The sequence below is a fragment of the Acipenser ruthenus genome, chromosome 29, assembly GCF_902713425.1.
Source record: "Acipenser ruthenus chromosome 29, fAciRut3.2 maternal haplotype, whole genome shotgun sequence".
In the NCBI taxonomy this organism is placed as follows: Eukaryota; Metazoa; Chordata; class Actinopteri; order Acipenseriformes; family Acipenseridae; genus Acipenser; species Acipenser ruthenus.
Window position 1 is genome coordinate 16,470,320 of NC_081217.1, and position 114,818 is coordinate 16,585,137.

At 44.1% G+C, this 114,818-nt stretch overlaps 3 protein-coding genes across 7 annotated transcripts; 1 reads left to right on the plus strand and 2 right to left on the minus strand.

The window, feature by feature from the left end:
* Positions 1 to 17,559: 17,559 nt before the first annotated feature.
* On the minus strand, positions 17,560 to 20,046 carry LOC117429547 (peptidyl-prolyl cis-trans isomerase-like 1). Its single transcript, XM_034049171.3, has 4 exons — positions 19,826 to 20,046; positions 19,121 to 19,275; positions 18,123 to 18,191; positions 17,560 to 17,906 (listed from the first exon to the last, which is right to left on the minus strand). Exons 1-4 carry the CDS (start codon positions 19,879 to 19,881, stop codon positions 17,686 to 17,688), a joined length of 501 nt encoding a protein of 166 aa, XP_033905062.1. The 5' UTR covers positions 19,882 to 20,046; the 3' UTR covers positions 17,560 to 17,685.
* Positions 20,047 to 20,200: 154 nt separating this feature from the next.
* LOC117433967 (proline/serine-rich coiled-coil protein 1-like) lies at positions 20,201 to 25,975 on the plus strand. Of its 4 annotated transcripts, XM_059004295.1 has the most exons (9): positions 20,201 to 20,506; positions 20,683 to 20,778; positions 20,893 to 20,950; positions 21,063 to 22,086; positions 23,293 to 23,425; positions 23,532 to 23,714; positions 24,369 to 24,456; positions 24,639 to 24,796; positions 25,149 to 25,975. In XM_059004295.1, exons 3-8 carry the CDS (start codon positions 20,895 to 20,897, stop codon positions 24,778 to 24,780), a joined length of 1,626 nt encoding a protein of 541 aa, XP_058860278.1. In that variant the 5' UTR covers positions 20,201 to 20,506; positions 20,683 to 20,778; positions 20,893 to 20,894; the 3' UTR covers positions 24,781 to 24,796; positions 25,149 to 25,975. The 4 variants fall into 4 exon arrangements, with proteins under 4 accessions (XP_058860278.1, XP_058860280.1, XP_033912342.3 ...); XM_059004297.1 differs by lacking the exon at positions 24,639 to 24,796; XM_034056451.3 differs by lacking the exon at positions 20,683 to 20,778.
* Positions 25,976 to 26,417: 442 nt separating this feature from the next.
* LOC117434150 (cadherin EGF LAG seven-pass G-type receptor 2-like) lies at positions 26,418 to 111,292 on the minus strand. 2 transcript variants are annotated; one of them, XM_059004293.1, is made up of 35 exons: positions 107,409 to 111,292; positions 73,628 to 74,263; positions 64,353 to 64,575; positions 58,548 to 58,663; positions 58,004 to 58,092; positions 49,999 to 50,156; positions 49,029 to 49,192; positions 48,702 to 48,827; positions 44,043 to 44,209; positions 43,560 to 43,745; positions 42,983 to 43,096; positions 42,683 to 42,857; positions 41,740 to 41,881; positions 41,494 to 41,614; positions 40,289 to 40,472; positions 39,906 to 40,007; positions 39,221 to 39,315; positions 38,686 to 38,895; positions 37,764 to 37,947; positions 37,467 to 37,610; positions 36,964 to 37,129; positions 36,514 to 36,681; positions 36,128 to 36,254; positions 35,310 to 35,510; positions 34,708 to 34,882; positions 34,165 to 34,277; positions 33,807 to 33,889; positions 33,464 to 33,590; positions 31,782 to 31,898; positions 31,409 to 31,539; positions 31,216 to 31,307; positions 30,911 to 31,081; positions 30,466 to 30,711; positions 29,799 to 30,033; positions 26,418 to 29,063 (listed from the first exon to the last, which is right to left on the minus strand). In XM_059004293.1, exons 1-35 carry the CDS (start codon positions 111,028 to 111,030, stop codon positions 29,039 to 29,041), a joined length of 9,135 nt encoding a protein of 3,044 aa, XP_058860276.1. In that variant the 5' UTR covers positions 111,031 to 111,292; the 3' UTR covers positions 26,418 to 29,038. The 2 variants fall into 2 exon arrangements, with proteins under 2 accessions (XP_058860276.1, XP_034763817.2); XM_034907926.2 differs by having other exon boundaries at positions 26,418 to 29,280.
* Between the last annotated feature and the right edge of the window lie 3,526 nt (positions 111,293 to 114,818).

Genomic DNA, 114,818 nt, shown 5'->3' on the forward strand with positions numbered 1-114,818 from the left:
TCTATTTCAGTATGTATGTAAATTAGTTTGGCTCATTAGACAGATATCTGTTTACGAAGCAAATAAAGCCCAGTTGGATTAGAAAAGGGCTTTGTTAGAGTCAGGATCGATCAGACATTTGCTTCAAGATTTCCTTTCCTGTCACTTAGTAGTTATCACACAGAATACCTCACTTTGCTAGGTTATGCATTTTTGTAACTATTAATTGGCTCCAGACTGGCCTTATGGCTTTGTAACAATGTATATTATTTATATACATGACTTGTTATTCTTTTATTTCTGAGACAACCAGCACAATTCATTAAAAGATCCACTTTATTTAAAAAATAACTGATATTCAGTTCAAGAAAACGCATTTGACAAGATAATTGCCTTTATTTCAACATAATTTCAATATAATTATTTCTTAAAGATCACAATGATGATTGCTTTTCTTTTTGTTACTAAATGTTTGATAATTGCTATGCTTCTGTCCTGTACATGTTACCCTCATTACAAAAACAACAAGCTGTTTCTTATGCGTGAAAGCGCTGCTCATTACGTTATCGACCCCCAGCTCTGCTTCAAAGAGGAAACAACATTACATACTTTAAAACTTTAAAGACTGCGGGGCTCCAATCTGCACTACAGTAACAAACAGAGTTACTGCATTGGTAGTACATGTATCATATTTAGTGTACCGCTGTACAGTCATTGTGGGACGGATGTATTTGAAGCTGGGATCATGTTCTGTTCAGGGATACGTTTATTTTGGTACATTACATACTTCAGACACAGGCGGTGTGGTGTGTCAGCATTCAGGATGAAGGATTTCGCTTTTGCTCAGAGGCAGCTCCCTGGAATCGTCTGACTCATCATTCACACTGAGGATCACCAGCCTGGGACTGGGACTGCTTGAAAAGGGGTTTGTGACTTTTCAAGCTGTAGTAGCTGCAGCACAATGCAACTACAGCACAGGCGAGGGAGAAGTCTCAGGACCGTCTCTATTGATGAAACATTAAAATCTATTTTTAATCCTGAAACTGCAGCCACTTAGATGATTCAATATTTATAAGCCATGCAGTACATTAGAGGGGATGCATTCCTCCAAATATCACTGCTGTTGTCCTGCTGAACTGAAGCATTCTTGGTTTGAATTCTGGGCCAGCAAATCAGTGCCCCATCTCTTACGCTTAACTGCCATTTCAGAGTTCTGGTATTAAAACTGCACCTGTAATCTAGTATAAGACCCTCTTAGATTCAAATCCTATCTCATTTCCCTCCATTGAACCAATATTGAAACCACACAGTTCAAAATACAATGCAATATAAAGGGGCTGGGCTTCAACTTCATGCTTCCTATGATAGTGTCAGCTATCAACTGATATAAAAAAAACTTTTCAAAAAATGTTATTTAACAAGCCAACCAAGGGCTGTCATTTTTTGTTGTTTTTTTTTTGCCCTAATTACAACAGAAGAAATAGCTTTGAGAATCTGTTGGCTTCATTTCTACTGAGCAATCTGAACAAGGATTTTTTATCAGAGGAAACGACCAGAAAGTAACAAGCATTCCTCTAGTGGACCCGTCGGACAGCCCGACACATGGCTCTGAGCTGCAGATATCACCGGGATGTCAGTCATGCAGGAGGCACATCCTTCCAGATTATTTCTTATTAGCAGTGGAGTTGTGGATTTAAACCCTGTGGACCGCAGAGTAAACTATACTTCTGAGTTCAGATTGAATCAGATTTGCTCTCTGATTCATATCTGCGTTTTGAAAATGACCGGGAGGGAAGCAGTCTGTGATGTGACGGCCCTGGCATGTACAGGCTGGCACATCAGTCGGAGAAGCATCCTTTCATACACACGGCTGCATTGCTTCTGGTTTGATGCTGTTTTGTTGTTGTTGTCAGCACAGCCAGAAGAAGAGAGCAGAAGGGAATCTATAAAGTGATTTTCTCTACAGCAAAGATTCCTGATTATCGTTTAATGTTGTTGTTGTTTTAGCTTTGTTGTATTTAAAATAGTTATGTATCAGGTTTACAATACATTTCAAATATATCACAGAAAACAACATTTCAGAGATTGTATACAATCAATATACAATTGATACATCTTTCTCAGAGGTGGAAATAAGACTCCCATTGCATAGCAGGTCCTGGTTAGCAAGACACACCCAGCTTGTTATCTATACAGTGTGGCTAATCAAGCTTGTAGTAAAACCTGGATTGAGTGAACCTGCTATGCAACAGGAGTCTTATTTCCATCCCTGCTTCTTTTTCACATGGGGTATTGGTGTCATTTTCTATCATATTTGACTTTGACTTTGATTTGAGAATCAAGCCCAGAGTGCTCTGTAAGTTATCCTCCACCAGTCACTAACTTGTCTGTTCAGCCAGCTCAGTGGAACCTGCATCCCGACTGTGGAATCAAAGGGTTACCCTCCACCAGTCACTAACCTGTCTGTTCAGCCAGCACAGTGGAACCTGCATCCCGACTGTGGAATCAAAGGGTTACCCTCCACCAGTCACTAACCTGTCTGTTCAGCCAGCACAGTGGAACCTGCATCCCGACTGTGGAATCAAAGGTCTCCTGCTGCAAATGAAAGCAAGGCTGTACACGACTTTAAAAGCCATGACCTCAATAGGAAGGTTCCAGAAAATGGATTCTTTAATCAGTTCTATTGACCAAACAGCAGCAAGTCCAGGATCCGATGGGAATCTGAAAGCCGTCGTGGGAAATCAGGGAGCAGTCACCCCTTCCAGGAGGATGAGCAGATAAAGAAGTGCTTGTCTCGGGCTCGTCTCACAGCTGCTGATATTCTTTAAGGTTCAGCTGAAAGAGCTTCTCCAAGACCTCCTGATCTCTGATATACTGCCTTAAGCTGCCTTGGCTGCGTGATTAAGCAACAACCCTGAACAATGCTGTATTTGCTGTTCTGTATTACTAGTATATATTGCAGTATATCACACTGCGCGCTAACAAGCTCACAACTCTAAAAGGACCATGTCATGATATTACATAAGAACATAAGAACATAAGAAAGTTTACAAACGAGCACTGTCTATTCATAGCACTGTCATGTTTGTTAAGCAAATTTTATTTTATCTTCATAAAGAGTCGTCCCATCCCCCCCCCCCCCCCCACACGGCCCCGCCCGTTCACAAGAGGCTATCCATTTTATATGTAGCATATATTTTATAGTATGTGAAGCTGAATATAAATCATAGAGATAGCTACTTTAATAATGCAATAACAAGATGGCATTTTATTGAAAACACAACCCATTCCTATACAGGAGGGATTCAGCTTATTTTGTGTTACAGTAGATAACAACCCAACCCCCTCAGTACATGTATTTATAGAAACCCACAGCATGACCTGTTCCTAAAATACAGGAGGGACCAATGAGATCTCACCTCCCATTGCTAAGCAACCATGGAGGCATGCGGGCTGAGGTGCTAAGAAGCAGCATTATATATACTGTATATTTCACAAGGGTCTCCCAAGAGGATGCATGTGGTCTCGTGTTTGGAACTTAGGAGATAGAAGAGACTGGGTGGAAAGGGATAACCAAGTCTGGTCCTACTTTAAAAAAAACAGCAGGACCACATTGGACACACCAGCAAGGCTATCCTGCCAAAACCATATCTGGAAAACTACTTCTATTGACAGGTGTTTTTATTACATGCATTTTTTTTTTTTTTTTTTTTGAGTCAATCAAACGTTGGAATCGCACTTACTAAGAATGGGAGTTAGTTTTTTTTTTATATAGCAAATAGTGTTGATGCACAAAAATACTGTAAAAGTGTCCCTATTTGGATCTTCTGTATACACACACACACGCAACTAAATTATAAGAGGAATTAGGGAAAACTCCCAAATCCCCAAGTCTAATTTTTTAGTTTTCATAAAAGGGACCATTTACTGTGGAAATGAGCCACACGATATAAACAGGATCCAGAGAGTGTTTAATTGCAGTAGCACGTCCTACCCTAATCATTGCTTCAGGCTGTAGGGAAGGGGTATGCATTATTGAATGCGTTAAAAGTTTTATGTTGCCAAAGTTTTTGTGGTGTCAGCCACTGTTAGTAGCGTCTCTCTGATATGCTAATGTGTTTAAACTCCTTCTCCACACTGCGCTGTGACCTTACCCCACTCACAAGGGATTAGCCAACACAAAGGGCCAGAGTTCACTGAGAATTAACATAAAACTGCAACACCGGGGAAATTTAAACACACATTGCAAATCGGGATGTTTGAGACTGTTTAATTAAGCTGAGCAAAACTATTAATTTCCGCTTCCCTTCTGGGTTTTTTTTAAAGTCAGTGATTCATTATCTTTTTTTTTCTTCTTCTTTTCTGGGAGACAGATGCCGTTTGAATCCAAAGATGGTCATACTGTATGGAGGTTATATTAATGACTGTGCTTTGTGATCACATAGCGCTTGGTGAAAGGAATCGTTTTTCTGGTACTGAGCGGACACAATTGGAATCTCAATTGCAGTGGGGAGCCAATCTCACTTGAAACGGCTTATCACATCTTCTCCACCCATCTGTAAAACACGAACAGGACCCAATTTGAATCTATTTTTTGTTTCCTACCCAGTACATTAGCTGCAGACAGGACCACTTAAATTTTCTGTGTCTCCTAATCCTGTGCAATGTTATAGTGTACTGCAGTAGGATTCAATGGTGGGGTTATGGCTGTGCGGGTTCTACTACATTGACAACTTGTTTTCCCCTTTAGTCTTTTTTCTTCTTATGTTGTGGGTATCTTGTAACTTTACTGTAGGCAACCAACATGCTGCAGATGACTATATCTGCAAGTGTGTAAGGGGTCTAATGTAACAAGCCAAGAGTGTGATCAAGCACAACTGTATGGCAAATCAGACTGCACGCTTGCATGTGAATTGTGTTACACTAATGAGATGCATGGATATGGCAGCATGTAGTGAATTCCTCCCACGTGCTCTGTTACAAGCCTGGCTCGTTGATGGGAAACACGGTCATAATTAAAAGAAACAGGCAAACAAGGAGTATCGGGCAATGTCTTTTCTGTTACAACATTCACACCGACAAAGATTTCTCACCTGAACTGCTGGCTGGTCATGCCACTGGGTTTGAAGGGACATCTTTTGTGGTTTATTAACTGGTAACAACTAGCTTCCTAACATGTAGAGTGGAAATGTATTGGTACTCATACAAAAGAAAATGTTTTGGTACAGTAATGTTAAGCCAGTTTAATGGAGGTGACTTTGGCATATGTTGAGTTGTTAAAGCAACATAGGCTTAGAATGATTGAAGTGATGAAGCATGTGCTAGAAAGTATGAGAAGGAGAAATATGGTGATCCACAGAGGACAGAGTGAGAATGGTCCCCAAACACGCATTGCTGAGTCTGTGTGTCCCAGATAAAGACTGGGATGTGAAAGCATGCTGCTATCATCTACACTGCCAGCTGTTAGTGTGAGAGTGTGTGTGAGTGTGTTTAGTGTCTGAGTGTGTGTTTGGTGTGTGTGAGTGTGTTTAGTGTCTGAGTGTGTGTTTGGTGTGTGTGAGTGTGTTTGGTGTGTGAGTTATACAGGAGGATATACAGGAGGATTAGAAACGCACCATTTCATTGATGTGGTAACTTTACTTTCTAATCACCCTGGACTTTACAGGGTATCGTGGTGATTGAAGTTCTGTGCTGGTGACCTCATAATCAAAAGGAATGGAAAAAAAACATCCACGATAAAAATAATCAAACCACCAAAGACAGTATTTACCCACTGGATGCTTCTTAACAAGCAAAATTTGGCTGGAAAACCACCAATCTGGCAGCACTGATCAAGGGGGAGTAGCCTATAAAAGTCGAATGCGAGACACATGCATTACCTATTAAATGTTACCTCAAGGTCAATGAACAAATAAAACGGGAATTTGTATCATTTTTGTTTCAGAAAATCTATATTTCAATCGGCATGCCGGTACTTTCTGGTTTAGGACTACACCACTGACCTGGAGGAGCACAGCATTTTACAGTACTGAGAAAACCCAGAGGGTTGTGCAAACTGCTTATTGTCACTGTAGGTGTGACCCTAAGATAACCACAGAGAGGTGGTGGATGCAATCTGGGGGGAGTCTAGAGTTCAGACTGCCATTTCACATGTGAGTTTACTAACTCATAGCACAGCAAGAGTCTGTACTTATGCACCATTTGTTTCTTACAGATTCAAACTTGAGTAATAGGGGAACAACAGCATGTGATAAGAATGATCTGATCTTGTCCTCCAGTCACACACCGTGTAAATATTAATCAGGTGTTTGATTGGGAGCCAGTTTTCATTTTTCTTAGTGGCTTTTAATGCCCCTGTAATAAGCAGATTTTCTCAGAAACCTTTCATCATTCACCTCCCGGTGATCAGTGCCATTAAGACATCTGCTTCTCCACAGAAGCCCACATCACAACGGTGTGGGTTCAATATGACATGCCAAAGAGGATCAGCAGTTGTATTCAGCCACAGATATATCATTAATTAGAAAGCTCAGTCTTTTCTTGCAAATCGAGACAATTTGTAGGTATTTGTTTTGGAGTGATGGCTGACACTTTTTTTTTTTGCCCTACGTATTGAATAATTAATTTAAACCACCCCCCTAGCTGCACCACTGGAACAGGGTCAATTGAAATGACAGAGGTGGAATACATTGTAATTCATTCTGTCTGGATACTGCAGCCCTGGTTTTAAAGGCTTCTAAATTACAAGGTTGCATGGGTAATGAACTCTATAATATCCTGTAATTAGAAGATCAAATGGAAATGTGCAGCTTAATTCAAGGACCCGCATTGTATCACCTCTTTCCAGAGGAAACTGAAGAAAACTTTCTCTACAAAGGAGGTGTGTGCACGCACACACACACACACACACACACACACACACACACACACACACACACACACACACACACACACACACACACACACACACAAAACCTTCCTCCACAAAAACACTGATGCATCTCTTGTCTTGCAACAGTTAATATTTTTACAGGTACTTTTGGGGCATTGAATCATTCATTTAACCTGCTAGAACAGAGAGCACATTCTCCTGTACAGTGGTGTGAATGCATAGTTAACCTGCTAGGACAGAGAACACATTCTCCTGTACAGTGGTGTGAATGCATAGTTACTACAGGGTTGGCAGAAAGTCACTTGGTTGGGGTCTGGATGGGGTCTAAGAAACTCAGTGAGCTGTTAGTCAGTTCAAGTGTCTAGGTTACAATCAAAGCATTTCTACTTGTGATGCTGCATGAATGGACCCACGCTCTACAGTATGTCTATTGCACAGTTCTGAGCATCAGTATTCTAAGTATGCTCAGTAAGCAATGTGCTGTCTTTACAGGAGGTGCTGCTGCTGAATAGTAATACTGCATTCCCTCCTGGACAGGGCTCCTCCATTAATAGTGATTAACTGTGTATAACGATGAAGACCTGGTCATGAAATCCATCTGAATAAAACATTACCTGTACGTCCTCTAACACCGGCAGATCACCAATGGGGCCGATTCTCCTGGCCTGTGCTAATCTCCCGTGGAGCTCCCTGTATCTCTTTGTCGATTAGTGCTGTCCTTGACTCCTTTTACAGGTTAGGAAATCCTAATATATATATATATATATCATCTTCCACGGCCATCACACACTCTACGGATCTCATTCTTATTGAGCATGTTTGGGCAACTTGAACGATGCATTTGTCATCACAATCCTCTGCCTACCTGTGTGCACAATTGTGTGAATTATTAATTAGACACCTTCCAGCACCTTGTAGTGTCACGGTTGTAATCAGGGCAAATGGTGGCCTCACCCAATAAGAATCTGAACTACGAGGAATGCAACTGGCTCATTAAACACTGAGTGACCCAGAAAGCAGGACGCACAGAAAATGAATGCAGACCATATGCTTTTATCTTGCTTGCTACCTTACTCATTAATCAGATTGATGTTGTTGTCTTCCCCTCACCCCTGACTCTCAGTAGGATATGAATCTAGTACATACAGAACCCTTTCCCTGTCTCTCCATTCTGTATTATGTGCCTACAGGATAATACTGCATTAGCACCTGCCTTACAGGAAGCACTCCTGCACACACTGTACTTTACAAAGGATCCCAGGCTACATTGCTTTTGCTATTTTTATTTGTATTGATATTCCATTTGGGAGAATACCGTGATAATTATTCCAATGCAGCAGAACCAGACAGGAAGTTTCTGAAATTAGACTGTAGCATCTTCTACGAATAAAGCCAATATTCTCTTTGTTTAAAAGAGAGTTTAAACACAATGAAAATGTAACATTGTTTTAAAAGAGAGCTCAAACACAATGCAAATGTAACATTGTTTTAAAAGAGAACAATGCAAATGTAACATTGTTTTAAAAGAGCGCTCAAACACAATGCAAATGTAACATTGTTTTAAAAGAGAACAATGCAAATGTAACATTGTTTTAAAAGAGCACTCAAACACAATGCAAATGTAACATTGTTTTAAAAGAGCGCTCAAACACAATGCAAATGTAACATTGTTTTAAAAGAGAACAATGCAAATGTAACATTGTTTTAAAAGAGAACAATGCAAATGTAACATTGTTTTAAAAGAGCGCTCAAACACAATGCAAATGTAACATTGTTTTAAAAGAGCGCTCAAACACAATGCAAATGTAACATTGTTTTAAAAGAGCGCTCAAACACAATGCAAATGTAACATTGTTTTAAAAGAGCGCTCAAACACAATGCAAATGTAACATTGTTTTAAACGAGAGCTCAAACACAATGCAAATGTAACATTGTTTTGAGCAGTTCACACTTCTCTCCGCTTTGGGAGATCCCAGCACAGTGCATGTATGTGGCGCACGCTTACCCAGAGGGAACGGGACCCGATTTGTTTGAGAGATCCCTGAAGAGAGCACGTCCTTGTTGTGCCTCTGATAGGACGGGTTGGGCAATAGAGAGGAGTGAAGCAAGGGGCTCCCTGCTATTTTAGACCAGTACGAAGAGGTTTACATTGGGGTTAGTTCTGATTAAAGGAAGGGTCACACGTCATTTTCAGGCCTGTAGGTCTCCTATCTGGATCTGTCCAGCTGTATCTCTCTCTGCTCATTATTTAAAGATCCAAACCCCGGTGTGACTTTGATAAGGACAGGCTGAAGCATACAACAGTGGCAGAAATGAATCTACAGAACAGTCTGCACTCCATCCATTCTACAATACTATTCATTACAAAAAACTCAGGCATCAATGATATTTTAATTTTCAGAAATATTATTTCTTTTTATGCATCAGTGTATGACAGCACATGTGCAAGTCTGAATCACACTATGAAGCTATTGTATATTCATAACTATAATAGTTTGAAGGTGCAGAATGCGATTGATATAGATCAAGCTAGCTTCTAGGTTTGATAATTAAACTGGATGCAGCACAAACGTTATTTTACATTTTCCCTCATCATTTCCCATATGGGGTGCTTTGATCAAGCATGTTCAAAGCACTTTCAGTTATTACCATTGTTTCAAACAGCCACAAAAAGGTAAGCTTTGAAAAAGGCAATAAAAAACTGACTATAAATCTAGCCGTGCAGATTCAGCACTTTTTATGAATCCAGACTCTCATATACAATAGAAATATTCCCTTTTTATAACCTGTATTTACTTCATACAGCGGGCAGGTCATCAAAAGGACTGGACATCTGTAGCTGCTTGTACTAGGTTCCACTTTCATGTACTTGTATTGAAGAAAAGCCATGCACACCTGACATGCTGTGTGATGCACTGCTGTTATGGATTATGGCTGCTATCGGAGAGATGAGGTAAAAATCTCAATAACCAGGCATGCAGGAGCCTGGCACTTTTGCATAGAGGTTAAGGTACTTGCTTGCGGTGTGAGTGACCTCTGGTTCTCGTCCAGCCTGTGCCCGGTTACACGTACAACTGAAGACAAAAGTTTTGCATCACCTAGAAGTGTAGGATTGAGACAATTTTATATATATATATATATATATATATATATATATATATATATATATATATATATATATATATATATATATAAATAAATAAATAAATAAATATTTCATATAAATAAATAAATATTTTATATATATATATATTAGCTCAAAGAGCCAGCTGCCCAACGTTTCGATATGTTGTACATGTCTTTCTCAAGGGAGCCTGTGTCTGAATCAAAACATTGGAGGTATTTATAGGTTTTTGACGGCATGACAACTATTTGTTATTGTTTACATTCAAACCCATGATTTATTCTTACATGATGTAATGGTGTTCTATATATTGTGACATCATTTTTACTTATATCTTTGAATCTGTATTAATTCTAATTAACATTACTTTATCATGCAATGCTGGCTCTGAGGATCAGTCTAGATTTGGCCTCTCCAGCACATCAGCATGCACAACTTTTGAATGATTTTTTATTTATTTATTTAAACGTTATATATTTATTGAAGTTAATTAGTTCATTCTTTTCTGTTGAGTCCCACTGGCATAATCGTATTCAGTCTATTTATCCATGTACTTTCTTTTATTCTTCTATATGTCACATTGTCTAATTTGAGCTGTTCTAATACTACAAACTTTACATCATTTATGTCATGTCTCTGACTGGTGAAGTGCTGTACTATTGGTTCATTCATTTTTTTATTTCTAATTAATGAAAGGTGGTTCTGAATTCTTTTATATAAAGTAGTTCCTCTCTCCAACATATTTGATTTCATCACATTTTTCACAGGCTATTCCATAAACGACATTGCTATTTTTACAGTAGGTATTAGTTTTTAGTGGATATGTGGTGTTCTTATGTTGAATTATATTTTTACTTTTGTCCATGTATTTACACACTTTACATTTACTGGTGCACATGTTCGTAGAACCTATTTTGTCAATTATTCTTTTATGTTTACTGTGAACTAAAATATCACCTAAATTAGCTTCTCTTTTGAATGCTACAACTGGGGCCTTAAGAAATACTTTTTTAAATTTTTCTGAATTATGTAGAATCCGCAAGTGTTTCCAAACTATTTTAGAAATATTGGGCAAAAGTTTAGAGTAAGTCATTACTAATGGGACTCTTTTGACCTTTTTATCTCTATTTTTATAATCTAGTATATATATATATATATATATATATATTAGCTCAAAGAGCCAGCTGCCACATATATATATATATATATATATATATATATATATACACATATATATACATATATATATATACACACACACACACACAGTATATGAACATCATTTAGATCTTAATCGAAAAAACTACGGTATCGCAAAAGTCTACCGGAAGCCATAATAGTTGTACAGTATTTCATGTTAGATTTCAAAATGTCACATTTTTAATTTGTCAGTTCTTTGTTAAGTATTTGGACAACTACAACAGGGTATGCAATTCAGTATGTTAATGTAACATTATTCAGCAGATTTCAAGCACATTGAAGCACATGTACATTTTATAGGGCGATGCAAAACTTTTGGCTGTACATACAGTACAATCCTACATACATGCACACGTCGAGTATACAGGAAAAATGATATTCTGTTTCCAAGGAAGAGAAATTAACTGACATTTACACAACGCCATTCAGATCAAGCAATGTCTAAAAGCACTTTCCAACCTCTAAGCAATCACTCAGACGCATCGGTAGAATTGTACACCCCAGTGAGAAGACAGGGGCTCTGTGAGAACGGGTCTTTATCACTCAAACCCTGTCGTTCACAGATAAATAAAATGCATACCAGAGGAGGTTCTGAAACTCAACTCATGTTCATATAAAAAGACTACATATTATCTTGCAAACTAACATTATATTTAACATATGATTTCTCTCATATGTACAAGTCTATGCTTTCAATCAATGCATACATACATACACATTTTAACATCAGTTATTTGGGATTCCTTGTCGCATGATTTCAATAAACTTTTATTTATTAAACTCTGTGTTTTACAAACCAATCGATGTGTTTTATTTCCCCAGTATGGTGCAATGCCATTTCAAACCTAACTACAAGTAAAGGTCTTAAATCTGTGGATGCAAGTGTAACATGTAGGTATTCAAATCAGTCAGATTCTTATTTAAATTCCCTGAAGGTGCCTTTGTTCATCATAAACACATTATTCACTGAAGCAGAATAATCTAATTAAATTCCTGAAATAAACAAGCTTTGCAGCACAGCACTGAAATTACCCATTACCTGATACTGTTGCATCTTCAAAATGACACACTACCTAGATTGAGAGCAGCCAGCTCCTGGAAAGACAGACTGAGTTTAATTTACTGCCTTACAATTGTGGCACAGATTTACGCTGCCCCCTACTGGAGTTTGTGCATCACAGATTCATTTAAAAAATAACTAGCAGTATATAAATCAGGGGTGCATCACTCCAGAGTCCTCTGGGTTTTATGGTATCATTAAATAATTAACTGATGAAGACCTGGCAGGATGAACTGGTTCAATGGAGTAATTTAGGGTAGGGAGGAACAAAGACAAGGAGATCTCCCATCGTGAGGACCGCAATACCGTATTGTTGTGGAGGGACTAATAGAAAATCCAATTTCCTTTCCAAGGCTGTGCAGACTGAAGGCCAGTATTGCTGCAATAGATCAAATCAGTCTTCTCTTATAAAACAGCAGCTGACTGAGAGGCAGTTTGGTAAAGGAGTGATTCGAAAGCAAAGCACTACAGGATTAGCCTTTTCAATCCTGGACCTTGCTCAGAATCACTTGAGCTAATAACAAACAAACACTGCTTTCCTGAAAGACTCGCCTTTATTTCACCACTGCATTTTGCCTGTACTTTATTTTTAATTAGTTTTATTTCTTTACCAGTGGTTAACATAGTGCTGTCCGAGGACCACATGATGCCTTTGGGGGCCCAAGGTGCAGCCCTTCCTACTATCTCCATGTAATGTTGCTGTTCTGTCTAGTTTGTAAATCCCCTCAGTTTGCCAGAGCAGCAACAGAAGTCACTTTAATCTGCACACAAACCTGAAGCATAGCTGAGCTACCACTAGCCATGTTTAAACACTTGACCATATTGGGAATGCTTAGTAACCACTCATAACTCAAGACAAGCACTCCAATAGAGCCTACAATAAGTGGGTACTAAAAGTGTATAAACACCATGGCCAGCATTTGTATTTCACAGGCATAGACACAAGTCTAAACATGTAACATTTAAACTGCCATCACCCCTGAACATATGCATCTTTCCAACTCAAAAAACATATTAAAAAAAAAACCTCCTTGCTGAAATGGTTTCTACACGCTGTGAAAGGATCACCCTCACTCAGGTTCGTTGCCCCTTTAAGAACTTGACCCAGCAGACAGAAATGGAGTTTTCAGCGCTGACGCGCTATTTTTTTAATAACACAAAATAAAACAAAACACAAAACAAACACCTAGCTCTTTACGAGCACTAACTACCACAGGACGGCTAAGCCGTTTCCCTGCCCCAAAACTTAACCACACAGGTTTGCACTATACCTTGGACTCCTGGGCTCCAGGTCAAGTGAAGGGAGGTCCAGGCTAACCGACAGGGTGTCCAGGAGCAAGGGGCGAGGGACTGGACGCAGCAACGCCGGACTGGACCGTAGGGGTGGTGGTCGGGGCTGTGGTGGAGGTACGCTTGTCACCTCCTCCCTAGGCTCCGGAAGCGGCAGCTCCTCCCCTCTGGGCTCTGGCAGCGGCAGCTCCTCCCCTCTGGGCTCTGGCAGCAGCAGCTCCTCCCCTCTGGGCTCTGGCAGCGGCAGCTCCTCCCCTCTGGGCTCCGGAAGCGACGGCTTCTCTCCTCTGGGCTCTGGAAGTGGCGATAGCAGCTCCTCCCTTTCTGGCTCGGGAGACTGTGGAGCTGCGCTAGCCTGCTCCCATTTCTGGAGCAACCGCTCCAATTCGGTTGGCTCCCGCTCCTGTCTCTTCTGCGGTGCCAACCCCATCTCTCTCTCCCATCTCCTAAGTTGCTCTCCCTGAGCAACGGCCTTCTTCGTAATCTGCAGTAAATCCATTTCTCTGGGTCTTAGGGGCGCCCACACTCTCTGACACCAAATGTAAACGATTAACCCTCGCTCGGGTTCGTTGCCCCTTTAAGAACTTGACCCAGCAAACAGAAATGGAGTTTTCAGCGCTGACGCGCTATTTTTTTAATAACACAAAATAAAACAAAACACAAAACAAACACCTAGCTCTTTACGAGCACTAACTACCACAGGACGGCTAAGCCGTTTCCCTGCCCCAAAACTTAACCACACAGGTTTGCACTATACCTTTTTACCTCAGGACTGCCAGGACGCAGAGCACTCCTTTCTGTCTCCTTCTCCTTAGCAGCCCCGAGCAGACTGCTTGCTCTCCTTTTAAACTCCCGCACCTGGATCTAATTTTTAATAACGCCCAGGTGCGGATAATAATAATAAAACAATTAAACTAAATAATAAGCAAATTAAGAAATCAATTAGAAAATCAAATGAAACAATAAAGCAATCAATCAAACAAAAAGGTGCATTTTCACAAGTTTTTTCTCTTTTTCTTTGCAGGGAGGTTTTAACCCCCTCCCTGCCGTCTCTCACAACCCGCTATATTACATTTCCCCCCCCTTGTCTTTCCAAGATACAGGCCACGAGACGGCCACCTCCTCCCCTAAAACACAACCACCCACCCTCGAGTCCATAAATGTCAATTTTCGCCCTCTTCCACGGGCGAACTCGAGGGTGGATCGGTCCACGTCCTGGGTCAGCCAGGTAAGGACCGCGCACCGGCGACGAGGGACCCCACCGGTTTGTCAGGGGCGACCGGAACGACAACCGGGGCACTGGAGGCTGCAGTAGCGGGCAGAGGTCTGCAGCTGGGACCCAGTGCAGCGACGTCCGGTCAGCAAGGGGGAGCGAAGTAGTGACCAGGGGGAGCGTACGCGACGTCTGGGAGCAGCACAGCGACGTCTTAATGTCCGGGAGGAGTGGAGCAGGGGACCAGGTGGAGAACTGTGCCCGATCCTGCCGACTCCTGGACTCCAGGTCAAGTGAAGGGAGGTCCAGGCTAACCGACAGGGTGTCCAGGAGCAAGGGGCGAGGGACTGGACGCAGCAACGCCGGACTGGACCGTAGGGGTGGTGGTCGGGGCTGTGGTGGAGGTACGCTTGTCACCTCCTCCCTAGGCTCCGGAAGCGGCAGCTCCTCCCCTCTGGGCTCTGGCAGCGGCAGCTCCTCCCCTCTGGGCTCTGGCAGCGGCAGCTCCTCCCCTCTGGGCTCTGGCAGCGGCAGCTCCTCCCCTCTGGGCTCTGGCAGCAGCAGCTCCTCCCCTCTGGGCTCTGGCAGCTGCAGCTCCTCCCCTCTGGGCTCTGGCAGCGGCAGCTCCTCCCCACTGGGCTCTGGCAGCGGCAGCTCCTCCCCTCTGGGCTCCGGAAGCAGCGGCTTCTCTCCTCTGGGCTCTGGAAGTGGCGATAGCAGCTCCTCCCTTTCTGGCTCGGGAGACTGTGGAGCTGCGCTAGCCTGCTCCCATTTCTGGAGCAACCGCTCCAATTCGGTTGGCTCCCGCTCCTGTCTCTTCTGCGGTGCCAACCCCATCTCTCTCTCCCATCTCCTAAGTTGCTCTCCCTGAGCAACGGCCTTCTTCGTAATCTGCAGTAAATCCATTTCTCTGGGTCTTAGGGGCGCCCACACTCTCTGACACCAAATGTAAACGATTAACCCTCGCTCGGGTTCGTTGCCCCTTTAAGAACTTGACCCAGCAAACAGAAATTGAGTTTTCAGCGCTGACGCGCTATTTTTTTAATAACACAAAATAAAACAAAACACAAAACAAACACCTAGCTCTTTACGAGCACTAACTACCACAGGACGGCTAAGCCGTTTCCCTGCCCCAAAACTTAACCACACAGGTTTGCACTATACCTTTTTACCTCAGGACTGCCAGGAAGCAGAGCACTCCTTTCTGCCTCCTTCTCCTTAGCAGCCCTGAGCAGACTGCTTGCTCTCCTTTTAAACTCCCGCACCTGGATCTAATTTTTAATAACGCCCAGGTGCGGATAATAATTAATAATAAAACAATTAAACTAAACAATAAGCAAATTAAGAAATCAATTAGAAAATCAAATGAAACAATAAAGCAATCAATCAAACAAAAAGGTGCATTTTCACAAGTTTTTTCTCTTTTTTTCTTTGCAGGGAGGTTTTAACCCCCTCCCTGCCATCTCTCACAACCCGCTATATTACAACGCGTATTAACAGCAATAATAAAAGGTACGAAACAGACTGAAAATAATAATAATAATAATAATAATAATAATAATAATAATAATAATAATAATAATAATCATCTGGTAGTCTGCAAAGGTCATTTTTCTTATAAAATAAAGATAGGGCCTGTGTTTCCTACCGAGTCACATGCAAAAGTGAAATTGGCCGATAAAGGGCATTGCTATTAAAAGCCTTTACAGCTGGAACATGGCATGTGGATAAATCAATAGGCTGGCACACTGGAATCTACTTTCTATTACTTTCTCTTACAGAATGGGGGGGGGGGGGTCTCAGTACAGAAGCAGACTGACAGGCGTGCAAATTGCTATAATCATCTGTAAAAACCCTTAATAACTTCAGGGACTAGCTCAATGGAAGGTTACTATTTTAAACTCATTTACATGGCAGCACTAGGCTGTTTAATCTAAATTCTTTATTAAAGCATAATATTTTCCAAATTAACCTTTTCTCCATGGCTTACTTGCCTGGATTTCCAAATGCAATGCAGGGTTATCGGATCTGTTAAGCTTGAACATCGGCACTTGTAACATTTACACCATTTACCAATATGCAGTACAGCACGTACTGGCAATCAGAATTGTGGTGGTTTTAAGGGGTAGAACACTGTACCTGGCAGGAATTCAGCTTTCAGATAAAACTGGTGGATTGATGGGGGGGGGGGGGGGGGGGGGCGTGATTTCAGCAGAGGTGTCTTCAAGGAAGGAGCCCTGTATTTTTAAATAATGCATGTTTTGATACATTACAAAGAAAATGCCCTAGAAACCACTTGTTCATATAAAATAAATACAAACACTTTCCCATTCTTTTTTATTCTAGTATGCAGAAGTGTTTGCAGAGCTTCATCTCATGTTTTAAACACTGTTAATACGACAGATAAAGTACACCCCAGCACCAGGCACTTCACTCTTACCTACAAAGTGCAAGCAAGATCTGACAATGCCCTGTATAAAATTAATGAAGCACTTGCGTTGAAACAAACACACTATACTCAGAGCAATTAGAACGGGTGCCATGGGAGACCTTGCATGCTGTGTAATCAGATGACCCCCTACAGCAGGGGTCTCCAACCCTGGTCCTGGACAGCCCCCTATCCTATAGGTTTTAAGGTGTCTACATCATCTGTGGCTAAGGATCTGGAACACCTGTTAATCTTGACTAATTAAGCCCATAATTGGTGTAATTAAGTAACTGAGAACAGGTTTGAAAGGAAAACCAGCAGACCCAGTAGTTCTCCAGGACAAGGGTCCTACAGTATAATCAGAATACACAAATTACAAAAAAAAGACGACATTTATTCTCTTAAAAATCTATTCAACAGAATTCAGGCACAAATAACTTTGTGTACAAAAAACTAAACCCACTCTGCTGGCGTAGGCGTTCTCGTGCTCTGCTGGTCGTCAGTTTGGTACATATGCCTTTAGTATTTTAACATCGTCCACTGGCCGATCTTGGGCGTTTGTCTCTACCATTCCAACACGGTTCACCACATGGATCCCCTGGCACACCCTCCCAAAGATAGTGTGCTTGCCATCCAGCCACTGGGTAGGGCCCAGAGTGATGAAGAACTGACTGCCGTTTGTGTCCGGTCCTGCATTTGCCATTGCCAAGATCCCTGCTCCTAAATGAACGAAAAAACAAATCATCTTCTTAACACATTAAAAGAAATGACGATCAAACCAATATTATTTTAGCAGAAGTACCTATTCTGTTTTAATTCCGAATTTAAAAAGCAATCAAAATAGTGTTCTTTAACTGCAATATAAAGCTATCCTGAATAATAATAATAATAATAATAATAATAATAATAATAATAATAATAATAATAATAATATACCTGTACATTTCAATTCTGGGTGTAACTCGTCTTCAAACTGCTTCCCATATATAGATGCGCCACCTCGTCCTGCAAGCATAGGAAGAACCCATGAGTGTTTCACTTATAACGCTACACAGAGGAAAGCAAAGCTAGAGCCCCCCACTGACCTCAGCTGAACTGAAACGCATCCGGCTGCTGCCTGCAATCCCATCCACTACTGGCACATTGTATTAAGCTATGTTGTATATTAAAACTTGTACTAATTCTTCATGATATTTGACTCAGAGTAAGCAGGGGTCTAATGGAGCCATTCCCTGTAGTAGCAAGCCTGATTTGGTAGTTAGAAGCAGCAGTGTGGAGTAGTGGTCAGGGCTCTGGACTCTTTACCGGAGGGTCATGGGTTCAATCCCAGGTGGGGGACACTGCTGCTGTACCCTTGAGCAAGGTACTTTACCTAGACTGCTCCAGTAAAAACCCAACTGTACAAATGGGTAATTGTATGTAATATGTATATATAAATAAATAAATAAATGAATGTAATTGTATGTAAAAAATAATGTGATATCTTGTTACAATTGTAAGTTGCCCTGGATAAGGGAGTCTGCTAAGAAACTAATAATAATAGACGACTCCAAGTGGTGTACTCTGCTTACCTGACAAGCCTGGGGTGGGCTACAAATCTCAATCCAGCTACAACCACAAGGGTCCACAAAAGCGCTGGGCAGCATTGATCAGGGTAATGGATAGGCAGTGGCAGGTTTATGCTTTTGCAACCAAACAAGTTTCAGGTTTGTGTTTATCTAAACAAAAGTATAAACTTAAACGTAAACCATTACAAAGAGGAGGAGATGATGTTTCTCAAGCTGCTAACAGTAGTTTAACATCATGCCTTCGGGTTAGATAAATGGACACGGGGTAGTTGTGTAAAGAATGCGCTGTGCACCAGCGAAAAGTTTTAGTGCCAGTAAAAATCCTATAAGAAATGGGCTCTGCACAGGAACACACTTTAGCGTTACCTGTCCCGCTTGGATCGCCGCCTTGGACCATGAAATCCTTGATTATCCTGTGGAACTTGGTCCCGTTGTAATAGCCTCTCCTCGCTAACTCGGCAAAATTCTTGCATGTTTTAGGGGCGTGCTTCCAGTACAACTCCACGGCAATGGTGCCCATGCTGTGGAACGCAACACGTCTCTTTGTTAGTTTTCTCAGTTCCCTACACCAGCCTAAACTAGACTGGTTAAAGTTCGTTTTTAATGCAGAAGAAATAGCCAGGATTGTATAATGCTGCATCTTTATCAAAATCAACTATCATGTTTACACGCATTACTTGCCGCCACACATAAAAGCACTAGTATTGACTTGCCAGTTTCCTTGCAGAAACTTGTATTTTGTTACATAATACATGTAAATGTTACAAACTCGAAATACTCCAAATAATAATAAAAAAAAAACATTATAGTAAGTTACACTGTGGCTGGTATATTACCTATCTGTGGGTATTTTGAATGACGTACACACACCATTAGCACGGTATCTGTTTGGGACTGCGGTTATATGCAGATTGTACCGTTTCAAAACATCAAAATCGTGTTTACAAATAAATCAGTGACACGCAAAATTGCTTTCTTTATTTATTAATTCATTTGTGCATTGCCACACGCCGAGCGTGTCTGTTTTGTTGTGTTAAACTATGGAGGTATTAATTGCTGATGTTTACTCACGTTGTCTCTAGGATGATAATAGGCGGTTGCCACGAATCCGGAGGAATACCCGACATATTTGATGTGTAACAATTTAAAAAGTTAATAAAAAATCTAGCGCGCAGTCCAAGTTCAAATGGGGAGATATTCAAATGTAACCCTCTACTTCGTGTGCGGTACTAGCTGAATTCAGTTCCGACTGATTCTACCGTGCTCCCACGCGCAGAAGAAAGGTTCCCGACAGACAAAGATATAAACAGTAATACAGCTGTGATAAAATACCTGCTAAAGCGTGTGTTGTGTTAAAATGCACGTGTTGCTTATAAAGACATACAGTATATACATATTGTATTGTATACATTGTCTGACTTTCGAAACTTTATTCTGCCTTGTGTGGGCGGAGCTCTCATCAGCTCATCGAATCAGGAATCGAGTTAGTTAAATTTAAAACTGTACCGCCCCGCCGTAGTGTTTAGTTATTGGGCGAAAATGATTTGTGTAGTTTGTAAATAAACGTTTCAATTACAATAAGACACCATCGATAAACAGGATCAGTTTTATTTTTACAACAAGCACGCAATCCGTCTCTTCGTGATATATTAGTACGACTAGATACGTTACGGTAGATCTTTGAAAGTGGGTTTAAACTTTAATATTTTCGGAAGACGAAACTGGTGTTGTCTATATCTATTCACTTGCACGGTACGTTGGTCTTCATGTTGTTAGTACTAGAGTGATTCTTTTTGTAATGAATGTTGTATAAATTAGTAGTTAACTACACTGTTAATTTAAATACTGTGTTGATTAACATTGCTGATGGTTGTTTTTTGTTTAGGCAGGAAAAATAAATCCATATGGTCTTTGTTTATGTTGTGTAGGCACCTCCTCACTTCATATTTTACGGCACTGAATTTATGATGATCAGCAGATACATACTGTATATATCCAACGCAGGCACGGACAGAATAACTCAAGTATGTTCACAGCAGAAATTACAGGGAAACCATTTGTCGCGTGTTTCCTTTATATTATATAAGCTTAATGGAATGTTCAAAATGATTGTAAAATATTTGTGTATTTATTTTCAGATATGTCACTAATAACAGAAGAAACCTTTGATTTTGGAGTGGATTCACCTTCAGACAGGTATGTCTTTAATCAGACGTTTATTATTTTTAAACACTGACCCAATGTCTGACATTTTTCAATAGCAATAAGACCCAAAGTGCCTGTCTCTTTAAAGTGTTTTTTCTTCCAGCCTGGAGGTCAGTTTGGAAGAGGAGGATGAGGTCTTCATTGGGCCTGTGAAACACATTGAGAGGTGTGTGGCCAAGAGCATTGACCTGAACGTTCAGAAGAGCGGGGAGAGCCAGAGGAGGAGGAGAAGCAAACGGGGCCTGTGGAGCTGGAGCCCCCTGAACGCAGATAAACTGGAGGAGATCTCCAGGGAGGCCAACCGACTGGCCATGCAGCTGGAGAAGAGCAGCCTGAAAGAGAACACAGGGCTTGGGGGCAGGAACACACCGTCAGGGGAGGCCAGAGCCAAACTCAGGGTGCTGAAGGACGAACAGGAGCACAGGAAACCCCCCCGGAGCCCAAGACGGGAGACATACCTGGTGAAAAACAGCCCTGTGAAGTCGCTGCTTCCCTGTGTGGACACAGAGAGTGTGTGTGTCTCCCCGCTGGCATGGGCATACTGCGAGGATGTCCACATGGCTGGCAGCACTGCCCTCGTCCAGCCCAGGCCGTGCAGTAGAGGTGAATCGCTGGAAAAGCTCAGTAAGAGAACGGCCACTCCCAGCTCCCCGGCATCTAACAGACTGGCACAGGATTCCAAGACAGCCGCTGGTAAGACTGCTTGTTCATCAGCTACTAGCAAACTGTCAAAGTGCGAGAAAATCACACCAAGCAAGTGCCCATGCTCACCCACACCTGGCAAACTGCAGAGAGACCATTCTTTGACACCAAGCAAAAGTGCCTCCTCTCCAGCATCTAGAAAACTGGCAAGTATCGACACACCAACACTGAGCAAAAGTGCCTCCTCCCCAGCATCTAGAAAACTGCCACTAAGCAGGAATGTGCGCTCACCCACATCTCAAAAACTGCCAAGGGAGGACAAACCCGTGCCACGCAAGATGCCATCCTCCCAGCCGTCTCGCCAATTGCCAAAAGAGGAGAAAATGACACGAAGCAAATCTGTTTGCTCACCAGTATCCAGCAGATCACAGAGTGGTAAAAAGACAACCCCAGGGAAGGCATCCTGCTCACTGACTCAGAGAAAGGTATTTCAGATGCAAAGCAAACGTTAACCAGGGCCTATATTTATCATGTGATTTATCAGCACAGAAGTTTGTGTGAGAATGTTCATAGACTCGCACACAGTCTGGACCACGCGCTCCATCATTTCGCTGTGTCAGAATGATGGTGTACTGCAAGATAAGACCAAACTCCCACTAAATCAGCTAAAGATCCACAGTCAGTGCAATATGTCAGATAATAACGTTCTCATTAGGTTTATGTTATTGATGCAAGTATTGCTGAAATTGCAATGTTTGTCACATCATTTTTTCATAAATTACTGCCGATATTCAGGTTCTGTTTATTATTGGCCACTGGTAGCTTTCAAAGGCACATCAGACATACAGTAACTGGCATTTCATGAGCCTCTTTTAGAGCATTGATGCCTGGGATTTTAGACTTGATCTTTTCACTCTGTCCTCGGTACATTCAATTTCCCTACAGTGAAGAACAGCAGATTGGAGTAAAAAGGGATTTCCATTCATTTGCTGGGTTCTCCAATACTATCGGTGCTATACTCATGTAGCACTTAAAGCACTAAGAGTGAATACATTTAATTTCATGAACAGAAAACAGGACCATTCAATTCATGTGCAGGTTATATCGGACGCCCATCTCCGTCTGCTAAATGTTGTAGCTGAATGGCCAGCTGGAAGCCACGATTCATTTATTCTTCGAAACAGCAGTGTGGGCACATTTACTATATATGGTTCTATCAGGGCGTTTTAACATGCGAACAACCTTAGTGACGTTGAGATTTTTTAACCTTAGGCAAGATTGATAAATCAGGATTTAATTATGCATGTGTCAGTTCTAAACTATGCGTACAAACAAATCAAGTCATGTATTCACACACAAATGCTGACTAGAGGCCTACGTTACTAATTTCTTTTTAATCAGTTACTACTCCAACTAACTGTTTAATGACGAGATGAATTCCTCGACCGTGTGCATTGACCAATCTTAATCTTTCCCATAGTTTTCTTCTCCTCCAATATGTTTCATAGCCTAACCTGCCTGGTCACCGAGACGTCTGTCTGTTCATCTACCAGGATTCTGGTGTACTTTCAGCTTAATGAGGAGGCTGTGGTGTTGGTGATACAATCCCCTATAATCATTTCATCACAGTTGCCTGGGAATATTTTCAATTATTAAATCATGCATTCAAATAAAACGTGTTATTCTTACAGGAAGAACTTCAGAGTGGCTCCATCGTTAAGCAAAAAGAAAACACTTCTGTAGCCTCTTCCATCTCCGCCCATCAGAATCTGAACTCATCGCTAACTGGAAAACCTGGGGCCGCCCGAATCACCTTAAACTCAGGTAGGGCCCCTGTGAAAGGGGCAAAGTGCGAGGTCTGCTTATTGAAATTATTTGAGTTCTTCTAATGGGACATCAGTGTTATAATTTATATATTATCATTTTATAGAGAAATCAAACACATTCAGAGAGAGAACAGGCATCCCTGCGCCGGTCAGCAGGCTGCCAACTCTGAAACCCTCAGCAAAGTCAGGGGGTACAAGCCAACTGCAGCCCTCCAGCGACGGAGCTCCTTCTGGGAACGGATTAGCAAGACCAGGGTCCTTGTCACAACCCAAGGGTGGGCTCAAAGGTAGGACACTAGTACCTTTAGAGCAGTGTTTTCAGCCTGTGGTACGCGTACCAGTACTGGCACGTGACAGGCTTGCACCTGGTACACACCGGCATGACAATATGATTCCTCAGCTACAATACTCCCTCAATCACACCATCATACTGAAAATAAACGATAACATGTAATGGTAAGAGCTGTCTGTGTTACATGCTGTCATATCAGGACTTCACTAACAGTGAGCACGGGCATGCTGTTTCCATATTACAACTGGACACAGTTAAAGATGCAGTCACCAATTCCATACACAATACTTGCAAAATATTTTAAATAGAAACATGCTGAGTTCATTACCGCCATCAGCTGCATAGATTAACCACTCAGGAGAATGAGCCAACAAACAAGTGAGTACAGACACAACAAACCTGCTTGTAATGGGGCAGGCCTCAGTTTTACAACAGCCGTTTAAGATTGCACAGTTACTGGTACACCTGGTGGTACTTGAGATGAAAAGGGTGAATACCACTGCTTCAGAATACCGATATCTCATCACCAACGTTTGGAATATTGCCCTGTAATAGTACTGTGAGGTTCATTTTGTGAAATCAACAGAGACATTCAGTAATCCTTGTCCTACACTGTCCAAGACTGTTGGTTTCCCTATTTCTCTTGCAGCTCCTTCAGCTAGACAGTCTAATCTTCCTACGTATGCAAATCGAAGCAGGCTGCTCCCACCTAAGGCGGCGGCACAAGCAACTGAACGGTAATATTGCTATTGTCTCATGGGGTTGGAACTCTGAATACCTGTAAATATTGTGAAATAATCGTATAGCTGTAACTGTTTACTAATGGCAAAAACAAATCAACCAATATAATTCATAAGCCTTTGGTTTTGGTATCCTCCAGTGCTTCTGCCTGGTCATGAAGAAGTCTGTTTGTTCCCAGGGTATACGAGGCAGATTCAGTGCTTTCTTACAGCCAGAGAAACACTACAGCACTCAGGGTCAGGAACGTACAGAGCAAAGAGCAGACAGCCAAGCTCACTTTAGATTTCCCAAACCCAAGACCAGGAGCAGTCTTTGCATGACATGCATGCACAGCAGGTTTGTAACACAGACAGCTTTTGTGTAATGACAGCACGGTAATAAACTGAGAGACTGTGCAACACAAATGGATTCATGAACTGCAATAAATTACCCACAGCTGTTGACAGCTCCAGTTAGATGACAAAAGTTAATTGCATTACCTTATACTCTATATACAGGGAATTAATTGTAGTAAATGTCATGTTTCTGCAAGGGCAGCTGTGTAAGACATTATAGGGATATTAAGAAGAAATGGACAACCAAAGGACAATACATTCTTTCAGCCACTTTGCATCTCATTAGCCTGTTAAGAGATTTAGAAATAAAAAAGATTCTGTTCTATTGATTACATTATTTTTTTCCGTTCCAGTTGATTTGCCCTTCAGGATTTACAGCGTACTTCAAGGCTTACTGGAAAATCCCGCAATATACAGGGTGACAAAGAACTGCAAAATCCGCTGTGGCCTCTAGATGTCACTCTTGCTCTATGTAATCATCATCTGTACAGATGGCTGCAGCTACACAGTATATTGCAAGATATTTCAGATCTACTAACAGTTCAACTACAATGAATAGGATAAGGAATATTTTAAAGCCTTGTCACTTCACCCTTAATTCATCCAACCATATGCAGCTCCTGATAACTATACAAAGACATATTTTCTTTACTTTTAATGTAGTTTACCTGGAATTCTGGAATTTTAAATAGCCGCTTTTGGATGTTCCCTTACAAGAATGGCCAGTGGCTTTTTGTTGTCACATATAGAGTAGGACTTGGAAAATGCAACAGAAGTATAAAAGAGGCAGAGAAATGACACCCAGCCTGTGAAATAACACGTGTAAATAACCATACCTGCAAACTCACCCATTGATAGACAAAGAATTTCACATCTCCTTCCTCTAACATACATAAGCGTTGAGAACGTTCATTTTAATTGTGTAAAGGTATGCTTTTGTTTTTGTGTAATGTTTGTTTTTCTCATCCATAACTTTCATCACTTATTCAAAAGGTGTGTGATAGTAAATAAAAATAAAACCGCTTCAACCTTTATCCAAGTTTTTATAGGACGTCAATGTATCTTTTTAGTACTTTGTAGTTGTTTGTTACTATTGCAAAGCCACTGTATAACTTTTTGTAATGGAAATGTGTTAACCAGTCATATGCTGTCCTAAGTAAATGTTTTATTTTTTACTAAATATGATTGTAAACGTTGTCTTTCATATGCGTACTGTATACAGGCCTGGGGTCAATTCCTGTTATTCAATTCCAATTGCTTTTTAAAATCCATTCCCAATTCTAATTCCCATTCCCTTTGAATCCATTCCAACACATCATTGATCAGAATTGCAATTAGCAGTATTCTGTTAAATGAGCTTCTCACAGTTCCTGTTAGTCAATTAAATTGGCTTCAAATGAAAGTGGCTTCACAGTTATTATTAATGTCTCTGAAATATCAATTCCTTCGAAGGAATTGGAAATTGATTTGAAGGAAGTGGAACTGAAAGAGAGGAATTCCCCAACCCTGCCTCTGCACAGCACAAACCAACGTGCAAAAAAACAGAATAAACCTTTTTCAAAAAGACGTCTCCGGCCACACTCATGAGTGTCATGAATACAGCGACACGGGGAATTCTGGGCTCCAAAAATCCCATTTATTGATCTGAATGCAGTGCTGCTCTTCCATCACTCTACACATTAATAAATAAAGAACAGCTAACAAGAGCCTGGATCCCTACAGTCTGAAACGGAAAACTATTGAAAGAAGAGAAAAACTAAAGCCTGTGTCTCAACATACAGGAGAATGAAATAAACAATATGGCCAAGTAAATCAATCAGTGCGAAAGCAATTACCAAAGCAAAATAAACGAGTTCGCTGATGACTCTGTGATATTGGGAGCCTTTGTCTTTGGTAGACACTATATATATATATATATATATATATATATATATATATATATATATATATATATATATATATATATATATATAATTTATGTTTTTTAATTAAATTACCTATTAATTTAGCTAGTTAGCCTTCAAATGTTCAATAACATCCAACGTTTGTATTTAAGCATTTGCAGGTTTTATTTTTATTTTTTTACAGATCAGAAATATGGGTTTGAAATACAAAAATAATATAGGTCTTTCACAAACTGCTGTATTTGGATCGATATCCTCTTGCACAGATCTTCCTAATGCAAATAATAATGATACACATTAAAGAATGTAAACCCAGTGTTTTCTGCTTTGGTAATTGCAAAGTAAAATAATTTTAAAAACCTGGCAAAAGAATCTGCCTAGACTGATACGTTCAGATAATTTACCTGTATAAAACTACACATTTCAAAACCAACAATATGTACAGGAGCAACTGATCTGTACAATTTTACTGTTCATAAATGAATCAAAAAGTCCAGCATCTTTCTTTTGTGGTCAGCAATTAAAAAAAAAAACCCTTTGAGGTCTAAAGGAGTGTTTCAGCATGCCCTGAAACCAGTTCTTCCAAAGTACTTGTCATGTGCTGTGTGGACCCAGTGAAACTGACCTCCACCGACTCAAATGCAATACCAAAATCCCCATGCTACAAAATTTGTGACAGCAGTTGTCATGTGATTGAGTACTGCCTGGTCCTTACAGTGATAAAGGCTGACGCAAGGTGAATTATTATTATGCTTTTCCAATTGAAAAGATAACCTTTCTTTCTTTGGCATGCAACACTTTAGACATCAGAAGGGTTTTTTTTTTGTTTTTTTTTAATCCGTACAGTGTATACATTTTACACAAAAAAAAAAAATGCTGACATCTATACAATATAAACAATTCTGAAATAATCCAACAAGCAGTAATGTGTTTGTCTTGCATGTGTTTAAATGAAGAGATCATTCAGCAAACACATCAAATTCTAATTCACAATTGTTTTTGTTTTATTTATTTTCTCAAGTCAATATGAACAATTCCTATAAAAAAAAAGGATTTCCAAATAAAACGTATAAAATCACTGTTACGAACAGCATCATCAGTCAAACAATTCCAGTGAAAGTACAAAACAAAGGCTAAGTGGCTGAAGGCAATTCCCACACGCAGTCACCATGGGTTTGGTTTCCAGACCCTTTAAACGGCAGCAGGGTTGTCTGTGATAGGATCGGGGTCATGGCTCCCTACTGTCCTGTTTCTAACTATCCCACTGAAGGTAAACTAGGGAGGGAAAAGTCTTAAGTAAATACATGTCCATTTTTAAAAATGTTGTCAGCTGATAACCAACCCGAACCCTTCTCTAAAGAGGAATGACTTGGGTTTTTATTATTAAAGCTTAATAGAATTGTATTGTTCTACACCATAGCAAGTCTGAAACACCATAGATGCTGTAACTAAAACGTTCTAAATAGCCCCAGGTACTGCCTTTACTTCTATTCCCAATGCTGTCAAGCAAGGCTTTTTGTGTCAAGTGTTCTGCACTCCCTCCCTCCCTCCCTCCCCTCCAATGGCATTTATTAACTTAAGACTGGTCCTGCTCAAGCTAGGACTGCTCTGGAGAACCAGGCATAATGCATAGGATGTGCTTCCTCTCGTCTGTGCCCTGCATTCCGGATCCTCTGCTGCATCACCATTCCCAAAGGGATCCGGGTTCTGCATTAAACACATGACTGGCCGTGCACAGCAGGGTTAGTTGTGATCAGGCTGTGCCCTTCCATTCCAAGCACAATGCACATCTGAAAAGTCAATATTAAAATCGTAGGACTGGACGCGTGGCATATTAATAGTTATAACCAAAATATATCTTTTTTCTGTGCCATAAAAAGGTTATGATCAGTACCGTACAGACCCCCAAAATATGCACAGACAGTAGCTCCAGTTACGTAGAAATCCCTGAAGGTTAAAATCTTTAGGTCTGATGACCAAGTGGTTAAAAAAAAAAAGTTAATTAGCTCAGTTTAATTCCTTATTCAGTTAAAGGTTCCAACAACGTATCAGGTTTGTCCAAGCCAGTCAAACAAAAGTCTGTCCATTTCAGCTTGGCTTCTTCATTTGGCACTGATTTGATAAATAAAATAAAAAAGAGTCTTGAGGCTTTCGAGAGGGGTTTTCTTCTGAGGGGAACGAAAGAAGTCCCTTACATCCCTTGCTCATTCCCAAACTGAGCTGGGTCCAGCCTGAGTGCATGCACAGTGTAAGCTTTGTGAGGCGTCCGCAGGCTCTGTGAAGTGAATGAGGCGCGGCCACTTCTCTCTGGGTGAAGTCCAGTGTTTCACATGGCTGCTTTATATTGCAGTCTCGTTACTGCTGCTGCTTGTGAAGGAGGATGGGGGGAGGGGGGATGAAAGAAAAGAAAGAAAGAACAACAATGCATGGTCATGACTAGAGTGCGACTCGGAGATGGGGAGAAGACACATGCACTTTGATTTATGTGTAAAAAAAAATAAAGGAGATAATGCATTGCTGGTCGCATTAAATTTTTAATGGTGCGTTAATGTTTTAATGTAGTAAATTAAAGAACAGGAATCTGAAGGGAAGACAGAAGGGAAAAGGCAAGTTAGTTTAGGAATGTGACAGAAACATTTCAGGCTGGAGGTTTCACAGCTGCATGTGTGCTTTAAAGACACATGACTGAGCAGGTTTAGGGTTTAACCGGCAGACGATGTTTGGGACAGAATTTATGTTTTTACGTGTTGTCAGTAGCAATTTCAAATTTCTTAAAAAAATTTAAAATACAAATCTGACCAGAATTGTTAGTTCAGTAGTGCAGAGGGGGAAATAAGTTGCTATAACTATGTTAGACCACTTGAGGGCAGTAGAGTTAACACAGAGCAGAAACAAAGGCGGTATAGCTGCCAGGACTGAAGGGGGAGAGGGAGGGGGAGGGGAGAGGGGGGCTGGACGGAGGCGACCCAGTCACCCAGGCAGAATTCCAGGTTGATTTGTTCTCAAAAAGACATGAGTAAGTGTTGCTCACTGGTGTTGCGACATGCTGGCTGACGCAAATCCTGTCTTGTTTTTCTCTCTGCTTGCTGCTGTACTCACTCTGACCCTGACGAGTCCTCGTCCAGCACCCCGGCCTTGGTGCTCATGGCGATGGGTGTCACGCCGTTCAGCTGCTCCTGCAGGCTCTGCTTGGGCCTCTGCGCCCGGCTGCCCTCACTGGATGAGGAGGCGCGCGAGGAGGCGGGACCCGGCCTGTGACTGGATAGCTCGTTGTGGATTCTGTTGATGCTGTTCTTCTCTGGGATGGTGGGGAGGCTCTTCTTCTTCAGGATCCCTGCGAGGGAGGGAGAGAGAGGGGCTATGAGGAATGAAAATTCAAGAGGCTTCATATTAAAAGGTGCACAATCCTCCAGGTTATAACATATTAATGAAGACCGGGAGGAAGGTTACATTGCTTCAGTAAGCAATTCGTGGTTCAGGCTGGCGAGGACTGGAATTGTGTATCCCTGTTTTATATTACCAGGAAATACAGTGAAGTCCTGAGAAATCATCATGATCTTGCTTTGCCAACATGTTAAACCATGTTCTCCTCACAAAGACAGACTGGCTCCCAAGGATTCCTACAGACTTCCTCTCTGTAGTTGCTGCACCAGTGAAAGCTACTGATTGCGTGCATTGCTATTTTTATACCCTCCTCCTATTCTCTGATTTACTGTGCCTTTTATTTCTATAACCCCTGCCTCTGCCCCTGCTCTGCATGCATTACCTCTGTGTGGCTGCACATAGGGGTTGGGCAGGCACGCCAGCATGTTGTCCTTGTAGGTGCCCTGGCCGTCCCCGTTCTCTTTGGGCCGCTCCTCCAGCAGACTCAGCTTGTCCCAGGGCGGCTCTGAGCTGGGCAGCGTCTCCACCTTCAGCTTCTCCGAGCCGCCGTGCCCCTCACTGTCGCTCGCCGTCGTCACAAAGTCACCAGGCCAGTAGGGCTTCATGTGGGCCGAGATGACGTTATCCGCTGAGGAACAGAGCCACACTGTTACTGGAGAGCTACAAACACAGCATTGCCATGTTTCTGTTGCAGAACACATGACATTTGCATTGAAGACCATGACAGACGCTGCTGGTAAAGATGAGATCAGCGTTCACATACTACAGAAACACACAGGTGTGATCGACCTATGTCAGGGTACACCTGTTTATAATGGCAGCATTACCTTTGAGCACGCTGTGCTGGGTCTTGTCGTTGCTCTGCGCGGCCAGGCTTTCCCAGCACTGCTCCTGGGAGAAGGGCTCATCCTCCTCACTGTCGGAGGAGTGCGTCGAGGCATAGGAGCCGCTCTGATCGTCCTCCAGGGACAGGTCACTGTCCGAGTCCGAGTCAGGGTCTGGGGGGGAGAAACAGCACACGAGAATGGGGTAGCTGCAAATCATGTGCACCAGGATGCTGGGGGTTCTCCCTCCTCCTGAATAGTTTCTACAGTTTGCATCAAGCAAACAAGCAAACAGGTGAGGGCCGTACCGTCAGGGTGATCTTTGACCTCGTGGAAGAGCAAGGAGTTGTGGTCTGTCAGAGCGATGTGGGCCTGGCTGTTGTTCAATCCAGAGTCCTCTCTGAAAATCAACAGCGAAAACAGACAATTTATAATACAAGAGCATCCAAATACAAACACAAACAAAGAGCAGCTCTCTCTGAATCTCTGTGCGGACAGTACCTGAGGACGAAGGGGATGTAGCTGTGCTGGCTCTTGCTGGACCGCATGGTGCTGTTCAGGGAGACGGTCGAGTCGCCAAAGGGCGGGCCATACAAGTGGCCGTCCACGTAGGTGTTGTTACAGTTATAGGACTGCAAGGAAATAGAAGTAATGGTCAAGACCTCAACTGGCTCGACCCCTACCCCTGGACTCGCATGTGAACACTGCACACAACAAGACGGATTACCAGGCGGCTGTTCAGACATCTGGATTATACTTAACATATAAACCAATTATTAAATGAAAACCATCTCCTGTCCCTCCAACGTAGGAGATAATCCAAACCGTTTCTTTAAAAGGGAGTCGGAGACTTGCGGTTCCAGGGTGCACTTACTGAAGCCATGGACTTGGTGGCGATTACGTCATCCGCGTGTTTCCGGCTGCAGGCGTACTTGAAGGCTTTCCGCACCTCCTTGTTGAAGACGATTCGGAAGAAGAAAATAAAGGGGCCCTGCAAGAAAACGAACAGCGCAGCACGGTGAACATACAGACGCAGGATTACACAGAGACACATTGCTGTACAGCACAGGTGCCAGCTTATCTGTAATGTATAAAACACTGCAGACCAAAGCAGCACCCTCTCTCTTCAGCACCATGTACAGTTCAGGTCCTGTGTGGGGGGGTGTCAGCAGGGAGTCTCTCTTCAGCACCATGTACAGTTCAGGTCCTGTGTGGGGGGTGTCAGCAGGGAGTCTCTCTTCAGCACCATGTACAGTTCAGGTCCTGTGTGGGGGGTGTCAGCAGGGAGTCTCTCTTCAGCACCATGTGCTGTACAGGTCCTGTGTGGGGGGTGTCAGCAGGGAGTCTCTCTTCAGCACCATGTACTGTACAGGTCCTGTGTGGGGAGTGTCAGCAGGGAGTCTCTCTTCAGCACCATGTACTGTTCAGGTCCTGTGTGGGCGGTATCAGCAGAGAGTCTCTCTTCAGCACCATGTACTGTACAGGTCCTGTGTGGGGGGGTGTCAGCAGGGAGTCTCTCTTCAACACCATGTACTGTACAGGTCCTGTGTGGGGGGGTGTCAGCAGGGAGTCTCTCTTCAACACCATGTACTGTACAGGTCCTGTGTGGGGGGATGTCAGCAGGGAGTCTCTCTTCAGCACCATGTACTGTACAGGTCCTGTGTGGGGAGTGTCAGCAGGGAGTCTCTCTTCAGCACCATGTACTGTACAGGTCCTGTGTGGGGGGTGTCAGCAGAGAGTCTCTCTTCAGCACCATGTACTGTACAGGTCCTGTGTGGGGAGTGTCAGCAGGGAGTCTCTCTTCAGCACCATGTACTGTACAGGTCCTGTGTGGGGAGTGTCAGCAGGGAGTCTCTCTTCAGCACCATGTACTGTACAGGTCCTGTGTGGGGGGTGTCAGCAGGGAGTCTCTCTTCAGCACCATGTACTGTACAGGTCCTGTGGGGGGGGGGGGGGGGGGTGTCAGCAGGGAGTCTCTCTTCAGCACCATGTACTGTACAGGTCCTGTGTGGGGGGTGTCAGCAGGGAGTCTCTCTTCAGCACCATGTACTGTACAGGTCCTGTGTGGGGAGGGTCAGCAGGGAGTCTCTCTTCAGCACCATGTACTGTACAGGTCCTGTGTGGGGGGTGTCAGCAGGGAGTCTCTCTTCAGCACCATGTACTGTACAGGTCCTGTGTGGGGGGTGTCAGCAGAGAGTCTCTCTTCAGCACCATGTACTGTACAGGTCCTGTGTGGGGAGTGTCAGCAGGGAGTCTCTCTTCAGCACCATGTACTGTACAGGTCCTGTGTGGGGAGTGTCAGCAGGGAGTCTCTCTTCAGCACCATGTACTGTACAGGTCCTGTGTGGGGGGTGTCAGCAGGGAGTCTCTCTTCAGCACCATGTACTGTACAGGTCCTGTGGGGGGGGGGGGGTGTCAGCAGGGAGTCTCTCTTCAGCACCATGTACTGTACAGGTCCTGTGTGGGGGGTGTCAGCAGGGAGTCTCTCTTCAGCACCATGTACACTACAGGTCCTGTGTGGGGGGTGTCAGCAGGGAGAGGGAATGGGGCTCCTACCTGAACACAGTTGAAGCCAGCGAAGAGGTAGTGGAAAATGATGGTGTCGTTATTCACAGCCAGGAGAGTCAGGAGCCAGGTGACAATGACCAGCAGGAGAATAGCCACGGCGGTCCGCAGCCCAGTGCTGGAAAGATGGGGGAGACCATTTAGTTATAGTGATAAACTGTTGCTCTGCAGGATATACATTATCAGACTCATAGGTACAGATTCCCTACAACACAACTAAAAAAAAAATACAAAAATCAGCAGTATAAAAAGAAAATTACTTCCCAAAACTAAATGAACCCAAAAATATTATAAATATAGGTGCCAGTTCAGATCGGCTCCCGGTGCAACTTACACTGTGCCTCCTTTCTTCTCGAAAGCGTGATGCCGGGGTGAGCAGGACGCTCTGGCAGACAGGATGTACATGAAAACATTCATCTGTGAGCAGAAACACAGAGAGAGGCATCGTCACATTGCAGGTCTGTCCAAAAGAAATGGGTCCAGGATAGACAGACACTCTCCTACAGTGAGCTGGATAGAATGTCAAAGCAGAGCCCAGGCATGCATGTTAGATATTACTAATGATTGCTCTGCAGAATCCCTGATGCAGATCAGAAGCCGGAATGTGGAAAGAATGTTTCCTCCAATTCTAAGGCTACGACCTCATCACAGCCTCAGTGTTCTAAGCATGGCCACACAAGCGCAGTACTCACAGACACCGCCAGGGCGATGGGCCCTGCGAAGCTCCAGACCAGGGTGTCGTAAATGGAGAGCCAGCAGAAATCAGGATTGCCATAGCCTTCGGGGTCCAGACCCACAGCCAGCCCTGCAATTATCAAAGAACAGCATGTATCAGCTAAGTGCCCTGCTGGGACTGGAGCGACACTTGACCCCTGACCCCAGGGCAGTGCCTCCAGCTCCTTTAATTGGCTCGTTTCCTGTCAATGATGTGGGGCTAATTTAATCACGCACATGGGTTTTGGCTTTTTTTCATTTGGCAGTGAGAGGTGTAACAGCAACTCTGATTGGAAAGCATACAGAGTGAAAAGCATGAAGTGTAAACTACTCATTAGCATAACTTCACAACCCTCACGCTAAAGTCAAAGATAATGAAGAAGAAGCGAAGTCAACTAATCACACAACATGTTCACCTTGCAAAACTTTCAATGTATAGGAGTTCCTACAATCGTGTTGCAGACTTTGCAAAGAGAACATTCCTGGTGAATCTGTGTCAGTGGGTATTGAGCAGCACAGACCTGTGATGAATGCAGGTACTCCCCAGCCGATCATGTAGTAGAACCTCATGGGGCCGTAGTTGATGTCACGCACCTCCGTCATCATGCGGTACATGTGCAGCCCCTCCAGGAACATCCAGGCGAAGGTGCACATGTAGAAGAACTGGAGCAGGATAGCGATCACTGTGCACACAAACTGCAGCAAGGGAAACAGACACGGTCAGCACAGCTCCAGTCAAACATGGACATGCAGGAGTCTGATCGTAGCATGCTCCGGGTATGCTTGGTGCTAGGGATGAAAGATAATCATCCACTTTAGGTGGCACAAGCTATTATCTAAAACCTTGCCTGGGGACTCTTTTGCTACATTATCAAACAGGTAACATCTGCAGTGTCAGACTATAATGCTTAGAGTAAGTGGAGAAACTGGCCATCATTTCTCAAGCTGACAGCAGCAATAACTTAGATTTATCTCTGTAGAGGGGTTAAATATGATAAACTCCCAATACAATGTACTGCTCTAGTACGGCAGTTAGATTAGTTTGCCACCGGTTCGGTTTGGTTTGGCTTGGCTTGGCTCCCGCCACCCCCTCATGCGGAGCGGGAGAGCCTGGGCTGCTCACCGGGTTGTCTGCCTGGTTGATCCCCAGCAGGAAGATGAGCTCGGAGAGGAAGAGAGCCACTGCCATGTTCTTGCTGATGCTGGACTGGTTGGAGTGCAGCGAGCGCAGAAAGAGGAGCACCACAAAGGTGAGGAAGAGGGAGCCCAGTGTCACCGCCACTGTGCCGTACGTGATCATCTTCAGGGGCAGGATCTCGCCGTTCTGTGGGGAGAACACACCGCTGTCAACACGGATCTGCCATGCCTCCGTCACACCTCCCACAGTACAGCCACATGCCGTCAATGTGGACCTACTAGACCCCCTCAGATCCAAGGTAAAACTATAGGAAACTTAGTAAAGTATACAGACGTTTTGGCCACTGCCTTCTTCAATAATTCTGATTGAGCATTTGAATAATGGATGACCTTCAGACCACCCAGCATCTAGTCACACTGCTGTCAAAAAGGAGACCCTAACCCTCCCAGCGTCCAGCTTTCAGGAGGCACAGGAGCATTGTTGTTTATTAAAGTGTTTACATAACAGGCATAATATTAGTGTGTACATTATATTGTATTGTATTGTAGGGCGTTCTTTCTCTTTAAAATTCTTAAACCAGCGTGTCCGAGTTGCCCTCCCTCTCTGCAATCTATATTCTGCAATGGGACCCTCTCCACCCCTCCCAGTGTGTCCCAGCCAGCCCTACCTCTCTGCAATCTATATTCTGCAATGGGACCCTCTCCATCCCCCCCAGTGTGTCCCAGCCAGCCCTACCTCTCTGCAATCTATATTTTGCAATGGGACCCTCTCCACCCATCCCAGCGTGTCCCAGCCAGCCCTACCTCTCTGTGGGAGATGTCCATCAGCACTGCGAAGCTGGTCATGTGGTTACACTGGCAACTGATGTGGGTCTGGTTCCTGAACACCACTTCACAGCCCTTAGCAGACCATCCTCCAGTGCCCCCGATCCTGCACAAGGAGAGAGTCAGCCACACATCACAAATTCACTTTCCAGTTGCATTCATTCAACCCTACAAAAAGACTACACTACGATAGTCAAAGCTGTAAGCTGAACAATAAATTGTCTTTCCTAAACCTGTATATATGTCTGCAGTACAGAGTAAACACTTAATGCCATTTCATAAATGTGTGTGAATGCTAAGTGCACTATTTGCACTGCTGGTAGGGGCTTGTTCACTCCAGCACCCAGGCTGAGGTGTAGACTCACGGGATGGAGTGGTTCCAGAAGACGCAGATGGGTTTGGATCTCTCCTCGCTCTCGAAGAGTCTGAACTGCACTGTGATGGGCTTGTCCAGCACGTGCTGCAGCGGCTCGTCGTTGTCATGCACGGTGATGCTGACCACCGGGGAGTTGATGACTGGCCGCTTGGGAATCCTGAGAGACACAGCGAGACACAGTGAGACACAGTGAGACACAGGGAGAGACAGCCAGGCACAGAGAAACACAGCTAGAAGCAGAGAGACTGACAGGTCTGGACACGAACACAGCGTGCATGCGAGGAACTGCAGCTTATTAGCGTGGGGTACAATCAAAATCGGGTATCTATCAAGTGACAAGGATGCTGTCCTACTACATAGATCATGCCAATTAAAATCTGCTCCTTCTCCCACTAGATACATATATCCTTCAGCATGCATAGTGCACCCTAAGGTGTACCTCAGGCTCCTCTTGTCGGGGTCGTAGTGCTCCGGGAGCAGGCTGGCCAGGGAGCGGTAGATGATGACGCTCGCAATGGCCTGCTGCTCACTCGCGTCCGGGTGTCGCCTCTTCCGGTTCACGGTCCCGTTGTTATCCTCAGCGAGGGAATCCGAGATCCTGGAGACTGCGTACAACAAAGTGGAAGAGTTACTGTACAAGACATACAGCAAAACAGGGCTGGAGAGGAGATAGAACCATTCTTGTGCTAGTAGACTTAGAAGATACATCATCTGTGTCTCAATCTGTAGCTCAGTGTGTGAGAATACTTTTAACATTAAAAGCACTTCTAAACTGTGATACTGAAAGTTGACTAAAGGCCAGTATATCCTTCTCATAGCTATCATACTGCTGAACAAATTGCAGCACTGATCAGTACCTATTGATTATCAGTATGTATTAAGTGGGTTCGGCTGCTTTCTGTTTCCATGGTGTGGACACACAACACAATGCAGAGCACTCACCTCTCGTCTCAGCGGGCTGGAAGACGGAGTCAGGCAGGGTCACGGAGGTCTCCAGGTCAGCAGGCTGGGCACCGCGCAGGCCTTCGTAACGAGGTAGCCTGGCGCCGGCGAAGTTCATCTTGTCCAGGCGATCCACGGAGATGACTGTGTGGAAAATACATGTCACTTTCCAGGGCAGGAAATAAAGTAGGCGATGAAGGAGAAAATGGTATAGAGCAAGATGAATAAAAACTAGATATGCAAGGAGAATAAACGGAAACAGAAAGGAGCAGGCAGATATAACCAGAGGCAGCGCACCGATGTTGGGGGTGATGATAGTGAAGGGGTTCAGGTAGGTCTTCCTCATGTTCTGTGCCAGCACGTTGGCGTAGTCCTCGTAGTGCCGGAGCAGGAGAGCCGTGCCACCCTCCGTCTGCTGGATCATCTCCCAGTGTGGCTTGTTATCAGGGTCCAGGATGGCACTGCCCACTTTGAGGAGGTTCTGAGGGGAGGCCACAGAGGAGAGTCAGTATCAGTTTTACAGCATGCAGGGATGGAAATAAGACTCCCATTGCATAGCAGGTTCATCCATTCCTGGTTTAATAAGACACACGTGAGCTTGTTACCGATACACTGGGGCTAATCAAGTTTGTAATAAAACCTGGAATGGGTGAAACTGCTATTTCCATCCCGGCATGGACACCTGTCACATTACTGATATACAGGGCAGACCAAGCTTTATTTACCCAACGCTGAATTTTGGTACTTGCATAGGACAATTAATGGGGAACATAATGATACAATAAGAAACAAACTGAAGGCTTGGTCTACGCCAGTAGAAAAATTCAGCACTCAGCTAGATGAGCCACTGACTTCATGCCATCCCCGATATCTATCCAGTACTTCCTTGCTAGAGGCATGCGGGAGATCTGGGTTTCCCTTTATTAGAATTTACTTTAAATACAATAGCACAGTGCATATTCGACCACCAAGTGGCGTCTGTTCTGCGCTGAGAAATCTGTTTGCACAGAGTTCTGATACGAAGGTAAATCAGGACAGGAACCGTACAACCAAGTTCCCCTAAATAACTTTCAAAGACTGAGAGCTTTGTAGTTTTAAGTGTCTTTGATATCCTGCAACTGGCAGTCTACCACCAATCTAATGGAGTTAATATGCTTGGGCCCCTCTTCCTCTTGGCTTGTCTCCGTGTCTCTAGCTGTCTCTCAGCAGCCCCTCTCACCTCGGTGAAATGAACATCCTGGGTAGCAGCCAGCCCGAAGCCCTGCTGCTTGTTCTCATATTCCAGGATTGTATTCGTCAGCTGGTATGCCACCTTCACATCGCTGCCAAAGTAAGCGCCAGTGTGCTGGCTGGCGTTCCGCAGCAGCAGTGCCATCTGTCTGGACTTGCCTGCCTCCAAGACAGACTCATTGCGAGCCAGTTTATCAGACTGCAGGAAAGAGAGAGATGATTCAATTAACATACCCTCACTCGATAGCTGGTAGCATGATCTCCAGGATCAGCCAGGGGACATTTAGTGCATCCTCTCAAATTATTAAAGGGAACTTTTTATGCATGTAACAGTTAATCATTTTACACAAACAGATGCATGCAAAGACCCAAGATTAAATAAGTTGTAGGGCAGTCAGATCGGGGGGGGGGCTGGAGTTTGGATATTTAAAACCCAGATCTAACCCAGCCATGAGTTCCCATAGTCAGTGCTTCAACTATGAAGTCAGTGTGCCTCCACCTCTACAGAGCTGATAGATACGTACAAAGGTCTTCAGATCTGCAAAAGTCACGGAGGTGCAGTTGAATATATTAGGAGGGAGCCAGCCCTTGTGTTCATCACAGTGCCGAATCGCAGTGCCTGTAAAGAGAGAGAGAGAGAGAGAGAGAGAGAGAGAGAGAGAGAGAGAGAGAGAGAGAGAGAATGAACTCGATTAATGAGTTTTCATGAAGCACAAGTGACTGTTACCAGTGGAAGCTCTTTAAATGACCCAGAGAGTGGATACAGTGGTGTTTCTAAATGAACAGCAGCATCATGACATACAGTAGAAACCACATGGAAAGATTTCATGATGTTACCAATTCACAGAGCGAACTGATAATGACTAATGAAGACGATTTGAGCAGCAAGGAGTCAGGCGTGGGTCTTTCCAGCGCTGCTGGGCTCAGCAGGGGTTTAATAACCCCCTCCAGCTGGATCCAGGATTTAATGAGTTTGCACTGTCAGAGGCAGATACGGGACTGGGACCAATGTAATATTATCTCCAGCTCCCAGGTGTCCTTCTGGAGAGTAAGCTAGTCCCGACCTGTCTACTCATTAATATTAACCCCTAGTGTGACAGCACAAAGAGGCCTTGATAAATCACCAGAAACCTTGTTTGCAATCTTAAGACCGTGTGTTGGTGGCCTGTGTTAAAATGAATCTCCGGATAGGAAGGGTTAAAGGCTTACCGATCGATCCTCTGGGGCAGGGTATGGCTGCAGGAAGGCCAAACTTGGTCCTCGGCCACCAGATCACGGCCTCCATCGCTCGCGGGCAGCTGTCGTAAATCACTGAGGGGACAGGGAGGGAAACACTTTGTTACAATTGAGAAACTGCAGCACCTTTAAATATCTAAACACGTTCACAGTTTAGACAATTAAAACAGGACCCTAGGTAGTTACTTTCAAAACATTGCAAGTGAAAAAAAAAAAACAGCGATTTTCAATTTACAGTTTTTTTGTTATGTTTTTGGATTTCATCGTCATACATTCATTCATTCATTCATTGGTTCAGAGCTACCAAGCTTAGAAAATTCCCCCCTTCTTGCACCAGAGTTTCTCCAGGTACCCACCCTCACAGCCATTCATGGAGACCTCAGCAAAGGGGTTGTCACAGCGGTCGCACTGCTGCCCGATGACCCCCGGCTTGCACCGGCACTGCCCGGTCTCCGTGTCGCAGGTGCGGGAGAGGGAGCCAGTGGGGTAGCAGTCGCAGGGGAAGCAGGTGTCGCCCTCTGCTGGCTGGTAGTGGTTCTCCTGCAGAGACACAGAAAACAAATCCTGGGTCACGCCTAAAACGTCTAAACCCTGCAAGCTTGTACAGCAATATGAAAAAACTAACTCTAAAGCAAATACAAAATGTTGTGCAAATGGGTTACTGCTTATCCCTTTCATGCATGGCGACCTCAAAAAAAAAAATTGTTTTACTTTTTACAATATTATTATTATTATTATTTATTTCTTAGCAGACGCCCTTATCCAAGGCGACTTACAATTGTTACAAGACATCACATTATTTTTACATACAATTACATTCTTTTTTTACACATTATTTTTACATACAATTACCCAGTTATACAGTTGGGTTTTTATTGGAGCAATCTAGGTAAAGTACCTTGCTCAAGGGTACAGCAGCAGTGTCCCCACTGGGGACTGAACCCATCGACCCTCCGGTCAAGAGTCCAGAGCCCTAACCACTACTCCACATTGCTGCCCATGGGGACATATGGAAGATGCAAATGCATGATAGCTTCATACGCGGATTCAATTTTTTCCCCCATATAAAGCAATGGACTAAATTTACAAAAACCTTCAATTATTAGCTGAAGAGAATTGAAAACTGAACTATTATCATTTTATCAGGACCTGTGGCTGCTGTAAACCACTCTCTGGAAACTGCACTGAAGCTGGGTCCTGCCTAACTCAAAAACAACAAGACTGCATTTCAACCAGGGCCCCTGTAACAGCTAGCTCATCAGCACAAGCACAGTGAGGTCTACTGTAGGACTCGAAGGACTAAACACGGATATCCTGTTAAACCAGTCTTGCTTTGTAATACAGTATTGCACATGCCCAGTGTGCGCAGTATTCGTATTTCTGCTGCAATTAAACATGGAATAATAGAGGAACATTAAATTCCACTTCCATGTAAACAGATTATCTCAAACACTTATTTTGAATACTCGTATCATACTGATGCATTCTGAATATGTTGCTCATGTAAACGTACGGGTTGTCACGCTGAGTCACATGACTGCAGATCACACCTGCTGCTCACCTTACACCTGCACTCTCCGGTGGTCTTGTTGCAGTCGGGGTCGAAGCCCTTGCTGGTATCACAGTTGCAGGGGCCGCACATTGGGTGCCCCCACCAGCCTTTCGGGCACGGCTGGTCATTCCTAATGGAGAACAGAAGGAGCTTCAGTGTACAGGATAAAGCTAGACAACATGCAGGGTGTTTCAATGAATTATTACAGGTAGAGCAGAGGCCAGCGTGTCTGGTCGGGGAGGGGGCGGCACTCACTTGTTCTCGCAGTACTGTCCGAAGAAGCTGCTGGTGCAGTCGCAGGTGTAGCCGTGGGAGGAGCTTGGCTTGCGTGTGCAGACGGACTGGTGCTCGCAGGGGTTGAGAGCGCACACGTCCTTGCAGTCCTCCCCGTAGTAACCTGAGAGGGACAAACATCATTGTCTCATCAGCTACTGCACAAACCAACGGGTTTAGACGTGTGTAACTGTGCTTATCAGCAATCTATATATTTGTTAAAATCGGTTTTAATGGAAGGTTCATCTACACATTTAACAGCCTTCACATGCACAGGCCCGTCTGTACATGAAGTACCATGTGAATTACGAATTTCATTTTCTAAGATCTTTGTTAGGGGGTCAATAATGTACCCTGACCACCACAAAAACATGTTTTATGAAGCATCTGATAATATCCAGTGCCACAATCAAGTGATACATCCCTGAGGTTCATGCGGAAGTGTGATGTTTGCAGGCCTGTACCTTGTTGAAGTGTGTGTGTGAATATCACTGCCTGTACTTGGTTGAAGTGTGACTGTGTGAATATCACTGCCTGTACCTGGTTGAAGTGTGTGTGTGTGTGTGTGTGTGTGTGTGTGTGTGTGTGTGTGTGTGTGTGAATATCACTGCCTGTACCTGGTTGAAGTGTGACTGTGTGAATATCACTGCCTGTACCTGGTTGAAGTGTGTGTGTGTGTGTGTGTGTGTGTGAATATCACTGCCTGTACCTGGTTGAAGTGTGTGTGTGTGTGTGTGTGTGTGTGTGTGTGTGTGTGTGTGTGTGTGTGTGTGTGTGTGTGTGTGTGAATATCACTGCCTGTACCTGGTTGAAGTGTGACTGTGTGAATATCACTGCCTGTACCTGGTTGAAGTGTGTGTGTGTGTGTGAATATCACTGCCTGTACCTGGTTGAAGTGTGACTGTGTGAATATCACTGCCTGTACCTGGGTCGCAGCTGCAGGAGAAGCTGTCCCAGTCATCGTTGCAGTAGCTGTTGGCGGGACAGGGGCTGGAGTCACAGGGGTCCGGCACGCTGCAGCCACGCTCCACGTTCACTCGCTCAGCCTGGTTGAGGTTCAGAGCCACCGCGCTCGCCGATGTCTCGCCGACACGCACACCCTGCACGGAACACAAACCATTCTGTAAGACACAAGAACAGCTCCCCAAAGCCAGCTGGATCTGTCATGAATGAACATTCAGAGCCACGCGTTCCCCCTTCCCCAGTGTGTAAGTGTGTGACTCGCCTGCATGCACCCCCGGAAGCCCTGCAGCACAGTCCCGTTATCTCCGGACACCCCTCCCACACTCAGGCTCTTCAGCTTCAGCCCGTGCAGCTCATTCCCGATGTCTGCGCTCACCTGCGATACACAAGCACTGGGTTAGACTCCCACTCACTCCATTAGCAGTACTGGCACTGCACTGGTACTCAACATGAAAGCACTTCAGTGGAAAACATTTGTACAACTCACATAAGGCATACATTATAATCCAGACCCTCAACTATTTCTGAAATAAATATTATACAGCAGTGTGGGGTAGTGGTTAGGGCTCTGGACACTTGACTGGAGGGTCATGGGTTCAATCCCAGGTGGGGGGCACTGCTGCTGTACCCTTGAGCAAGGTACTTTACCTAGATTGCTCCAGTAAAAACCCAACTGTATAAATGGGTAACTGTATATAAAAATAATGTGATAACTTGTAACAATTGTAAGTTGCCCTGGATAAGGGCGTCTGCTAAGAAATAAATAATAATAATAATATACATCAAGCGTTTGACTCGCAGCATTGCTACCTGGCATTGTCACATTCATTCATGCCCACCTGGTGCAGTCCGTAGTCGAAGGCTATGCTGACCCGGTACTGTGGCTCTGTGCCCTCGTGGGCACCCCTCAGCTCTACCTGCAGCTGGTGCCAGTCTCCATCGTTCACCTTCACCTGGGGGAGCCTCAGCAAGGACACCTGGTTGCTCCCCCGATACACAGCCAGCAGCACATTCCCTTCACTCAGCTGCAAGCACACAAAGCACATTGGCATTAATGGACACATTTATCTTAGATGCAGCAGGCATGTTAGGGGCTTTCTGTTATGATTATTAAGCTTCTGACTTACACAGCTAAAAGCAACCCAAGGCTCAAAAGCAAAGCAATGCCGTGCAATGCAATAGGTCTTATTTTCATCCCTGCTTCAAGTTTACATCAATATCTATCTGCAGGACAGACACATGGCTGCACCACATTACACTGGCCTCTAGTCGTAGTATTTAAAGGTATGAGTGGTCCCCCAGGAGTTTGGGGTAGAGCTCACCTGCAGACTGATAGTTGAATGCTGCCCGGCGACAGCCCTGAAGATAATCCCATTGGCCTGTCGAGAGCGGAACATCATGCCAGCATACCAGGGCAAGCTGATGGTGGAGGCCAGGTTCTTCCAGGAGACCATGCTGTTGCCTTGGAAACGCTGCGGACTGGCCATCACTGCAAGAACAGCAGCAGAAGCCGCACATTAGGAAAGGTCAAGCCAAGGTCAAGGTAAACCTCAAGACACACTAGAATCTGGACTTTAATAAGCTTCATTCAAACATGGTGCACAGCGGTCTTGCACAGTTCCTCTACAGCAGAGTGCTGACCTCCACTGCTAAAGATATTACTCCAGCCCAAGACAGACAAATCAGAGCCCATTAGAGCCAGGAGAACCAGAGAACCCCTCTACAGACATCAAACAGACACAATGATCAGACAGGTACACAATGCACGTGTGTCTGCTAAATTAATGAGCGATCAACACAGCATGGGTCAGATTTACAAACCATTGTGGTTTTTTAAAGCTAAACAGACAGTTTAGTGCTGCAGATATTTCACAGGAGCAAACCCTTGATAAACTCAGTGTGACTGTGTGTGGATTCAGTACATTCCTGCAGCATCGCAGGCAGACAGGAGCCTGATAATGCCAGCGGTACAGTAAGTGTGTGGAGGAGTGTTCTTCACCGAGCCTTTGTTCCAAATTGGATTTCCCATCTTAACCCCGGATTATAAAGCGCGGCGCAGTTTCTCTTTGTTACCCTCATAAAGGCTTATCGAGTTAGCCAGCCAGCCAGACGGCTCACCTTAGGGAAACAATCGTGGCACTAAAGTGATTAGAGAGATCACTAATTGGAGTGTCTCCTCTCTGGAAGCGCGGGAGTCATTCATCACACTCTTCATTGTTTTGATACGTTTTTAATGAAAAGGTTGAACACAAATCGAATGGATTAGATTATGTCTTGGCAATGGATTTCATTTATGGGCTTTATTACAAATAAACAAATACATAAATGGGAGGGAGGGGGGGGGGGGGGGTTGAAATCAACATTGTTGTGCAGGACACCATGGCAACATATGGGGAGAGATCCATTACAGGGGGGTTATTGAGGAATGGGTCAGAGGAAAGAGCTGATCATGTTACACATACAGGAGCAGGGCCAAGTTCCTGATACCAAACAGGACAAAGTGAGAGAGCAGAAGCGTTGATAAGATTATACGGGGGGGGGGGGGGGGGGGGGGCAGCACAAAGCAGTAAGCATCATAAAGAAAGAGAAATTCACAAGACTCCTGTGCATTTGATTCTTTCTGCATTAGACTAATGAATCACGCTTCCAAAATGTAAAATAACTTGTATGTCACAAATGCTGCTCCGGGAACAAAAACAACTTTGATTCGACTTCCTGGGTACCTTTGTTCAGCGCTGCCCTGGGCACTGGAAGTACTGTAGCCTGCTATCCAGCACTTACTACTTAACACTTAACACAGACTGCACAGCCCGCTCCCCAGACAGCCGGGGCGAGCCCTGTTGCTGTATCCTGCACACTGCTTGAAGATTGGAAGTGAGTGCATTCTGCACCACATGGCTGTATACTCCTAGCGCATGTGTTCATCTGTTCATGAGTGCTAATTTGAGACTCTAATTAACGGTATGCTTCTGTCTCAATTGTAGCAGCCGAGGCAATTATTTGAAGGCTACTTTATGCTGGAAAACAACATGTTAGCAAATGTGACATTGTGGTATTTGAGATGACCGTTACAGGGAACGTGAGTGTTTGATGTCTTACTAGCCTCAGGGAAATCAGCAAAACCCAATCAAGGCTCAACACATCAGAAAAATATCATTTGTGCACAAAAGAACCACTTGTGCTTTGGCAGGGCAAGGATCTACTCGTTCATTTTTTGCTAAATCACTGGAATAATTTAGGGCAGCTTTCGGTTCAACCGCTTGAAGATAAATGGGCCCCTCTGACTTGGGCACAAGATACAGTGGGGTCATTCAATTGAACTGAACATTGATGGATCTGAATTCTGCGGTTCCTCCTGTAACGAGGTTATGAAAAACAACATCCAGCAGTTCATGCAAAGGCTCCTCAGTGCACTAATATGTTTTATAATGATTGAAGTATTTAGTACCATCTCCATTTGGATCAATTGAATAGACCCCATTGTCTAACGAATGACAGTGTCCCATGTGACCGGACGACCCTCAAAATGACGTGATGGAGAATCTCTCAGTTCAGACCATCTCTCAGGACAGCCCAACCTCGCAGACGATGGTCTGAACCACTAGGACACCTGAGCTCACTGAGACAATAGACCAGCAGCCTCATTTATTAGGCTAGGGCACAACAGAACAGCCAATCATTTCCATTGGGGTCTGTCTCTTGAGATCCTGAGACAGTGAAGGAGTTACAATGTAACGTTTCAGGCAGCATTTTTCCATATCTGTGGAACACACCTCAAGGGTTTGGAAACATGGAGACCAGGAGACAGAACAACATGGCTGAATAACATAGACACCTGCAGCCCTGCTCTCTTTCCTTCACAGCTCCTTAAATTATTAGGATCTAAAAACAAGAAAGAAAGACAAAAGATGTCCCCAAAGGCTCTATTGCACCTTAAGAAAACAGATAAAAGAAGGTTTTCAGCAAAAGCTTTTATCAGCGTTGGTTCGCTCACTTGCTCACTTCCTTCCTCCCTCAGTGAACAAGCTCCACAGGCCCCTGCATGTAATAAGACTGAAGTTTGTTTTTCTAACCTTCCTCCCCTTTGGAGTGAAAGTCTCCCCAGGGAAAGGCCTGCAGAGGCTGGTTGCCCTGCCTCCCCCACCCCCTACTCTCTCCAGCAGCCTTGCTCTACATGTCAGCATTAGGCAGCTGCAGGGCAGGCAGTGGGAAAAGCAGCTATTTAAAACATTGTGAGACACACACATAAAACCTTACACTTAATAGTCAAATAGAGAGATGGTGTGTGTTGCTACGCACTCCAGCTGTCACACTGTTAAAATTTCACTTCAGAAAAACGTCGAGGAGGGGGTTTCAGTAGCCAGGTAATATGCCAGGATACCTTGGTCAATACAGACAGACAAACAAACAGACAGACAGACAGACAGACAGACACAGACACACACACAGACACACACACACACACACACAGTTCTCCGTTCCAGAACCCAGTGTTCGGAACACAACATCGGGATACAGTGCTCCACACTCTGCTTATCTTGTAGCACATTATTACTCCTTCAACCAGCTGATGTGCTGATCGATGTTTCTGTGAGATTAGTCAGCAAGAGTTTTCTTGATGAATTACTGGGGATGAAGAATGGGCAGCATTAGATAAAGGGTCTCTGCACGCTACAGAACAATGGAAAGGAACAAGCTGAAGACAACAAGGACCTTATCGTTACTGCACTTCAAATGGATCATTCTCTATTATAATACAAGTATGAGATCTGTGTTTCAAGGCTAATGGATTATGAAATGTAACCTGAGATGCAAGTACTGTATTTCCCGTATGCTCTGCTGAATTGATATGTGATTTCAAAGTGTCATTCGACAGGGCTGCCGAGCATTTACTGTGGTTTCTGAAAAGAATGACATCAGAATTCCCGAGGCCTCGTCTCTCAATCCTCCTCAGCAACGAACCAATCACAGTTTGAAGAATGAAGACATTATTATCAAGAGGATGTCTTCAAGAAGGGTCACCGTGACAGGCAAGAACAGACACACACTGCCCTGCACGGCACGCATCAAATCAGAGGGGAATGAACACACGCATGGGGTGGTTTTCAACATTTATGTTCAGTAAATCACTGTTCTGAAAAAACAGAACATTATTTTATTTTTTTTTTCCTTTTTTTTATTTTTTTAAATTTTAGTCGTTGCCAATTAGTTTTTATTATTTTCTCCGCAATTTGAAATGCCCGATTATTTTTTAGGCTCAGCTCACCGCTACCACCCCTGCGCTGACTCGGGAGGGGCGAAGATGAACACACGCTGTCCTCCGAAGCGTGTGCCGTCAGCCGCCCACTTCTTTACACTCAGCAGACCTACCGTGCAGCCGCCTCAGAGCTACAGCGTCGGAGGACAACGCAGCTCTGGGCAGCTTATAGGCAAGCCCGCAGGCGCCCGGCCAGACTACAGGGGTCGCTGGTGCGCGGTGAGCCGAGGACACCCTGGCCGGCCTAACCCTCCCTCCCTCCCCCCGAGCAAGCTCGGCCAATTGAGCGCCGCCCCCTGGGAGCTCGCATCCACGGTTGGCTGTGGAATAGCCTGGACTCGAACTCGCGACGTCCAGGCTATAGAGCGCATCCTGCACTCTAGCGAGTGCTTTTACTGGATGCACCACTCGGGAGCCCCAAACAGAACATTACTTTGAGTTGGAAATACAAATAGATTTCCGAGAATGAAAAAAAAGTGAGAAAAAAGTGTCTATAAAAGGCAGAAAAATGAAATATTTACCATGGAAGCTGTTTCACCTTTTAATGGAACTAGGGTATATTGTGCAATTCCTTTCATTTTAAAGTAATTTTGCCTACTTCCATACATTTGTAATGCGAGTGGCAAGTCCTTGTCCTTTGCTCAAAACGCACTTGGCAGTAAATAACCCGGCACAGTGCCTGAATGGGTATAGTTTGTGGATTGGGGCTCCACTCAGTCCTCACCCTGCTCGCAGTTCTTGCCCCCGAAGCCCAGCGGACACTCGCAGCTGAAGGAGCTCCACTTGTTGGCGCAGGTCCCTCCGTTCATACAGGTGTTGCTGGTGCAGAAGTGCCTCTTCGCAGAGCACCCTGTGGACAGGGAGGGGAATCAGAGCTTCAAAAACCCTGCCAGCAGAGGACTGTTGGATAGACTGTTCTTCTACCTATCTGTTCAAATACATCATAATAAAACCCTGCTAACCATCAACCTGCCTCCCTTGCACAAGCACTAGAGGGCGCTCTGCTACTGCATGGCACTAATAAAGATGCAAAGAAGGCTGCCTGGTTTACCCGGCACGGTTCCGTTGTTTGCGATGAAGTCAGCCATATCGATCTGCCGGCTGTCGATGAACAGGTTCTTCATGCAGCCCACAAACTCGCGGTTCTGAACTGGGAAGTCCTCGGGCAGGTTTGGGACCCCTCCGAGCAGCAGGGGGCCAGTCAGATCCAGCGACCTGGGGAGGGGAGTGAGTCAACAGTGAGCTTCAAGCGGGGAAAGTTTGGGGAGGTGTTGGTAGAACGCACACCTCACACCTACAAATATACAGCCAGAACAAATCTGGAGGGGTTCATCAGCTGTACTGCAGGAGCTCATGCCCTTTTGGGGGATAGCTGCATATTTAAAAAAATAAAAGTATAATAATAATAAAACATATTTTCCTTCCTTTCACTTGCTAGACAATGTCTTTTCTCTGATCTCAATACTGTTTTAAGTCATGTTCTCTGATGCCTCCCATTGCGGTGTTTGTACCCTTCCCTGGTGAGACCCCTTCTCTTCCCCATCACTATCAGTATATTAAACCTGTATATTAAAGCTCTTTGGATGGCCCAGATTGAACAGAAACCTCTCATTCACCCATGAAGCAGCACATATGCTGGGCTCTACAATAGTCATCCTGTTCTACTTTGAAGGATGTGTGTGCTTCAGCAGTGGAATTTCAATGTTCCAATACTGAACTTTAATTATGCAAGCATAGCAGGGGCAGCTTTTGCATCCTTTTGCATTATGCTGCATGCATGCATGAGAACACGCTTGCAAACAAACATGTAAGTGTGAATGCTTAACCCTTTCTATTCCTGCGTGGGCATCCTAATTCCTTACCCACTGTAGTCAGAAAAAGCAGATCCTGCATGTATTACTGTGACGTACTATACAAGACTCAACCGGTGCGGAGCTCTGCAGCTGCTGTAATTTATATAGCATGTGAGCAGCAAGGAGGACCCCCCTCAAGGTCACACATCATCATCATCATCATCTTACTTCTTCGATCCTGACTGGCTTCCCTGGGCTGAGCAAGTGTAGTTCCCGATCACGTGGCCGAATCTCAAGGCGACCGACGTATCGCAGTCATCCACCGTTACCACGGCAACCTTCTGGCCCGATGGACCTTGGGGGACACCTGACTGTCCGATGATTGGCTGCGGAAAACAAAACAGGAGCACATTGTGATGAATCACCTCACGGACTGACTGCCTTAAGTCAGATGCTATTTTGGCATTTTTTAATACATGCCAAATATAGTCCTGCAACCCGCCAGAGTATTCTAACAAAACGCATCCTGTAGGACAGGAAACGACTTGCATTAGCAATCATTAGTCTGCAACAAATAATAAATAATAGAGATAACTAATAATATATAATTTTTTAGGGCTTCAAACATTCTAATTTAATTACAACAGAAAGCAATGGCCAGGGCTGTCACAGTCATCGCATTCAAAGTTTACACTTTCACATCTTCTGTTTATGCACAGCTATATAAAAACAAGGATTATACCACGAGGAATATTATTATTGTAAAACCAGACCTCTTGGCTAAGACACAGTGTAATGGTGCAAAGCGGTGTAAATATCCATGTATACAGACCCAGGGAAACTGCACTTACAAGAACATAATAACGTGAAGTACTTGGGTTGGGTAATGACTGTAGCAGCCACCCGAACACTGAGTGCCTAAGAACACAGTGCCAGGGCTCATTGTGTGACGCTGCTGCTGCTGTTCTGTGGTAAAGAAGAAACGAGAGTCCTTCGATTTTAAATAGTGCCTCACAGTCCCGTCACTGAGATACAGGCGACTCAAGGGTCACGAAGCACAAACTAAATTGAGTTCTACAGTGTGTGCCCTTCTTTATAATTGGGAAGACAGCCCTGGAGCACACGCAAGGCAGATTCCCTTGGGTGCAGGAGTCATTGCTGATGAGAATGGGCCTCATGTGACTTGGGTTTGGTTTTATGAAGCAATAAATAGGATTCAAAATAGACAGTTTTGCAGAAGCATCCGCAGGAGATAAAAAAAATATATCACATTACAAAATCTGAGAAGCAATAAATGTTATGCCAGGAAAAAGTAATGGAGGTGCTTTTTCTGGAAGGCATACATTTAAAAAAATAACACAAAGCTTGCTTTTATATCCTGGATAAGTACTCCAGTTAGCAGTTGATTGCTTCCCTCTTTAGACTCCTGAGACTGACGGGGAGGAATCGAGCCATGTACGTTCCTCCAGTTGTCTGCCCCATTCCCACTCAGCCTTCACACATTCAAACCCCCCTTCCCAAAACAGACAAAGGAATTCTTTTCCCATCAGATCATGATTTCACAAGCTAACCTGACCCCTGGCAACAGCCAATCAAGACAGCCCTCTTTACACCCTCTACAAAGAGAGGGCAAGCATTCCGCTCAGAAGCCTAGCACAGAAAGAACAAAACACATTTTACTGTGTGTGAAATTAAACCACAGGAGAGGGACGGGGCAGGGACTACGGCACACAGTGGAACTTCTTGAACAGCAGCAATGGTGCACCAGGCTTCATTTAAACCTGGGACTATTGCTGGTTTTGAGATAAAACAATCAACCTCTTCTTGTGGTTTAGGGTTGAGTTTGCACCTCTCATATCCGTGAGATTCGAACGTCTGTATCCAATATCATGTAAAGGATCACAATCTCCAATTGTTGCCGATTTCCGAATGTGCGCTTGAACTGTTCCAAGGTTAGGTGACGGCTCAGAGAGGATTTGTCACAATCTTCAGCACACAAGCTGTCAGTTTTTGCACAGTAGAAACACTATCTTTCTTTAGTCCAAAAAACAAAAGACCCCACTGTAGCAAATGACAAGACAGCACCATTATAGTCCAATGGCAGCTTATCTGCAACGTGCGAATGCTGACACAGCTCATTGAAGATTACATATTTGCTCGGGATTCAATTAAAAGGACACTATTGAAAGAGAGTTTGTTTAAAAAACACAGAGTTCGAAAACAGAGGAGAGAATAAAAGCAGATTGACAGCACCGTGGAAGACAAAAAAGCTGTATTCAATTTACAGACACAAAACCATGGCAACTTCAGAATTCACCCCCTTTCGGTCGATGCCAAAGCCCCAGCTTGTATTGTAGCTGAAGTGATTTTGTTTTCTCCACCTCTCATCTCCAAGTCGTATAAACGAGGATGCAATTGTCCCCTCACATAGCTCAGTGTCAGAGCCCCATTAAGTGGTATGGACCCCACAATACCCCACATCATTGCAATTCTGTTCACAGTTCACCAGTGAAAGGCAGTTCTCAATCACCGGCCTGGCAGAAAAGAAGTTTATAACAGAGCCAACAGCCCCCGCAGGCCTCTGTGACAACAAGAATCATTCCTACAGGCCACCCACCCATTGCATCCCCTTATTTCACATTTAAAAAGAGAAAAAAAAACACACAGGCTGTTTACCAATAAACAGTACTTAAAAAAATGGGAGAATATTGGTGTAAATCGCAAACATAAATTAAGTCTGGCCTGAATAGTTGCTAGGAGACCACTCTGTGATGCGCAGCAACTCCTTCAAAAGAGAGAAGATCTCATTTCCTGTTTACAAGAGCACAGGGATTTAAAAAACTTTTTTATTTTTCTGACAAATTAAAATAAGAAACCTGGTGGGAAATTTATATATATATTTATATCTATATATATATATATATATATATATATACACACTCACAAATAAATCATGATATGCAAATTTAAGCATTACAAGAGCCAATCAAATCACGTGAAAGTCGCCAAAAGGCTTCTACATTCACAGCGTTTTAGAAGTCAAAGTGCTAGGGATAGGATTAGAAGATGAAAACCTTTTTCTAGTCTAGTTTGTCTGAGGTGTAATGCATGCACTTTCATGTTCCCTGAGCAATGCCCCACTGAAAACAGTGAAAGAGTCTCAAGCAGCTTTAGTCTTTCTTTAAGAGACTCCGCTGCTGAAGAGAAGAGGCTGTGATGTGCACTCTGGCAGAGCTCAGGGTGTCACTGAGTTTCAAGACGCTGTGATGTGCACTCTGGCAGAGCTCAGGGTGTCACTGAGTTTCAAGAGGCTGTGATGTGCACTCTGGCAGAGCTCAGGGTGTCACTGAGTTTCAAGAGGCTGTGATGTGCACTCTGGCAGAGCTCAGGGTGTCACTGAGTTTCAAGAGGTTGTGATGTGCACTCTGGCAGAGCTCAGGGTGTCACTGAGTTTCAAGAGGCTGTGATGTGCACTCTGGCAGAGATCAGGGTGTCACTGAGTTTCAAGAGGCTGTGATGTGCACTCTGGCAGAGCTCAGGGTGTCACTGAGTTTCAAGACGCTGTGATGTGCACTCTGGCAGAGCTCAGGGTGTCACTGAGTTTCAAGTGGCTGTGATGTGCACTCTGGCAGAGCTCAGGGTGTCACTGAGTTTCAAGTGGCTGTGATGTGCACTCTGGCAGAGCTCAGGGTGTCACTGAGTTTCAAGAGGCTGTGATGTGCACTCTGGCAGAGCTCAGGGTGTCACTGAGTTTCAAGTGGCTGTGATGTGCACTCTGGCAGAGCTCAGGGTGTCACTGAGTTTCAAGACGCTGTGATGTGCACTCTGGCAGAGATCAGGGTGTCACTGAGTTTCACAACGCTGTGATGTGCACTCTGGCAGAGCTCAGGGTGTCACTGAGTTTCAAGAGGCTGTGATGTGCACTCTGGCAGAGCTCAGGGTGTCACTGAGTTTCAAGACGCTGTGATGTGCACTCTGGCAGAGATCAGGGTGTCACTGAGTTTCAAGAGGCTGTGATGTGCACTCTGGCAGAGCTCAGGGTGTCACTGAGTTTCAAGTGGCTGTGATGTGCACTCTGGCAGAGCTCAGGGTGTCACTGAGTTTCAAGACGCTGTGATGTGCACTCTGGCAGAGATCAGGGTGTCACTGAGTTTCACAACGCTGTGATGTGCACTCTGGCAGAGATCAGGGTGTCACTGAGTTTCAAGACGCTGTGATGTGCACTCTGGCAGAGATCAGGGTGTCACTGAGTTTCACAACGCTGTGATGTGCACTCTGGCAGAGCTCAGGGTGTCACTGAGTTTCAAGAGGCTGTGATGTGCACTCTGGCAGAGCTCACGGTGTCACTGAGTTTTACAACACTGTGATGTGCACTCTGGCAGAGATCAGGGTGTCACTGAGTTTCACGACGCTGTGATGTGCACTCTGGCAGAGCTCAGGGTGTCACTGAGTTTCACAACGCTGTGATGTGCACTCTGGCAGAGATCAGGGTGTCACTGAGTTTCAAGTGGCTGTGATGTCACAATGATAGCTGCTCAGCACTCTGGCAGAGCCCAGGGTGGAACTGGGTGCTTTAAGTGAGCCGCTCAGATCAGCTCAGTGAAAGAACACACCTTTTAGAAGAGCATCCCTTCTAAAAGTTTACCACAGTAAATTTTACTCCGTTCCGCTCCCACTGAGCAGCTCAGAGCGCGGAACAATTCTCACTTAGAGATGCTCAGTTACTTCCACCCACTGAGATTCAAGAGGCTGTGATGTCACAATGGGAGCTGCTCGACACAGAGTTTCAAGAAGTTGTGATGTCACAATAGGAGCTGCTCAGCACAGAGTTTCAAGAGGCTGTGATGTCGCCACGGGAGCTGCTCGGCACAGAGTTTCAAGAGGCTGTGATGTCACCACGGGAGCTGCTCGCCACAGAGTTTCAAGAGGCTGTGATGTCACAATAGGAACTTCTCTGCACAGCGTTTCAAGAAGCTGTGATGTCACAATGGGAGCTAATCGGCACTCTGGCAGAGCTCAGGGTGGAACGGAGTTAAAACTAGACACAGTGAAATATCCAACTAAACTAACTGCATAGACAATACTGCTGGTTCACCATGGTCACTGGATCTGCAGTATACCATGGATCTCGCTACAGTATCTAGGAGCATCCCCTTCTAAAAATTTACCGCAGTAAATTTGCCACTACTTTTGCAGTGTTCCCATACTTGTCCCATGGCTATACATCTAATTCACAATAGATTGACAGCTTACCTATGCTTATTACACTTTGCTATGCTTTTACTGTGGTCAGCTTTTATAAGGGTTAGTGAATGCAGCGAATAATGAGTACCAGGTTTATTATTAATGTCCAGTAAGTAGCAGGCAGCATCCAACCACAGAGTCATGACAAAAATAAAATGCTTTTGAATTCCTTGAAGGATGATTTTTGTTTTGTTTCTCTAGACGGAGACTGACTTACGTTTGATAACCTGCATTACATCTGTAATACCAGCAAAGTACATTCGATTACCAGTATGCACTTGAGCATCGGCGAATTACAAAAACAACCACGCACTTCTTACAAATAAGAGCATTACAACTGAAGGATTTGAAGCCTCTCTAGAATATAAGAGTGCCAGGAGCAGAGGCTCAGTGCTTTTCATCAGCAGGGATGACTCTGCAGGTGCAGAGGCTCAGTGCTTTTCATCAGCAGGGATGACTCTAGAGGTGTTGGACATGCATGTTTCAAATCAGAACCTGCAGATCTAATTTCATTTCACTGTCATCAAACTCCTTTCTCCCAGCACTAAATCCTGTGTTTAATCCCCCTGCTTTGACTACAAGCCAGGCTTCTTAAACAGGACTTTAGAAACACAAATACTGCGCACTCCTTAAACGATGAGCAGATGTTTCGGTGATGCACAGCATGAGACAGCCTTCAGCTTCGGGACAGAAATCACAAGTGCAGGGATATGTGCTAGGACTCTCCCTCAGATCTCAGATGGGCTGTCAGGTTGCCTTGCCTTGGAAATCGCCCCCACGGCACTCTTGAAGAGCCCTGTATGTGCACTCCTGTATCAGCCGACAGGAATGTCTATTGCTCACAGAGGAGACTTTTGATTAAATGTTTTACAGTCCTTGGCAGTCATTCAGAAGATGATGACGTTTATTTGCTCACTCAGCTGCAAATATCAGAATAAAAGTTTATCAAGGAAGCATTCCACTTCTGTTCCTGCGTTCCCCCAATCCTTATTGTCATTGAAAATGCAGATGGGAATTTTAAACTATCTTCAAACTTTTTTACAATGTAGCAGGTGGAATGTGCAATATATTTTAGTGGCTTCCTATTACAAAAGAGACTTTGCATGTCCATAATAAAAATAAATTAAGGCAGTTTTGCTGTGTGGCTGTCAACTCATAAACATCAGGGAATTTTAAAAATCAACACCACAGAAGAATGCCCCAGAGACAGTCACAAGCTGCACTGTCATGCTCTGCTCAGAACAGCTTATCAGGTTTCCATATTAAATCGTGTTCATTAGTTTTGATTGTCTCACTCACATCTGACAAGTCAGAACAGCAGCTTCACAGCCATTCGCATCATCTCAGGTGACGTCTCCTACAGCCTCCAGCGGAACCATTAAAGCTGTCACACAACCATTAGCACGATTTATACTTTGCTTTCCATTCCTTCAGCCCCACCCAATTCATTTCTTGAAATTATGTCTTTAAGCTGAAGAGAACAAAGCATTTGGACTAATTAACCCGTTAAGAGATTATGCCCTTGGATGATGGTGAAACAGTCCATGTTTCGTCTAGTTTTCAATTTGCTGCAAGCTGCAATTCCAACCCCAGGGGTTCCTGTCTTCCTGAACTGTACAGGATAGTTCTCTACTGTTTGCTCTGTTTGACAGCAAGACTGTCTGCGAGAGAGCAGTCTGCTACGGCATCACTACACAAGAGAGACTCTAAACCAGTCTCTTAATTGCATACAGCCATAAAAATGAGCCGTATCAATGTAATTTTGGTTGAAACACACCATGATTCACAAAGCAATCAATCACTATCAGTTACAGAGCCGTTTAATTAGCAGGAACCCCTTGGAGGTGCCGACTCTCATTGCTTCACTTCTGATACAGGCAACAATAGCTTCATAAAAAGCCAAGGGAATTTCCAGTGTGCTGTTGTGCAATATATAGAATTGTGGCATCTTTCATGCAGCCACCTTGAGCACTGAACAGAGTACAAACCAGGTCACTGCTAAAGAATCATAGAGTGCAAGGGCAGAATCAGCAGTAGCCAATGGAAGCGGAGATTCTATACCAGGCTACACTGTAGAACGGACAGCAGTAAACACAAGGGAATTATATTGTAGTGTGGGACCTTGCAGCTTCAAACTGAACGGATATTCACAAGGGGAATGACGTGACGACAGACATTTCAGCTCACAACGCTGTCCCCTGGCGGCTCTGTCCTCAGCTGCTTGTGTCTGTTTTGTCTTCAAGACAGCTGTTGTGACAGAAATAATTCAAAACCTCAAGAGCCAGAGGGGAGACATTGTTGAAATGTGCATCTTGTCGACAGGCTGGCCAGATGTCAAAAAAGGTGTTGAGTAAAAATCTTGCAGCGGTCTAGTGTCCAGTGCATCTTGGAGGGGTAAGAGCCCAGCAACGCTTCCAGAACCACACAGCCTGAAGGACTGATACTGCTGGGGCTCCTGTCTTTACTGCTTCCAGACCACATGCAGTCCTGAAGGGCTGATACTGCTGGGGCACCCGTCTTTACTGCTTCCAGACCACATACAGAGTCCTGAAGGGCTGATACTGCTGGGGCACCCGTCTTTACTGCTTCCAGACCACATACAGAGTCCTGAAGGGCTGATACTGCTGGGGCACCCGTCTTTACTGCTTCCAGACCACATGCAGAGTCCTGAAGGGCTGATACTGCTGGGGGACCCGTCTTTACTGCTTCCAGACCACATGCAGAGTCCTGAAGGGCTGATACTGCTGGGGCCCCCGTCTTGACTCAGGATGAGAACGCAGATTGTGTGTCAGCTTTTTAACTGTTTAATCTTTTGTTAAATAAGAAAATAATTCAAAGCTAGCCATAATTTAAAGGCTTCAGTTTTCAAAGCCAGAACAAGACCAGGACTGTACTTCAATATGGGAACATGTGGAGTACCTGTGGAGCTGTGCAGTGTTCGAGTCCCAGATCACAGACATGAGTGAGAATGAAGCTCTGCTTCACTGACCTTGTTGTAGTACTGGAGCTGAACGACGTGCCACTGGCCATCACTGACCCCTCCTGGGATGTACGGAGACACTCTGGTCGTTGACTCTCCTGTGAGGGAGCAGGACAACAATTGCAAAACTGTTACTGCACCAACACAAGACTAATGCATAGATCATGCAGAACTTCAATAACACACTCAGGAACCATGCACAGATCTGCTAATGAGATCACAGCACTGATGAAGGCATCGGCTGAAACACTTGCAAATCCAGTTTCTTATAGTTTTACTTCAATAGATCAACACTGTGGAATTAAAGAAATAAGACACTCCAGACACTACAAACCAGTATAGAGATGTGTTCACACAGTATGCTGTAGTTTATAAACACGTCAGACTACGTATTAATGCTTTCGGATATGAAGCAGAACAGCAGACTGCAATCAGTGTGATCAGAAAACAAAAAAAGCAAATCCAAGTGAAACATCATCCTGGCGCTGGCTTGTTAGCGGCTCCAGCCTTTCCAAACCGCAACTCCACCCTGAGCAGGGATTGTGCTTGGTACCTGCTGAGAAGGTTAGCTGGATCTGCTCGTTGATGATCTCCAAGGCGATGAAGTCGTGTTTCTCATTAAAGCGCCCGTTATAGAGCAGCAAGCCATTGCGCTCCTTGGTGGCAAACCTGCAAAGGGGAGAAGCAGCAGAGTTCAGTTAACGAGAACAGAACAGAGAGAGCAGAGCTACATTTATTTATAAAAAAAAAAAAAAATCTTAAAACTGGGAGATCAGGGCGACGAAAAAATGATAGTGACTGCTTCATTTTAATTGAGAATTCCCATGTGCTGGACCGATGGTGGAGCTCAATTAAAGCATGTTCTGTAATAATGTTTTTCATATGAAGCCGTCTATCAATCATCCTGTACACGGCAGCCTACTGTATATTTAACGTGAAACAAAAAGCTATGCTGACATCGAAATCCAAAGATCCGGTGTATTATACTGCAGAGTTCAACTGTCGAGACACAAGACAGACATACTGGCGGATGAGTTTCTTAATAGTGTTTGACGTTCAAATTGATTAGCACTGGCCTGGAAGCAAGTTAAGAGGAAAACAAAAAAGCTGCAATCACCCACAATGTCATTCCCCGCTTTAAAAAGGTGCATTTATCAAAATGAAAAACAGGATGTTTTTGTGAAAGCTGAAACCCTTGTGTTTGTGTTAATCCTCAGTTTTATGCAGGTTTCCAATGCCCTGAGAAAGGGCCCTTCTATTACGGTCTCATTATTGTACAGCAACTTATGTTACAGAGACGCCACAGCTGCTTTACATAGACATTTGCTGTGGGATTGCCTCCTGGCTCGAACCTTCTTCAGAAGTCAGACTGGCACATCTATCTCGTATACCTCCTGTTCCTCTCAGTCAAGCCTCTTGACGTTCTGCCTTGGCTGCCTTTCTGTGCATTTTCAGAGCGTTTCCTTGATTAGATAAATGAGTTAGTGCAAGATGGCTGGAAACGCGACACAAGCGGAAGAAGCAAGCTGCTGTTAGACTTGGGTCTTGACAGCCACAAAGGAAGACGGGCCTGATGCAGAGTACTCTGAACTGAGCCATGCAAAGGGGCTGTAACCCCAACAAACAAGAAGCCATTGGGAACAGCAGCTCAGGGTTACAGCAACACGATCTGCTGAACTAGATCCATGCTTCAAAAAGCTCTTTATCCCATTTTCCATTCCTTCTTCCTGTTCCAATTAAGATTTCACAAATCGAAAAATAATTACTCCGCCTACGCTAAAGAAACCTCACCAGGCGCCCTTTCATTGTGTTGAACCTATACCCTGCTATTAAAAACGTCTGTGTGTCACTAAACTAAACATGCTGTTTGTTCCTGCAGAGCAAACCTGGAATTTCATTTCTCTCTAAATCATGGGCTTGGGAGGGTGACGTTATCCTAAACCCCTGCCTGTGCTGGTGCCGGTGCCCCTGCCCCTGCCTCCCTTTGTCTCTCCAGCGCTCTCTCACAGAGGGTCCTGGCAGGGAACTCATTCTTCTCTCTGATAATCATCTCCCCTGCTCCTGCCTGTGCTGGTGCCAGTGCCCCTGCCCCTGCCTCCCTCTGTCTCTCCAGCGCTCTCTCACAGAGGGTCCTGGCAGGGAACTCATTCCTCTCTCTGATAATCACCTCCCTTGCTCCTGCCTGTGTCTCCCTCTCTCCTCTCTCTTACACTGTCTGTCTCTCCAGCGCTCTCGCAGAGGGTCCTGGCAGGGAACTCATTCCTCTCTCTGATAATCACCTCCCTTGCTCCGGGGCTCTGCTCTAAGCCAGTAACACAAACTGTATTTAACAATGCCTTCATTGCTGGCACTCGAGCACCACCCAGCACCTCTCTGTCTGTTCTCATTCCAGTTAAATTTCGTGTGGCCACTTCAGCTATGCAGACAAGTCAGTTATGCAAACAAGGTGCTAGCGCAGACAACAGATGACATTGTGACCCATTATAGGCTGCAAAATGCTCTACAGCCTCCACACTCGGGTATGAAGGATTGAGTTGATGTATATATATACACCACAGAGCACAGCATTGCTGGACTAGACAAGGGTTTGCTTTCAGAGTATTCAGAGTTCACGGGCAGCCTCTGCTCCTTATCAGCTTCTGAGAAAAGTATTCATTTCAATCTGTGGTTCTGTGTGCCATTTTATAATGTCTCTTTCTACAGGAGTCTTTGGCCTCAAACACTTTCTTCTCAAAAGATAAAAGGTATAAAAAACTAAACCGTGCAAACTTAAATCTAGTTCAAGATAATCTTTTACCTGTACGCTCAACGGCAATTGAAATGTGCAGTACCTATGTTTATTTGAGGTATTCAATAATACAGTACAATATTAAGTAGTCTGCCATGTGTGAGGCAGTGTGGTTTAGGATCAGGGAGCAGGGAAGATTTCAACACAATCCGAAATAGAAAAATAGAACTCAATTATAATAAATTGCCGTTGTGGATCAAGCAATTTTATTGAATTAGCATAAACATCACTTCATCTCAGTAATCTGGGGTAAGCTCATTCCTTTGTGACAGCTTTTCATTTGCAAGCAGCTCAATTGGATAACTGGAAGATGCTTATTAAACCATGTCACGTGATCAACAAATACTTGAGCAACAAAACAGCTGAAACACGATCGCTCGGAAGGAGCTCTAGTTGCTCCGGGTTTTGTTCAGTCTTTCTCCTGATTAATGTTGAACAATCGTGCAATACACTGTATTTGGCTGCGACTCTAAAGAAAGCAATGGGACAATCCCAGTGCAATGCATGGGGTCTGAATGCCAGTCTGTCTGCAGCCAAGCTCACACAGCACCCTACCCTACACAGACAGGCCTCACTATAGCTGTGCCCATAGCTGGGATACATTCAGATCTGAAGCAGCTCTCCGGTTACTGTTCCTGATTAGAGTGGTCTCTACCACTGGATTACTCGGTTTACAGTACAAAAAAAAACAACAACTAATATTTCAGTTGATGGGGTGAAATGTTCAGCAGCCCATGATAGATCAACAATACCACTCATCTCCAATTACGAAAGGGTACCGTGAAATAACTTGCAATAACTTAAAACCAGAAAGATCCGATGCAGATTAAAAAGATCAGTACTTGGTGTTGTGTAGTAATTTGGTGGGTAGTATTTCTGAAAGCTTTTGAAAACGAATTCTATTAAGATCCCTGTAGTAGTTTAAGATTACTGTAAGAGTCATGCTATTAGTGATCAGTGATGTAAAGGCTATCCCAGTACATGCTTGTGGCAGAGCGAGAGCTCTGCCTGTAAATAATGGTTTGTGTTTTGGTGGTGGTTGGCAGGGATGGGGGTAATTTCTGTCCCTGCCAAAAACATGTAAGAATGTGGCTGCTCCTTAATAGAATAACTGGTGCTGATTGAGAGCAGCCACATTCTATAAAAGGAGAGGCCAGGGCTCCATTAGGGAGAGAGGAGTTGGAGAGTTTTTGAATCTGTCTTGTGCTGCATTTGTATATTTTTTCTGTGTTCAGTGAAGGCAAATGCCCAGTCTGTGTTTTGTTAAACCTTTATTTTGGCCCTTGTGCCCTTTTGTTTGTGTTATTTTTGTTTATCGAAGTGTTCTTTAGCACTTACACTGCAGCTTCCCTGTGTCTGAGTCTCCTTCCCTGACAGTAACTCCTAGGCCCACAGCGCTTTCCTGTCACAATGCTGTACATGAACGCATGTAGCCATGTAGGATCGGGCTCTTGTTTCTGGTTAGAAGATCAGACACATCCTTTGATCCAGTCTAGAAACCGGGCCACCCCTCCTGTACTGGTGATTTAAACAGTTATTAGAAAATAAACGTGTTGCTCTGAGTCGCTCCCCAAACACTAAATCTGGTGCTGCAGCCTTTTCACATGTGTGTCAGTCTCTCATCACTGAAATGCACTACTACCTGAACTTTCAGTCCTTTCAAATCCCGAGATTTCAAGTCAAAGTGTCCCCTTTCCTGATCCAGACAGTATACTGTAAATTTAACATTTAGTTTCAGCGAGTAGCTGCACATTACTTTTTGAAAGCCAGGCAGACATGACAGACCAATCATGGGTGTTTCCAAACTGTCGAAGACTGGTTCCTGATACACACTGGGCTTTGTGAGCTTGTACTTTCCCTTCAAAAACAAAAACGCTAAGAATGTTTACCTTTCCCTCACCGAAAGGTTAGAAAAACAAAGTCGTCCTTGGTTCACAGGGAAAGAGAATGGAACTGCTCCCTCAGCATTAGTGGTAAAACATGAATTATTGACACAAGGTCTGCTGAGTTATCTGTGTAGAACTAACAGTGTGCAATTCAAGTGTCCGGTCACTCAAGCAACACTACTGACCTGGACTGTCTGTGCATGCGTACACAGCTCTCAGGTAGCCCGCTGTGTGAGCAAGCAAAGTGCATTTCTTCGCAGTTAGTCACATGTCAGTCTTTCCTGTACAGATGACTTATTCATTAACCTCAACTGCTAACCAGAGCCTGGTTTGGTCGAATGGGGAGGCTTAAGCTAAGCAGGTACTATGCACTGAACCTCTTTGAGTTGTTGTTACTCCTCATGAATTATACAGCACAGATTACAAGCACTGCCTTTACTTTTGTACAGCAATGCCTTCAAATAACAAGCCAAGTCATGTGACCTAAATAGTTTCAAACAAAAGTTACTTATTTAATTTAACAAAAGGGGGCCTCATTTTTAAATGTTCCTGTATACGAAAAGAGTTTTAATGGATCCTACAAACCACTGCTGTCAGCTTATACCACTGGGGAAAAAACACAAGACAGTGATAAAATGGTCACAGTCTATGAAAAGAAAAGGTCTGACTATATACACCAAGGGAGCAGGTATAAGTCAACAATGATTAACTCTTACGTCACGCTCTGTTACTGTTCATTGATGATTCATTCCGATTCTAAGCCTAGACAAACATTTCCACTAAATGCATTAACTGATTTTACAATAGCTCCAGGCACAGCATTTAGATATTAGGACAGATCTAAGGCTGCTGACTCCAACAGGTATAGAACGCTATGAGACCCTCTCTGAATCGCCACTCTTGCATCCATGTATTGAAGCTAATAGTGGAGACTGATTGCCTTACTGTATGTGTGGCCAAAACAGTGGCTGTCTGTCTGCCACGTGTGAACTCCAGATCATTTGATGGGAGTGGTGGAATGCTGGTTGCACAACTCACCAGGAATGGAGGAAGTAACATAAAAGAAACGAGACCCTGTTCACTGTGAAACTGAAATAACAACCAGCAGGTGTGAAGGGTCAGAGGATGACCTGGTGAACCCATTCATGTACCACAGGGCTGCTGATATGAAGAGTAAATATAGCAGAAAAACCTGAACATGTCACCCCTATGACCCTGTTGTAAATCAAGTAAAGAACATGTCACCCCCATAGCCTGCCCCTGATGTAAATCAAGTACAGAACATGTCACCCCCATAGAAAGACTGCTGAGGGGTGTGACAAAGACAATGCAGTATTTATGCAGCATTCCCGCAGTTAATGCAGTACTGTTTCAAAGGGATTGCTTACTCTTCCTGTGCAATGCTACAGGCACTCTGTCTGCACTGCTGTGTGTACCTGCTAGGGGGACAGGGCAGGGTACTCACGAGAGGGAGATGGAGAAGTGGAAGCGCTGGCGCAGTCCCTTAAAGGTGATGAAGGACAGGGCAGGGTACTCACGAGAGGGAGATGGAGAAGTGGAAGCGCTGGCGCAGTCCCTTGAAGGTGATGAAGGACAGGGCATGGTACTCACGAGAGGGAGATGGAGAAGTGGAAGCGCTGGCGCAGTCCCTTGAAGGTGATGAAGGACAGGGCATGGTACTCACGAGAGGGAGATGGAGAAGTGGAAGCGCTGGCGCAGTCCCTTGAAGGTGATGAAGGACAGGGCAGGGAAGCCTCGCGTTGTCATCTCGCAGTACGGCTTCTCGTAATCCCCGGGCGGGCAGTCACACTTGAAGCCCCCCACCAACAGGTTGACGCAGGTGCCGCCGTTCCTGCAGACCCCTGGGGCGCAGCGGCCCGATCGGGAGCTCAACTCACACTGATCACCTGGAGAACCAGAGAGAGAGAGAGAGAGAGAGAGAGAGAGTCAGGCTGGGCAGCACTGAAGAGGGAACTCTTAGTCAAAGCTGCTTATACTAGTTCTAATGACAAATCTAAAGTGTGGTCTTTACATTCAGGGGTTATTGGACCTACAATATGCACACACACAGGCAGTGTGAACTTCAGTCGGGGTTCAGAACTGTTCTACTCCAGTTCAATAATGATTCATTTTATCTTTATTAGCTTATAAAGCATGTGTTGATCAACTTGTACGCTTTTGGCAGACACACACATTGTCCCTCAATTGGAAATCCCTCTTGAAATACATACTGAAATGCGTATTTATTACCAATGCTTGTAACTGAAAAGCAGGAGACTTATTGATCGGCTGTTGGTAAATGTGCTGGGGGGAGGATTGTGAGATGTAATCATGTTTGTAATCTGCTATCCTACACTGGATTCTCCAATAAACCAGTTATACCAGTACGCCAGTTTCAACTGAAGAGTTTATTCCCAGGCTGGTGCAACCAGTAAATAATTAAATAAACACACAAATATCAATCCAATGAAAAACAAAGTATCTGTTTTTTATTACTAGCAATTTCAATACTAAAGAGAAATTAATACAAGTATCAATGCTTTTCTACCAGTCCAAGATTGCACACAACTGCTCCAGTATCAATGCTTTTCTGCAGCAGACTTAACAGCTCAGATAAACACTGGAATGGAAACGTTGCCAGTAGCAGAAAGCCGCCTACTGTGCTGTGTTTAGAATGGCTCCATTATAATGCATTAAGTAAGCATTGATGTAACAGAAAATAAATACATGCTGCGATGTACGGAAAGCAGATTTCACCCGGGTACCAGGACAGCGAACCGTTTCCTTTCACTGTTTCAGTAATGGATTTTCTACACTATACAAAGAAGGGTTGCCATTGCATGCATACATGAGGAAACCTGGACATACCAAAACACCCCCGTTGCGATACTCTGTGGAAGTGCAGTCGTTAAGGGGTTCATTATGTTTACACTTCTTACGATTGCTTCAGGAGTTCCATCTAAAACCGTACTCTATTAAACACTAACTGGTCTAGGTGTTGATATCATCTATCTAGGAATCTTAGGTATTTGGGGGGTAACTTGGCATTAGCCTTTTAGCACATGCTGCACCAGTGAACAGGAATAAGGAAAGCTGCACCTCTAGCAAACACTGTAGTTACTGAGATTGTATTTCACGAGGAGAGACACATTAATTCCAGATATTTACCTTCATTCATCCTCATTTACACTGAATGTTTTATTCTGCAAGGTGTCAGAGTGTGTGTGTGTGTGTGTGTGTGTGTGTGTGTGTGTGTGTGTGTGTGTGTCAGAGAGAGAGAGAGAGAGAGAGAGAGAGAGAGAGAGAGACATTGCCTGGGTTACGCACCGCTGGAGAGAAGAAGAGCTGAGACACATATTTCAGTATCGATCTCGTTCAGCCTGGTAATGAAACCGCCGCTCTGCTGGGGCAGTGTGATCCCCAGAGGAACACATTACATGGAGAAGTACTATTTCAGCCTGCTCACCGGTCCTGTGACCTGCTGTGGTTGTCATGGAAACACAACACTGATACCCTGTCCGGCACAAGCCCAGTGCTAACGATAACAATGGCCTCCTCCCCCCAAAGAAAGGGGGGGGTACAAGAGACCTCAAGCAGGATTACAGTCTTTACATAAGATACAGAACTGAAAGGCTGATCAAATTCAGATGTAATTTGTTATGTTAATTCCAACTGTTCATCCACAATGTGGAAACAATATGTGAAGTGTCTGATACGAGGTGATAAAAGGACCCCTCAGTCTGCTATCGAGAAGTGCGCTTTCAGGATCCCTTTATATCACCTCATCAAATTACAAACACACACATCCACAATTAGGCGGCTTTAACTTTCTCCTAAACTCCCGATGCAGATCAGCGAACCCACATCTGAGCTTCAGACCTCAACACTTAAACTGTGTGGCTTAATAAAATGTATGCACATGCATGTTTTGTTTTTATATACATATAAAATATACATGTGCAGAACATAAGTATGGCAAGCTTCCCCATATTTATTTACAAGACTATACAGACTCAAAGGTTTGTGCTCTGTGCTGGTGGATAAAGGGTTCAATCTCTATGACCTGAGGGGTTCATTAATGCAACACTCCTCTTTCATGCACACATGGGAAGCAGGATTTATAATTAGATGACACACAGTGCAATTAGTAGAATAACCTGATTAATTGGAAGTCTGAGCATGTGATTTCAACAAACCTTCATAAATGGCGACCACAGGCTATTCAAAATGAGTGAGTCGGTCTTCTGTCTTTGTTCAGCTACAGTAACAAGATCAGCTGGAACAACAGCTGTTTAAGACTTAGGTTGTGCTTGTTACTCCCTTTGGAGAGAGCGGAATTGGATTAGAACCATGAGCAGTAGAATTGTAATCCAAAGCAGAGGTTGCCTCCTTCGGGTTCTATTCCGGAGCTTCCGAGGATTCTGAATGACGCAATAGCTTACCGCAGAGGGGAGTTCAAAAGGTCACTGCTCAAGAGTGAAATAAATGTCATACCTCATTACAGCCCTGCCACAATAAACTTTACAATGTCAGCTTGCATGATTTCACCCATGCAAATAGCCATTGCAGGTAAACTGCATTGTTTTGGAGCTAAGCTGTTAATCGAATACAAGCACATGTCCCTTGGCTAGGGAAATAGAGTCCTGTCTGTCTGTTTGTTTGTGTGAATAAGATGTTAGGGTTTTCATCTGCAAATTTGCATAGATGAACTGCGCTGTGTATGCAACTCTAGCTACAGCCGCTTACGGAGTTGCTGGATTATGTATCGAAGCTGTAAAACAAAAAAACACATTACTGATTCCTATGTATATATAAATGAGACAAAATCCTGGAGTATAAAAAATGCATGCAGCAAGATTTATATGCATGAATACTCAATCAGGCGGAGACTCGTTTTCAATTCGCCCTCAGTATTGCAAATAAACACGACATCAAGCAACAGGCTCACTTCAAATATTGACACGCTTTCTTAATGCCAGACTTCAAGCTGTATACAGAATAAGTGGATCTGGTCGTCTGCTGCTGTATCAACACATTAAAAGAGCAGAACTGCACCTCAAACTACCAATGTGCAGGAAGTAACCCCTTTTAAACACACAGAACCACACACCAGTGCTCCAGTCAGCAGCCATCATGAATACCGAATTATAGCTGCACTAACATCATCAAGGCTGCCAGACCAGCCATTGTTTCCGCACCCGTCCCCTCATTTCCCTCCCTTTTTCAATTCATCTGCTGAGCCTATCTCCTGGAACCAAGGAGGACTCCCAAAAATGTGCTTAATAACATGTAATCCACCCAGTGGAACAGAGGATTCATTTTCTTTATTTCTTCATCTGTTTTCAAAAGGCATGATTCCCCAGACGCCAGTATTGTCAACACTGTCATTGGAAACCCAAATCCCTCATCGTCATCCCCTGCCCTCCCCAGAGTCAGTTACCTGCCTGGCTGGGCTGAGCGGAGTCATGGAAGCACAGTATAACAGTGTTAGCAGAGCCCTCACGATGTGAAGGGAATACAGTAATTACATGTTAGTCACTGCAACAATGGGTGACTCCAGTACTTGTTAACAGCTAATGAATAGAAATGGATAAAGATGGCGTTTCACTTCATGCAAGTCATCAACCCTCAATCACATCTGCTGGGCACTCCACATAAATCCATTGAAATACTGCAACACCCAGTGATGCTGGAGAGGGGTGGGGGTCAGGGGTCAAGCGTCCAAGAAACAAATCAAATAAAATCACTTAAACATTGTGGCTAAAATCAATTCCCCTTTAAGATGGATGTGTTAAATTGTTCTGATGTAGCCATGTTATTCTGTTTAAAAGAGCATTTCAATACCTAATAACTGCAAGAGAATAATAAAAAAAAAATGTTGTCTCAAAAGAATGAGTCAAAGTTCCTTTAAGATTCATCCTTTTCCTCCAGTCCCCCCAGGTTGACACAGGACAGCAGATTAAAAAGCTATTTTCATCTCCACTTGCCTCGTTACAACAACAGCAGCAGCAGCAGCCTGGACCCCCAAGAGGCTCCTCAATAATCACACTGTGCAACAAATCTGAGCAGGAAAACAGAGGAGATGCGTGGCCTGTGACTCCATCACCACAACACTGTCCACAGATCACTGAGAGGTGGTGACTTATACACAGCACTACAACAATACTAGACCTGTTGTACAGTACTACTTGACTTCTACACCTAAGTGTATTTTACTGAGCTCAATGGTCACCACAAGGACATTTGTCTTTGCTTATTCGAGGTGCTTCCATCACTCAGGAACAAATACAAATAAAATCTTACTGTCTGGTAAGAACAAGTATCTGTTAAAACAGGCTGTAGGTATTTCAAAGAGCAGTTTGTATAGAAAAGATTGTTCAAGCAAACAATGGTTTAGGACTTGACAGCCCTGCACAGCACATGATCAGGCTGGTTCAGCCAGGCAGCTTTAATGAAGAATGCAGACGCGGGCACCCACATGCAGTACTCTTACATTCTACTTTTATTAATTCCCGTCGTGGAGGATTAGAGCTGTCAGATTTCAACTGAAGTGCCTGAACTTTGTCCTGAGGGTAGAACTTTAGTAGCGAGTATCATGCGAGAGACTGACAGCGCTGGAGACAGACATCAATCCACACACTGCCCGAAGGGGCTCGGCTCTCCCTGGCATTAGGTGTACAAGATGGCAGCTCAGTCTCCATGCCTCCAACCCTGCTGTGTCAGTTTTGTTGATGGTTTTGTGGCGTCCAAAACTGGACTGAAACCGCTGGAACACTTTTCAGTTCCCATTCCATTTCTAGATGGCTTGTAAAAGAATACATATAGTATTGAAAATACACTGTGCAGAGAGGAGGCATTCGCATTCCCCTGAATACTCACAGTCTGAACCACATGCAAAGTCATAACTCAAGGTGCAGCAGTGAACATGCTTTCTCATTTCAGTAGCGAAACAATCTAGTTAGCAAACCATTAAAAAGCGATGGAGAATAATAACCCCAGATCTGTAATTAAATACCCATAGCCACACCTCAGCATGAAGAATGGTACAATAAACTACCAGTGTGTGTGTGTGAGTCATCAAAAAGGCTTGCTTTCTTTTTCCACAGACTGTAAAGCAGCTGCCGTATTTACTTTATACCTCCCCAACACAGCCACCAAAAAACAGTACACAAAGCCAGAACAGTGTATCATAAAGTACAGCCTGCATTTACAGCCACTGGAACACAATGGTCCCTTGGTTCTGGACCCTGGAGAATTAGAGAGATGTTACTTTAAAGAGCCGCGACACACATTCTCAGCCTCTTTGAAGACTGGCGCTTAATTCAGGTTTCACTGTACATCATAACTGATAATCAGGATGCTTCTCGCAATGTACCTGCAACACGACACCTCAAGCAACAAAAAAACCTGCTGGAGAAATTAGACCCCACCCACTGTGAAGTGACCATCCATCACTGCTTGAGGGTCCTTTTGAATTGAAGACGGGTTCCGCCACATGACATCATGATATCAGGTTGACACCAATAGCACACCTGTTGATACCTGCACTCTGACTAATTGTAACCTCATCTATAGCATGTGTGTCACTGAACAGCCTTTATCTAATCCCATCATGTGTTCAGTGTGGATCAGCATCAGCACACACAAGAGTCTAGCTATTGTTAGCATGTTTTTCAGATTCTGGCTGGCCACGTTGTTATGTATAGTTCAAGCAGGATTCGATTCTCTATAGCTTGGGGGAACATAGTTGTATGTGATAAATAGAGTGAATGCTCAGTACAGGCCGTAGGTATTGACAACACACAAACTTGAAAAGGTTTTCTCAGTTGAGAATACACAACCTTGTACCCTAAACCCTGAGTGTTCTCCAATGCGCATTTACTGTACACACAGAGTGGGAGTCGGTTTATTCCTGCCAGTGATTCCCAGCCCAGGATTTTCCAGCCTTCTGCTCGATTTTCTGGCCCGGTGGTTTTGAGAGACACAGCAGGGTTCGGCTGTGAAGCGGGACAGCACTGTATTCAGTGTGCGCTGTGTGGAGATCTGAGATGACGCATTGTCAGTCCGGGGCCAGCGCTGATCCGCATGACTTCAAGGAGAGTCAGGGAGGATCACAGATTACAGAGACAGGGAATAACTTCAGACCGCTGGAGCACTCAAGCATGCAGTGCACAGCTCAAAGATCACACCCAGAAGAGTCTTTCTTACTAAGAGTGTTCCAAAGTTCAGAAAATACAGCTATTCCAAGAATGTTAAGAGATGCACAGATGGTCTATGGAATAAAAGCATTTATAAATAATTTAATTATTTATATACATACATATATATATATATATATATATATATATATATATATATATATATATATATATATATATATATATATATATATATATATATATACATATACACACACACACACATACAGTCAGCACTCGGATATCCGTTACACGTCAGTCACGTTTTACCACCCTGGTATTAAGAATAAAATCAATCCCCATTATATATACATAACAAATTAATGCCCTTACCCATCACACGCGATTTCCGACTCCGTCACCAATTTTCTGATACAAAGCCCATCTCTTCAATGTTACAATTTATCTGAATATCCACCACAGCCTGCAATTTTTTTTTTTTTTAATTCTCTCCAATGCCAAATCAGTCTGTCTTCAATTGTGCAGTTACACAGTGTTTCCTCCATTTTCTTTTAGATAACATTCAGATTTTATTTTGCTGTTGGTCATTAATGGGAAATTTTACATACCGCTACAATATGTACCGGATTTAAAAGTATTGTCTCTTTAGTTTTTGGCAAGTGATATTTTCAGAATCATATCGTTCTGAATTAAAATTCTACTTCTGTTGAAAATATAGTACTATACTAAAACCAATACAGTACATCTAAATGGAAGCCTACTTATTTTAAAACACAGTCCGTTCAGATATGTATTTTTATATATATATATATATATATATATATATATATATATATATATATATATATATATATATATATAAAACTAACTAACCAACTGCAGTTTCTTTGACTGAGATTTTATCTAAACATACAGTGCCACCCGGTGGCCTTGGGAAAATCTAATCTTTGTGCTTTCCTAGCCATGTGCTACCAAAGCATCTTTCAGCATAACTGCAATCTTAATTACAGTATCTGGCAGAGGTGGAATAAACTACAAGCTCATGGTAAAGAGTGAAGCGCTATTCAGTGGAAGGCAGTGCACTGGTAATTAAATCCCTGACTAATCAACAACAGCACCAAGTGACTGGAGAAAATACAGACAGGGGCAATGACCAAGCAGCTCTGTCCAATTTCTACAGCCATTAAATGACACTTTGTGAGGCATATAGCCAGACCCAAATAAATGCCTTATGAATGAAAACCCACTAATGTGCCTAACGCAGCTAATGGGGCAAATCCAGTACAGAAAAGGCCAAAACATAATTTGCCATGTCCTGCCAACAAACATTCAGCAGGAGGCTTCACTGCACAGAGGGGACATGTTCAGTGCAGCTATAGCTTACAATATGATGCAAAACACCATGTTTCTATATCGAAGCCGCTCAGGTCAACATGCATTGCGCTGCTCCTTGATCAATGAACCACATCATCGTTCATTTCAAACTCAACTGGAGTGGAAAGCATGCAGTGCGTTCAATCTTGCTGTATTCGGTGGGTGAATGCACCATGTCCATGCTCAATTAACAATCCGCGCTAATTAAAAATGCCCATCTGGGGACCGATGCCAGCTATCATTACCTAATACTGTAGCTCATTACAACAGTTAGAGAAAGAGAAAGAGAGGATGACAGCAGACTGCGAGGGTGTGTCTGGAATGTGTTTTCCCCGACTCTCTGTCTGTTACCAGAATGACTCTAACCCTAACAGGAATATTAGTACACAGCGCTGATCTGCACTGTTCTCCTCACCAGCGCTTTACTGTTGCCTTGTTGCTTATTGCTTATACACACAAGCTTTCATTCTTCCAGGCCACTCAGTATATAATTGTTACAGTGTATGAATGAAAAGTAGCTGTTTAAGGAAAGGATTCAACACAGGCAGATAAAAAGGGGACCGCTGCAGCTGAGCACCTCCGTCTGCAAACAGCGATGGACTAATTTAGATGATTGCCTTCGATCATGCAACATGTAGCATCACGTTACCCTGCCCCACCTAAACCAGGTCAACTGGTGCTGTCAATCCTCCCCATTGCAAATGCAACCCGTCTAAAAACCAACAGCACTACTGTGCAGAACTGTAAAGAATGCATTGCAATCAACCACTTTCTGCACAAGGGTAGCTGAACTGCAGTTTATATTACATTCCCTCTGAATATCCAGAGAACACAGAGGCATTGCCTAACAGATTAAAGGATGATGACATCACTGCATAGCTGTTGAAATTGATTCTGCACCAACAGGACGATCATCCGTGCTTCTTATCTGTCATTCCGTAATAACAAGGCGTGTTTATCTAGAGCCCAGTTCAGCACTTCAACAGTGTGAAAGCATTGAGCACGCAATTCCCAAGCTGGAGACAGTCTGTACAAGAGAACAGGCTGGTTTAGCTCCCGACTTCAGGTGTATCAAAGCTAACAGCTCAAAGCCTGCAGTGACTCAGCGGTGACTATCCACACTGTGTGTGGTTTGTTTGGTTTCAGGAAACTGAAAGACCTTATTATGTTCACTTACATGATTAAAAAGTCCCCTCCATCACACCACCAGTCTGGGAAGCTTAACATTAACAATACATCCAGTCTGGCACACCTTGCTACTGAATGCTGTGGCTACAGCCCTGCTTAAGGGTTTACATTGGTTATAGTACAAGTTTCACTCTGCTATTGGCAACCATTGTACAATTATTGTTAATGCTATAACAAACACAAGATAACATAGCCTGAGCACCCAGCACAGCGTGAAACACAGATCCGAGGCACCTACCTGTGAACTCTTCCGGGCACTCGCAGGTGTAGCCGCCCTCCCGGCTGCGGCACAGGCCCCCATTCCGGCACGGGTTCCAGTAGCACAGGTTCACCTCGGTCTCGCAGTAATCCCCGGTGAAACCGGCGGGGCAGCGGCAGCGCAGCCCGTTGATGGGGTGGATGGGTCGGAAGAGGATGGTGTCGGAGGTGATGAAGGGGGCCAGGCTGTCGAACTTGAGCACGGAGACGCACTTCATGTAGTTCTCGCAGGGCTCGCGCAGGCAGATGTTGTCGTCGAAGGGCAGCACGCGCTGGGTGGAGATGGAGGCCAGTAGGCTGCGGTTCAGGTAGATCCTCTCCTGCAGGTCCTCGGAGCTGAAGAACTGGCCACCGCCGCCGGGCAGCAGGACGGACAGGCTGACGTTCAGAATGCTGGCGCTCACGTCCGTGTCGTTCTGGATGTTGAAGACGATGACATCCTCCTTGCTGGCGGAGAGCACCGTCGCCACGCCCTCCAGGAAGAGCCGCAGCAGCGGGGACAGGAAGCGCTCCTGGGACATGTGGGCCAGCCTCAGGGTGATGCTGCTGGAGAGCATCTCGTCCGTGATGATGGTGACCTGCAGTGTGCACTGAGCCGTCACGCTGTGCACCCCATCTACAAAGAGAGAGATTCAATGGGTTATTTATTCAACATTCAAACTAAAAAAAAGCAGAAAAACACTGTATCATTTCTTTTTATGAAACTTGAGGAAGTAATACAACCCAAAGCCAAACTGGCACACGTGAATAGAGAGTCTGGCTGTCTGAAGGGTTGCAAACCTCGCACTCAAATGAGCTCAGTAGGGCTAAGAGGCGCATACGTGCAATAGACTGTGAACTGAAACTGGAACAACACTGAATGTGTACAAGCACTGGCGCTAGCACCTCCCACTCACTGAAGCAGCCTGGACGCCCCACACTCGGGTTTCATTCATTGCACTACACAGGATTGATCATCTCAAGATCCTCTTGTCTTTGCTCATGAAGAATATTTTGAGCACCGTGATTGGAGCCGCTGCTCAGCTTTCTCCCTTACATGTGGCTGGCTGGCTGCTTGCAGGGACCCCATTGTAGCAACACAGGGTTGGAACTCCACGTTGTAACACATGAGCCGCCATTGAAACGACACAAGAGCCTGTGTGAGGGGAAGCCAGGCCAACCACAGCCAAGTTCCGAACCCTAACCAACAAGCACACTCCCCCAACTGCAACAGCCTTGTCTTTTGCTGGCACATTAATTCGCTAAGCAGCAGCCCGTTTTGTAGCCCCGAAGCTTCCTCATCACAGCACAGTGCTCTAGTCTACACCAGACCCGGTCCACAAGTAATCCACATACACACAGAGACAGCACTGCATAAAAACTGCACTACACTTGGGATAAAATAATGGATTTTTAAAGTGCTCTGTAGTTTCCAATTGCAATATCAATATCACTCCAACTGCATTGCCAATTCCACACAAAGCACAACATTTTTCACTTTGTAAAGAAGTGCAATGCTTTGGGTGCACTGCAGTGCTTGTATTGAAAAAGGAACACCCCATTTCTATGGCACTGTTACTGCACTGCAAAAATGAAAATCAAATACTCTGTGATCTGCATTTATGGGCATCATTCAACCATGTCTCACTACACCAATTCTGCATCAGTCTGTATTTTTGTATATTTAGGGGGTGATGTAAGGATACGCGCAAAGAGGCTTGTGGGTGCAAAACCCCCATAATGCTGCCGTAAATCGTGTTTAGCCGCCGTTAAGTCTGACCTCTTCTTACAAGGTGCAAACCATTGCAGAAGCGAGTAACTAAGCATCTTGTAAAAGCACACACCTGCAGAGACCTGTCACTGGCTTCAGGATGGCTGCTGTGGCTCTTGTTGAGGAGAGGCAGGAACACGCTGGGAGGAGAAGGGCAATACGAAGAAGACCCTGCATATTCAATCCCAGGGTCACTTTGTTTGGGATGCCGAAGGATGCGGTGCTAAAGCGTTATCGTCTCACTCCGCAGGTCATCCTAGACTGAATAGCTGAATTGAGGGATGAGCTAGACCCCAGCGTCAATCTAGAGACCGCTATCCCTGCACATGTGACAGTGCTGTGTTCTCCGCACTGCTTAGCCTCTGGTTCCTTTCAGACCACAGTTGGAATGTCTGGTATAGCCCAATCCACATTTTCCAGAGTGCCGGGCAAATTTCTGGGTGTCATGCTGAAAAGGGCAGGTCAATACATATTATTTCCTAAGGATACTCACATAACTGATGTTGGCTGAGGCTTTTTCAAACAACTCTGTTTCATGCTGAGTGACCTCAGCCATAAGGACTCTCAGCTCCTTCTCAGAACATTTTTATTTTCTTTTACGTGCAGCAAGAGGATTTTGCTGCCCTTCCTCCGATTTTTTGCTTTGTATTTTCCTCACTCCACAAATACAGCGTCTACTACTCTCTGTACTCCTAACTCTGCAAGTGCTGATGCTAAATAGACCGATGCGCTTATTGAGACCCTCATTATCATAATTGCAGATCATTATTTGTGCATATTGAGTAATTTGCATTGCTCTTAAGCTTACATAGGGCGCAGTGCAAAATAATTGCCTGGCCACAATGCAATTTGAATTTTGCATCTGCAATTATTTGCACTGCGCCTATACTTACATCACCCCCTTAGGGTGGACCCATACGTGGGTATCAATAAGCTGCTTATTGCCTATTCAGTAAGTACAGCGTACATATCCAACATTAAACTATCCCACGACTTCTTGTTAATTTAAAACAAGTGCTGCTACTAAGGCCAAGCTCCCGTCCATTGATTTACAAATCACCAACAGGAAATAACAACCGATTTGCAAAGGTTCCCAGATAAGAGAAGATAACAGATACTTTTCCAATTGTCTCTATCAATGATTCCTGTTGTTACAAGCAGGAAACGTGAGCCCAGGCGTATATTCTTGGTTCTGGGAGAAATCAGCATGTTCCTTGTGTTTGTTCAGGACTGACAGTCGTCATTAACACATTTAATAAACCAAGCTGTCCCAGCCTCTTGCCACTAACAATCCTGTTCTTTGTTTAAGGTCCTGCAGCAATCGCGTTATATGAAAATCTTTTATTATTCATTGCACACAATGAACTACAAACCAACATTACACAAGTCAGCAGCTCCAAACACTGGGCCATTCTGCTAGAAACAGCACAACGTAAAGGGAGGGCTATGACTCTAACCAAGGCTTGAGTTTGTGTTCATTTCAATCCCCATTAAAAGAGGGATTGCTAATTAGTAAAGTACAGTAGAACACGGGGTACATTCAGCATCAGAGAGTAAAGCAGGCAAATCCGTGTTGGCATTGCATCTGGCATCAAATTGCTGGTATAAAATACAGGGTCCGCATTGTGCTTGATAAAATATTTCACTTTCAGGGTCAGCACACCTGCATCCTCCCTCCAAAGAGTCCTGCTGATCAGCAAGGTAAATCTATTCCTGAATGCCGGGTCATAAGGTAGCTAGGTTTATTTTTTCCATGCAATTCCCATCACTTTATGGTTTGCTATGCTCACTGTTCTCTTGCTTGTGAAAGCCCTAAACCTGAACCCACATGGGCACTGTATCTGGAATTCAGTGCATCCCATTCAGGGCACCAGCTGGAGATTAGGATCATTAGCAGGTTGTCATCATGTTCGAATGGAATTCCACAGTAACAATCTACTGTGTGTGCCCTTTATAGTAACAGCCGTTTCAGTAGCAAGGCACGCCCTTCCTCACTGATCTCAGCTGTAATGCAACTGTAAAACACTGGGCATCTTAACACCATGCTTGTATTGTTGCTGGAGGTAGAAACAGAAAGAAACAATGCAGTATTACTTATCCTGAAAGGTTATAGGCTGTTCAAAAATCAACCCCTTCGCTCCTTATAGTTTTACCTGAAATGCACAGCTGAGAGATTCTGTGCAATGGAATTCTTGTGTGTGAACGCCTTCATCACAACAAGCTACAAAGCAATCCCTACTAGGAATGAATGACCAACTGCTCCCCAGAACCCTTCCCAGGGAATCCCACCTCAAGCAGCAGGCCCTTCCTTCCTCTGCCTGCCCCGGGGGACTCAGACCAGGCTTTTCCCTTTCCCTTTCTCCCTGCTAATGCCATTGTTCTCAGCAGCAGCTAATTACACACTAGACGGCCGGATTAACAGAATCAACAATCTGGCTCATGTGTTTAAAGGGGGTTTGAAATGAAACTGCTGCGGCCGCCCATCTCCTGGGCAACTTTACCGATAGCATCCCTGTACAGTTCATTTAAACCCTTTCTCACTACTGCTAGGCTCAGCTTGAAAACAGATACGCACAGGGGAACACATCTTGATGCCCTGTCTCAATAATTCAGTAGAATTGCTTCAAAGTAGATAGGTTATCTATGCAAGCAAACGCAAAGAAAACTGAAAACGATTATATCATGATATATTATGAAAAAAGAAATTCCTGACTTAAAAAAAGAGAAACATACAAGAGCTAAAGTATGTGCTCTTAAAGACTGGAGACAACGCAATTAAACATTGAAGCAGAAACATGAACCCGTTTGCCAAAGTAAACTTCGAAAAATGAACAAATAAAAAACACAGAATAACAGAGATAACAGCCTTTGGTGGAGTGGTGGAGGAGGGGTGACTGCTAATGAGAAGACAAGAATCCTCATTACATTTCTTAATGTCAAAATCTGTTTGCAGGACTAGATACACTAATGAGGTTACCCAAGATACAGGCACAGCGAATCGGAGCATCTGTGTGTTTTGCACAAAAAGATAGACCCCCACATTACCCCCACAGAAGGGACTTCATTAAGAGTTTGTGAATATCTGTATATTATCTTGCAATAAGATAGACCCCATATTACCCTACAGAAGTGGCTTCATTAAGACTTTGATCCAATGTTGCTGGATTCCAGTAGAAGCAGGTAACTAGGGTTTTTTTTGTTTTTTGCAAGTGCCTCATTAGATATCACAGCAGGAACTAAGTCACAAGGTCAGAGGGTCAAACCATGCCTGGAGGGGGAGACTGGCACAGTCCATCTTCCAGCGACACTGGGGTATTGGCTGCAGCCCGCCCATTGCTGTCCTGAATGAGAGCGATCCCATCTCTCTCAGCACCCCCGACCTTGCTCTGAGTTCTCCTCTGATCTCACAAGGAACCAAGCAGGCCAAGTTTGGTCTGGTCAGTCAGTTCTTGTGACAGGAGAAGAGACCGCCAAGGTGCTGGAGACTAAGCAGGGAGTCCCAAGCTCAAGTGATACCACGATAGCTACTAAGACACCCACGATATAAATTATATTTAAATGTAAATACAATCATAAACACTAAGTCCCAAATATATAAACCTCAACAATATATGGGAGAACAAGAACTATTATTTATTTCTTAGGAGACGCCCTTATCCAGGGTAGCTTACAATTGTTACAAGATATCACATTATTTTTACATACAATTACCCATTTCTACAGTTGGGTTTTTACTGGAGCAATCTAGGTAAAGTACCTTGCTCAAGGGTACAACAGCAGTGTCCCTGACCAGGGATTGAACCCACGACCCTCCGGTCAAGAGTCCAGAGCCCTAACCACTACTCCATACTGCTGCCCTAGAAGAACTAGAAGGCATGCAGGATATTAAGGGAGAAAACAAACTCATTGTAAAAAGGTTAATAGGGTAACAGCTTTGAATTTGACACATACAGACAAAAATGTCAGACAAAACGGCGTCTTCCTCTTTAACAGTCCTATGACGGACCTGGTCCGACATGCAATTATTCCTATCAGGTCCACTGTCGGACCCTGTCCGACATCATTTTAGAAACGCAAAAAACGTTTTTCTAATTGTTTTTTCTCCGGAAAAAGACAAAAAACCATTCAATGGCCGAGTGGGACCGACAGGAGCCGAGACAAGTCGGGGGAAAAAAAAAAAGAAAGAAAAAAGGTGTATCTCATGAATAGCACCGTGTAACAAATTTTTTTTTTTTTTTGGTTCCTGGGTAGTAAGTGTTATTTCCTAATTGCTTATGCCTCAAAAGTATAGAAAATGGCTATTAAATGGCTATTATTCCCCACAAACTTTGCTTTTGTGACCAGGACAGTGATATTTTGAAATTTACCTATTTTCCAGAACATTCCAGATAGATTCCGTGCTGAGTAAACTTGGAGTAACTTCTAGAACCTTCTAGAACTTTCCAGTAATATAAATAGTAGTATAAATACAGGGGCCTTAAGCCCACCAGTTCAGTTTAGTTCCAGCTGCCTAAGTGGATACATATCTGCATTTTTCTGAGATGGCATCAAGAGGCTGCAAGCATCCGGTAGACGCATTTTGCTATGTCTGCGGCCAATTTATCAAGACAAGAGCGAAAAAGTACTCCGTGGAAGCATCTGCTAAGATGTGTGAGGCCTACAAGGCATATTTCGGCATGCCTGTCGGGGATCAAGACAAACCTTGGGCACCTCATTTCACCTGCGAGCACTGCAAAAAAAACTCTGGAAGGTAAGATGGACAATTGTTGCTCGGAATTTTATGTTATAAAATTTGTTAAAAAATGTGTTAAATTTTGTTAAAAGCGGGGCTGGAGATGCCTAGTGAGTGCTTTGTTGTTATGCAGGGCCTTTTAAACCCGTTTGACTATAGAAAAAATATACTTTTAAACAGCGCGTCTAAAATTAACTGCGCGTGTGAAAATAAATTGGACCTGACGCGCCTGACACGCATTTAATAAATGGACTGCAAAGGGTTAATCATGTTCACAAGAATTCAACTTTGTAGGTCTAGCAGTCAGGAAAGATGTCCAGACATTTTTTTCCATTTTCTATCATTTTCTATACATGCGTGTCGAGACAAAGTTACAACAAAAAATAAGACAGTCTACACTTGGAAAAAATGAACTATACTTGGCTCTCGTTACACATAAACACACAAGAGTTGTGTACCTAAGGCTACAGGCCATGGCATGAATCCAAAAAAAAAAAAAAAACTGCTACATTTCAATTCAGATGACAGCACCATTTCACAAGCCAGCGGGCTGAAACAAATTATTTTTATACAAATTACTGAGAAAGTTAATAATTTCAGGGGCTTGTTCATTCATTCACAGCCTTCCAGAGCTCGAGAAGCTCATCACCACTGCCCTGGCATAAATACTGTACACGTCACGGGCCCTTTAGCAGCACTGATGTGGAGTGACTGAGCGTGAAAAGCAAAACAATATATTAAAAATCAACCTCATTGTGCTGCAGCTAACACGGAGCTCTGAACGCGTTCCGTTCTGTTTGAAGCTCGATACACAGCTAACACGGAGCTCTGAACGCGTTCCGTTCTGTTTGAAGCTCGATACACAGCTAACACGGAGCTGTGAACGCGTTCCGTTCTGTTTGAAGCTCGATACACAGCTAACACGGAGCTCTGAACGCGTTCCGTTCTGTTTGAAGCTCGATACACAGCTAACACGGAGCTCTGAACGCATTCCGTTCTGTTTGAAGCTCTACACACAGCTAACACGGAGCTCTGAACGCATTCCGTTCTGTTTGAAGCTCGATACACAGCTAACACGGAGCTCTGAACGCGTTCCGTTCTGTTTGAAGCTCAATAGACAGCTAACACAGAGCTCTGAACGCGTTCCGTTCTGTTTGAAGCTCGATACACAGCTAACACGGAGGTCTGAACGCGTTCCGTTCTGTTTGAAGCTCAATAGACAGCTAACACGGAGCTCTGAACGCATTCCGTTCTGTTTGAAGCTCAATAGACAGCTAACACGGAGCTGTGAACGCGTTCCGTTCTGTTTGAAGCTCAATAGACAGCTAACACGGAGCTCTGAACGCGTTCCGTTCTGTTTGAAGCTCGATACACAGCTAACACAGAGCTCTGAACGTGTTCCGTTCTGTTTGAAGCTCGATACACAGCTAACACGGAGCTCTGAATGCGTTCCGTTCTGTTTGAAACTCAATAGACAGCTAACACGGAGCTCTGAACGCGTTCCGTTCTGTTTGAAGCTCGATACACAGCTAATACAGAGCTCTGAACGCGTTCCATTCTGTTTGAAGCTCGATACACAGCTAACACGGAGCTCTGAACGCGTTCCGTTCTGTTTGAAGCTCGATACACAGCTAACACGGAGCTCTGAACGCGTTCCGTTCTGTTTGAAGCTCGATACACGCTAACACGGAGCTCTGAACATGTTCCGTTCTGTTTAAAGCTCGATACACGCTAACACGGAGCTCTGAACGCGTTCCGTTCTGTTTGAAGCTCGATACACAGCTAACACGGAGCTCTGAACGCGTTCCGTTCTGTTTGAAGCTCGATACACGCTAACACGGAGCTCTGAACATGTTCCGTTCTGTTTAAAGCTCGATACACAGCTAACACGGAGCTCTGAACACATTCCGTTCTGTTTGAAGCTCGATACACGCTAACATGGAGCTCTGAACATGTTCCGTTCTGTTTAAAGCTCGATACACGCTAACACGGAGCTCTGAACGCGTTCCGTTCTGTTTGAAGCTCGATACACAGCTAACACGGAGATCTGAATGCGTTCCGTTCTGTTTGAAACTCAATAGACAGCTAACACGGAGCTCTGAACGCGTTCCGTTCTGTTTGAAGCTCGATACACAGCTAATACAGAGCTCTGAACGCGTTCCGTTCTGTTTGAAGCTCGATACACAGCTAACACGGAGCTCTGAACGCGTTCCGTTCTGTTTGAAGCTCGATACACAGCTAATACGGAGCTCTGAACACATTCCGTTCTGTTTGAAGCTCGATACACGCAAACACGGAGCTCTGAACATGTTCCGTTCTGTTTAAAGCTCGATACACGCTAACACGGAGCTCTGAACGCATTCCGTTCTGTTTGAAGCTCGATACACAGCTAACACGGAGCTCTGAACGCATTCCGTTCTGTTTGAAGCTCTACACACAGCTAACACGGAGCTCTGAACGCGTTCCGTTCTGTTTGAAGCTCGATACACAGCTAACACGGAGCTCTGAATGCGTTCCGTTCTGTTTGAAGCTCGATACACGCTGACACAGAGCTCTGAACGCGTTCCATTCTGTTTGAAGCTCGATACACAGCTAACACGGAGCTCTGAACGCGTTCCGTTCCGTTTGAAGCTCGATACACAGCTAACATGGAGCTCTGAACGCGTTCCGTTCTGTTTGAAGCTAGATGTACAGCTAACACGGAGCTCTTTTTTCAAATTTTAGAGATAGACACTCAAGCAGATGCCCCCTGAGCATGCCTCCTTTAAAGAGCAGTGCAGAATCCTGCTGGCTCTGCGGTTACACTGTACAAGCCACCTATAGAATAGTAGGGAACAAAGGTTCTGACAGCCCATGGGGGCTGAACAAACAGTCTGGCTGCACAGCCACCCCCATCCATAACCCTGGAATGCCATCGACTGTCTCGTTTGAGGTTCCAGGGACAGGTGGTGGTACTGCTTCACCCCCGACAAGCACTCGCCTCCCCCAACCTGGCCCAAACAGAACCGAGCAGCTGGGAGGCAGGGAGGCAGGGAGGGAGGGAGAGCTGCCGTTTTCCTTTGTGTCGGAACAATAGGAACTCAACAGTAATCCTTGACTTAGATAATAGGTATTTCCACCTTAATTTAAACTGTTTTAACAGAACCGTGATCAGTTTTCATTGTTAAATAATCTACTCACATCTAATCACAGTCTTGGGTGTGTGGCTTTTAAAATCAGCTGTACAGTAAATTACTGTACTGCTACTGTGTTTAAATAAACAAAACAAACTTTGCAGATAAAAATGTTCTCTTGTGCTGAACCGCAGCAGATAACAGCTCCTTGGATCTGAAGCCCTGATTCTGCCCGTCTCAGCACTGCTTCACACTGTGCTCTTTGATCTAGTATGTGCAACTCACCAAGAGCTTACTCACTCAATTCCAGTGGAGTGTGTTTTGTCTAGATGTGTAAAATCAACTAGCTTTTTAAATTATTATTTTCATTTGATCACCTCCCATTGCATCAATAGTCTGTGAATTCCCGGCACTAATCAGATAAACAGGTGCAAACAGGTTTTCCGATGTGAAATTTTATCCTAAGTAAACTGATTCTAAATAAACTTGAAAGTAAATAAAACGTTTCTCAACTTAAATCTTAAAATCAAAGTGCTAATTGAGGCTGAGGCAGGGATAGGATAAGGAAGGAGAAAGGGGTTGCTTGCAAAGGGAACCAAACTAAACATCATCCAAACTTTGAAGTCATGTTCAATTGAGCACAGTGAGAATGGGCTAAACTAAAGCTTCATCTGAACCCCCTGTGAGCAGAGCATTACAGGACAGAGTCTCAATTAAATCCTCCAAAGGGCTGAAGAAGTCATCTCAAATTTGCAGTTAAGCCAAGCTGAATGCAGGCCTATTGTAGGGTGCTCAGGCCCTGTACAACCCTGCAGGTCTGAGAACAGCCGAGCAGAAGACTGCTGATTGGAGTCAGGTCTCCCACAGCGTCAGAGGGGCCAGAGATCACTCAGACCACTGGGATTACAGGTGTAAGCAAGGTTTGGCTTTGAAGCTCAATCGCCTTTAATTTCCTCCAGACAAATTGGGCTAGGCCGCCCCCTCCCTGAGCTCTTCAGAAAAGTCATTTTCGGTCATCCAGACATCAACAGGAGCTCCGACTGGTGAAGCCAGGGCTGGGAATGTGCTCAACGCAATGAAGGGTATTCCCAGGGAACCTGCCAGCTCCGACTGAAGCTATGACTAAAACCTACTGTCCAGCCTGCTAGCTGAAAAAACATGAGGCCGGACCTCCAACTTTAAAAGAGCTAGCTCCCTATTGATCTCTGAATTCCATGTGGTTGTGTGATTGATGTGCTGGTTAAAACCCTCTCCTGGGACTGGGATTGGGATCATTCCTTCAGTCCCAAAGTACCAGTTATTTCAGACTGGCTGACCGCAAGAGACTATGTTCTCATGACTTCCAATTGGCCTCCTGAAAGGTCAAAAGACCAAATCACCTAATTCCATTAGGGAGTACAGCCACTTACGAGATTCTGCATCTATTGACCGACCAAGGGCCAGTATTGATCACAGACCCGAACCCGCAAGCTGCAATGCTTATAGAGCCGTTAGGGGAAGGGGAAATCGATTGTCTTTCACCGTTCCGTATTTGTATTTGTTTTGCAGAGAGGCATTACTAAAATGCCAGCGATCTGAGCTGCTAGGATCCTGTTAAAAACACTGATACAGAGCCGGCACTATACTCTGATCAGACTGGTTATAGTCACCTGACCAGCAATAGGTCGCAATTGGAGTCTTCCCTGGTGAAAACGGTCCAGAGAAAACAGGGAACCGCAAGCAGTTTGGAGCACATTTGCTCAGATTACTGTCACCTGATCAATAACAAAAGTAACAAAACCAGAACGACAGGACTGGGTGCAGGATAACTGGATTACCCCCCTCAACTAACACTAAAACACTGAATTTGTCTTAAAAGAAAACGGATGATTTGTGCACAGCGGTGTGGAGTAGTGGTGAGGGCTCTGGACTCTTGACCGGAGGGTTGTGAGTTCAATCCCCAGTGGGGGACACTGCTGTTGTACCCTTGAGCAAGGTACTTTACCTAAATTGCGCCAGTAAAAACCCAACTGTAAAAATGGGTAATTGTATGTAAAATAATGTGATATCTGTATAATGTGAAATAATGTATAATGTGATATCTTGTAACAACTGTAAGTCGCCCTAGATAAGGGCGTCTGCTAAGAAATAAATAATAATAATAATACCCATGTCCAGCTCACTAAGCACTTTCTATAAGAACCCCCCCCCCCCCGAACACCGTGCTGTTGGGCAGGTTTTTTAATCCTCGTGCTCTTTGCACTGCTCAGGTTCTGCTGCCATGTAGAAATCTCTCCAATTGAAGTGCCTTGAGACATACACACTGTAGATCTGAGCTGTTGCTGTGGTTGCAGTGCATTCCATATTTGTTCTCATAAATCACTAACCCTAATCTCCATTCGTTTTAACAGACACTCCCTTTGGATGAACACCAGGACATTGTCGGGGCAAGTCCAAAAAATCATGACAACCAAAAAAATCTGTGACATTGAAAGCTGATGGCAAACAGACAATGCCCTTAGTGCTCAAGGAGTGTACTTTGACAGTCTATGAAGCTGGATTAGATCCTTGTGCTGTGCAGCGATCAAACCCTCATTTGTCTTGACTCTCCTGCTAAACTCATCACCCTCTCTTCCCAATTACAATCCCAACACTGCAGTCCACACAGGCCCTCCAGAGGCCTCCCCTGCCCTCTCACATCCAGAACTCCCTCATCAGAACCTAGACTCAGAGGATCTAGAGTGCTTCTGAGAATTCTGATTGCCCAGTTCCGGAATGTTTCTTGACCTTCCTCCCATCTTCTCTCCTGCAGCTTTCACCACTGTTCCTCTGTCTGGGTGAATACAGAATCCTCTCTCTCTCTCTCACCTTCCTTTGTCTGCAGTGCCCCATTGTTGTGCAGATGAGGTGCTAATCCTTCAGCTGTTATCAAGCCATTAGGGTCACATGGGGTAAAGGGTGATCTGTTCTGGGCTTTTTCTTTTCCTGTTCTAGTCTTTAGCCCATCATCCCTTTGTCTGAAGTGCCTGTGCACCTGCCCCCACTGCACATGTACACGTTTCTAATTCACCTGTGTGGCTGTGCTTCTAGCATAATTGGCTGTTCTTTTGCATGTACTCACAATTGAAATGCCACCAACATTATATTCGCAATTTTCTTCAGTTTTGAAGACACTGAAAAACGCTTTTTCATTTGAATTTCTAAAATCAGCACTATTCAGTCAGGATGATATTTTGTCAAAACACCCAATCTGTAAGTACAGTGCTGTAGCTACTGGCCTGCACCCTGCAAATCAGAAAGCTACATGCACATTCCACACTGCAGAGCAAAGCAGTTCCATCTGCAGAGTATTTCGATTTAGAAATGGAAACTTCACAAAACCTTGAGGTGTCTCTCCGCCACCAGAGCATCTTAATGAGATCATTTCAGGTCACTTTCTCCTTTGAAGCCTGGGGTACAGAAAGTCTAAGAATAAAATGTCAAAATAAATCAGACGTGAAAAATGGCACATTGTGCTGTTCTTCTTTCAGCAACGCCACTTCAGCAAACACCAGCTCCATACTATGAAGGCGATTAGTGCTCAAGTCTTGTGTTTGGTTTGTCTGCGTTGGGATCATGTCTTGTACATACACAGCATGCCAACATCTAGCAACAAAATCTCAACAAGCTGAGAAAAGTAAACTCATCCCCCCCTCTAGCAAACATGCACAGTATTCAGAGTCACTCTCTGGATAAGTGTGCCTACCAGTTTATGATTTTGCAGGGCGAGTTTCACAGCATTGCTGCGACATGCAGTCCACCTCTCTTCAGAGGTCTCAGCTAACAGCTTTGTGTGTGCACACTGGTAAGGGGGTCATGTATCAGCTAACAGCCCTGTGTGCACACTGGTAAGGGGATCATGTCACATGTGCTCAACTCAATCCAGACCACCAAGGTGAAGTGTCAGCCTGTATGAGCCAGGCACTTGTATAGAGACATCTGTCCTGATTTATGGAGAGGGGAAAACCAACTGGTCTAGCATTCAGTATTTAACAGAGGAAGACCATGCAGTAATGATTCAGGAGCAGTAAATCGCAAGGCATGTTGTTTAGTGCTTGAAGTATTACTGTAAGAGTCGGGGGAGGGGAAGGGGGGGGGTCTGCCATTTCAAATGCAGCAACTTCCACAGATACCTGATACTTAGCAGTGCCTAGACCAGGGTCTCCAACTCTGGTCCTGGAGAGCTCCTTCCAGCAGATTTTATAGGTGTCTTTACATCATCAGTGGCTAAAGATCTGGAACACCTGTTAATCTTGACTAATTAAGCCAATAATTGGTTCAATTAAGTTAACTGAAAGCTCGGTTGAGATGAAAACCAGAAGACCCAGTAACTCTCCAGGACCAGGGCTGGAGACCCCTGGTCTAGACTATCAGAGTCTTTCACCAATACACTGCTACCCTATAGTCTCTGAATCAATCAGAAATGTCTAATTAAAAAGCATGAATAATACAGCATGCACAAAGGCTTAAACAGTATTTCACATAAAGACAAGTGGTGCTCCTGTTTGAAATTGCCTTTAATCCTGTTTCCCTATGCTCACGCACATCAGCACTTGTTTCTATACATGCTCCATCCCTTAACGCGCTTTCCTAGCTGTGGGTCATTTACCTGCATTACAGAATCGCTGTCTCCGGTCCACGGGGGATTGCTGTACGAGACAAGCACTTACCTTCTCCCAGAGATCTCAGCCTGACCCTTATTCAAACTGTATCAAGCACAACTCCTCTATTTAACTGGCTGCTAGCAGTCCTCACACAGACCTGTTTCAAGCTGAAATGGTACAGTATTTAGAGCACCGTTCGATTCCTCTTTTGCATGTTTGTTTTTAACATGCAGGTTATTTTTGGCTATGCAAGAATGAGATATATTGAGTGATTACTCTGCTTCAAGCACAGTGGAGGGGGAGCAGAAGACCATGCCCACATGATTCCCACTACTCAGAGATTCCTGTCACTCGACCCGGCCCTGTGGTGTTGTGTCTGTGAAGCTGTGGCTTCAGACACTCTCTTGTACAGTCTGTTTACCATTCACCCAAGTGTGAGCAGTCAAGCATGCACGGTTCTGGGAATCCTGTGCATTCTGTATTGGATCATTCCAAATGCATCTTCACACACTGTGGGCTGTAGTAGATCGTTTATACAGGGGTTGAAGAGTGCAAAGAGAATTTAAAATGGAAAGCAGACTGAAACTTTAAAAAGAGAAGGACAATCAATTGGATGCAGTTCAAATTGCAATTATGTCCAAAGTCAAACAGAGATGCATTTTACACTCTAAAAAAAAAAACTGTGTGAAAAGCGTACAGCTTCATAGGAGCGATTGTTACAAAGCCACTGAACTTCCAGGACAATTTTACTACTTTAAGTCTCAATACTTGATTTTTACAACTAGGTCAGAGCACAAGAGGGTCAGCATACTCCATTCAGGTCACTGAGCAGGTCTGCAGCTGCACTGTGAGGACGGGGTTTACTGAATTAAAAACAATATCATTCACCAAGCGAAATAAACAATTTCTCACAGCGAAATAAGATCGGGCTTGAAACTGTGCAAGCCCCTAGATTCTGAAGCACGGTGGCACAGCTTTATCTTATGGTTTCCCTTTTAGCAAAACAAGAGCCTCAAAGCTATTCATATACCTGCTGTAGAGTACCACCATAGAACTGCATTTCACACCTGATAAGAGGCAGGCCATTCCTCTGCACAGCCCTGTCAAAACAGAGCTTTCCTGATAGGAAGTAGACATGGCAGATTAACGATGTGCTGATTCAAAAACAACAGACCGTGGAATGCTGGAGTGAAATACACAGGGATCCGGCCAGCAACTGAAACATTTGAATCATGATGCAGACTAGGTTATTATTAAGTGCATCTGTTGGCTCGCTTATCCCACAATTTCCTATAACACAAAATAAGATTTATAATCTGCCCGTGCTGTTATTGGGTCCTTTTCTTCCCCCACTGTCCGGAATGATAACACATGACCGAAGGTCAAAATATTCCGAGGTTCACCCAAGTGGTTTGTTACCAGCTTCGCAACACCAATGGTCCATTTTCCTTTTATCAGAAGTTACCAGCTTTGATAAATAGAGCCACTGCTGTATGTTATGACACAGTACGCTGGTGGATCGTTCATCACCCCTACACTGGGAGAAAGTTTCAAAGTCATGCCTTAGCCAGGCAGCTACATTTAAAAGGAGAGGCAGTAGTTTATTGGAAAGTGGCAGAGTTGCACTTGTGAACCAAGCTGCTCAATGCTGTGGAAACAAAGGAACTCAATAAGGAGCTCTGACTGAGCAGGGGTTTACAGCAACACATGGGATCACCATGGCAACGGTGCCCAACAAAGCATTCCTGTGCACCACCCCTGCTTTCAATAGGAGATGGAGGAGAGAATGAGAGAGAGAGAGAGAGAGAGAGAGGAGAGAGAGAGAGAGAAGCGGCTCCCTGGATCAAGCAACCCCTTACACAGTCTTCAAAGGGAGTGTAGAGGGGGGAATGGGTAGATATGGCTCAGGATGGGTTGCAGGAAAGCCATTCACCCACCCGGACTTACTGGAAAACCCAGTCTAACATGTACTGTCATACACAGATAGGGCCTTTACTGCAGCCAAGCTCTGTTCTGACAATACAAAGTGGGACCAGAGTTCTCTGCTCTGACCTCACAATCCTCACACTGTCTGTCAGTCACAGGTCCCTACAATGCCCAACGGCAAGCTTGACTAAATGTTAACTTTTCAACAAGTTATTAAACACAAAGTCCATCACATTGGGGCAGCAGTGTGGAGTAGTGGTTAGGGCTCCGGACTCTTGACCGGAGGGTTGTGGGTTCAATCCCCAGTGGGGGACACTGCTGTTGTACCCTTGAGCAAGGTACTTTACCTAGATTGCTCCAGTAAAAACCCAACTGTATAAATGGGTAATTGTATGTAAAAATAATGTGATATCTGTATAATGTGAAATAATGTATAATGTGATATCTTGTAACAATTGTAAGTCGCCCTGGATAAGGGCGTCTGCTAAGAAATAAATAATAATAATAATAATAATAATAATAATCACATTTCTATTACACAGGGTATATAAACACACCTAATCTTATCACTGTTCAGTTCTTGTGTCAACATTGGCAATCTTTCAGGGCACCTGGTTTGGCTGTCTAAGTTGCAGTGTGTTTGTGTGTGTGTGTCTGTGTGTACTGAGGGCGGCACCTCTCTACCTCGCTCTCAGAGTATATGGTCCCCTGTGGGTAATTTCCATTTGTTTTTCAGCAAGCAGACAGACAGTCATTCTGCTGCACTGCACTCATTTTATTTAAAGCTATGCTGTCATGTTCAGAGGCTTTGTCACCAATGTCGCTACACTTGCTTTTTTAATGCTTATTCATTTTATTAAAATAAATAAACCTGATTCCTTGCACCATTTCCATGACAAGAGGCCCATATAGATGTCAGTGGTTATTTATTTATTAAGGCAGCATAATGTTAAACAGCAAACTAGTTTTTAACCAACCAATTCGTTACTGGGTTGAGTCTCATCCAGGAAAGCTTCCCATGTCAAGGAATATTCCTGTCCACACATAAGAACCTATAACAAGACAAGGCAGGAAAGATACACACACACCAGAGGGATCTCCTGCACTGCAGCTCCGTTCAGCCGAACACAAGCTCACCTACACAGACAAGGCAGGAAAGATACACACACACCAGAGGGATCTCCTGCACTGCAGCTCCGTTCAGCCGAACACAAGCTCACCTACACAGACAAGGCAGGAAAGATACACACACACCAGAGGGATCTCCTGCACTGCAGCTCCGTTCAGCCGAACACAAGCTCACCTACACAGATTCATCCAATGCTTGTATGTAGATTCATTACTATTTCCAGATTATGCAGTACTTACAGTATTTAATCAGAGAATGCTCAGGAAGTATTATTTTAGAGTGCAAGAAAAGAAAACAACACACAGCTAACACTCTGTCAAATGTACATAATGCCTCAGATTTTATAAAGCTCTTTGCAGAATTATGATGAGAAATTACATTTACAGATGTCCATATGTATCCACTACTGGTGGGGAGAAATCATGTAAGAGGAGATGTATTCTGATTTTCTGCATGTGAGAGGAGATGTATTCCAAGCTCCGAGTCATTTCCTTGTTCTCCCCAGACGAGCTTGACTATTTTATAAGTTTACATTTCAATCCGTTCAGAGCTCTGCTCATGTACTTATCTTTTAAAAAGCTTTCTTTTTATTTCCACACAAATCTTTCTGCTTAAACATATTTTAGAAAAGGGGATTCCTCTAGAATATCTGTAATAAAGTTCCCTGGATTCTCTGCAGTACACAACGCCAGTGCGTCAGTCAGCCTGGCAGCTGTTTGCTAATATCTGTGCTGCCTGTCAAGAGATTTCATTTCTCCACAGTTCTGTAATACTTAATAACAACAGGAACAATGGCGTGTCTTTCCAATGACAGCCCTGGCCTCCTGCAACCTGAAACTGGACAGGGGCGGGGCAGGATTTGGAGAAATGAAATTCCAAACCGGACCTGGAATTGTTTTTGCCACTTTGGAAAGAACAAAAGGCAGCCAGGCCGGTAACGAGGGGTGAAAGTTCAGCAGCCCACGTGCAGAGGAGCTGCATCACAAACAGGAAAGGTCACCTTGGCCAAACCCCCAGCACTGCTCTATGATTACTCAGCAAACATCCAATGAGAGAGAGGAACAAAAGCAGACTTGAATGGAGCAAACCAGTGAATGGTTAAACACCCCCTGCCCCCATTACAAATATATATACTACTACAGTATATAACACTGATGCAAAATCTCCTTTGCACTGTTGTGCTGTATTGCTATATTTCTTTACTGCACAATACTGTAGCTATGTAGAGCTGCTATTCAAATAGGACGACAGACTCAATAAGATAGGAGTCAACTTCAGAGCTTGAATGTGATTGTAACCGAATAGACACATCTCATCCACTGCAATGCACTGTAGGTTTAAAGACATAAAGACGAATATTTACATTGAAAGCAAGTTCCTTGCACATTGCAAGACCTTCAGAACAATAAAAAAAGAAATCACACACACCCAAGCTGTAATGTACAATGCTTTGTTTGTAAACGCTACTGTAACTATCAACAAGATTGACTGTCACAGCAGACGCTAGCTAAGCAACAACTGATCTCTGATTTCCGGGCTGCTGGAAATGTAAATACAGACGAGGAAACAAGCTGCGGATTTCAAAGTGCTGTGAAAACCGCATCGAAGCAGCGGCCCGGGGAGAGCTTCAAACAAGCAGGATGCTTGAAAAGTGGAAATTGATTTGTTTTATTCCTCCTGTCTCCTGAGCAGACGGGAGTCGAGAGACGAGTGAAGAAGAAAGCGTTTAACAACAAAAACAAACCAGCACCATCCCCGTCCACTGATCCAACACCCTTCAAGGCGTCTGAAAGATGATGTGTTTTTTTTTACTCCTTATTCGTTGTGTTTGATGTCGTTGGCTGTGGTGCTGTGAGCCTCTTGTCGGGTCGTCATTGGAAATGAGAATTTGTTCTCACTCGACTCATCTGGATAAATAAAGGTTTTGATTGATTGATAAAATAAGTGTCTTAAAAACCCACCTCCTAGCAAATTATTTAAAAAACTGTTCATAGGACTTTTTTCATACTAGAATTTCCTATCCTCCTTATATATCGATTTTTGAAAATTGCACTGCAAAAGACAGACGAGACCCTTGAATCCAGATGGCAAGCTCATGAATTAGCAGTTAAAAGAGGAGACAGATTTGAGAGAATAATGTAAGGTCCCTCTGATTTGAGAGAATACTGTAAGGTCCCTCTGATTTGAGAGAATACTGTAAGGTCCCTCTCATCTCTATCTATTTACCATTTAGCTTAAGAGCTCACAGAGCAAGCCCTGGCAAATGCATTTCCTCTTTGCAAATGCAAAAATGTCAACAGTGGCAGCAGCAACTGGACCCTGACGAACAGAACCTCGTGCATCTCGTGGCCTTTAGGGAGAACAAAGGCAGGGAGAGCTCCATTCAGCTCCTTTATTTTCTCAGATTTATTTCAAAGGCAGCTGCATATCAATGAGCTTTCTTTTCCACCCTCTGTGACATCGTACAATAGGCCCCTGAATGAAGGGACCCAGAGATGTCATGACAGCATAGCAGGACAGACAATTGCACAAATTAGACTGAAAGCTAACCTTAATAAAAGGACAGCCTTCTCCAGGACTGGAAAGGACTTTTTGATCTCTCTCAGCAGTGACCGGCCTGCTTTTTAAAGAGTGGAGCATCGTCTTCCACTGCCCCCTCACTGTATGGTCACACCATTACAAGCACTGAAACATGCTATTTCTGGGTTTGAACTTCCCAGGATGAGCAGAGCAGCTAGTTTACTCCATCACAGCTGAGAGGACTGCCCATAAAAACAGGTGAACTGGCTAATGCCTTTACAATCCCCTCAACCCAAATGTTTTGAAAAGCACAATTAGGGTCCCCCTGAAAAGCGAGATAGTCCCATTACCCCACACATAAAATAATAGAGAGGAATTGGAGGGACACTCCTTCCAATCCAAGAGGAAAGCAGCAGTGTTTGAATAAACTCAAATACATAAATTTCTTTATTATCTATCACTGGTTATGGGTATGAAAGCAAGAGCCATGAAAACAGATTGATTGCACTAAACTGCTATAGATGTTACTGTTTGACAAAGCGAGTATCCACGCTAAGGCCCCTGGGAACACAGACAGTTGCAACAACCCTTATAAATGTTTACCGCAGCATATTTCTTTGGTTTTCCAAAGGCTATACTATGTATTTACCCTGGTTTGTCATGTTTATTAATATGCTTTATCATACCGCACTATTCTTTACAGTGCTTAGCTGTGCTTTATTACACGTTGCTATGCTTTTACAATGGTAAGCTTTTAGAAGTGAAATTACATAACAAAAGTAAGAATTCTGGTTTTTTGACTGTTCAGCATTTAATATATATATATATAAAATCAAATACTACCCTCTCTCCAGAAAAACAGTTGTAATCATTGAGTGAGGCTCTTGTGAATCTGATAACTTAGACAGCAAGAGCAGTCCATACTGCTTGGACCTGAATGTAAAGACAAGCTCCCACTCTACAATTACTGCAGGACCTGCGAGAGGCACCGAGAGGAACCAACAGTGCTGAGCAGCAGAGAAGGTGGATAACGATTAGCATCTCAATGGCAAAGATTAAAACAGAACACAAAACAAGGGATAGAACAGGAACTCCAGTGAAGGAGGTGCAGATGGATGTACTGAGGACATCAGTTTAGAAGAATTGATATCCGCTGCAATTATCGATCATTTCAGGTACATTCGGCTGGTGTTTATACATTTACACGTCTTATCAAATGCCTTTTTATTTAGGTACAGAACACCACAAATAAAGCAGAGAACAGGATGGATTTCCCCAAATCATACATAAACCCAGAGCTTGGTATTATTACCCTGCCACACACACACACACACACACACACACACACACACACACACACTACAATATTATTTAATTCAGTGGTTTCCATAGTGATTCTGGTCAATAGGGGCACAGCAGTTAAACCTATAAATTGTTTCACTTGCTGCCCTGTCTGTTAAAATGAGGTTTATGAATGTATGGCCTCTCTACACTTTCAGCACACAGATAACCTCTGCTCTCCTCTGCCAACTCCAGCAATTGTTTTGTTGACTGATAGGTTTACTGTTAATCTTGGGTTGGCTTTCATTAATGTGTCCACCACCCCCGGCAGACCTGTTCTGGATCAGTTTGCTTTAATCCAGGCAGCTTTTCCACTCCGCTCCAAACTGAACTGTTTCTAACATGCAGCAGGACCCGCAAAACCACTTTAAACTGGAAATAACCTGTTTTCAGGTAGTTATTAAAGGGGTTATTAATGAATTAAACAGGCTGGACTCAATTTACCTTTTCTAATTATGCAGCAGTATGTTGTTAAGTCATATCATTTACAATAACACTGGTAAAGGCATGCATAGTTTTAATGTACCTTGGATTTATCATGTAGAACTCGAGTGATTAACGTTATTGATAGGGTACTTTGTGTCTCTGAAAACACACAGTGGATTCCAATATACGGGGGTGAAATGGAGAATAGCATGGACAAATAAACACGGTCTTGTGAGGCTTTTTGGCAAAACGGCAGTTCAATTATGAATCAGTTCACAGGAGGGGCAGCGAGGAAGCAGCAGCTGCCTGAGCCGGAGGCAGAGACGTTCAAGACAAAACCGAAAAGGTGGATGAGCAGTGATGCGTTTGAACACACGTGGCGGAATCAAAACATTTGTCAAATTGGCTGTCGTGTCGATGCAAACCCCACAGCAAGATTCACAAGACAGAATAGATGTGTGCCAATGGAGCCTATTAATCATTAACCCAATTGGAGGTAGCGCCTTCTCTCCCAAGATAAATAGAGTCTTTTGAACACCTGCTTCAATAGAACCACCCACTGATCTATGCTGGCAATAAAAAGACATTCCTGGAATTCCCAGGGCATGAAGGGTTAAGAAAGTTTCTTTTTACGTCAAACTAGAAAAAAGTCACTTCTGGACTAGAGCACAAAAACAGAACTGGAGCAATGTTAGTTCTGGGGTTTTTAAACCAAGGGAGAAAATTGCTACGCACTTAAATGGTATTTTTGTACCCTTGGCTCTGCATTCCAGCTAACCTTGAGCAGCGTTTTTTAAAGAGAGAAAGCGCAGCAGCACAGCTTGTCATAAACTCCCGTCTTGAGACAGACCCCCTTTTCTTCTCCGTGCCCCAGCTTGGTCTGCTTGCACTGGCCTTTCTTATTCAAATGCGCGGGACAAAAGAGGAGAGGCAGCGTTATTCACTGTTAAGCTGCGTTGTGTAAAAGCAATGGGAAAGAAGAACTAGTAGAGCCGGGGGGTGAGAGGGGCTCCATCAATTACACCCCCCCTCCCAGCCCCATCCCCCAGCAGAGCAGGGGCGAGAGGGGCTCCATCAATTGCACCCCCCCTCCCAGCCCCATCCCCCTGCTTTCCAGTTACCTCCACAATCATCCGCTGTTCTTTGCAGTTCACCAGTACAATGCCATCCCCCCCTTTGTGTAGTACGACCAACAGCTAACCTTTCCATTGATCCAGCAGAGCTATTTTACAGCAGGATTGATCAGCAGGTCATAGTGTATGAGACATTATCACTATCCCTATTCAATGAAGCCAAGCAGTCACATTAATATTGCTAGTGCACATGGCAGCTAAAATATGAACACTTGTGCTTAAATGAATGGGTTTTATGTAAAAAAATGAATAAAGCAAACACATTAAATACACTACATAAAACACAGAACCTGTTCACACGATGATCACATTAGGTGTTTGTGTGACTCCTTTACATTGTGCAGCAGACTTTTCACTACACTCTACTGATTAAGAAAAAACCCATTTGAAAATGCTACCAAGGTGCGACTTGCAATGGCTGCAAATCCTTCACAATGGAATCTCTATTGATCTGAATGCTCTGCTATTAAAAGACATCTCAGTTAAATTAATACATTGCCCACGAATGCAAAAAGAGGATGTATTAATTCCTCGTTGAAGAAGGGGCTCCCCCTTGGAAGACGGGACCCTGAGGAGGGCCAGGCCGGGTGTGATTCCATGAACCTGCTGTACAGACACTGAAACCTCAGCCCCTCTCAACACAAACAGTATAGCATGTCCCAGGCTGGTGATTACACAACATAGACACAGAAGAACTGCTTCAGGGAGAATCCTCAATGTGAATGCTCACTTCCTCAGCGCTGTGGAAACAGAACTTCTGTAACATTAAAAATGCATATGGGCATGCTCACTGCAGAGGAGCTCAGCGCTCTCATCAGCTAGGTCTGAACAGCGTCAGTGTCGGGAGAGACACTTTAATTAGCCCTCTCTCTCTCTCACCCATCATTCATTAACGACTCACTCTGCAGCACACTGACACACTTAACAAGATTGCAGGGATCCCCGCACCTCGCCTCCACTCTGTCCTATAAAACAACAAGCTGTTAAATAAATGATCTTAAACCCTTTCATCATGCAATTAAACTGGAGCAGGGGGACTCCCACACTGCGAGCTGGTCCAGTCAGATACCTTACATGCCATAGGCCGTACAGCAGACTTGAGAACGAGAAAGCGACAAGGTCTCCTCACTGCAACAAGCTGACCATCCACAAACAACACAGTACACCTTCCAGACAGCTAACAGGTCAACGTCAGCGCCAGTACAGAGAGCATTACACACTGACAGGCTTGGACAAATCTGACGTTAAGCAAATGAGACTTCCATGGAACGACCAGTTTCCAGTGTAGATGATCACAGAGATCATATAGGGCGTGTGCATGTAATGCTGCATGTCACCCCGATGACCATAAAGTGTCCTGACACAGAAACGGTTATGTGTTTCAAACAAACCCGAACTGAGTGTCTAAACTCGGGCAGGGATAATTCAGATTCCAGTTTTGGCCCCATCTGATCAAAACACGGCCTAAGCACGGCTTTCTTCCACTCTCCTAAAAAGAGAGAACTGCACACCAGCTCCACACAGGCCTCCACAGACCACAGCCATCAACAGGGAGGCACTGCATTCAAGCAGGCTGGGCACGCCGATGGAAAGGGGCTGACATCTGTGTCTGCTAAATTGCTGCTGAGTTTTATGTTTTATGATTGACAATGTGTTTTTTTCACTCCTTATTCATTGTGTTTGACGTTGTTTGCTGTGGTGCTGTGAGCCTCTTGCCAGCTTGTCATTGTAAATAAGAATTTGTTCTCAATTAACTCACCTGGATAAATAAAGGTTTTGATTGATTAATTGGTTCTTGTCAGTCACGGCTTGTGTTTCTACAATACTGAGCTATGCTTAACCTTTGTCCATCAACTTCCAAAACAACGAACCCAAAGAGACCCGTATAAGAAACTAAATCCAACAGGCAAAAGTCTCAGTAGGTGCCTTCACACACTAGCCAAAATGTTTGATCTACTCAACTGTTAAAACACCCTGTATACCTGCAACGTAAAAACAACAAGCTTCAATTACTGTGTGCTGCCTTTCTGGGGTATAGATCTACTCCCCTCCCCTGTACTAATTAAAAAGCGCTTTCTTTAAACAAGGCAGGGTCCAAAACTCATTTAAATGGAGCTGTGCAGAAGTACCATGTGCCACGACTGAACCCAGAACCAGCTCCCCTTTGATGTTTTCCTTCGGGTTTAATTCTAAGATTGAACTACCCCAATTAACATGGCAATTCTAATAAGCGTTGCTGGCGGGCTTCATGAATAAACCATGATAATCAACACTGCCCACAGAGGTCTGCAACAGGCTTCAATCTACAACACAACAGTAAAAAAAAGAAAAAAGAAAAAGAAAAAGATTTCTCTGTTCAAACAGCAAACCGATCAGAGAGGCAGGCTGATCACAGAGAGGTTCTTGAATCACCTGCCCCCTGCCCACTCCACACCCGCCTGGTTAAGCAAAGTGAAAACTCCATACCGAGGCACTTGGGAGCAGAAATATTATTATTATCATTATTATTATTATTATTATTATTTATTTCTTAGCCGACGCCCTTATCCAGGGCGACTTACAATTGTTACAAGATATCACATTATTTTTACATACAATTACCCATTTATGCAGTTGGGTTTTTACTGGAGCAATCTAGGTAAAGTACCTTGCTCAAGGGTACAGCAGTAGTGTCCCCTACCTGGGATTGAACCCACGACCCTCCGGTCAAGAGTCCAGAGCCCTAACCACTACTCCACACTGCTGCCCAGAAATAAATAAATACAGAAATAAAATGCTGCTCTGAAACACCGATCCAGCACCTGCTCAAGCTCTTTTCATCAGTGCGTTTCCCTCTGAGAAATTTTCCAAGTGTACAAGAGATAAAAACTAAAATGCACCCACAGTTACTGGGCGAGCGGTTCTGAATAGCGAGTCTGAATAGCGGTCTGCTGGTACCGTACTGTCCTTTGGGGCAGGGCGGGTATGGGATTGTTTGGACTGTGTGGATCTGACTGAAGTAAAATCATGTCACAGCAACAAGACTCATCTCTGTATTTATTCTTTTTAATGTGAAACCAATCCGCCCACTGCAGCCACACAGTCTCACAGTGAAAGCCACAGCAGTAAGCTGGCAGAGTGCCTGTATCTGTACAGCGCAGTATCAGATTGGATGGGTCTGGGTGCAGAGTTCTCAGTGCAATTCTTATCTTATCTGCACTGCACAATGGAAAGGGGTCTGACAGTCACCATGATATACAATTATAGCCCCTTCAAGCAGCTGTGGGGGATCAAGCACAGAAATCAATACGGCCCCTAGCTGAGTCCCCGATCGATCAACCAGGCAGGGCAATTCCAGCTTTCCAGCTCGGATTGAGAATCGACCAGCTTGCACTGCTCCTGTCCGTCATCACTTAAGCCCATCGATTGGGTTTCCGAAACAGCAAAGCGGGCAGTCAAGGAAAATAAAGGTATGGGTATGGCTGCCACATGACTGCATAGATCAACAACAGAAATGCAGGGATGGAAGCAAGGCTCCTATTGCCAAGTAGTTCCACCCATTCTAGGTTTTACTTCAAGCCTGATTAGCCACAGTGTGTAGGTAACAGGTGAGTCTTATTAAACCAGGAATGGATCAAACTGCTATGCAGTGGGAGTCTTATCTCCACCCCTGTAAACAGCCAGCTCAGCCTCTAGGCTCCTCTTTACTGCACTGTCCTGAACAGTAGCCTGAAACACAGAAGAGTCCAGTCATTGCATTCCTGTATAGCAGCACGACAACACCAGCACGACGTTCAGCTGGTATTCCTGAAATGAACCGACACTGATGGCCTAAAGGAGCGTGCACAGAGAGGAAATTGATCTGCAAATTAACTAACTGAAACCAGATACAGACAATTCAGATCTGATGGGGTGAAATTGACACTACTGAGGGTTATCTTATAATTTCTTGATTTGATGATGTAATTTTGTTACAGTAAATGCAAATGAAAAAGAAAACTCAGGGACAGTAATTATCCTACCCAAAAAAAAAGAAGAAAGGATAAGACAGAAAAATGTACTAAGCTCAAATTAGCACATTTTGGAAAACATGCCAGTTATGCAAAATTGTTCAAATGTATTAAAATGGAATGAAAACTCTATTACCATTTAAATGTAAACTCCATCCCCTACTGATATGATAATCCAGGGGTGGTGAACCCTGGTCCTGGAGAGCCGCTGGTTCTTCTGGTAATCGTTCCACAGAGTTCTCAATTACTTTCTGAATTGGTCAACACTAACCTTTCTCTAGGTCTTTAGCCATTGATTTAAAGATACCCTGAAACCCTGCAGGATTGTGGCTCTCCAGGACCAGGGTTGGCCACTCCTGTCAGAATCTATTTCTGATGTTATCTGCACCAGATCTGTATCTGTTACAGACAAAGGGAAAGCCAGACGAATTAGACTGAAAAGAACGATGAGGCAGAAGAAGACAGAAAGCAAGACCAACAAGCCAGACAAATACTAAAAGTACCGCACTTAATAGAAAGGTTAACATTGTTATTACAAAAGGTCTGTGTACATTCCGGCCAATCGTTTTTGCATTCTAAATCGGAAATCGGAAAACCCGAAAAACGACTTGTTTTTCTATTTCCGTTTTTCATAAAAACAAAAGTCGGATATAAATATTAAGAACCATACCTGGATTTTTTTTCCCCTTGTGTGTGTGAAGGCTTATTATTTTTAGTATTATTATAATGCACTGTACCTGAGTGACACAAGGATGATTATTATATTAACCTAACGTAGACCTGCGGCTGTATTGTAATACAGTACTTTGTAACAACTGCAAAATTAATTAATAAATAAATAAGGTTGGTAAACAGACAGAACACTTCAATGACAATAAGCACAGGCATGAAATTATTGCATCGTCATAACAGTGGGACACAGAGAGCTGGCCATGTCGGACCTTTTTCTTTTTTAAAAGGTCTTGAAAGAGCTAAATAATTTTTAAGATGCAGTGGGGGGTTCTTTTGTAACAGAATATGGTGAAAGTGGGGGTGAATTCTGTTTACAGTTTCACACTGTATCGCAGTTCCTTCTTTTGTAAGCGCTGCAAACCTTAGGGAGAGAGGAAATGTTCGCATCAGAGCTTGCTATAGGATCACTAAAAGGGGCTGGCACGCTTGGTTGAATAGGTCTGTCCCTCTTCCAATACGTTAGTATATCTATCATTGTTTAAGTGTGTACCTGTTAGAGAAGCATTAACAGATTGCCTGTGAAGTGCTGTCTCTCCAGATATCTGCTTGAATAAAGACTACCTTCTTTATCACCGACTCTTGGAGATTGATTTCATTTTTCGTCCCTAGAGTCTATTATTTATTTTTGTATTGCAGATTATTCCATTTGGAATACTTCGTTACAAAAAGCAATATGAAAAATGGGGAAAAAAGCCTGAATCAGTTTTTGTATTTTAAACTCAGAAATTGGAAAATGAAAAACGGGTCGATTTTTGTTTTTATGAAAAACTGAAATAGAAAAACAAGTCGTTTACTGGTTTTCCGATTTAGAATGCAAAAACGATTGGCCGGAATGTACATGGACCACAAAAGACCTCAGTCAGCCACGTGTGTGTCTCTCAGTCCTGATCAGCCATGTGTGTGTGTGTCTCTCAGTCCTGATCAGCCACGTGTGTGTCTCTCAGTCCTGATCAGCCACGTGTGTGTCTCTCAGTCCTGATCAGCCACGTGTGTGTCTCTCAGTCCTGATGACCCGTGTGTGTGTCTCTCAGTCCTGATCACCCATGTTTATGTCTCAGTCCTCATCAGCCATGTGTGTGTGTTTAACAGCAGGGGAAGTGATGCGCCGGTTTAGTGACGGGGCGAGGCAGAGGTCAGGAGAGTGTGAGCACTAAAATAGCTTGCTTTGATGGAATAATCTACCAACCGCCACAAACTGTATACAAAGAAAGACTGTGTGAAGCCAGCTTCTCTCAGCAACGCTTCATAAATAACCCGAAAGAGAAAGGATCAACTGCAACATCTTTGTAAAGGACTGATTTAAAGAATGTTTTGTAAAGCCAATTTTAAATCAAGCTTACAGTTCATTAAATCAATTTAGAGAAGGTTCAAAGTTTGTTCTCACTTTCCAGAAGAGTGTTTAACCTAAAATAATGTTTGTAAAAAAAAACTGCCCTGTTAATCTGAACATCCTACTTCATAAACTGCAGCTCTCTCTATCTGTACATCCTACTTCATAAACTGCAGCACTCTCTATCTGTACATCCTACTTCATAAACTGCAGCTCTGTTTATCTGTACATCCTACTTCATAAACTGCAGCTCTGTTTATCTGTACATCCTACTTCATAAACTGCAGCTCTCTCTATCTGAACATCCTACTTCATAAACTGCAGCTCTCTCTATCTGAACATCCTACTTCATAAACTGCAGCTCTCTCTATCTGTACATCCTACTTCATAAACTGCAGCACTCTCTATCTGTACATCCTACTTCATAAACTGCAGCTCTCTCTATATGTACATCCTACTTCATAAACTGCAGCTCTCTCTATCTGTACATCCTACTTCATAAACTGCAGCACTCTCTATCTGTACATCCTACTTCATAAACTGCAGCTCTCTCTATCTGTACATCCTACTTCATAAACTGCAGCTCTCTCTATCTGAACATCCTACTTCATAAACTGCAGCTCTGTTTATCTTAACATCCTACTTCATAAACTGCAGCTCTCTCTATCTGAACATCCTACTTCATAAACTGCAGCTCTCTCTATCTGTACATCCTACTTCATAAACTGCAGCTCTCTCCATCTGAACATCCTACTTCATAAACTGCAGCTCTCTCCATCTGAACATCCTACTTCATAAACTGCAGCTCTCTCTATCTGTACATCCTACTTCATAAACTGCAGCTCTCTCTATCTGTACATCCTACTTCATAAACTGCAGCTCTCTCCATCTGAACATCCTACTTCATAAACTGCAGCTCTCTCCATCTGAACATCCTACTTCATAAACTGCAGCTCTCTCTATCTGTACATCCTACTTCATAAACTGCAGCTCTGTTTATCTGTACATCCTTCTTGGTCGTAATTGCAATACTTAAGTTGAATTCATGTTTTCAGCCTGAAGAAATTAAAACGAAGCCGTGTTTAAGGGAACAAGCTGGTAACCAACACCCAGTAACCTTACTCTTCAACTCCCTGGCAAAGCAAACTAGATGAAGGAAAGGTTTAGCTGAGCAGACAACGCGGGCAATGACAGAGCCATGTGTGACTCAAGTGAACAGTTTAATTCTGATGTGATGACTGTGGATGAAATTAATGGCAAGTTACCTGCTGTATAAACACACATGGCTGTGAATGGGATTGTAGAGAGAAGATTAGCTGGGCAAGGTGCTGTTCTCTTCACCATCCAGGCTGCACAATAAGCTTTTCTGCAGCATCACTTACTAATCTCTCACTACTAAGCTGCTTACTTATATTAGGCAGGGATGGAAATAAGACTCCCATTGCATAGCAGTCCGATCCATTCCTGGTTTTACGATGAGTTTAATAAGACACACCTGAGCTTGTTACCTATACACTGGGGCTAATCAAGCACATGTTAAAACCTGGAACAGGTGGAACTGCTTTGCAATAGGAGTCGTATCTCCATCCCTGTTAGGCATATAATAAAGAATTAAAAATGCCTGAGCGACCAGAACAGTACAAGACATACAAACGGATAGACCACTGACTGTGCCTTTTGGGATCACTGAAAGTGACGTTATTGCTGTGACCGGAAGAGCAAGTGAAGCAAAGCAAAGCCCTCTGTGTTATCTGTCAGCAGACAATGCTGACAACACCGTTGTTTTGCTTGTATTTGCTTTCCAAGCACTTCTGAATGTCCAGCAAGACGCTGGGGGGTTTTCTCAATGGTTAAGAGCTGAACCGCATGCTTGCAAACGGCGAGAGTGAAGCAGCAGCAGTTTGGTTTTTTAAAAAGAGTTTAGTGGTGTAACAGCAAAACAGCAGAAAGCAGGAACCGTGGACACATCAAAGCTTACCGCTGTGCTGTGCGCTGGAAATTAAAGTGAATTGTTGCCGGCTTTTTTTTATGTTGTATTATTGCTAATAGTCCAATAAATACTCTCTATGCTCACATTAGCCACCTCCCTAGTTCTGCAATATCGAAACGAAAATCCAAAAGCAAACAGTGCCCAAGGTAGGTAGTGTAACAAGCATGCTCCCTGCCTGGGTATTACTCCACACAACCCCCATTCAAAGTGCAGAGCTCTGACCCAGCAGAGCGGTCCCAGTCAGCAGACAATGGCTTAGACTGCAGTCTTTGTTTCACAGCCAGCCTCATCGCTGCTCCCGGCCCCCAGCCACCTCTCCTGAGGATAATCTTTACAATTCCCACAGGCTCAGATTCATTAGCATAAAGAAGCTTACACCCCACTGAGCCACTCTCCGTTACACTTCCTACCAGTATGATCCAGGAGAGCTGCAGGCACCTCACCCTCCTTCATCACTAACACACTGCATATCCAGGAGAGCTGCAGGCACCTCATCCTCCTTCATCACTAACACACTGCATATCCAGGAGAGCTGCAGGCACCTCACCCTCCTTCATCACAAACACACTGCATATCCAGGAGAGCTGCTGACACCTCACCCTCCTTCATCACTAACACACTGCATATCCAGGAGAGCTGTAGACACCTCATCCTCCTTCACCACTAACACACTGTATATCCAGGAGAGCTGCAGACACCTCACCCTCCTTCATCACTAACACACTGTATATCCAGAAGAGCTGCAGGCACCTCACCCTCCTTCATCACTAACACACTGTATATCCAGGAGAGCTGCAGGCACCTCACCCTCCTTCATCACTAACACACTGTATATCCAGGAGAGCTGCAGGCACCTCATTCTCCTTCACACATTGCTAACACACTCGTAATGGACCCTTTTATTCTCCAAGGATCCCTTCAGCCAGACCGATGTGTCAGGAGCAAACAGAAATCCAGTGCAGTCATTAAAACATGTGAAGCACAGTGCAGTACTGAGGAGAACGCCAGCGAAACGGGGTCTCATGATTGTGTTTCATTATGAGATTTTAAAGGACAAACATATTCAGGAAAAAACGCAACAAAACAACGTCATACTAATCTGGAGGGCTGAGAGGGTTTCGCAGACAAAGGGTATCAAATGGAAGCTGTTTTGCTCTCATCATCCTTCTAGTTCACTGCTTTGTTACTCTAGCAGGCTTCCTTGATTTTATCAGACCAGCACGAGATCGCTCCATCTAGAATTCTTAGGACCTTGTTTGTTTCACAATAGCCATACTTAAATTAAAACTGGTTTCAGAAAGACATACTAAGCATCTGCATAAGGGCTTTCAGTTTTGTAAAATAAATTAAAAAAGGGTGTATTCCTTAAAATAAAAACAGATGTAAACAGCTTCATACTTGCAACTGGGTTATCAGCCTGGTGAAAGCTCTGTGTTTGCAACAAAGCTGAGGAAATGTGCCTCTGGGCGGGGAACACATTACATTTTTGTAAAAGCTTACCTCTCAGTGCAAAAAAGGAGAGGTCAAGTGCATATCTTTTAATTGAATCCTTCCACTAACTGCCATTCATCTTTAAATCAGGACCCCAGCTGAAGACACAATCAATACCTAGGTGAAGCAGCAGCTCAGTCCACGCTCTTCTCACGCAGTAAACGATTCTGCAGGAGTAGAACGCCACAATGCAAAACTATCGCGTTCCAACATCAAACTTACACTACGGGGGGGGGGGGGGGGGGTATCACAAACTGGGGAATTACCAATAAAAAGGAAATGCAACGGCAGTGAAAATACCAGGACGTGCAGAGTAATACAGGGATGGAAATAAGACTCCATTGCATAGCAGTTCGATCCATTCCTGGTTTTACTGCCCCTGAGCTTGTTACCTACACACTGGCTGAACAAGCTTGTATTAAAACCTGGAATGGATGAAACTGCTAGGCAATCTTATTTACATCCCTGTAATCATTTGGTGAACATGATTGCTGCATGTTGGTTAATAAATTATGGTTGTAATGTAAGTTATCACCAATATTTCAACTTGTTTTTGTGGTTTTTGTGGGACACGAAAAAACAAAGTCTGAATTTCACTTCAAGGTGCAGAACACACTCAAATCCACTAACTCAGTTAACTAGAGAAAATAACACTGCCCTGAAGCTCCACATACATAGTATCTAATATCCACCCATCTGCTTCTCAAGAATGAACTACAAGCTCTATTTACACTCAAACCTGACGAGGAACAACAATTAAGATCCATCAGGAGAGGGGCCTATGATCCACCTGTCCGGGCCTGCCAGCTCAGCTGCTGGCTCTATAATCACCAGCCCTCCAGTGATCGGGGGGCTGGGAGCCGCAGCAGCACACAGGGCAGGCCTCATCACAGGGGCACCCCAGCAGCTGCTGAAGGTGGCAGGAACACTGGGCTCCTAATTGTCAGGACGCAAGCACAGCTGCTCCCAGACAGGGCCTCAGCTTGAACAAAGCTTCTCATATTGATCACCCAGCATTGTTTTGTTTTTCATTTCCCCCCACATCTGTTATTGGGGGAGGTGTCAGCTTAAAATTAACAAGTGAAGTGCTGCTTGAACCCAAATGTTAATTCACCTGTAATGAAGAGGAGGCGTAACAGAAACAGGAGCAGCATTCATGATCGTTTACGAAAACAAAGTAAACAGTAATTCAATATTGCTAATGCTTAATTACTGGTTTTCTGTACAAACTTTGGCTGGCACTTTGTAACAACATACACAAATAGGGCAGAAAATTGCATTGAGTCTAGCAGCTACCCTATAAACTCATGGTTTACTGTGTGTGTCTGGGGGTGCGCCAGACTTTAATAATGAACTTCATCGAAAAAAGGTTAAACTGCTGTGCAATAAGATGTACTTCTAACAGCCACAACTTCAACGTCTTCAACTGCTAGGATTTTATTTTAAATTTTAATTGGAGTAAGCACTTTGAAAATATGGCCCCACAAGCTTATAAAAGCGGCCTTCATGAACACAGCGTTTAGGAAGCGGTGCTTACCTGACACAGATACCCTCATGGTGGCTTCCAGGGGTCTGTTGCTGTCCAGCGAGTCGCTCAGCTTGATCTCCCCGGTGGTTTCGTTGAGGATGACCAGGTTCAACTCGTTTCCCAGCTCAAAGCTGTAATGAAGCGTGTCGGAGACGTCAGGGTCACGGGCTGGGATCGTCCCGATCACCCCTGTGGGGAAGCTGCTGGATTTGTTGGTGACGTAATTGTTGAAAATGATCTCGAAGTTCTTAAGCACAGGGACGTTGTCGTTTCTGTCGATCAGTTTGATGTGGATGGTGGCCCGGCTTACCAGCGGGGCTGAGGTGGCCTGGACCACGATCACGTACTCCGACTTGGCCTCGTAATCTAAATCCACAAGCGCGGTCAGCTCCCCGGAGAAGATATCCAGCTGGAACACCTCCGGGATGTTTCCCTCCACAATCTGGTACATAATCTGAGCGTTCGTGCCCTCGTCCGGGTCCGTGGCGGTTATGCGGGCAACAACCAGGCCTATCGGGCTGTTTTCTTCCACAAAGATGTCGAACTCGTCCTTCTCAAAGACAGGCGGATTGTCGTTCACGTCAAGGACGGTGACCTGAATGTTTATGGGGGTTTTCAAAGAGGGGAGCCCCTTGTCCACTGCGAAGGCTTGGAGGTCGTACACCGGCACGTTTTCCCTGTCCAGTCTCCGCAAAGTCCTGACAATGCCAGAGGTTGATTCGATAATGAAGTCGCCGTCACCATCGTCTCCTCCCTGGAAGGTGTAGAACACCCTGCCGTTCAAACCAGAGTCCCGATCGGTGGCTGAAACCTGCACCACGCTGGTGTAGGGAGGAACGTCCTCAAACACAGAGCCCTGGTACTGGTCCCTGAGAAACAGGGGCGGGTTGTCATTCACGTCATTGACCAGGATCTCCAGGTAGGTGGTGTCTGATTTCTGTGGAATGCCGTTGTCTTTGGCAGTGATGGCTAAAGTATAAGACACCTGGTCTTCATAGTCCAGCTCCATCTGGGTGGTGACCGCCCCGCTGTCAGAGTCAATCTTAAACTGGGGGATACTGTCCTCCATGAAGTACGTGATTCTGGAGTTTTCGCCAGTATCTTCATCAGTGGCGCTGATGATCACCACAGTTGTGCTGACCGGTCTGTCCTCATTTATATTGACCGTGTAGTGGGAGCTCTGGAAAACAGGCCTGTGCGTGTTGGCATCTGTGACGTTCACGTAGACCTGGGCAGTGTCGAACCTGGTGCCGTCCGAAGCAGTGACAGTCAAAACGTACTGCCTCTCCAGTTTGTAATCCAGAGGCAGAGCCAGGGTGATGAGTCCGCCCCCGCTCTGGCTGGTGATGGAGAACCTGTTCCTGGTGTTCCCGCTGGAGATCTGGTAGGTGACCACGCTGTTAACGTCTTTGTCCATGGCGGAGACGGTCACCACGCTCGTGCCAACCGCCGCGTCCTCGTTCAACCGCATGTTGTAGGACTTCTGGGTGAACTCCGGGTTGTTGTCGTTGACGTCCAGAATGGTGATGCTGACGCTGGCGGAGGAAGACATTGGGGGAGACCCGTTATCCTTGGCCTCCACCCCAAAGTTATAAAAGTCCACAGTCTCCCTGTCCAGCTCCACCGCCACCACGATCCAGCCGGTGTTGTTGTTGATGGCGAAGGGGAAGTCGGGGGGAGTTTCGATCAGCCTGTACTCCAAGCGAGAGTTCTCCCCCGAGTCGGCGTCGATGGCTTGTATGTGAATGATGGAGTAGCCGATGGGAACGTTCTCCAGAACCGTAGACTGGAAGGGGGTGCTGACAAAGATGGGCGCGTTGTCGTTGACGTCCAGCACCTGCACAGTCACCAGCCCGCTGATGTTGGAGAGCGGGGGTCTCCCACCGTCCTGCGCCCGGATTCGCAGGGTGTACTCCTTGTTCATTTCATAGTCCAGCTGGCTGACCACATCTATCTTGCCACTCTGGGCATCAATGTAGAACTGACCCCGTGTGTTGCCACTCATGATGCTGAAGTGGACCAGCGCATTGTTCCCCTTGTCACAGTCAGTGGCGGTCACCTGCAGGATCTCCGTACTGGGGGCCACATCTTCGGGCACCTGAACCACATAGCGCTTCTCACTGTATTGGGGGGCATTGTCATTGTCATCCTCCACTATTATAGTGACCATGGCGGTGGAACTGCGTGGCCCTGGGTCCCTCCCTTGATCATTAGCCTCCACTAACAAGTTGTAGGACTCCACTGTCTCCCTGTCCACTGGACCCCTGGTTCTGATCACCCCTGACCTGGGGTCGATCTCAAACACCCCGTTGGTCCCGTTATTATTGAGGATTCTGTACAGAATGTTGGAATTGATAGGGGCATCCCCGTCAGTGGCCCTGACTGTAAGAACTTCATATCCAATCTCCAGGTTTTCCCTCACACTTTCCTTGTAATCTTGCTGCTCAAAGACAGGGTCGTGGTCATTAGTGTCGCTGACTGAGATGGTGAGGGTTGCCATGGCAGTCCTCCTGGGGGTGCCGTGATCGATAGCTGTCACCCTGAACACATGGGTGTCCTTCGTCTCCCTGTCCAGCTCCTCTGCAGTGCTCACCCTCCCCGTTTGGGGATCGATAGCAAACAGATTGTTAGATCTGCTGTCAAACAGAGCGTCGATGGAGTACTCCAGTCTACCTGCCTCCCCCTCGTCGGGGTCCACGGCTTTCACAACTACCACTGCTGTGCCCGCTGGCTTATTCTCGGGGACTGAGACCTGATACATCGGGGGCTGAAACTGAGGGCTGCTGTTCACATTCCTCTTCCTCCTGCTCGCTATCCCCGCTTCTGACAAGGCTGCCCTCTGCAGTAACTTTTCTAAGTGCTGCTGTCTGAAGGATCCCAGCCCTAACCTCAAGTGCAGGGAAATGCTGTGCGCCCCTGCCCGCTCCCAGACCCACGATCTAGCTGCCTGACCTAACCCTCTCCCGTCTACGCACCTGTTGTTACAACGCAGATCCAGTTCCACCAAGCCGTTCCGCTTGAGACAGAGCCCTTCCGAAGCGAACAATCCCCCGCTTGTGTAATAGAAACGTGAATTCCCAGCTATCTCACAGTGCAAATCGCAGGTATCCCACGATTCAGGTAAAAGCTCTCTGATTCTGAATAGCTGAGCACCGGGTGTATAGCACGCATTCTGGTGGTTTCTGGTGCCCAGCAGGCTTATGATATCCACGTCCCGTTTCGTTTTCCTCTTGTGTTTGTTGAAGCAGTTTCTCCCGTGTACATGCACGTCGTACCGGCTGGTGACCAGATGGCTAAAGCCTGGGGAAGCCGGGTCTCTGCAGTCGGCCGTAGTGTAAACAGTGAAAGGGTTGCTCGGGAGCCGGGCGCAGTTCAGGCGATGCGCGACAATGATGGTCCCAGCGGCAGAGTCTGTCTCCAAAAATGTCTTTGTGAATTTCGGCGCAATCACCTGGTCCAATGTGCAAGTCCTGCCAGAGCCCAGACTTACTACTGCGCTCCCCGGCTTGGCATTGTCGCTGAGGTGCACGCTGTAGCTGTCCGACAGCGGGGTGCAAGTCAGCAAGCAGGTTAACAGCAGCACAGTCCCCTGGAAGAACCCCATCTCTCCGGGATAAGGTTGTCCCATCATTACAGCAAGGTGCTTTAAACTTTCCTCCGTGCCGGTCTCCGCTGCGTTTTATCCATACTTTGACTGTAATCCACTAGGAAAAGAAAGAAAAAAGTGCATGCGGCTCCGGTTAACTGGTAATACACAGAGACACTGTATCCTAGCTGTGTTGTGTGTGAATGATCCGCTCAAAATGGCTCCGACTATTCTCTGTGACTTGCAGGGCAATTCATTACCATAAACCTGCTTCAGAGAGAGAGAGAGAAGCTAACAACGGCTCGGCATGCCCAGGACGCATCTTAAAAGGGCAACACCGTATGGTTTTGTTTCGGGGGCGGGGGGCGGGGGGCGGGGGGTGGGGGTGCGGCTGCTGTTTGTCAACTCACGACTTGTAATCATTTGGATGATGTTTATAGTTATGGATAATTTATTATAATGTGTTATTATCACCATTGCAGTGTAATTCCAAACGCATTTAATACAGTTCATATTCAGGTACATTTTCAAACTTAATTTGCAGCTTTAAAATCGTTTGGATTTTTTTTTTTTTTTTTTTTAAACTGCATGTTTGAAATAAGAAATGCTTATAATATGCCGTAAAAAGTCCTCCAACTGAGAAAATAATAGAATGTGGTCTAGGTGCACAGCAGGGAGCATTTCTTAAAAGGGTAACGTGACATAGCCGCATCTGAACGGGGGCCAGTAACCGCCCCACAGTCAGGGAAAGAATTGCACATGTGCGTAATGCGTTTTATCAAGTTCATTCATCCGTAAACAACATAAATCTTAGTAAACGGGTTTTAAAACATCTTAATAGGCTCTTTATAAACGTATATATATATATATATATATATATATATATATATATATATATATATACAGTACTGTGCAAAAGTTTTAGGCAGGTGTGAAAAAATGCTGTAAAGTAAGAATGCTTTCAAAAATAGACATGTTAATAGTTTATATTTATCAATAAACAAAATGCAAAGTGAGTGAACAGAAGAAAAATCTACATCAAATCAATATTTGGTGTGACCACCCTTTGCCTTCAAAACAGCATCAATTCTTCTAGGTACACTTGCACACAGTTTTTGAAGGAACTCGGCAGGTAGGTTGGCCCAAACATCTTGGAGAACTAACCACAGTTCTTCTGTGGATTTAGGCAGCCTCAGTTGCTTCTCTCTCTTCATGTAATCCCAGACAGACTCGATGATGTTGAGATCAGGGCTCTGTGGGGGCCATACCATCACTTCCAGGACTCCTTGTTCTTCTTTACGCTGAAGATAGTTCTTAATGACTTTCGCTGTATGTTTGGGGTCGTTGTCATGCTGCAGAATAAATTTGGGGCCAATCAGATGCCTCCCTGATGGTATTGCATGATGGATAAGTATCTGCCTGTACTTCTCAGCCTTGAGGAGACCATTAATTCTGACCAAATCCCCAACTCCATTTGCAGAAATGCAGCCCCAAACTTGCAAGGAACCTCCACCATGCTTCACTGTTGCCTGCAGACACTCATTCGTGTACCGCTCTCCAGCCCTTCGGCGAACAAACTGCCTTCTGCTACAGCCAAATATTTCAAATTTTGACTCATCAGTCCAGAGAACCTGCTGCCATTTTTCTGCACCCCAGTTCCTGTGTTTTCGTGCATAGTTGAGTCGCTTGGCCTTGTTTCCACGTCGGAGGTATGGCTTTTTGGCCGCAAGTCTTCCATGAAGGCCACTTCTGACCAGACTTCTCCGGACAGTAGATGGGTGTACCAGGGTCCCACTGTTTTCTGCCAATTCTGAGCTGATGGCACTGCTGGACATCTTCCGATTGCTAAGGGAAGTAAGCATGATGTGTCTTTTATCTGCTGCAGTAAGTTTCCTTGGCCGACCACTGCGTCTACAGTCCTCAACGTTGCCCGTTTCTTTGTGCTTCTTCAAAAGAGCTTGGACAGCACATCTGGAAACCCCTGTCTGCCTTGAAATTTCTGCCTGGGAGAGACCTTGCTGATGCAGTATAACTACCTTGTGTGTTGTTGCTGTGCTCAGTCTTGCCATGGTGTATGACTTTTGACAGTAAACTGTCTTCAGCAACCTCACCTTGTTAGCTGAGTTTGGCTGTTCCTCACTCAGTTTTATTCCTCCTACACAGCTGTTTCTGTTTCAGTTAATGATTGTGTTTCAACCTACATATTGAATTGATGATCATTAGCACCTGTTTGGTATAATTGTTTAATCATACACCTGACTATATGCCTACAAAATCCCTGACTTTGTGCAAGTGTACCTAGAAGAATTGATGCTGTTTTGAAGGCAAAGGGTGGTCACACCAAATATGGATTTGATTTAGATTTTTCTTCTGTTCACTCACTTTGCATTTAGTTAATTGATAAATATAATCTATTAACATGTCTATTTTTGAAAGCATTCTTACTTTACAGCATTTTTTCACACCTGCCTAAAACTTTTGCACAGTACTGTATGTATATATATATATATATATATATATATATATATATATATATATATATATATATATATATATTTAGCTCAAAGAGCCAGCTGCCCAACGTTTCGATATGTTGTACATATCTTTCTCAAGGGAGCCTGTGTTTGAATCAAAACATTGGAGGTATTTATAGGTTTTTAACGGCATGACAACTATTTGTTATTGTTTACATTCAAATCCATGATTTATTCTTACATGATGTAATGGTGTTCTATATATTGTGACATCATTTTTACTTCTATCTTTGAATCTATTAATTCTAATTAACATTACTTTATCATGCAATGCTGGCTCTGAGGATCAGTCTTGATTTGGCCTCTCCAGCGCATCAGCATGCACAACTTTTGAATGAATTTTGTTTATTTATTTAAATGTTATATATTTATTGAAGTTAATTAGTTCATTCTTTTCTGTTGAGTCCCGCTGGCATAATCGTGTTCAGTCTATTTATCCATTTACTTTCCTTTATTCTTCTATATGTCGCATTGTCTAATTTGAGCTGTTCTAATACTACAAACTTTACATCATTTATGTCATGTCTCTGACTGGTGAAGTGCTGTACTATTGGTCCATTCATTTTTTTTATTTCTAATTAATGAAAGGAGGTTCTGAATTATTTTATATAAAGTAGTTCCAGTCTCTCCAACATATTTGATTTCATCACATTTTTCACAGGCTATTCCATAAATTGCTATTTTTACAGTAGGTATTCGTTTTTAGTGGATATGTGGTGTTCTTATGTTTAATTATATTTTTACTTGTGTCCATGTATTTACACACTTTACATTTACTGGTGCACATGTTCGTAGAACCTATTTTGTCAATTATTTTTTTATGTTTACTGTGAACTAAAATATCACCTAAATTAGCTTCTCTTTTGAATGCTACAACTGGGGCCTTAAGAAATACTTTTTTTTAATTTTTCTGAATTATGTAGAATCCGCAAGTGTTTCCAAACTATCTTAGAAATATTGGGCAAAAGTTTAGAGTAAGTCATTACTAATAGGACTCTTTTGACCTTTTTATCTCTATTTTTATATCTAGTAGATCATCTCTTTTTAGTTTATCCACTTTTCTTAACTCCATCTCTATAATTCTTTCTTTGTATCCTCTTTTTTTAAGATTTGTTTTTAATACATTTCTTTGTTTTGCATAGTCACTTTCTTTAGAGCATATTCTTCGTATTCTTATTCCTAGACCCTTTGGGATTGCCCTTGTCACGTGTTTATCGGCTATATGGGTTTATTGTGCGTCTAACTTACGTCATCAAACAATTAAAAATAACACTCGGAGGTTGCTAAAATGATTTGGTT

What these genes read in the sequence shown, in the direction of transcription:
- LOC117429547 (XM_034049171.3), bottom strand. Translation starts at nt 19,881, where the DNA reads ATGTCGGGTATTCCTCCGGATTCGTGGCAACCGCCTATTATCATCCTA. An exon ending in ATTATCATCCTAGAGACAAC is followed by an intron (nt 19,276 to 19,825) that starts GTGAGTAAACAT and finishes TGCGTTCCACAG; the next exon opens with CATGGGCACCATTGCCGTGG. An exon ending in CGGCGATCCAAGCGGGACAG is followed by an intron (nt 18,192 to 19,120) that starts GTAACGCTAAAG and finishes CTATGCTTGCAG; the next exon opens with GACGAGGTGGCGCATCTATA.
- LOC117433967 (XM_059004295.1), top strand. Translation starts at nt 20,895, where the DNA reads ATGTCACTAATAACAGAAGAAACCTTTGATTTTGGAGTGGATTCACCT. An exon ending in GCTCACTGACTCAGAGAAAG is followed by an intron (nt 22,087 to 23,292) that starts GTATTTCAGATG and finishes TTATTCTTACAG; the next exon opens with GAAGAACTTCAGAGTGGCTC. An exon ending in CCGAATCACCTTAAACTCAG is followed by an intron (nt 23,426 to 23,531) that starts GTAGGGCCCCTG and finishes ATCATTTTATAG; the next exon opens with AGAAATCAAACACATTCAGA.
- LOC117434150 (XM_034907926.2), bottom strand. Translation starts at nt 111,030, where the DNA reads ATGATGGGACAACCTTATCCCGGAGAGATGGGGTTCTTCCAGGGGACT. An exon ending in CTCCTGCAGCTGCGACCCAG is followed by an intron (nt 41,882 to 42,682) that starts GTACAGGCAGTG and finishes TGTCCCTCTCAG; the next exon opens with GTTACTACGGGGAGGACTGC. An exon ending in TGGACATCTCCCACAGAGAG is followed by an intron (nt 35,511 to 36,127) that starts GTAGGGCTGGCT and finishes TTCTCCCCACAG; the next exon opens with AACGGCGAGATCCTGCCCCT.